Here is a 123384-nt window from a genome sequence, read left to right as displayed (position 1 = left end):
GGAAGGGAAAAATCAGTTTGGTTTTTTTTCCCCAGGCCTCCCCCTGCAGCTTGGTTATGGTTTTTTTTTCTGCCTCCCTGTGCATTTTCATGGAACATTTCTGAGAGCTCACAGCTCTGACTGCTCCTCCAGGAGTCTGGAAGGTATTTGTGAGTCAGCAATTCGAATTTTATTGACTCTTGTAGCAAATTAAAATCCAATAAAAACCGCTGGGTTCAGTGCTCAGGAGTGGGGAAGGGAAGGAGAAGGAAATTTTGAGTCATGCCTTTGGTTTCCTGCTTTCTTTTGTGGTTTTTCACTCTGAGATGTTTCACTTCTTCCCTGCAGTAATTTTCACTGGATTTTCTGTCTGGGGTTTGGGTTGAAATGAGCTGAAATGGGCGATCCTCTGTTTTTTCCCCTCACCCAACAACACAAAGCAGATAAAGAAATGAATATTTGTCACTTTATTTTGTGCTCTTAAGGAAGCTCACATGACACAAAGCAGAGAATAGATAGTAGTTAATTTTTACTAGTTTATTTTGACTTTATTTTCCCCCTAAGGAAGCTCTCATGGCATTTTGGATCCTCTGTGTGAGGTGATTTCAGGGCAGAAGCTGAGAAATCACTGATTTTAGGAGAAATTCCCCCAAACCCTCAATTCTTTATAACCCACAGTAACTCCAAACTCCTCTGGAAGCAGCACAAGGTGTGGTTAGCCAGGAGTGATGCCTCAGGTTTTGGATTTTCTGTTTTTCACATTCTGTGCTGCTTTAGTGGGTGGGTCTGGGCTTATATTATGGGATGGTGAGCTCTGTGCACAGAGCAGGGAGACAAAACAATTCCTGCTCCAGCTGGGGACCAAGGACAAATGATCCAAATCTCAGCCCAGGAGCACAAACAGCGTGGGCTGGAGAGAGAAAAACAAGGATGGGACTGCAGGGGCTAAAGCTGGAATGGGACAATTCACTCCAAGATGCAAATGGAGCAGAACTTATAATTTTGTGACCCATCATCCATTTTTTGGGACCATTTTGGTTCATCTTGGGTGCAGCCCTGGCTGGGCTGTTGTGCTGCCCAAGGTGGATGCATTGAGGAGATCTTTTTCCTAAATCCCTGCTTTACTCTTTAACTCTGTCCAGTCTCTGTCCTAGGTCAGCCTTCACAAGGCATCAGGAGGAGGACAATTTTGCTATATTATTGCTGAATTATTGGTGAATTTTTGCTAAATTATGGCTGGATATTTGCTGAGTTATTGATTAATTTTTGCTGAATTTTTATCGAATTATTGCTGAATAATTGCTGGATCATGGCTGGATCATTGTTGCATCAATGAATTATGGCTGAATTTTTTGCTGAATGATTACTGAATTATGGCTGGATTTTTCTGAATTATTGCCGAATTTTTTCTGAATTACTACAAAATTTTTTGCTGAATTATTGCTGAATTTTTGCCAATTTTTTTCTGAATTATTGCCAATTTTTTCTGAATTTTTTCTAAACTATTGCTGAATACTTGCTGGATCATTGCTGAATGATTACTAAATTATAGCTGAATTATTGCTGAATTATTGCTAAATTATTGCTGAATTTTTGCTGAATTATTGTTGAATTTTTTCTGAATTATTGCTGAATTATTGCTGAATTTTTTCTGGATTATTGCTGAATTTTTGCTAAATTATTGTTGAATTATGGCTGAATTATTACCAAATTATTGCTGAATTTTTTCTGACGTTTTGCTGAATTTTGTGCCGAATCATTACTGAATTTTTGTGAATTTTTGCCGAATTCTTGCTGCGTTTTTGCTGTTTGCTTGCAGAAGGCAGCAGAGCAGCTGAAGCCCAGCGCTCCCATCAAGTTCCACATCTCCAGCCGCACGGACAGCGGCGTCCACGCCCTGGCCAACGCCGCCCACCTGGACATCCAGAGGGCCCCGGGCAGGGCCCCCTTCACCGGCCCCAGCTGCTGCAGGGCCTCAACCACCACCTCAGACCCGAGCCCATCCGGTGAGCCAGTCAAAACCCTTTCTTTTCCCTTATTTCACTGCAACAGTCTCGGGCTTCCTGCTGCTCACAGCGACCCCACGGTGTTAAAAGTCTCTTTCCCTGCCCGGTGCTCAAAGAAGGAGTCAGAACTCTTCATTTCTCACTCTCAAGGTTGTTTATTGTTTCTTATCTATAATATTTTTCTTATCTATAACATTTTTTCCTTACCCATAAAATTTTTTTCTTATCTATAAAATTGTTTCTTATCTATAACGTTTTTTCTCCTGTCCAGCCGAGGTGCACTCAGCAGGACAGACAGAAGCACTCTGCCTGCCCCTGGGTGGTGTGTCACAGACAGGTTTTATGAAAAATCCTTTCCTTAGGACTTTTTCTCCTGAAACAAAATGTAAATAATAATTATCTGCTGCTGTGGAATGCAACAGGTGCATCTTGGATTGGTCTCGTGTGGTTGTTTTTAATTAATGGTCAATCACAATCCAGCTGTCTCGGACTCTCTGGTCAGTCACAAGATTTTATTCTCATTCCTTTCTATTCCTTGCAAGCCTTCTGATGAAATCCTTTCTTCTATTCTTTTAGTATAGTTTTAATATAATATATATCATAAAATAATAAATCAGCTTTCTGAAACATGGAGTCAGATCCTCCTCTCTTCCTCATCCTGGGTCCCCTGCAAACACCACCACAATTGGTGACCCCAAGTGATGAAAAATTCACACACTGGTGTTATCTATTTATCCTAAAAACTACCTGTACAATATTTACAATTACTTCCCAATACCCATCACCCGTGTTAGACATGAGCTCCTACTCTAAACCAATCCAAAAGTGCCACCATCACAGCAGAAGATGGAGGCCAAGAAGAAGAAGGAGAAAGGCTGGACACGCCCAGATCCCTCCATCTTGCCCCTTGAACCCCATTCTAAAAACCCCAACAATCAATTTTTCACCCTGTGATAAATTCACTATCATTCTACTTAAACTTTCTTGACCTGCAATTCTTCATACAAGGTTGGGAATTGTTTTTTCCAAGGGCTAAAGCAAAGGCACAGGGGTCTGGGGCTCTGTGCCAGGGTCTCTGAGACCCCTGGCCAGGGGCTCGAGTCCTCCAGGGCAGCCAGAGGAATTTCCTGGGTTCCAACAAGTGCAGAGCAAAAAATTCCTTTATTTTGGCTTGGTTTTACTGCAAGAACAGGAAAAACTGGTCCCTATTCAGCAATTCCTGCATGTAAATAATGCACTTTTTTTGAAGTTCAGGTGGGGGATATGAAGAGATTAAAGGAGAGGAGGAAACCTTTAGTGCTCAAAGGACTTTGGATATTCAGATAAAACTCTAAATTTTTCTCTACTTACCTTAAAACTCTAATTTTTTCTCTATGTCTCTATCCAAGCGATTCCTGCATGTAAATAATATTTTTTTTTGAAGTTCAGGGTGGAGGATATGAAGAGATTAAAGGAGAGGAGAGAACCTTCAGTGCTCAAAGGACTTAGGATATTCAGATAAAATTTTAAATTTTTCTCTACTTACCTTAACCTGTCTCTGCTTTAAACTATAAATCCACATTTTCACTTCTAACACCTAAGTTTGGGAGCTTTTTCCAAGGTCTGAAATCAAATCCTGGGTTTAGTTCTGAGCTTTGGCTTCCAGGCCCAAAGTTCTGAGAGTTCTTTACATTTCAAATTCCACACCATCCCCCAAAAATCAGAATATTTCAATCAGAGAATATATTCAGAATATTTGGAGCTGTTTTAGGAGGGTTCTGCTGCCCTCAGAGTGGGACTGGCAGTGTAGGAGTCTCACACCTCCTGTTCCTGGTTTTGTAACCACACAATAAAAATTCTCTGAGTGACAGGGCAGAGCTGGGATTCCTCCCACCTCCTGCAAATTGGCTTTGAGGTGGAGAGAACAGGAGGATTTTTTCTCTCATACATTTCCATTTCCAATTAAATGTCTTTGGGCTTTTTTTCTCTTTGATCTCAAAATTCAGGCCCTGTTGGAAATGCTAAAAAATGTAAAAAAGGTAAAAAAAAAAAGCCACAGTCCTTTATTTACCATCATTTTTAAAAATGGGATCTCAGCAAATGAGATTTAAAAATGGGATCTCTGAAATGCAGAGAAAGAAAATCTTTGGAATCTGAAATCTGAGAAAATCTTTGGAATCTGAAATCTGAAATGCAACTACTGGAGAAAATTCTGGACAAAACCATTCCTGGCTAAAAGGAACAATTGCAACAGGAAAAGCTGCTTGCACTGAGGAATTCTGTGAGCAGAAATAAACTCCTGTGAGAGAGAGAACCTCCCTAAAAGGATGGTTATTTAATCAGAAGCACACAAGTGCTAGCTCAAGGCAGGCTGGGTGCTTGTGGAGGCATGCAGACAGAGGGAAATAAATGTCATCATTTTATTCTGGTGTTTGGAGGAGGCTGGAGCTCCTCCTTCAAACCCTGGAGGATGGAATTTGCATTTCTCCTGATGGTTTATGGCACTGGAGCAATTCCTGGGATTGTTTGTGCAAATCTTTGTGGCAGTGTTTTATTTTTTGGAGACAAATCTTGAAGCACTCAGAGCCCCAATTTGGGCCCAAGGCAAATTCCAGGAACTCTCATTTCTCCCTCTGTGCTCTGAGCCAGGGCAGGGAGGGCTGAGAGCCAGAGGCCAAAAATCCCCAGAGCACCAACTTTCCTTAAAGTAAATAAAGACATTTGTGGTCCCAAATCTATCCTGGTTTTTTGGCTGCCCTGGCTCCTTTCTCCTCACTAAATTCCAAAGGCAGAGAGGCAAAACAGCAGGAGAAAAATTCCCTTGTAAGGAGAGCTCTCCTCTCAAGCACCACCTGCAGGGGTGGTGGCTCTGAGTAGGGTTTTTCCTGCAGGATTTTGGATTGTGGATTTTGCATTTTGGATTTTGGATTGTAGATTGTGGATTTTGCTTTTTGGATTTTGTGGAGTCACATCCAGTCCAGAGGACACTTTTGGGAGAGCTGCAGGAGCTCGGGGAAGCTCCATTTCCTTGCCTGGCAGGGAGAATTTGCTCTCTGTGCCCTCCTCTCTGCCTCCCAGGCTCTGTGGGGTGGTGATTTTGGGTTTGGAGAAACAGGGAATTTTCTCCCTGCTGCCTATAGAGGAAAACAGGGGAGCTCAGGTGCCTGGGAGCTCCTTTTTGGCTGTTTTGGGGTTGGTGGGAGATGGGTGGACACTCATGGGAATGGCTTTTGGGGCTGAGAGGGTTCTGCTGGGTTCACTCCCACGCCACCCCTCTGGTGCTGGGATTTTCCTGGATTTTCCTGGATTTTCCTGGCTGCACAAAGTCCTGCAGGTCCTGAGGGAAGGGACCTCCTTGAAAGCATCTCCATCTGCTCTAGGAGCTGTTTGGGGGGAACAGAGGGGAGTTCTTTCCTCTCACTTGGGAATTTTGGTGTCCCTGTCCCCTGTGTCCCACAGCATCCTCAGTGCCCAGTGAGTGCCCTGCACTTCCAGGGGAAAGCTTTGGAATGTTGGTGTCCCTGTCGATGGAAAACCTTTGGAATTTGTGTCCCTGTGACCTGTCCCTTGTGTCCCACAGCATCCTCAGTGCCCAGCGGGTTTCCAGCACCTTCCATGCCCGTTTCTGTGCCCTCTCCAGGACCTACATCTACCGCCTGCTGCTGGGCTGTGCCCACCGCTCCCAAATCCCCGTCTTCGAGCAGGATCTGTGCTGGGCTCCCCCAGGAGGGTGAGTGCAGCTCCCTGGGGAGGCTCCTCTGCAAGGAAATTAGGGAATCAGGGCTGGGAGGGGAAAAAAAAATTGATTTTTTGGCTCCGAACAAGTCCCTGACAGGAGGGGACAGCCCCAGGTTGGGCTGTGGGACAGGAGGAGAGGGAATGGCCTCAGGCTGGGGTTTAAGTTGGACATCAGGAGGGTTTAAGGGTCCCAGGAGAGGTTTAGGAGGAATTTCCCCTTTTAAAGAGTTGTTAAATGTGGGAATTGCTGCCCAGGGAGGTTTGGAGTGCCCATCCCAAGAAAAAAAAAAAAAAGTTGAAATAGAATTTGGGTTGCTCATTTTGCTCAGACTGGAAACCAGTCAGGGCCTGGAAGCCCAAACCCTTTTCTGGATGTTGGAGCAGTCACAGAGGACAGGGAGGTGGGTCAGAGCTCTGATTTCCTGCCTTAAAAGGAGTTTGGGGTTTAAACCTGGTGTAATTCCCTGGGGTTTGAGCCTGGCATAATTTATTAGGATTTGAGCCTGGCATAACTCTATGGGGTTTGAGCCTGGTGTAACTAATTTATTAGGGTTTGAGTCTGGTGTAATTCCTTGGTGTTTGAGCCTGGCGTAACTCTATGGGCTGTGAGCCTGCTGTAGCTGCCTGGTGTTTGAGCCTGGCTCAATGCCTGGCTCTGAGTTCTAAGCCTGGCTCAATCCCAGGGCTCTGAGCAGTCTCTGTGCATCGCAGCCCCCTGGACATCCCAGCCATGAGGGCAGCGGCCCAGCTCCTGCTGGGCACCCACGATTTCAGCACCTTCCGCTCCCCACACCCCGAGGCTGCGGCCCAGAGCCCCGTCAGGACCCTGCAGCTGCTGCAGCTCCAGCCTGGCCACGGCCTCCTGGGCCAGCACCACCTGCACAGGTGAGAGCCCCGACCCTCAGGGCTGCGGGGAAATCCCGGTGGGACTGGGGGATAGGCAGGGAGCAGCTGAGGGAGGGGTTCTTGTGTCATTTGCACTCATTCTGGTGTCATTTACACTCATTTTAGTGTCATTTGCACTCATTCTGGTGTTATTTACACTCATTCTGGTGTCATTTGCACTCATTTGGTGTCATTTGCACTCATTTTGATGTTATTTACACTCATTCTGGTGTTATTTGCACTCATTTTGGTGTCATTTACACTCATTTTGGTGTCATTTGCACTCATTTTGGTGTTATTTACACTCATTTTGGTGTTATATACACTCATTTTGGTGTTTTTACACTCATTTTGGTGTTATTTACACTCATTTTGGTGTCATTTGCACTCATTTTGGTGTATTTACACTCATTTTGGTGTCATTATACACTCATTTTGGTGTTATTTGCACTCATTTTGGTGTCATTTACACTCATTTTGGTGTTATTTGCACTCATTTTGGTGTCATTTACACTCATTCTGGTGTTATTTACACTCATTTTAGTGTCATTTACACTCATTCTGGTGTCATTTACACTCATTTTGGTGTTATTTGCACTCATTTTGGTGTCATTTACACTCATTTTGGTGTTATTTACACTCATGGCTAAAATCCACCTCTGTCAAGGAGTTGGGTTTTATTTTCCTACCTGCACAGGTGAGAGCCCAGTGTTAAAACCACCTGAAATTTGATTTAAGTGCTTTTTTTGGGTTTTTTTTTTTTAGGGAACTGGAGTTCTGGGAGGTTAAAAAACACCTGAAATTTGATTTAAATGCTCTTTTTTGGGTTTTTTTTTAGGGGACTGGAGTTCTGGGAGGTGAAGGTGAAGAGCAAATCCTTCCTGTACCGACAGGTACTGCCTCCAGCTGCTGCCAACCCAAATTTAAATTTATTAATTAACTTAAAAATTAATTAATTCATCTAAAAATCGATTGTTTTAGCAATGTTCCAGCTGTGTGGCACTCACAAGGACTTGGGCTCTTTATTTGATCCCAAAATCTCCTAAATTTGTGCCCAAAACCTTCACAAAATCAGGTGGCAGGATGGAAAAAAAAGTGTTTTTCACAATCTCTGCCCTTTTAAAAAATTCTTTTTAATTTTTTTACCATGCTCAGTGGATTTGAGCCTAGGAAAAGCTGTCTGGAATTTCACTTCCTGGCTTTTTTTGGAAAAAAAATTTAAAAACTTTTTTTTTTGCTTTACAAACTGCAGAAATTCTCCCTCTGCCCTGAAACTCCCCTGGATTTTTTGGAAATAATTACAAAATAATAATTATTACATAATTATATATTATAATTATCCTAATATTTTAATATTTTGTATGTTAATATTTTAACCATTTAGGAAGCTGAATGTGGATATTTTTATATGTGGAGGCACCAAACCTACAGATATGGGTGCCAATAATCTGATTTTTAACCTGATGGGTGCCAATAATTTGATTTTTAATCTGATGGGTGCCAATAATCTGATTTTTAATCTGATTTTTCCTGAATTGTGGAGGCAGCAAAGTCATGGCATGCAATGACCTCTAGCGAGGGAGGATGAAATAACAGAGGAGAGGATTTGAGCTGCTTGGAGAGAAATTCTGGGCACTCCAAGGTCCCAAAATTTCCCTCTGGATAAAACCACCTTGGCCTGTTGGATATTTTTGAAGTGCTGACCATGAGCAGGTTGCTCAGGGGGCTTTGGTTTATTTATTTTTTAATTAATGGGTCACAAACTCAGCCCAGGGATTTGTTCCAGCACTGCAGGCAGGGTTTGGGAGAGTTTGGAAAGGTCAAAAATGGAATTTTTGTTAAATCCAAATCAGGGATTGAGGTGGGGTGGAAAACTGGGGAGGGGGAATTGGGGATGAAAAATTGGGGGTGGAGAATTTGGGGCAGAGAATTTGGGATGAGGATTGGGGAGGGGGAATTGAAATGGAGAATGGAGGTGAATAATTAGGGACAGAGAATTGGGGATGGGGAATTTAGAATGGGAAATTGGGGATGGAGAATTTGGGATGACAATTGGGGCTGGAGAACTGGGGGTGGATGAGATGCTGGGACTGGCACTAAGCCAGGCTGGTTCTTGTCAGGTTAAACCCAGAATTGTCCTCCCTGTGTGCCCCCAGGTGCGGAGGATGGTGGGGGCCCTGGTGGTCACCTGGAGATGCTCCTGCACGTGGCAGGCTGAGAATGTCACCAAGAGGGGAAAAGCAGCTTCTCTTGCAGACTTTGGGGGGCTGTGGCTGCTGGGGTGGGACTAAGGGACAAAAATGCTCCCGGGATGAGCCCAGAGGCAGAGCAGGAGCAGCCAGGCCTGGGTTGGTGACTCCAGGTGGGAGTGGCACTAAGCCAGGCTGGGTTGGTGACTCCAGGTGGGACTGGCACTAAGCCAGGCCGGGTTGGCAGCACTGTCCCTCTCTGTGCAGGTGCGGAGGATGGTGGGCGCCCTGGTGGCCGGTGGGCCAGGGCAGGCCGGGTTGGTGACTCAGGTGGGACTGGCACCAGGCCAGGCTGGGTTGGTGACTCAGGTGGGACTGGCACCAGGCCAGGCCGGGTTGGTGACTCAGGGTGGGAGTGGCACTAAGCCAGGCCGGGTTGGTGACTCTGGGGTGGGAGTGGCACTAAGCCAGGCTGGGTTGGTGACTCAGGGTGGGAGTGGCACTAAGCCAGGCCGGGTTGGTGACTCAGGTGGGACTGGCACCAGGCCAGGCTGGGTTGGTGACTCAGGGTGGGACTGGCACCAGGCCAGGCCGGGTTGGTGACTCAGGGTGGGAGTGGCACTAAGCCAGGCCGGGTTGGTGACTCTGGGGTGGGAGTGGCACCAGGCCAGGCTGGGTTGGTGACTCCAGGTGGGACGGGCACCAGGCCAGGCTGTGTTGGTGACTCCAGGTGGGAGTGGCACTAAGCCAGGCCTAGATTGGTGACTCCAGGTGGGAGTGGCACTAAGCCAGGCTGGGTTGGTGACTCCAGGGTGGGAGTGGCACTAAGCCAGGCCTGGGTTGGTGACTCCAGGTGGGACTGGCACCAGGCCAGGCTGGGTTGGTGACTCCAGGTGGGAGTGGCACTAAGCCAGGCCGGGTTGGTGACTCCAGGTGGGAGTGGCACTAAGCCAGGCCTGGGTTGGTGACTCCAGGTGGGGAGTGGCACCAGGCCAGGCCGGGTTGGTGACTCAGGGTGGGAGTGGCACTAAGCCAGGCCGGGTTGGTGACTCTGGGGTGGGAGTGGCACCAGGCCAGGCTGGGTTGGTGACTCAGGGTGGGACGGGCACCAGGCCAGGCTGGGTTGGTGACTCCAGGTGAGAGTGGCACCAGGCCAGGCCGGGTTGGCAGCACTGTCCCTCTCTGTGGCAGGTGCGGAGGATGGTGGGCGCCCTGGTGGCCGTGGGCCAGGGCAGGCTGGCCCCGGGGCAGCTGCAGGCGCTGCTGGAGCTCAGGACCCCCGGGCGCTGCCCCCGCACGCCACGGCCCCGCCCCAGGGGCTCTTCCTGCACAGCGTGGAGTTCGGCCAGGCAGGTGGGCAGGCTCCAGGCAGCACCCACAGCTCATCAGGAACGGGCTCATGGTCTAGAAATAGCGATAAATATCGATAAATAATGTACAGTGATTATGATAGAATAATCTTGTAATGTGTAATGCTATACCTTATTATTATGTATAATTATATAATTATTTATAATAGTATAGAATTAATATGTATAATCAATATATTCTATATATTTATATTGTACAGATTAATATATATAGTTAATTATTTATAACAATAATATAGAATTAATATATATTAATAAATATATAGTATTATATTTTATATCTTATAAATTAATGAATATATATAATTCTATAATTATAGTAATATGAAATTAATATATATTAATCAATATAGAATGTATTATATTTTATAACTTTACTATAGATTGATTGATATAATAATGATATAATTATTTATAATATAATATAGAATTAATGTATCTTAATTAATATATAATAGTGTCCTGGTTTGAAAAACAAATAGATATTATAACTTATATAGTATAATATAGATTAATAATATACATTATTCTATAATTATTTATGATTATATATTATTATAATTATTGAATATACATGGGATGGTGGAAGGTGGCCCTGGCAGGGCTAGAATGGGATGAGTTTTTCTCTATCCAAACCTTCCCATGATGAACACTTTGAGCCAAAATGTAACAATTTAGCTTATACAGAAGTGGGATAGATTTGCAAATACCTGCTTTCAACCAGCCAAGATCCCAGTGCTTCTTTACCCCTAAATCAATATTTCCTTTTCCCCTAAATCAGTGTTTTCTTTTCCCCATAATCAATACTTTTTCCCTAAATCCATGTTTTTTTCTGCTCTCTCCTCTCAGATTTGGCCCCTCCAAGTGCCACAGGAGAAGAGGAGCTCTGTGGGCTGAGCCGAAAGGAATTTATAACATAAATTATAAATTCAATTAAACAATTCTAAAAATTGTAACATCTGTATTGTCTCACCCTTCACATAAAAGTTTTTAAAACACCTCTCAGTTACCCCATTCCTAAATTATAAAAAAATCATATTCCAACACCTCTGCTTCCAGTGGGGAGGTGGGGGAATGAAACAGATCTCAGGTGCTTCCTGGAGGGTTTTTTTTTCTGATTATTTTTCGTTTGGTTTTTTTTTTTTTTTTTTTTCTAATTTTTTTCTGATTTTTTTCTGATTTTCTTCTGCTTTTTCTAATTTTTTTCCGATATTTTTCTGATTTCTTTCTGATTTTTTTTCTGTTTTTTTTTTTTTTCCTGAAATTCACCCGGGCATTTGTCCTTAATTGGCCACCTCATTAATTATTATTAAAAACCCCAGGTTGGCTTCTGGCCTCTCCCTCTCTGTTTTGCTCAGATTTTTAAATCTTGGTGAGAAAATTCAGCTGCAACTTTTGTAAACTCTGGAAAATTCCAATTCCTGGCACTGTGGGAGCCTCAGCCCCTAAGAATCCTTTACCTTGAGCAGAAATTCTTTTTTTTTTGTCCCATTTTTTCCTGTGGGAAATCCTCCCAGCACTGGAGGGGAACTCCTTTTTTCACCATTTTATTGAAAAATGTAAAAAAAATTGGATTGGAGGCTCCTTGCAGCTGGGCCTGAGGGAAGGATGAGGAATTAAAGATGTTTTGCTGCTTGGTTTTCAGCACATTTAGGGTTTTTTACTTTCTGTGATGCTTTTATACTTGGAATTTTAATTTTAAGCAGGGGATTTTCAGCTGTGGGAGGGGAGAACACTGAGTAACTTTTACTTTAATGTGTAAATTGCTCCTCAGGTCTATTTAAAAACAAATTCTTGACTTCCCTTTTTTTCCAAGGGGGAAAATCCCAGTGCTGGTGTCACTGCAGGAATTGGACAAACACTGAAACTCTTTTATTAAAATCAAGCAGAAAAAACCATTGAAAATGTAAACAAAATAAAATCTGGGCTCAGCTCTCAGGGGGTGCCCTGGGGCAGCCCCTTCTTCAGCAGGGATGTCAGGTAACTGCCCAGCTCCTCGTCCTGGAATGGAAAACACCAACAGCGTGAGGGCAAAATCCTCCTGGCACTGTCCCGCCGGGGCAGCCAGTTCAATTCTGGTGCCCAGGAATGGACTGAGAGAATTCCTGCACCGTGCAGGACCTAAGGTGAGCTGTGTTTAAAAAGTGAAATAATCCACAAATTCATTTCTGGCTGTTTTCACAAACTACTGCTGTGAAATTCCCATTTCTCCAAGGACCTGGGGGGTTTCCTTTGAGGAAAAGCCCCATTTTTGCTGGAAATCAAGGAATAAATTGCTTTATTGCTTTGCCTTCCAAGGGCATTTCCTGCTGTCAAGAAAGAGTTTAATAATCCAGAAAATTTAATAATCCAGAAAGTTCAATTTAATAATTTGATAATCCAGAACGTTTAATAATCCAGATTAATGTATATTAATAATCCAGAAAATCCAATATACCAGAAAATTCCATAATCCAGAAAATTCAATGATCCAGAAAGTTCAATTTAATAATTTGATAATCCAGAAAATTTAATAATCCAGCCACAGAAAGGGAAGATGATGGGATGACTCAAATAAAAGAATGTTTAGATCAGAAATAGTTCTCTTATTTGTTTGAAATTTTCTAAGTTAGAAATACAAAATGAAATACTTAATTCAGAACTGAATTAAGTGGAATTGCCCCAGAAGTTCTCTGCTTTACAGAGCTGTAAAATCATTTCTGCTCAGAAAACACCAGGGACTGCCCCTCATCTTCCAAATTCCTTCAAAGCCAGAGGAGGCAGGGTTGGGAGGGAGGGATTTGGCTGAGAAATGAGGAATTCCCACCTGGTAGGTCCAGGAGACCAGCAGGACTTTGGTTCCCTGGTCCTCAGAGTGAGCCGTGGCCTGGATCAGGATGGACTCCACGGTGATGGAGCCATCAGGGAGGTGCTGCACTGAGTAATCCTTCAGAACCCTGCAGAGAAAGGAGACATTTGGGGTTTATTTGGGGAATAAATGCTGGGTTTGCATCCCAAATCCCAGTTCTGAGCCCAAGAAGGGAAAAGGAGCTGATCCACTGCTCATTTTGGTGATTTTTCTTTTTGTACTATTGCATTTGTATTTTTTTTAATTTCCCTAATAAAGAACTGTTATTCCTGCTCCCATATTTTTGCCTGAGAGCCCCTTAATTTCAAAATTATAACAATTCAAAGGGAGGGGGTTTACATTTTCCATTTCGGGGGAGGCTCCTGCCTTCCTTAAGCAGAACCTCTTTCCAAACCAAGACATTCTTGTGAGCAGTGACTGGAGAGATCTTCCTACGAGTTTTGCTTTGGTTTCTTCTGCTTCCTTTAACTTTTCCAACCCCATGCTTGAAAACGTGGGCTTAAAAACCATGGGGATAAAAACCCATGGGATAAAGAAACGATGGGATAAAAGAATCAATTGAATCCCTGAGAGCCAGAAATGCCCTGCCAGGGCTCGGGGCTCATTGCTGGCTGGGGCTGTGTACAAATCATGAAGGGGACAGGACTGCTGGGAATGTGCCTGGAGCTGTTTGATTTTCCAGCATCAGTCTCATTCCATGGTTATGACAATGGGAAGATCCCAGCAGCTCACAGCCCAGGCAGCAGACAAAGAACGTTGTAGTTGTAAAAAGTTTTGTGACCAATCCCACAAAGCAAAAGCACATTGACAGTAGTTCTGTCCAACCGCTATAAGCACAAATCCTGCTGGTTAAAACAATGCTTGCTTATTTTAAATACAATCCCTGCTTGTAAGCCTCAAAACACAATGCACAGAGCTCCATTATTAAGCTTAGAACTCCCTAATATCTCTCTAGATAGACTTTTCTGTAGCTTAGGAGTTACTCTAGAGAAGCATTAATATACAAACCATTGTTCTATTTGTCTTTACTTTTCTACTTCTTATATAATTTTTCTGCTGACCAATCTCATGGCTCCTGCTTAGCTCTAATCACAGTTCTGCTGTCTCTGAGGCCTTTTGCAGCTTTCCCACCCCCTCAGATGTTAAGGACTGGCCCAAGGGCTCACCCCTTGAGGTGGTTGTAGACCCTGAGCACGGTCTCGTGCTCCTTGCGCGGGTCCTGGATGTGCACGCGGCAGGTGAAGCGCAGCTGATGCTCAGCCAGCCCCAGCTCCTTCAGGGCCTGCTCAGGGGAAACCAGCCTGAAACTCTGGAGGAAAAAGAGATTAAAGGGAGAAAATTAACCCTCAGAGCTTGGGGGAGTTGTGGTGCTGCCAAGCAGGGAAGGGCGTTCCCTTTCTGGGCTGGGATATCGCGGAGTGTTTGTCGCTGCTGAGGGTGGGGAGCAAAGGGAGAGCTGGGACTGGGACAAAACATCCACCTCAATAATTATAAATAAATAAATATTGAACAGCATCAAGCTGGTCTCTGGAAGGTGGTTGAAGCTCTAGCAGGGGAGTGATGTTTGAAAAGAAAGATGAGGTTGCAGATGAACTTCCTTTGTTGGGAGGAAGTGAAAGCGCTGGCGGTAATTTGGGTTCTTTGTGTGTCTGAAACTGGACAGCACCTCCAGAGGCACAGAAACACCTCAGAGGGCATAAAAAACACCCTGAGAAGGCACAAAACAGCCTCAGAGGGCAAAAAACAGTCTCAGAGGACATAAAAAACCCTCAGAGGACAGAAAACACAGAGGATATGAAAAACACCGTGAGAAGGCACAAAAAACACCTTGATAGGGGAAAAACACAGAGGACACAAAACACATCCTCAGAGGACATGAAAAACACCCTCAGAAGGCACCAAAAATCACCCTCAGAGAAGAGAAAAAAACACCTTCAAGCACAAAAAACACCCTGAGAGGACACAAAAAAACACTCTCAGAGAACAGAAAAAACACCCTCAGAAGACAAAAACCACAGAGAACATGAAAAAAGCCCTGGGAGGACACAAAAAACATCCTCAGAGGGCACAAACCACCCTGAGAGGACACAAAACAGAAAACAAGAAAAACACCCTGAGGGGGCACAAAAGAACATACTCAGAAGGCTTGACAAACACCTCAGAGGACACGAAAAACAGCCTGAGAGGACCCAAAAAGCACAGGACACAAAACCCACCCTGAGAGGACACAAAACACAGAGGACATGAAAAAAACACCCTCAGAGGGCACAAAAAGCAGAGGACACAAAACCCACCCTGGGAGGGCTCTGTACTCACGTTGTCCTTCATGAGCAGCGTGCCGTGCATCAGCCTGGGCCTCTTGGCATCAGGGGCAGCACCTGAACAGGGCAATAGTGACACCTAAAATCAATATTTAGTGATGCAGAGCAACTCCCTCTCTTCCCAGAGCACTTCCTGATGTAAAAATTAGATTATTTGTTTCTAAAATTCTGTTTTTAAATATTTATTTATTTATTTTATATATATAGGATATATAATTTTTATATTTATATAAATATAAATTTATTAATATATAAATAGTAATAATATAGTTATGCTATATATATTTATTAATAATATAAATATATTATCAATAATATAATAATATAATTATATTAATAATATAAATATAAAATATTTCTATATTTTATATAATATGTATTTATATATTATATATATTTTTATATATATACTAAATAAATAAATATATATTTATATATTCAGTTTATCTCCCAAATCAAGCACACACAGGCAGCAAACCAGGCAGGGTGTGCACATTGATTTAAAACACATAAATTATATTTTAAATATAAACCTACATCTAAATTTTAAATAAAATTTTACATCTAAATGATATTTTAAATATAAATTTTCAGCTTTCTAAGCCAGCACAGGGAGGAATTGGGGGCGGGCAGCGTCACCTATGGCTGTTTCCCTCTTGAGCAGGCCCAGGGAGATGTCCACAGGGATGCAGGGGTTGGTCAGGATGGTGGTGGTCTCTCCATTGGCTGGCATGAAGCAGCTGACATCTGCAAAGGGAACAGCAACAAAAGAAACTTCAGCTCCAAGGGAGCCACTGCAATTAATTACTGCTAATTAAGGTGTAACAGGTGTCACTTCCTTGAGGGGAGGTGTAAATGCCACCCCAAGGGCCAAAATGGATCCAAAATGTGTAAAATCTTAATTCCATTCCTTCCTCTCCACTGGAAAACAATCCTAATTTATGTCCAAGAGTATCACTGTAATTAACTGGGCTTCATTAGTGTTAATTAAGGTGTTACAGGCATCACTTCCTTGAAGGGAGGTGTGTTACCCCAAGGGCCAAAATGGATCCAAAATGTGTAAAATTTTAATTCTACTCCCTCCTCTAACATGGAAAACAATTCTAATTTATGTCCAAGGGGTCACTGCAATTAACTGGGCCTAATAATGTTAATTAAGGTGTTACAGGCGTCAGTTCTTTGAGGGAAGGTATAAATGCCACCCCACTTAACTGTACTGAGGGCCAAGATGGATCAAAAATGTGATTCAAAGTTTTAATGCCAGTCCTTCCTCTCACATGGAAAACAATCCTAATTCATATCCAAGGGGTCACTGAATTAATTAATATTAATTAAGGTGTCAGAGCCCTCACTTTCTTGAGGGGAACTGTAAGTGCCACCCCATCTACCTGAGCTGAGGGATCCAAAATGTGTAAAGTTTTAATTCAATACCCTTTTCTAACATGGAAAACAATGCTAATTCATGTCCAAGGGGGTCACTGCAATTAACTTAATTAATGTTAATTAAGGTATTACAGGCATCATTTCCTTGAGGGGAGCTGTAAGTGCCACCCTCCATAACTTTGCTGAAGGATCCAAAATGGATCCAAAATATGTAAAATTTTAATTCCATTCCCTCCTCTCACATGGAAAACAGTTCTAATTGATGTCCAAGGGGGTCATTGCAATTAACGGGGTTTAATTAATGTCAATTTCGGTGTTAGAAGCATTGGTTCCTCGAGGGGAGGATAAATGGCACCTCCTCTAACTGTGCTGAGGCCCCAGATGTGATTGGCAGCCGTTCGGGGTTCCCTCCCCTGCCCAGGGATACCTACGGAACTCCTGCTCGATTTTCTGCTTCAGGAATTCCATTTTCTTGGCCTCCCCGTGCACCAGCAGCACGTTCCTGGGCTCAGCCTGCCGGATCAGCTGCATGATGCCCTTGGCATCTGCGTGGGCACTGAAGGACATGTACTCCACCTGCATCTTCACCTCCAGCTGGGGACAAGAGAAACTGAGAGCGCCCAGCTCTGGGAGCTGGGAATTCCTTGGGAACACACCCAGGTCCCTCTGGATTTACTTCCAAGGAGGAAGGAGAAAACCTAAGTTTTTTTACAAAAAGCTGTTGTAATTTAAAAGCTCCAGCTGCCACATTTCAGGCACTACTTGTCACAAAAATTTGTCAAGAAACAAAAATCAAATATTGAAGGACATGTACTCCACCTGCAGCTTCACTTCCAGCAGAGCACAGCTCTGGGAGCTGGGAATTCCTCTGGGACACACCCAGGTCCCTCTGGATTTATTTAAAATTAAGAGGGAGAAAACCTAAATTGCCTTGACAAAAAGCTGTCATAATTTAAAAGCTCCAGTTCTCTCATTTCAGACAATATTTGTCACAAAAATCAAATATTGAAGGACATGGGCTCCACCTGCAGCTTCACTTCCAGCTGGGAGGAGCAGAGCAGAGCTCTGGGAACTGGGAATTCCTGGGGACACACCCAGATCCCTGTGGATTTACTTAAAAGGAAAAAGGAGAAAACCTAAATTGCCTTAACACAAAGCTGCTGTAATTTAAAAGCTCAAATTGCCTCATTTCAGACAATATTTGTCACAAAAATCAAGTATTGCAGGTCAGCTGGTGTTTTATTATCCAAATGTGCTTTTTATGGGTGAAAAGATAGCAACTGAAAAATGAAAAATGGAAAAATATATCTGTTGAAATGCAAATATATCAATTGAAAAATTGATAATATATCAATTGAAATGTGAAAATATATCAATTTCACCTATTTGCCTCGTTCTAAACAGTATAAAATGCCCCTAAGTATTTAAAGAAATTTTAAGAATTTACTTAATTATTAATTTACTTAATAATTAAGAAGTAAAACTTTGTAAGTTTTAGTAAAACTTATTCACCCAAATTTTACAGCAGAATCAAAGGGTCCTTCAATGGTTTTTTTTGGCAGGAATTAATGCAAAAGGGGGGAAAAATAAAACAAATCAAACTTTGCTTAAGCAAAAAAGGAAAAAAAAAAAAACAAATAAGTACAACTCCAAAAGTAAAGATTATTTTGAGGTATTTTCAGTGCTGGAAATTGAAAATCCAACTCACAATTTGTCTTCCTTCCATCTCCAGCTTCCTCTGCCCACTGAGGATTTTGTGGCCCACAGTTCCCTGGACACAGTAGCCAGGCATGATCACCTGGAAAAAAAAACCCCAAAAATCAAAAATTCCATGGATTTACCTGGGAAATCCATTTAAAACATCAAAAACGTCACAAAATAGAGTTAGTTCAAAGAGGATTTTTGTCCTTTAATTCCAGCTCCTCAAGAAAAGCTTTGCCATAATCTCAGTAGTTGTGACTCACATTAATATGAGACATAAAAACCCAATAAAAACCCCATAAAAACCCAATAAAAACCCAATTTCTTACCATGTTCTTCTCATTCCCTGCCCATTTCCTGAAGATCTGCAGGGATTGTCCTGCATGGAGCATCCCAGGGGTTGCAAACACCACCTGCAAATCAAAGATGGGCCATAAATCACTACAAAAAACCCGTTTTTTCCATGGTTTATAGAAATATCCTAAATCTGTGCACAGCATCCAATAAAAGATTGTGTGGAAAAGAAAACCCTCGTTTGAATCAGGATGTGTAGATGAAATAAAGATGCAAAATTTTCATTTTTTCTGGGTGTTTCACTTTTAATGAAGTAAAAAATAAATTAAAGAAATTTAAATTTGGTATTTACAGATGTGACCTGGCCATGAGAGGTTTTGTGGTGGGATTGCTGGGGTGGAGGATGCTCAGGCTGATTTCCCCCCAGGATTTGGGATAAATCTGGAATAAAAAAGCTCCCAAGCCTCCCCTACCATGGGCCCAGGGTTGTCTGCAAAGGCTCTGTCGAAGGCTTTGATGTGCTTGAACTCGAACATGTTCCTCTGCACAAAGGTTTTCCTGATTTTCTGGTTGGTCCAGGTGATGAACAGTTTGTAATAATGGTTGGCCTTCTCTGTCAGGCCCGTGGAGAAATAAATTGGAGCTTTCAGGTTCATCCTTTCCCTGCAAGAGAAGAAAGAGGCAAATATATAATATATAACATAGAATATATAATATCATGTTATATATTATGAATTATATATTATCTATATAACATAACATATTTTACATATATAAAACGTATTTTATAAATAACATGTTATCTATATTATATATATAACATATTTTTATATGCATAATACGACATTATACATATATAACATGATATATATAACTATATATAATATATTGCATATATAAAATATAACTCTATATAAAATAATATACAGAAATATATTAAAATATATAAATATTATATGTATAAAGCATTATATATAAATATATCTAACATATATAATATATCCTATCTGGCCATAAAGCTGGGGAGCCTCCCAAGGTTTTTTTGGGGTGTATTTCCCTGTTTTCATGAGCTAGAAATCAGTATTTTATATTAAATATTTTCAATATTTAATAATTTTAACTTTAGCTCTCCCTGCACCCAGGGCAATTCCACTCCAGGAGGAATATGAAATAATACACATAATATATATATTAAATATATTTCTATGTTATTATATACATGATTTATTGATGGATTTATCTATTATTCTATATTGTCAGCGGCATTCAAGCCCAGGCAGGTTTCAGTGCCTGTCTCCCCTCAGATCAACTCCTACATTTCCAGCACTCATCACGCACAAAGGATCCCAAAGGCAGGGGGCGCTCACCAGAAGGTTTCCAGTAAAATGCAAAGTTCCTGAGCACGGCCAAGGGCAAAAACTGGGATGAGAACCTGGAACACAGGGGGAGTTCAGGGTCTGACAGAGCCAAGCAGCATTCACTTACTAGGGTTATAATTACATTAGTGGTAGTAGCAGTATATTTCTATTTTATTATATAATATAAATATATTATAATATATATTTATATATTAATATACTACTATATATTATATATTATCTATTATATTCTATATTGTATAATTATGTTTTATTATATTTAAGTATTTTATATACTATATACAATAGATATATAATAATATATAATCATAATTTTCCATTATTACATTTTCAATCACCAACTGGTAACTGATATCTCCAGTACTGATTGATATTTTTGAGGATTTGTTAATGTGTGGGAAAGACAATTAGATATTTATCATTATTTATTACTTAATATTAATTCTTACATTTTCATTATTTGATTCTATTTTTAATTTATTTTATTTATTTATATTTTATTATAATTATATTTATTTACAGTTTTATATTTATTTCTAATTTTTATTTTATAATTATTTATACTTTATTACATTTAGTTTATTTTTTATTTTTATTTCTCTTCATGCATTTATTAGGATTTGTTTTTCTTTATTATTTAATATTTTTACTCCTTTTTGTTCCTCTGTACCTTCCCTCCTCTCTCCACAGTCTCGTGCACCTTCTTGAGGAAATCCCTCTCGCGGCAGCGCTTGGAGTCGCGGATGGTGGTGGCGTAGGTGGACTCAGTGATCAGCAGGTCGGGGCGGCACTTGTCCAGCCAGGCTGCCCTGAAAACAGGAATTCCACCCAAATCACAGCAGCAAAGGGCTCTGCTGGGTTCCAGCTGAAAATCTCCACGGTGGGTTGGGGAATGGCACAGGAAATGGGAGCAATTGGGCTCTGGGGGCTCTATGGTAGCCTAATTGGAATTAATCCAGCTCAGTATTGAAGTTACAGAGCTCAAAAATTAAAATTTCAAAATTGAGATTGCTCAAAAAGCAGTATTTATCCAGTCTATTATTAGTATATTATTTATAATATTTATCCATTCTATTACCAGTTTTAAATGCATTCATTTAAATGCATGAAGATTCAAAAATCACAGCAGGAAATGGTTTCTGGTGTTTCTAATCTGAAAATCTCCAAGCTGTATTGGGGAACGTCACTATGTCCACAGGAAATGGGAATAAAGTGGAAATGGGAATAAATACATAAAGGAAAATAAAAAATAAAGGAAATGGGAATAAATCCCATAATACCTTTGGAATTCTGTGGTAGCTTAATTTGAATTAATCCAGCTCAGAACTGAAATCACAGAGCTCAAAAAGCAGTATTTGTCCAGTTTATGACCAGTTCTAAATGCAATAATATTCAACCCAAAATCACAGCAGGAAAGGGTGTTTGGTGGGTTAAATCTGAAAATCTCCAAGCTGGATTGAGGAGTGGCACAGGAGATGGGAGTAAAGGGTGCCTTTGGAGCTCTATGGTAGCTTTGTTTAAATTAATTCAGATAAAAATTGAAATTCAGCTTTTTACTCACCCCAAGTGTCTGTCTGGTGTCATGTTATAGTCACCCTGAGGGGAGAAGAGAAACCCAGAGAGATTTCTGAACCAATGGAGGCTCAAATATCTAATAGAATGTAATATAAATAATATAAATATATGCTAATATATAAATATAATAGATAGTATACACAAATATCTGGTATGGAAATAATATAACTATGTAATAATATATAAATATAAAGACAATATGTATAATATAAACTATATTAATATCCTGTACATAAATAATATAAATATATAAACATAAAGATAATATATATAATGTGTATAATATATTGTATATAAATAATATATAATTTTATATATCATTATATATCGATATAAAATATAAAAATCTGGGAATATTTAGAGCTAAAAAAAAGGGGAATAATTCTAACTTTGGGCATACTCACAGTGTACACCACGGACTCACAGCCAACCTTGATTTGGAACATGGCAGCTCCCAGCACGTGGCCTGCATAGTAAGCCTTGATCTCCAGCTCCTCATCCACCTGCCAACAGCAAACCCTCAGCACTGCCAGCATCTCAACTTTATATAGATATAAAATATAAACAGCAAACCCTCAGCACTGCCAGCATCTCAACTTATAGATATAGATATATGTATATAAATTATAAACAGCAAACCCCTCAGCAATGCCAGTATTTCAACTCCAGTTGGAAATATCTGGAAATCCAAATCCCTCTGGATTTACTCAAAAGGAGGAGGAGAATTTGCCTAATAGCTATATTTCTAATTTAACCCCTTGATTCATTAGCTACATTTCCAACTTAACCCCTTGATTCATTAGCTTATATTCCTAATTTTAACCCCTTGATAAATTAGCTACATTTCCAACATAAGCCCTTGATTAATTAACTACATTCCCAACAACTCATTGATTAATTAGCTACGTTTCCAATGTAACCCCATGACTCATTAGCTACATTTCCAAATTAACCTCTTGATTAATTAGCTACATTTCCAATTTACCCCCTTGACTCCAAGCCCCCTGACCTGCACTGTCTGGTGGAGGTGCACGGCCACCACCTTCTTCATGCAGTCCTTGATCATCTGTGATGTGAAGAAGTTGGTTTCCCCTTTCTTGTCCACGGTGATCTTCCTGTAGTCCTCCAGCAGGATGGGGCAGATGGCCTTGGTGGGGTGGGTCATGTAGATGGGGCCATCATAGCCAACCATCTCACTGAAATAGGGCAGGGCCCCGCAGTGGTCCAGGTGGAAGTGGCTGCAAAAAAAAAAATAAAACGCAAAAAACCCCAAAATGGTTGCACAGAATTCAGTTTGCGTGGCTCCCAGATCTTCTCAGGAGGGAAAAAGCAGGTAAAATATGAGGTGGGCTTGGAACGGCACAAAAAGAGGTGGGAGAAGGAAGGAGCCTCACCTGATGATGACACAGTCCAGGAAATCAGTCAGCCTGCCATTCTGGGTGATGTAGGAGAAGTCAGGGAAGCGCCTCTGCAGCCGGGGGAAAATAGGAGATCCAGCAGGAATGCACCAGTGATCCAAAAAACCATGGAGGGAATGAGACACTGGGACATTGGGAATGTGCTGGGGCCTCTCCAACAACACCAGCACCAGTGATCCAACAAAAAATGGGAGGAATGGGACTCGGGGAACGTCCTGATCCTTTCCCAATAACACCAGCACCAGTGATCCAACAAAAATGGAGGGAATGGGCTAATGGGACATTGGGAATGTGCTGATCCTTTTCCAAAAACACCAGCACCAGTGATCCAACGAAAATGGAGGGAATGGGATATTGGGAATGTGCTGAGCACACTTCAGGCAGCACCGGCACCACTAATAAAAAAAAACATGGATGGAAGGATCTGGGAATGTGCTCATCCTTCTCCAGGCAACAGCAGATCCAATAAAACCATGGAGGGAAGGGCCCGGAACTTTGGGAATGTGCTGATCCTTCTCCAGGCAACACCAGCATCACTGATCCAACAAATCCATGGAGCGAAGGCCCTGGGAATGTGGTGACTCTTTTCCAGGCAGCACCAGCACCACTGATCCAACAAAAAATGGAGGGAATGGAACACTGGGAATGTGCTGAGCCCTCTCCAGGCAGTTTTTGTGTGCAGGGAGAGGCAGAAAAGAGGGCACAAACAGAAACTGACCCTTTCATAAATAAATCATTTTATCTCCCAAATAAAACAGGAGCTGATCACACCCTGGCTCTGAAGCACAAAGCCCCAAAAGCTTTCCTGTCCAGCACATTTACTGCTTGAACGAAATCCTACAGAATATCTGTGCCATTATTCCTTTCCTGCTGGGTCAGGGAAGCCAAAATCAGGAGTTTCCTTCTCTCCCCCTGGAGCAGCAGAAATGTGGTGAGGATCCCACCTGGAATGAGCTGCCCCAAAGCTTAGGACAGGATTCCTGCTCACAGGAAACCCAGAGAGTCCAACCCCAGCTGGAATGGAGCATTTGCAGCTGCATTAATAAACATTATTAATAAACATTTCCCCAAGTCCACGAGCCAGGGAAAGGAGGGCTGATATTTCATGGAGCACTTGAGGGGAAGGGAGATTTTGGAAGGGGAAAGAGCAGCTCTGCCCCAGCCCAGCCCCAGCAGGGGCTGATGGAGGAGCCCAGGGGTGCAGGAGGGACAAAAGGGAGGACAGGAGCTGGCCCAGGGGACACTCACATCATCGTTGTAGCCCATGTGCATCCCACAGTCCAGCATCACATTCTTGCCAGCGATGGACACCAGGATGCAGCTCCTGCCCACATCCTGGCCAGCACCTGGACACCAGAAAAACATCAATAAACACCAGGAGAACATCACAAAATATCAGCAACATAGCAGTAAAACATCAGCCAAACACCACCAGCAAAATAACAGCAAACATCAGGAAAACATCAGCAAAACACCAGTGAAAAACCAGTAAAACATCATCAAAACACCACCAGTAAAACACCAGGAAAACATCACAAAACACCAGCAAAATACCAGTAAGACATCAGCAAAACACCAATAAAACACAACCAGCAAAACACCAATAAAACCCAATAAAACACCAGGAAAACATCACAAAATACCAGTGAAATACCACCAGCAAAATACCAGTAAAATATCAGCAAAACACCAGGAAAACACCAGGAAATCATCACAAAACACCAGTGAAACACCATCAGCAAAATACCAGCAAAACACCAGGAAAACACCATTAAAACATCAGCAAAACACCAATAAAACAGCACCAGGAAAATACCAATAATACCCCAACAAAACACCAGGAAAGCATCACAAAACACCAGCAAAATACCAGTAAAACATTGGAAGAACACCAATAAAGCATCACCAGCAAAATACCAATAAAACACCAGGAAAACAGCAGAAAAACACCACCAGCGAAATACCAGCAAAACATCAGCAAAATACCAGTAAAATATTGACAAAACACCAGCAAAACATCAATAAAACATCAGCAAAGTATCAGTAAAATACCAGTAAAACACCAATAAAACACCAGTAAGACACTGGTAAAACATCTCTGGGAAAAGCTGCAATTCCTTCAAAATAAAAGCAGGTGAAGGTCTGCACAGACTTCCTGCAATTGCAGTTTCAAGGAAGAGACAAGAATCCTTCATCTGGCAAGGATCAGAACTCCTTCTCCAGCTGCTCTGCCCTCGTTAAGCCTAATTAAGTTAAACCCACACCAAGGCTGAAAACTACCCAGGAGGATAAAGCAGATCTGCTGCTCAGTACATCCTCTGCCCTCTCACTACAAAACACATTAAAAAAATATTAAACAGGGAAAAACGAGACATATTTTCTTCCTGTGGCTCTTTAGCACTGTAGTGAATTAATGCTCCACAACACCACAGTACCTTTACAAGAATAACTTAATTAATCCTGATTAATTAATCCAAACAGTTATAACGGTCACTGGAAAAACCAAGGGAGGGAAGAGAGGAATCACACCAGGGATTCCAAATATGAGCCTGAATTCCCCCCAGGGTTCAGTGTTTGCATTTCAAGGCGATTTTAGGCCGGACTTACCCAAGGGGGTGACTTTGATCTCGGGCATTTTTACCCCACTCCAGGTCCCAAACCCGCACAGAAAATTAGTCCAGGAGCAGATGCGAGGGGGGCACAACGAAAGAGGATTTCGTTGGTTTTACCGGCACCATTTCAATTTTTTCAGGATCCAGCCGAAGACTCGAGCAGAGCCCAAACTTCTTCCTGAGGCGAGACAGAAAACACGGGTGAGGTGATAAACAACAACCTGTGGGAAAGCGGTCCCGTTTGGCTGCGATACCCACCACAACTGCTGAGAGCCGGGAAAACACGTGTAGAAACACAGAAAAACGGGCAAAAAAGGCACAAAACCACAAAAAATAACACAAAAAAACCCGCACAAAACCCCGCAAATTCACCCAGGCCCGGCCGCAGCCCCGGCGCCTCCTCCGCGCCTGCGCCGCCCCGCGCGGATTGGCCGAGCCGCAATGACGCACGCGAAGCGGACTGGCCCGCGGGGAGCGGCGGGTGACGGACGCGGCGCTGATTGGCCGAGCGGGCGGTGCGGGATGCGGAAGGAGGAGGAGGAAGAGGAGGAAGGGGAAGGGGAGGCGGCGGCGCCGCGGCGCGATGGCGGCGGCGGCGGCCGCGGGCCCGTTCAGCCTCACGGAGGTCCTGGACGCCTTCCGCAGGTGCGTGACGGAGCAGCGGGAGGTGCTGCTGGAGCCCTACCTGAGCGGCTGGCGGGGGCTCATCCGGTGAGTGCCCGGCAGCGAGTGGGGGGGCTGTGGGCAGAAGGATGCAGGGAGCGACGGCTTCACACTGAAGTGGATTTGGGTTTCTCTTTTCACCACTCAGATGCTTTTTGGCTTCTCTTTTCACCCTTCAGATGCTTTTTATCTTCTCTTTTCACTCCTCAAATACTTTCTGTCTTCTCTTTTCACCCCGATGGAGCTTTTGCTTTCTCTTTTCACCCTTCAGATGCTTTTTGCCATCTCTTTTCACCCCTCAGGCGATTCTTTGGGCTCTCTTTTTCCCCCCTCCGGTAATTTCTGGCTTCTCTTCCCACCTCTCTAATGCTTTTTATCTTCTCTTTCCCCCCCCGCCCCCCCAGATGCTTATTGGCTTTGCTTTTCCCCCTTCAGATGCTTTTTGCCTTCTCTTTTCACCGCTGAGGTGTTTTGGGGTCGTCTTTTCACCCCTCAGGTGTTTTTTTTGGCGGGGGTTCGGTAGGGCTCTCTTTCTCCCCCCTCAGGCGATTCTTTGGGCTCTCTTTTCCCCCCTCAGGTACCTTTTACAATCTCCTTTCCCCCCTGAAGTGTTTTGGGGTTCTCTTTTCATCCTGGAGGTGGTTTTGGGGTTGTTTTTTTCACCCCTCTGGTATTTTTTCCGCTTCTCTCCCCACCCCGCGCCTACCTAACCCACCACTCCCCTCTCCCCCCCAGCTTCCTGCAGAGCCTGGGCGCCGTCTTCTCGTTCATCTCCAAGGACGCCGTGGCCAAGGTGGCTCTGCTGGAAGGTCACCAGCAGCAGCACGGCTTCGTGTCGCTGCAGTCGCTGGTGCAGCACGAGCTGGCGGCGGGGCCGGCGGCGCTGCGGGCCCGCTCCGATTCCGGCTGCCGCACGGTGCTGCGGCTGCACCGCGCCCTGCGCTGGCTGCAGCTGTTCCTGGAGGGGCTGCGCTCGGGGGAGCCGCGCACCTCCGTGCTCTGCACCGACGCCTACAACGCCTCGCTGGCCCAGCACCACCCCTGGGTTGTCCGCAAGGCGGCCACCGTGGCTTTCTGCGCGCTGCCCTCCCGGGATGCCTTCCTGGAGATCATGAACGTGGGCTCGCAAGAGGAGGCCGTGGCCATGCTGGGCGAGGCCATCCCCTACATCGGAGATGTCTACAGCATCACCCAGGAGCTCTTCACTCAGCACAAGCTGCTCGACCTGCCCTGATGGCTGAAAATGACATTTTTGCACAAGCAACACACTCTGTCCGTGGTTATTTCCACTTTTTCTTTCCAGCCCGGAGGTGGAAAGTTAGCCAAACTATCCCCCTTTATAAACGCGGACCATTAATTTTTTCACATTTCTCAGTTCTTACCTTACATCTCTAAAGTTAGAAAACAATTCCACATTAGGATGAGCTGCTAAGGGATTGATTTTTTTAATTCCCACCTTACAGCATCACCCAGGAGCTCTTTGCTCAGCACAAGCTGCTCGACCTGCCCCGATGGCTGAAAATGACATTTTTGCATAAGCAACACACTCTGTCCGTGGTTATTTCCATTTTTTCTTTCCAGCCTGGAGCTGAGGATTTGACAAAATTATTCCATATAAACATGGGCCAGTTATTTTTTTACATCTCTCAGTTCTGTTCTTATATCTCTAAAGTTAGAAAACAATTCCACATTAGGTTGAGCTGCTAAGGGATTGATTTTTTTTATATTCCCACCTTACAGCATCACCCAGGAGCTATTTGTGTATCTGCCCTGACGGCGGTGCTGGGGTGAAAATGACATTTTTGCACAAGCAAGACATTCTGTCCGTGGTTATTTCCACTTTTTCTTTCCAGCCTGGAGCTGAGGAGTTGGTAAAATGATTCTGTATTATAAACATGGACTGGTTATTTTTTACATCTGTCAGTTCTATTCTTACATCTCTAAAGTTAGAAAACAATTCCACATTAGGTTGAGCTGCTAAGGGATTGATTTTTTTTATATTCCCACATTACAGCATCACCCAGGAGCTCTTTGCTCAGCACAAGCTGCTCGACCTGCCCCTGATGGCTGAAAATGACATTTTTGCACATTTATTGTTTGGTTATTTCCACTTTTTCTTTCCAGCCTGGAGCTGAGGAGTTGGCCAAGTTATTCCACTTTATAAACATGGAATAGGTTTTTTTTACACCTTTTTTTTACATCTCTACAATTAGAAAAAAAAATCCACATTAGGAGGAGCTGTGCAGAGTTAGAAAAATAATTCCACATTAGGATGAGCTGCTAAGGGATTGAAGGGATTGAAGTTTTTTATTCCTAGCAAAGCTGGAAACGGGTTTTCTTTTCAAGCCCAAGTGCAGCAGCTTGTGTGCATTTACAGCAATACTTGTGGCCTTGTGTGGCAGCACAAATTGGAGCTGTGGTGTCTGAGCTCATTCCCACACTCTGGTTTGCACAAAAATCCCACCTGGAGGATTTCATGCTGAGCAGTGCCCTGGGGAAATGCCCTTTCCCTGCCACGGTGGGAGCTCAAGGAAATGGGGGTGGAAGGGGGAGAAAATTGTTCCACCCAGCAGCACCTTCCCCTGTGCCCCTTCCCTGTTCAATCCATGATTTTTGCACTTGGGATGTGCAGCAAATTTTAATTTCTGCTGCACAATCCCCTCTGTCCAGCCCAGCCTGGAGCTGTTTGCTTCTGAGTTGTGTTCTTGTGTGTTTACTTTTAATTTGTATCAATGTGTTCAATGCCTACAAAAAGGATTTTTCTGCCTCTCTGGGGTGGGAAATCCACACTTGTACTGTAAATCACTGCTTTGGGAGCTTCTGCCAAACCCCTGGAGGAGGCAGAGGTGTCAGGTGGGATTTTCTGAGCTTTGGGAGCTGGAGAAATCCTGCAGGGTTATTGCAGGGATCAATCCTGCAGCTGATTGTCTCTTTCTGCCCTAATGTACCACTGAAAAATTCAGGAAATCACAATTACCTCATGGAGACTGCACTCACTGCACATTAAATGATGTGAATAATGTGATTTTTGAGGAGTGTCCTTTGTGGGATCACACTCTGGGGGTCCAACACCATTTACAGAAAACCTACTCAGATTTTATTTCCCTGGAAAAATCTGTTTCATTTCCCTGGAGATCAGGCCGCTGATACTTCACCAGTGCAGTGAATTAAATACCTTCAACTAAATCAAATAATGTGTGTCAAGGGAAAAAAAATGGGTTTAAATCTCTAGAAATGATGGTATGACCACAAGAAAATTTTTTTTCCCTTGGCACACTAATTGTAATTATTCCTCTTAAGAGATAAATATTAATATTTATAATTACCATTGCTAATATTGAAGATGAACTTGCCCAAAATTCAGAATTGTGTTTAGAACTTATTTTTTAAAGTTTTATAGTTAAACTGACACTTAAATAGTCCAGGAAAGGGAAAGGATGCTTAAAAAAATGTTAGTATGAACATACCTGGAAAACACAGCTGCAGCTGGTGCATTCTTGTATTTAGGTGTCTAAATCTGCTTTTCTTCCTGCAAGGAAAATATTCCAGCCTTGGAGCAGCACTGGCAGCAAAAGGAATTTTCTGATATAGAAAATGCAGGAAATTGAACTTTTCATTCAGAGCTGTCCTAAAATCCAACAATAAAATACAGTAATAAAACCTAAATTACTATGCTATCAACTCAGATTTAAGTTTTTAAACTGAAATTAATATTGTAGTTCAGTGTGAGGGAAAGAAAAATAGATCAGCCAGTAACAACTTCCTAAAAAAATATCAGGACAGCTGAGGGACAGCAAGGCTGTAACCCAGGAATGGCCTCTCCAGGTTATTGGTTATTTCCATGATGAGGTGTATTTAAAATTTAAATAATTAAAATACAATTTAAATTTTAAAATGGAATGTAATAAATAAATAAATAAAAATTACTGCTGTGTAAATCATTTACCAGATTCAGAGCGGGGCACCTGAGTTCTGTCACGTCTGCCAGAGGAACCCAAATTCCCACAGCTGTGCCAATGAATTTGTAAATAAAATAAAATACAGAGTGATTTGTAAATCACTCTGAGTAAAAGCTACTCAGTAAAGGAAATCAGCACGAGGGCAGTGGTTTTTACTTAGAGACTATTTGATTATTAGCCACTAAAGTGAATTCATTGCATTTTGCCAAACAAATTCCTCCCCATCACTTCAACCCCTCTGAGCTCGATTTAAAGAGACGTTCCAGGAGCATCTGAGCCTGGATTTCCCAGATGTCCCTGAAAATGCAGCTGGGGCTGGGGCTGGGGCTGGGGCTGTGCCTGGGCTGTGCCCGGGCTGCCCCTCTGAGCCCCTGGTGTCTCTCAGCCCAGCTCAGCAGGCCTGGAGATTTCGTCCTGGGGGGTTTGTTCCCCTTTGGGAAGGACACCCTGAACCTGGCCGCTCGCTCTGAGCCCACCCCGCTGCTCTGTGACAGGTGAGGGCTGGGGCTGGGGGAAAAGGGAAAACATGCCACGGGATAGAGGAGAGCTGGAGCACTGGGACATCACCAGGTCCCAGAATGGAAACGGGTTTGTGGTTTTTTGGTGCTGACAAGCTTTGGTCTCACCTTGATAAAAGGTTTTAGTGGCACTGGCTTCCTAGGGGTTTGAAGCAAACACTTAAGTTGTAAAAAAATCAGTTAAACTGAATAAAACAGTTACATTGTAAATGAATCAGTTAAATTGAATCACACAGTTAAATTGTAAAATAATCAAACACCTAAATATATAAATAAATGTAGAAATATAGGTATAAAAATAAGTTATGTTAATAAAAGAAGTATAGAAAAATATAAACATGAAAAATGGATAAAAATAAGTTATTCTAATAAAATAATTCTATAAAAATATATAAAATCTGTTATGCTAATAATATAATTCTATAAAAATATGTATAAAAATCAGTTATGCTAATAATTATATAAAATGTATAAAAACAAGTTATGCTAATAAAAATAATTCTATAAAAATATGTATAAAATCTGTTATGCTAATAAAATAATTATTTTAAAATATCTATAAAAATCAGTTATGCTAATAAAATATCTAATAAAAAATTAGCTTTTCCTGCATGAAGAAGCTCAGTCCCAGGTGCAGCACAGGTCCTGTCCCTGCTGTCCCCAGGTTATTCACGGATGGGCTGATCTGGGCTCTGGCCATGAGGTTTGCCATCGAGCAGATCAACAACAGCAGCTGGCTGCTGCCAGGGCTCACCCTGGGCTATGACCTGCGTGACACCTGCTTTGAGCCCCTGGTGGCCCTTCAGCCCAGCCTCCTCTTCCTCACCCGCAATGGCACCAGGGCCATCGGGGTCCTGTGTGACTACAGCGAGTACCAGCCCCGCGTCACCGCCGTCATCGGGCCCCACAAATCCGACCTGTGCCTGCTCACGGCCAAGCTCTTCAGCTCCTTCCTCATCCCACAGGTAAAAAACCTCTCTGCAGGAGCAGGATTCTCCCTTGTAGGTAATGAAACAAACTCCAGAACTGACGGTTTGTGTGAATGCCGAACCCTCTAAACACTACTCGTAATTTCCTTTTCTTATCAAATTTCTTCTAGTAATTTAATAAGTTTCAATATAAATTTCTTGTAGTAATTTCTTAAGTTTTAATATAATTTTTATAGTAATTTCTTAACTATTAATATAAACTTCTTATATGAATTTAAGTAAATTTCTTAGTGAACAGCTCCAGCTCCTCTCTGGAGAAGCACGATTCTCCCCTTTGGGTAATGAAACAAACTCCAGAATTGATGTTTTATATGACTGTCTAACCCTCTAAACACTCCTTGTAGTTTCCTTTTCTTATAAAATTTCTTACAGTAATTTCTCAAGTATTAGTATAAATTTCTTATAGGAATTTCTGAAGTTTTAATATAAATTTCTTATAGTAATTTCTTAAGTATTAATATACATTTCCTATAGAAATTTCTTAAGTATTAATATAAATTTCTTACAGAAATTTATTAAATATTAATACAAATTTCTTATAGGAGTTTCTCAAGTTTTAATAGAAATTTCTTATAGAAATTTATGTTTTAATATTAATTTCTCAAGTATTAATATAAATTTCTTATGGAAATTTCTTAAATAATAATGTAAATTTCTTACAGAAATTTCTCAAGTAAATTTCTTACTCAACAGCTCCGAGATGCATCCAAGAATCCTTTCCCAAGCTTTTTAAGAATTTTTCCATTCAATGTTGTATTTTTGATAAGGTGTTAATAAACTTTTGGAATTCTTTGTGAGATCTTTCCCCTCCAGGTGAGCTACGGTGCCAGCAGCGAGGCCCTGAGCAACACGGAGCTCTACCCGTCCTTCTACCGCACGGTGCCCAGCGACAAGAACCTGGTGGAGGCCGTGGTGCTGCTCCTCAACCACTTTGGCTGGAACTGGGTGGCCACGGTGGCCAGCGATGATGAGTACGGCCGGGGAGCCCAGGCGCTCTTCCTCAGCATGGCTGGCACCAACAGCATCTGCATCGCCTTCGAGGGGCTCATCCCCACTGAGCTGGCCGAGCCTGACGCCACCAAGCAGCTGGAGAACACAATTAAATTAATTAACAGCACCAAAGTCAACGTGATCGTGCTGTTTGCACACAGCGTGCCAGCCCAGGCCCTGCTGCAGCACAGCCTGGCCATGGGGCTGGGCAAGAAGGTCTGGCTGGGCAGCGAGGCCTGGCTGCTGTCGGACATCGCCACCTCTGTCCCCAACATCCAGAGCGTGGGGACAGTGCTGGGCTTTGTCATGAGGACAGGGACAGTGCCAGGCTTCCAGGAGTTCGTGGCTGAGCTGTTCAGCTCTGTGGCTCAGGAGGAGTTCTGCCGGCGCTCCCGGGAGCTCAGCGGGCTGGAGGACACCGAGGTGTTGGACACGCACTGTGGGCAGTGTGGCAATGTCACCCTCGGGGACATCTGGCCCATGCTGGGGGTGACACCGGTGCAGCCCGTGCACGTGGCCGTGTACAGCGTGGCCCATGCCCTGCACAGGGCTCTGGGCTGCACCTCCAAAGGGTGTCCCAAAACACCTGTCAGGTCCTGGCAGGTGAGTGGCACCATTGAGGCAGAAATGGCACAAATTCACTCCAAGGCTGGTTTGCAGGATAGTCCCTTTCAAGTTTAATATGAAAATCCTCTCTTTCATAGACAGATTTGACACATTCTACTTGACTGGATAATTAACAAGAACATCTTTCTCACAAACAGTCCTTGAGAAGAACAAACAGAGTAGGAAAACAGCACCTGCAGGTTGTTTATATAACAAGTTATCATTGTTTTTCTACAGCTCCCTAAAAAGTCTCCCAAATCCACTGTGAGAAAACAAAGTTTTCTCGCTTTCTGACCAGGCTGTTGCCCTACAGGTGAGGGCAGATCTGAGGGACAAACAGCCAATTTTTGTCACCTCACAGCCAGGTTGGCACAATCTTAGCCCACCTAAGGCACAGCTGATGTCAGCTGGCAGAACTGTCACCTCCAAACAAGAACTGGACCAAAATCCATTTTGATTTCATTTCCTCCCCAGCTGCTGCACTTCATGAACACCCTCCCCTTTGAGGTGAACGGGCAGAGCTTCAGGTTTGATCAATCCCACGGCACAAACACGGGCTACAAACTGATCCTCTGGGACTGGAGGGATGGCACTGTCACCTACCTGCCCGTGGGGGACTACGACCAGTCCCTGTACGTCCGGACGTCCCAGATCCAGTTCCACACCCCAGACAAGAAGGTAAAAATGGCACATTCCTTACTTCTGATCAGTTCCTTCCATCATTTCCTTCTGATCAGTTCCTTCCGATCAGTTCCTTCTGATTTCTTGGAGATTTATTCATCCTGGCTGATGTTCACTCCTGCCCTTTGCCAGGAGCCCACATCCGAGTGCTTCAGGCGCTGCCAACCAGGGCAATTCAGAAGAATAAAAGGATTCAACCTCTGCTGCTATGACTGCACAGACTGCTCAGAAAACACCTTCTGGAGCAGCACAGGTGAGCTCTGGGCAATTGAAAGGCTTTAAGTGGATTATTCTGTCTCCAGGCTGAGGTGATGAGCTGGAAGCTCTCCTCCCTGTCTTGCTCCTCACTGGGACCTGCCCCTGTTGGGCCCAGAGGGAAGGAAAATGAGGACAACATTTATGTTTTATCTGCAGAGCTTGGAGAGAGGGCTAGGATGGAATTCTGAGGGCATGGGTAGAAGAGAGGCAGAGGATAAAATCCTGGGATTGCTGGGGGAAGGAAATAGAGGCAAGAAACACAAGGATCCTTCAGGGATGAGGGTGGAAAAGCAGAGGCTGAACTACCACAAACTCTGGACATCCAACACACCTTGGAGGGAGGGGAAACACCACCCAAACCACCACCAGATCCCTGTGTGATCCTCCCCCAGGGGTGGCAGGTCCCTATTGGAATATTTACCAATATATCTGGATGGGACTTGCCTGAGCTTGTCTGGCCCTTGGTGCTGAACCAAACAGGAGCAACTGTGGTGTTTCACCCCAGGCACTTTTAGCTGGCTGGGTGTGTGGTGTTTCACCCCAGAGACACTTTTGGCCAGTTGGATCACCCCAGAGACACTTTTGGTCAGCTGGATGTGTGATGTGTCATCCCAGAGACACTTTTGGCTAACTGGAGATACTTTTCACCCCAAAACCACTTTTGGACGGCTGAATGTGTGGTGTTTCACTGGGTGTGTGGTGTTTCACCCCAGAGACACTTATGGCTGGCTGGAGACACTTTTTTTTCACCCCAAACGCCACGTCTGTGGTGATACCCATCAGGGCATCTTCAGGGGAGGGGCCTGAGTTCTGGGGGGGTTGAAATCCCACCTCAACAGGTCTCCAGTGCTGATCAGTCTCTCTTTGCAGACAGCACCAGCTGCTCCCCGTGCCCACAGCACCAGTGGGCTCCCACCCGCAGCACGCGCTGCCACGACCGCACCGAGCGGTTCCTGTCCTGGGATGAACCCCTGGCCGTGGCCCTGCTGACCCTGGTGGCCCTCACTGCAGCCCTGAGCTGCGGGGCAGCCCTGCTGTTCCTGCAGCACCTGCAGAGCCCCCTGGTGCAGCTGGCAGGAGGTGCCAGGAGCCTCCTGGCCCTGCTCTGGCTGCTGCTGCAGAGCCTCAGCTGCTGCCTGCACGTGGGCAGGCCCAGCGCGGCGCTGTGCCCGCTGCAGCAGCTCTGCTATGCCCTGTGCCTCAATGGCTGCCTCTCCTCCCTGCTGCCCAAGGCCCTGGAGATCACCCTGGTGACAGAATTCCCCCGCTGTGCCCCCAGGCTGCTGCGCTGGGTGACCCACGGCAGGGCCTGGCTGGTGGTGGCCGTGTCCATCCTCACCCAGGTGTTGCTCTGCTGGTGCCACCTCCACCTGGGCCCTGATTACCTGGTGGCTGACTATGAATCCCTGCCCAGGGAGGTGCTGCTGGTGTGTGGCACCCAGTCCTGGGCTGCTTTTGCCCTCCTGCATGGCTACAACAGCTGCCTGGCCTTCGTCTGCTTCCTGTGCACCTTCATGGTGCAGACCCCAGGCAAGAGGTACAACGTGGCCAGGGGCATCACCTTTGCCACCTTCATCTATTTCATCATCTGGATTTTCTTCCTGGTGATTTTTGCCACGCTCAGGACAGTGCTCAGGGCTGTCACCCAGATCTGTACCATCCTGGCCACCACCCTGGGCATTTTGGGCAGTTACTTTGTGCCCAAGTGCTACATCTTGGTGTTCAGGCCTGATCTGAACACGAGGGATTATTGCCAGAACCTTTCTGATGAGCAGCCAGAGGAGGACAGACAATAAACCACAGCCTGTGGCACCTGCTCCTCACAGAATTTGGATTTTAAGGAGAAAATCCTGTTTATGAGCACTTTTATTACTGCCAGAACCACTCTGAGGAGCAGCAAGAGGAGGACAGACAATAAACTACTCCTTGTGGCACCTGCTCCTCACAGAAGTTGGATTTTAAGGAGAAAATCCTGTTGATTTTAAAGAGAAAATGAGCACTTTTATTGTCTGCACCAGCAGACAATAAACCACTCCTTGTGGCACCTGCTCCTCACAGAAGTTGCATTTTAAGGAGAAAATCCTGTTTATGAGCACTTTGTGGCCCCAGGAACAATCACATCTGAATTAGAGTTGTGAAAGCACAGGGCTCACAAGTCCATCCTCTCCCTCCTCTCTGCAAACACATTTCAGCCCCAAAAAGGAGCAAAATTAGGTTCAGTTAATGGAAGAACCTCCAGAAATGATATTTTACACCAATCTCTCAAGTCTGGCAGTGTGAGTCACCAACAGCACTTCCCTCTAAACACTTCCAGTAATTTCCCTTTCTTATTAATTAACAGCTCCTGAGATGGATCCAGGAATCCTTCCACAAGCCTTGTCAGAATAATACAATAATTCTAATATATCAAATACACCCAATAAAAGAGGAGCAAAAAGAACATTCTGGCAGGTACCAGCCTTTCCCAAACCTTGTAAGATTTATACAATAATTCTGATATATCAAATATATCCAATAAAACAGAAATAAAAAGAACATTCTGGCAGGTATCAGCCTTTCCCAAGCCTTGTCAGAATTGTCAAATAAACCCAATAAAAGAGGAGTAAAAAGAACATTCTGGCAGGTGCCAGCAGTGCTGTGTGGGACACAGAGGAGGCATTTCCCATTCAAATCCCAGCTCAGTCCATTTGTGTTCCATGAAAATCAGGGACAGGCTCATGGAAATGAGCTCTGTGCAAATCTCACCCTCCAAAGGCACAGCAGAAACTTCCTCCCTCCCCAAAATCAGGCAAAATTCACCCAAAACTTCACATTTTTGCCAGGCAGTATCCAGTCAGTACCCAGTCACATCACCAAGGTTTTTCTTTTCCCCACTCCTGTTGACAAGGAATTATTCTGCTCTTTTATTCCTTAAAAGTTTTTCCATTTCTGCTCTTTTTTTCCCTAAAAGTTTTTTTAAAGAATTTGTAAATTAATCTAAACCACTGAACATTTTCATTAAAAAAAAAAAAAAAAAAAGAACTTTTTGGTGCACGGCAAAGTTATTTGTCCCCAATTTTTGTGATCACCTCCATCTAAAATTATTCCTCAGTGTGATTTAAAAAACAAAAACTCTGACCTGGAGCCTGGAGTTCTTGTTCCTGGAGCCTGCAGGAATTCTTCACAACCACCTGAAGTTCTCAGTATTCCTCCTCCAGGGCTGTGGCTCCATAGCAGAGAAACATTAAATAACTTTTGATCATCATTCCAGAAATAGGGAAAGGAAAAAAATCTGATTTAACTCCACCAGGCCCTGCAGGAAAAGGCTGTCCAAAATTCTGACCATTTAAGATTCACTTAAATTCTGACCATTTAATATTCACCTAAATTCTGACCATTTGATATTCACCTAAACTCTGATCATTGGATATTCACTTAAATTCTGACCCATTCAATATTCACTTAAATTCCGATCATTTAATATTCACCTAAATTCTGACCATTTAATATTCATCTAAACTCTGATCATTTGATATTTACTTAAATTCTGACCATTCAATATACACTTAAATTCTAATCATTTAATATTCACCTAAATTCTGACCATTTAATTTTCATTTAAATTCTGATTATTTCATATCCTCCTCACTGGAAAATGCTGGGATTTATGGTATTTAAATGCTGTTTCACTCTCCCCTTGCTGTGTGATCTGTACCAGCTGGGAAGAAGGAATCTGCCTCACCAAGCTGTGCTTGTTCTTTTTATTTAAGCTGGAAAATCAGAATAATTTGAGGCTGGAAAAACCTTCAAATCTCAAGTCCAGCTGAGCCTCCAGGGTGTCCTGACAAACCCAAGGCTCAGCAGAATTTACAAAGGGTGTCCCAGTGATTCTTGATTCTGCTGGAGAGTCCAAAAATTGGCAAGGTTTAGGAAATAAATCACAATGAAATACTGCAAAGAACTGAACACATACACTGTGGTTATCACATAAAATTAAAAGCTTTTTAGTGTTTAAAATAGCATTTACACATAAGCAGCTATATATTAACTATACAGACACTTGGGTTTTAATACAATATCTACAAAAAAGAATTCAATTATGCAATAGACATTTAACAGGAACAGTGCAGTCCATGCTAATAAGAGGTCACTCTTGGAGTAGAACCAGTTCTAGAATAGGTGATAGTTCTGGGTTTTCATTATTTAAAATCATGAAACTTTGTTCCTCTACTGTACATAAAATTCTTTACATGTATTTCTAATCACTGATTAGAATTAATAATTTTAAGTCAATCTTATTACAATCCAGTTAAATGCAAAACAAAAACAAAAAATTAAAATAAAAAAAAACCAAAACCAAAACAATTACATCAACCCATGAGCTGTCAAGTCTCGGGAGGGGAGAGAACAAAAATCAGAGAGAAAATAAAAATCGTAGCAAAATTCAACATCTGTGCATCATTGCTTGCCATCCAATAAAACCTTTGGATAAAGTGTCCAGGGGACTGATTCCTTAGAAAAGCAGATTCATTAACAGGAGGCAAAAGACACCAGCATGCTTTTAAGACTATTTGCCAAAAAAAATTTACTCTTCAGGGCTTAAATACTGGGTGGGGACACCTCCTGTGCAGATGCTGCCTCTTGGGGTGAGAGAAATCACCCCAAGTTTTTTCTGCCCCTTTTCCAGAAGCCCCCAAACATCCCTGCTGCAGGGAGGGGGGAGCTCAGCTGCAGAATAAAAATAACATTATTTGAAAAAATAATCGAAGAATTGCTTTAACCCAATTCCTTCGGGCTCCTGCTCTGAGGGTGCTCCCATGCCCTGCACAGCAAAGCTCTCCCTGGAGCCAAAATCTACCAAAATCCATCAAAATCCATCAAAATTCAGCAAAATTCACCTGCAGGCCCTGGTGGGTAAGAAATGCTGGAGCCAAAATCCACCAAAATTCAGCAAAATTCACCTTCAGGCCCTGGTGGGTAAGAAATGCTGGAGCCCAAATTCATCAAAATTCATCAAAATTCATCAAAATTCATCAAAATTCATCAAAATTCATCAAAATTCATCAAAATTCACTTGCAGGCCCTGGTGGGTAAGAAATGCTGGAGCCCAAATTCATCAAAATTCAGCAAAATTCATCAAAATTCATCAAAATTCACTTGCAGGCCCTGGTGGGTAAGAAATTTTGGCTCTGCAGCACTCCAGCCTCCAAATTTTCTTTTCCCCGGCACAATTCCCCTGCACTGTGGGCAGCTCCCTTGGCATGGCTGGCACAGGATCCTGCAGGGAATGCAGCAGGACAGGAAAGACACAAAGGATGGGATTTAGGAAATCTCATTTTTGTTCCCTTGAGGAAACAGATCTGGCAAAGATTCAGACCCGACTTTCAGCCCAGGATGGGGAGGGAAAAAAATGCAGATTTTTGTGTCACTGTTCAATATTGCACTGTTCAAGAGGATCCACCTCCTCCAGCCTGAATTTCCTCAGCAAAAAAAAAAATTCCCACATCTGCTGGGGACTCCCAGCCTCGTCCCAGGGTGACCCACAAGCACACACATTTTAAAAAAAAGTCATTTTTTCAACATAGCAGCAAAGACCAGCAAGACACAGAACAGTTTCTGCCAACAGCAAAACCACGAGACAAAAGCCAACCCCCAGCAGGTGTGGAAACTGCAACTCTTGGAAATTAAATATGGAAATTAAATATGGGTGAAAAGCTCAGCCCCCAGCTTTAATCTCTTTTTTTGAAAATATTAAAAGGAGATTTTTTTTTTTCCTCCAGCCCTTTGAGTTTTGCCTTAAAACAAACAGAGCCAGAGAAATAATAATACATAAAATGCCAGAAAAAAAATCACAATTAATTTAAAAGTAGAACCACTAGTGATTGTCAGTAACGTCACAGCCTGCTCAGCAGTGTCTTCTGGAGACAGAGCAGAATCCCACCACTCCTTCACCCTGACTTAAGTGCCAGTCTTTCAGAATAATTGACCAAGTCAGCTTCGCATGTGGGAGGAGGAGGGAAGGACAAAAAAGTCCCTTCCTGACTGTCGTACAGTCAAGCTTTAGGCAGGGCCTCTTTTGGAGGAGCCACCCAAGGGTGGTGATGAAAGCTCTGCTTTCAGAAGCCTTGGGCAGCCTTTTTTGGGGGAGGTTTTTGCAAAGGAAATTAATTTAGAAGCCCAGAAATGGGCTGAGTGAGAGTTTCCCGAATTCCTGGCTCCTGTGGAAAGGAAAGGGAAATTGAGTCTCCCATTCCCACAAACATCTGGAGTCTCTGACAAAGGGAGGTGGGAAAAGGAAAGAAGTGAAAAATCAGAATTAAAAGGACATTTTGAAAAGGAAAGAAGGAAAAATCAGAATTAAAAGGACATTTTGAAGAGTCGGTTTTCAGGGTGAAAATTTTGAACATTTTGAAGGGTCAGGTTTTCATTTTCACAAATGAACTGTGTGTACACAGAGACAAAGATTGTTCTAAGATGTTCTCTCCTCACATCCACCTTGGATATTTACCCAAAAAAGCACAGAACAGACCAAAAAGCAGCTTCTTACCAGTGGAGAAGATGCTTATTTACAGTAAAAACTGATTTTAAAGCACCTGCCCTAAATCCTTCCAGCATCAGGGATCTCACAAAAGAGAATTTAACTGAGGAATGGCCCCATGGTCAAATGCCAGAGTGGCGTCATTAAATGAGCCACATGAGAGCATGGCTGTGCTCACCATGCCTCAAAAAAGCTTCTTAAACATCCCTGAAGCTGCCTGAATTTAATTTCTAGAGCCTCAGAACAGAAATAGCCAGAAATTAAATCTTGGGGATATTCAACAGCAGAGCTCCTCAGCAGGAGGAGGAGTCAGGGGGTTCTTCTTGAGAATTTGAAAAGGATTTCTTTGTGGGGAGCTGCAGAGTCAGTTTAACTCAGGGTCAGGGGTAAAGATTTATTTTTGAGGAGCTCCAGGGTTGGTCTAACTTGCTGTCAGGGGTAAGGATTTATTTTTGGGGAGCTCCAAGGTGGGTCGCCCTTGGTGTCCGGGTAAGGATTTCCCTGTGAGGAGCTCCAGAGTGAGTCTCACTCAGTGTCAGGGTAAGAATTTAATTTTGGGGAGCTCCAGGGTGGGTCCAACTCAGGGTCAAATGTAAGGATTTAATTTTCAGGAGCTCCAGGGTGGGTCTAACTTGCTGTCAAGGGTGAAGGATTTATTTTTGGGGAGCCCCAGGGTGGGTCTCACTCAGTTTCAGGGTAAGGATTTCTTTTTGTTCCATTTCTGATCTGTTCTCAGATACCCTCACACTTCTCTGCCCACTGTGCTTAGAAATGTTGCCAGGGGGATCAGGCATCTCCAGGTCTCTGTTTTAACAAAAAAGAGAAAGATTGAGGTGAGAAAGGAAGGAGGGATCACAAAGAAGATGTCCCATGTCCCAGTGGGAGCCAGGATTTCCCTGCTGGAATGGGATAAACAGCCCCTTCAAGAGGGCAAAGCTGACAGAACTGCAGCAATTTTCCTATTTCTGTGGGAATAACTCTTCCAATCTGCAAGCAAGTGCACATCCAGAGGGAACAGCCACACCTGGCAGCAGGGATGTGACTGAAATGCCCAGGAACCCAGTGCAGCTGGAAAATTCCTCTTGGGAAATAAGGAAATAACTGAAGGAAATAGCTTTACAAGTTCTGCACAATGAACACAAACAGTAGCAAGACTCCAGCACTCCCTTGATAGAATATCTTTTAAAAAAAACCCTCAACCCAAGAAAGATTGATTTATACTGCCTAGTCAGCAGAAAGTAGCCACAAGTTAGTTTTCCTCTAGGAATTGGTTGGATCCTGCTCCTTTCCAAGCACTTGTGGGTGCCATGTCTGCTTAGAGCTATGGATGTATCCAAGAACCAGCATTCCAAGGCAGTATCCCCGATACCAGCCAGCAGTCCTTTTTTGTTTTGTCCTTGCAAGAGAAAAAGCAGGGGAAAAAAAATAAAAATCAAAGTGCTCCTATGCATTGTCAGGAATTCAGAAGTCATGTGAAATAGCAGTCCTCCAATCAGCCCGGAAAGAGACACTAATTCCACTGAAGTAGGTGCCACAATGACCAAAGCTCATTAAGATGTGAACATACACCAGCCATTCACAATCCAAAACGAGATGGGCAGGGGAGAAAAAACAAACAGAACAAAAAGATGCCGTCGATTTAACAATCCCAGGAGATTTTGTTCTTCATTTTTGTAGCTTGAGGAGTGGGGTGTTTGTAATTTTTTTTCTTTTTTTTTTTTTTTTTTTTTGTTTGTTCAGTTTTGTTGATTTTTTTTCTCTTTTCTGCGACACACTCGCGAACAGGAAGGTGTGACATGCAAGACAGCCAAGCCTCTTCCAACCGAGCATCCCACAACCCACCCCCCCCCCAAAAAAAAAAAAAAACCAAAAAACCAAACCAAAAAGCAGAGTCTTTTGAAGGCACTTCCTCTCACATGATGTCCACGAAGAACTCGCAAGGGTTGCCCATGGCCTTCTGGAAGGACTGGCGGCTGGCGGTGAGCTCGGGCGGCACAGCGCTCAGCTCGCGCACCGGGGGTGCTCCGGGGGGCCCGCTGCTGCCCAGCCCCTTGGAGCCCAGCTTGGGCAGGCTGTACAAGGGGGGCAGCCCTGGGGGACCATAAGAGTGGTGGCTCTGGTGGCTCCTGTCGCTGGCAGAGCGCTGGCTGAGCTGGCTGAGCGGGCGCTCGCGGCGCGCGCCCGGCTCCGACTCGCTGCCGCTGCCCCCAGACTTGCTGCGCTCCTTCTCCCTGCCCGCTGCTCTCCTGCTGGTCTCGCTGGTGCTCCGGTTGGAGCCGCTGCTTTTGCTCCCTAACAGCCCAAAAACAGGAGAGAAAAAGAGCCAGGATGAGCTGGGCTCTGCTGTGAGGCCCACGTGCTGGTGGTGGCTCAGCGATGGGGTCGTGCCATGCATGGGGACACACGGACACAGCTCCGGGCTTGCACAGGGAAAGCAGCAGCTGAATTCCAGCTCAAATCCAGTCCAGGAGAGGGAGGCAGCAGAAAAAAGCAGGAATTTGGGGTTTGACTCAAGCAAATGAGGTTTAATTCTAATTGTCTCTGCTTTATTTTGTACCTTTTCCAAAAGAAACCCCTCTGCCTACTCTGTTATCCTTCAATCACTCAGGTTTTAAATCACTCAGTCCTTTTAAAATTCTTTTTAAAATTACCTTTTCTGAAAGAAATCCCTTTGCCTACTCTGTCGCCCTTCAATCCTTGAGGTTTTGTTGGCTTCAGTGGGGAAGTCCTTTTAAAATTACCTTTTCCAAAAGAAACCCTTTTGCCCTCTCAGTCATCCTTCAATCCCCAAGGTTTTTGACTTCAGTGGGGAGGTCCTTTTAAAATTACTTTTAAAATTACCTTTTCTGAAAGAAACCTCTTTGCCTTCTCTGTCACCCATAAATCCCTGAGGTTTTGTTGGCCTCAGTGTGGAGGTTCTTCTAAAATTACCTCTTCCAAAAGGAACCCTTTTGCCTTCTCAGTCCCCTTTAAATCACTCAGGTTTTGTTGGTTTCACTGGGGAGGTCCTTTTAAAATTACCTTTTCCAAAAGGAACCCCTTTGCCTTCTCTGTCACCCTCAAATCACTCAGGTTTTGTTTGCTTCAGTGGGGAGGTCCTTTTAAAATTCCTTTTAAAATCACCTTTTCTGAAAGAAACCCCTTTGCCTTCTCTGTCACCCTTAAATCTGTGAAGTTTTGTTGGCTTCAGTGGGGAGGTCCTTTTAAAATTCCTCACTAAAGCCTTGTGCTGGAGAATTGGAGAATCTCCTGCTTGGAGAATTCCCTAGGAAACAGTTCCTGAGCTGCCCTACCCCAAATCAGTAACACCAGGATATTGTTCCCAAGAGAGGCCACTAAATCACCTTGGAAAACCAAAGGATTGCCACTGAGTATCAGCTGAGTTGTTACTAAAAACAAGCTTTACTAAACTTCCAAAACTGTTTTTTTATGGAAGCTGAAGGTCTTGCTCTGTTCCCATGACAGACGGATTAGGAGACAGTTCCAAACTAATTATTTTTTTAAAAATCCAACTAATCAATCTAAGGAATATCCCATTAAATTCCTGCACCTTAGTGCAAAATGGACTTCCCAAAAAGATCCCCAGTCAGCAGAACAGGGGACCAGCTTTTGAGTTTAAATAAATCACAGAAATGGGAAAAAGAGAATTATTTTGGGCTGCTCCTTCTTGAATTACAGACCACTTTCTGCCCATCACTTTCTGCTGCTCCACCTGATTGGAGAAATGGGAAACCACACTGGATTTTGGGGGGAAAGGTTGCATTTTCTGCAGAGTGCCAGAGAGATGGAAAACAGACCACAAAACCACTGGATTTTAAGTGAATATTCCAAGCCTGGGTCTCTGCAGTGGTATTTGCTGATTGTTATGATTTAATAGTGCAGAAAAATGAGAGAGGACACAAACCCCCAAATTTAACACTGTTTTAAGAGTGAGCAGTGCAGCCTTGTGCTCCAGCACTCCCAACCCCTGCCTGAACCACCTGGCCACCAGGATTTTTATTTAAAGATTAAAGGCCACCAATTAATGGGCAGTGCAAGGGCACTGGCAGAGAAATCCATCCAGAGGGGTGACACCATAATAAATTTGGATTATTTATTTTCTGGAGAGCCTGGGGATGGGATTTTCCCAGCTGATTCTCTCCCCTCTGAGCTGCTGCAGCACAGTCCCACAGGTTGATATGCCAATGCCACACCACTCCGCACTGAGACAGATCGAGCGTCCAAGACAATTCAAAATAAAAATAAAATTTTAAATTAAGAAAAGAAGCGAAACCAAAATACAGCTAAACATTTGGGGTCACGAGAATCTAAAAATGATCATGCTGTGAATTCATCATGGAGGGATTTGAGGCTTACCAATCCCCTAGAGTCAGCCATTCCTCTAGGAATCCTTCAGTCTAATGCTTGCTCAGGACAAAACAAGGGAATAACAGTTACAAGGCAAGAAAACAGCACAGAAATTGGTTTCCACCAGGAAAAGTGTGGAAAACTTTCAGAGCTGAACACCCTGGCACTTTTTAGGAGTGCCACCTTTCCTTTCCTATTCCAGCAGCAGGGAGAGAATTCCTACAGCTCACAGAAGCAGCTGCCAAAAAACCACCCCCGCTTTCTGTCCAGGGCAGTTTCCAATTCTAAAGCCTCTGGGAGATTCCTCATGGATATTTCTTATTTTGGGATAAGGTGACATGCAGCTGGTCTAAAATCCCCTGTTGTGAAACCCTTTTGTGCCATTTTGTAAAATCTGACTGGCTGTGGTGAATAGGGATAAGTGACATCCAATTTATTGGATGTTCACTGAAAAAACACAAGGAATCCTCACCCCTTCTTTACTGGCAGCATTCCCAAAAGGAAAACTCACTCTGGGAGTGGTCTAAAATAAAATAAAAAATTAAAAATAGCATCTCTACAGCAAAAAAAGGACATGATTTAATTTACTAAGGTTAAAATGAATTTAGGGCAGAAAAGGAGGAGGGCAGGTCTTTAATCCATGCAGAATTCTCTTCCTGTCCCTGTCACACTTGCCAGCAGAGACTCTCCTCCCTGGGAGCAGTGTTTCAGCCCTGGAAAGCCCTGGCTGGCCACCTCCCACTTACAAAAAATGTGATTTTCCTTTTGTGCTGAGCACTGACCTGCAAGCCAAGAGCACCTTGGTTCTAACCCAGCAGCAGAGAAATCACCTCAATTCCAGCAACACCAACCCCACTGCTGGCAATCCCTGCCTGGGTTAAACCTGGCACTTCCCACAGAGAGCTGAAAGCCAAACCCCCTCCTCCAGAGCCACAAACACCTTTAATTCATTGCACAAAATCCATGCAGGGAGCAAAAAAAACACAAGACAAGCACAGAGAGCACCGAGGACCTCAAGCAGATGATGGGGGACAATGAGAGCTGTGGGATAAAACGCTTTTGTCCCAGCTTACCTTCACTTTGCTGGCTGCCTGCACTGCCACTGCCATAGCTGAAACCAGGATCTTGGTAGGCTGGGGGGAAACAAGGAGGGGGCAGAGAGTACTGGTAGGGATATCCTTGGCCCAAGGGCCAGGGAGCAGCAGGGTGTGGGAGAGGAGCCAGGGTGTCCTGGTCAGAGGCGCCGCTGGAACCGTTGTTGAGGTTCAGTGCAGCCAGATCTGGGAAAGAAAAAAGGGGAAAAATTCTTACTCAGCAGGTAAAATGATCACTGTGAATTTATTTATGGAGGTTTTTGAAGTTTAGCAATGCCTTGGAATCAGCCTTCTCACACAGCAGGGAGAGGGGAGGGAAGGGTTGAGGACAGGGTGGGGACATCCCCTTGTTCCACTGGGACTGACAGCAGGGAATGTGAAAGCTGCCCTAGAACAGGGACTAGACAGAGCTAAAGAATAAAGCAGGAATTTATTAAAAGTTTCTCCTCAATGGATCCACCTTGGGCAGCACAAGAGCCCAGCCAGGGCTACACCCAAGATGAACCAAACGGTCCCAAAATGAACCCAGGATGAACCAAACTGGTCCCCAAATGAACCCAGGATGAACCAAAATGGTCCCAAAACGCACGACCGGGCACAGGGTCTGTCACTTTTACAAGTTCTGCTCCATTTGCATATTGCAGTTCATTGTCCAATTATTCACAATTCATTCATAATTCATAATTAATTAATAAGCTTTCACTTATGAAGTCTCATCCTGCTTGTTTTTCTCTCTCCAGCCCACGCTGTTTGTGCTCCTGGGCTGAGATTTGGATCATTTGTCCTTGGTCCCCAGCTGGAGCAGGAATTGTTTTTTCTCTCTGCTCTGCGCACAGAGCTCACCATCCCATAATATGAAGCCCAGACCCACCCACTAAAGCAGCACAGAATGTGAAAAAGAGAAAAACTAAAACCTGAGGCATCAGTACAGAATCTGGAAAATAAAAAAGCTAAAACCTATGACATCAGTGTGGCACCACCAGAAATAAATCCTGCTGTCCTCAGTGCTTTGCTTGATGAGTTCATCCTCCTCCAGGAGCTCTCCTTGCTACCAGGGAGCACCAGCCACTTGTCACACAATTTCAGGGTGATGTCCCCTGTTCTGGGCCACCCCAGGAGAGGCAGGGATGGAAGGGACCTCTGGAGATCCCCCTGTCCAATTCTGGAGCAGGTGACACAGGAATGTGTCCTGCTGGGTTTGGAATATCTCCAGAGAGACTCCACCTCCTCTGGGCTGTGGAAGTTTTCAGGCAGCCCTGACATGGGAAGAGATGAGAATCTTGACTCCAGGTTTCAGAAGGCTGATTTACTATTTTATTATATATATTTATGATATATATTATATTTATGATATATATTATATTAAAACAAAATTATATATTAAAACTATACTAAAAGAATAGAAGAAAGGATTTCATCAGAAGGCTTGCAAGGAATAGAAAGGAATGATAATAAAATCTTGTGACTGACCAGACAGTCCAAGACAGCTGGATTGTGATTGGCCATTCATTAAAAACAACCACATGAGACCAATCAAGATGCACCTGTTGCATTCCACAGCAGCAGATAACCATTGGTTACATTTTGTTCCTGAGGCCTCTCAGCTTCTCAGGAGAAAAAATCCTAACAAAAGAATTTTTCAGAAAATATCATGGCTACACTGGGCAGCTCCAGAGCTCTGCCACCCTCATGCAAATCCCTCTTTGTGAGGACACACAAGGGGACAATGGACACCCTCAAGGCACAGCAATGACACAGGGCCAGCTCTGTCCTTCCCGGCTGGGGACTTACTGCCACAGAGGTCTCCGAAGACGTAGTAGCACTGCTCTGAGAAGGTGATTTTGTTCACAGTGTGCCTGAGGTAGCCGTGTTTCAGCATGGAGCTGGCGTATTTCCGCGCCTCCCGGCGGTCCTTGAAGCCTTCCACGTGTGTGTAAAGCCAGTCCACCACGTCTGCTCCTGAAATGGGCACAGCAAGGGGAGACACGGGCTCATCTCAGCTACATTGTGCCAAATGAACATCTAAAATGGGACTGTCTGAGCCAAGCTTATTTCCTGGCCATAAATGGAATAGAAGAGGTCACAGACATAAAAAAAAAGCTCATTAAAAGGTAGGTTTTTTTATCCTGTTTTCATTAAATCACTGGGTTTTTTCCCTCTTCAGGATTTCTGGGGTCTGCTTACCTATCACTGCATTGGAGATGGTGATTTTTAACCACATCCTGTCCCGAATTTCAAGGCCTGAGTCTGGCAGCTGCATGACCTTGACAATAGTAGCCATGTCACTCTTCACAGTTAAGGGAGATTCTTCTAATTCTGAAAGGAAGAGAGGCCACTGGCTGCTGTGAAATGAACTCAGCCTGAAGGAACTTCTCAGCTCCCAGTTTGGATGAAATAAAAATACAGTTTTACCAACAGATGCAAAAAAAAAAAAAAAAAAGGAAAAATTAAATAAAATAAATACAATACAATAAAATAGAAAATTAATAAAAGAATAAAATAAAAATTAAAATAAAATTGTAAAAATAAAATGAAATAAAATAAATACAATAAAATACAGTACAATAAAATAAATAAAAATAATAAAAAATAAAATAAAAATTAAAACAAAAGGAAATAAAAGGAAATAAAGACATAAAGATTCCCAAATGCACCCTCATCCACAGAGTGAATTACAGCATTTGCAGCAATTTTTCATATTTTGGGCTCAAGGCCACCAGTTTAGTGACAGAAATTCTGCATCCCCACATCCTGACTTCTCAAAGCAGCTGCAGGATCCTCTCTGCATCCAGACTGGCAGGAAAGGAAACCCAAGGGTTTTTGTGATCCATCATTTTCCATTTCAATTTCCCAGGAACTCTGGGGGAGAAGTTTTTGGGGTTTGCTCTTTTGGGGTTCCCTGTCAGGAGCACCTCCCATCTCCATGTAGAAAGGGTGACCATGATCAATCCATGTCCAGTTTTTTATTTAAAGAGCTGGACGTTCATGAGGAAAATTAAATTATAGAAGAAAGCTTCCCTCCTCAGAAGAAATTAGGGATTTTCTTACAAAAACCCTTCCCAGGGTCCCCTCACAATCCACTCCTCCCAGGATTGCTTCGCCCTCAATTTTTTTTGTGGAACACTTTAAAAAAAACTCCTAAATGCCTCCCCAGCCATTCCCAGTTCACACCATTACAGGCAGAACTGGATCCCCAGAGGTTTCACACTTTCCTCATCATTTTTTACAATAAAATAAGAACAAGGTTGAATTTGTCAAATCCTCCATCCTGTCCCATCTTCCAGTCCTAGAAAATTCATTTTTATCTCTGTCTGTAGCCCAGACCCTTCTCCAGCAGGAATTCCAGAACCCTCCTCCCCTCCCAGTTCCCTACATCACCCACCTTTCAAAAGCACTTTTGCTTTTGTCCTTTTCCAGCCACCCAAAATTTTGGATAAAAAAAGGTACAGCAAATGTGAAACAATGAAAACTGAAAATGTTTCTTTCCATACATGCACTGCCAATATGCATGAAAACATCCCAGACCAGCTCTGCATGCAGCTTTAATACTTACAAACCTCAAATAAACACTAAAACTTTGCTTTTGCTTTAAGTTAGTTTGGTTAGTGGCAAAAAGCAACATGTCTTGGGAAAAAAAAAATACACCAACAAACTAATATTGGGGAGCAATAAATTGTATTTTCTTGGAGACCTGAGATCTGCATATGAACAGAAAATTGGTATTTTTAAAGTTCTGGCTGCTGTACAAATATGGCAAATTCTGAGATGCATCTGAAATGCTCCCATTTTGGGCATAAAAGAAGGCCATATGAATATCAGGGAAGGATTTCTCATAAGAAAGCACTTGTTTCAACAAACAATTATTGTTGAAATTTGTTAAAAACCAACTAAATGCAAAAAGACAGCTCTCCCATCCACCTGAGTGGATAAACCTGAACCTGTCTTTAAAATCCAACCTCTTGGTTTCATGGATATGGCTCTTTCAGACTGCCAAACCAGGAAACAGGTTGTAATCCAATCATAATTTCACGTAGGATGTTAAATTTAGTTTTAGCTTGCTCAATAAATTCTAGGAATATAAAGAAGAACAAAAAAATGATTAAAAAATATAAAAGAAGGCCATGTGAATATCAGGGAAGGACTTCCCAAGGGAAACATTGACATTATTGTTGAAATGTATTAAAAACCAACTAAATGCAAGAAGGGAGTCTCCCATCTACATTAGTAGAAAAACCTGAACTTACCAAAAGTATAAAAGAAGGCCATGTGAATATCAGGGAAGGATTTCCCAAGTGAAACCTGAACGTTATCGTTGAAATTTATTAAAAACCAACCAAATGTGCACCTGAGTGGAAAAACCTGAACCTACCACTAAAATCCACCAGCAACCACTTCTCCTTGAGACAAAACCCTGACCAAACACCTGCACATCAACCTCCAACCTTCGCCAAAAGTTCTCCTGCTTTCCCCAAGCGTGAGAAACCACTCAAGGCCTGGCTGGCGCCGCCGCTGTCACCGTGCCCGTGGCCGGGCCCTGGTGGCCCCGAGCAGCCCCCTGCCCTGGGCTGGCCAGGGGGTGACTTACTTTCCGACTCGGGAATTGAGCTTGTTAGTGAGGAGCTGGTAGATGTGGTGATGCTCATGGAGGGGCTCATACCGTAACGGGGGTACGCTCCCGTCATGGCTGTGGTATGAGAGATCCACGCCGCGGGGTCGATTGGCCGCACCGGCTCAGCTGCGAGCAAAAGGGACAGGAAACAGGGTCAAGATTTGCGGGAAACACCAAGATTTTGAGAGATCTGAGGGGTTTTACTGTGTTTTGTTGTTTCTCTGGTTTTCTGAGGGTTCCACAAGATGGTACCACCACAAAGGGACAGCAAACAGGGTCAGAAATGCAGCAAACATCAAGATTTTGAAAGATCTGAGGGGTTTTATTATGTTTTCTTGTTGTTTCTTTGGCTTTCTGAGGGGTTCGCATGAGTGAGGTGCCATAGTCGGCACCACCACAAAGGGACAGAAAATGGGGTCCAGATTTGTAGGAAACGCCGAGGTTTTGAGAGATATGAGGGGTTTTATCGTGTTTTCTGGTTGTTTCTTTGGTTTTCTGATGGGTTCGTGTGAGTGAGGTGCCATAGTCGGCACCACCACGAAGGGATAGAAAACAGGCTCAAGATTTTCAGGAAACACCAAGATTTTGAAAGATCTGAGGGGTTTTATCGTTTTTTTTTCTTGTTGTTTCTCTGGTTTTCTGAGGGGTTCACATGAGTGAGATCCAATAGATTGTACCACCACAAAGGGACAGAAAATGGGGTCAAAACTTGCAGCAAACACCAAGATTTTGAGAGATCTGAGAGGTTTTCTCTTGTTGTCTTGTTGTTTCTCTGGTTTTCCTAAGGGTTTCAAGAGGACTCCCACCGTCTGCACTGGTTTGTTGCATTTATTCCACCCCATCTTCACTGCCACTGTCATCTTCTGTGGACAGCACCACCAGCACAGCCCTCACCAGCAGGAGGCAGCTGTGTTTGTCACATGAGCACAGATCTTTTACTGCTAATGAAAATAAGATAATTTTAGGGTTTTTTTTATGTCTATTACTGCTGCTTCCCTCCCATCTTCAAAATACTCAGTTCTCTCTAAAGATTCACTGTGAGAAAATGAGGATTTTTAACACTTGGCATAATTATTTCCAAACCTTTTATGAATTGTTAGGTTAAGATCACTTCCCAAAAGTTTAGGAGATGGATCCAAAGATGTGAACCAAGAGAAAAACTCCCAGAAACTCAATGGGCAGTGGAACCCCAGGCTCCCAATACAAAAGTAAACAATTAAAGGACTGAATGGGTAGAATCTGTTAGGTGCCAAAATAGGTGAAAATATTCCAGATCTTGGGAGCTTCCCAGGAACCCAGCAAAGAGTTTAAATGTGTACTCACCCCTGGGGATGGTGAAATAACTCCTGGGAGTAGGGTCCCAGCATTTGGCTACTGTTAGGCTGATAGGTCTAGGAAGAAAGAAAACAGGTTAAGGATGATTCTTAAATTTCCTACAGAGCTGGAAATGCTAAAAGAACTATTTGAAACAAATTTATTTTTATCCAGCAGTTGTCAAGTACATTCTGAGAATGGTTTTGAGAAGATTTATAATACTTTAAGTATGAGTGGGTTTGAGAAGCTTTATAATATTTTAAGTATGAATAGTTTTGAGAAACTTTCTAATATTTTCAGTATGAAGCACATCAGGAGGTTCCTGGTTTTGCACAGATGATGAGCACTGGTGGTGAAATCTGTTGGATGATCAGCTCCTGGGATATTAAAATTCTCATCACATAAACAAACAGCTCTGCTGAAAGCAGGCAACTCCTCAATTCATGTTGGTTTTGGCCAGAACCAACCTCACTTATTCATCATTTACACTGAGAAGTTCACAGCTGAGATCAGTCATGCTGATGGATATCAGAATGTTGATTTCTCTGAGGTTTCCCAGCTCCAACAACTGCACAAGGAGGATAAACAGGAAGGGTTTTTGTGATGTGCTCACCCTGGTTTGGAGACAATTTCCCGCAGAACCCGAACAGCATCGTCATTGCTCATGTTCTCAAAATTGACATCATTCACCTGAAACAGAGAGCAGAGGTCAGCCTTGCAGCAGGAAAGTTAAAGTTGTTTTAACTACTTCATTAATCCCCCAAATTATCTGCCTGGTCACCACTTCCATCCCACCATTTAATGGTCACCACTTCCATTCCTCTGAGATGTCGTTTCTCAGAGTGTCTCACAAAGAATCACCAATTTCAGTCATCTTTGGGTCACATTTCTCTGAGGATGAATAAATTCTGTTCCCTGCTGACTACAGCTCGTGGGGCTGGTGGGATGGCAGGGCAGAGCAGCAGGATTTGGGGACAGGGACCCACCTGCAGCAGCATGTCCCCTGGCTCGATGCGCCCGTCCGCTGCCACTGCCCCTCCCTTCATGATGGAGCCGATGTAGATGCCACCATCACCCCGGTCATTGCTCTGCCCTACAATGCTGATCCCCAGGAAGTTGTACTTTTCTAGATGGACACAAAGTAAAGGGTGGGGAAAGGGGAAAAAAAAGCAGATAAAGTGATTGGAATGATAACAAAGAGCGAGGCTGTTTCAGCTTTGAAACATCTCAGCACATCAGCGGGGCAAGGTTTGACTTGCAATGATCTCAGGCTGCTCTAATGATGAATATTTGCCTGGCACCTTCAGGGAAAGGCTGCTAAAGACAGGATTTTTTCATCCAAGACACTGTTACTTTAAAAAAAAAAAAAAAACAGCAAGGGGAAGAGCACTGAAAAGACTTGTCCACACCTGGAAATTAGCACTGAACACATTAGGCACTGTTTGTTCCACATGTCAGAGAGGCAGGAAGGGTTTGGTGCTGCTGGAAGGTGCTGAAGTTGCTGGCAGCCCTGCACATTTCTGCCTGGCTGACAAATGAAACACAGGAGCAGCATAAATGCAAATCCCCAGTGCCTTTCTACCCCAATCCCTCACCATTAACCCCACGTCCTCCAGTTCCAGCTCCTTCCCTGGAAGGAACACTCATCTGCTGGTGAAAATGGCCCAGTTCTGGATTAGGAATCCAGAGAAATACCAAATACATCTCTACCACTCAAAATTCATCATAAAAAATGTGGCTTGTCCTCTTACCCATGTTGAGTGTGACAGTGATGATGTTTAGGGACATGGTGGAGTCAGTGATGCTGCTGAACGAGGACGACTGCAAAACACAACAGAAAAAGTCTCAAGGTTTTAAATGGCTCAGAGTAAGAACTGCTGAGGACTAACTCATCAGGAATTAAGAGGTTTCCAACTGAAAGGCAGACAGAAATTATTGAGGTTTCCTCAAAATTATGCTTCATTTAGAGACTTTAAGGAAAGAAATCTGAGCAGAGTCTGCACTTTCTCCAAAGGTCTGATCACAAAACACACAGAGCACTTTCCTATACTGAGGTTTCTCATCTGAACTTCCCCTGGAATTATTTCTGCTTCCTGGCTGTGACTGTCAGGCAAACATTTGGATCCTAAAGTGCCCAGTGGAGTGAATTATTGCACCCACAGCTCCTCCCTAAAGGGAGGAGGGAACAGCACATGATCCAGAAGGAGGGGAGAGGAGAGACACTGCCCTGCGTCCAAAATGAAATACAAAGGTGCTTAGCAAAGACCTTCTGAAACACTATCCTGTGATAAAATGTGTGTGAGGTCATTCTTTCACATGTGGAGACTGAGATTTATGGGAGAAAAAACCAGATATTTCAGGGTCTGTCTGTGGGGTCACCCCCATCCTGCTGCCCAGGACTGGCACAGGGAAGGGCAGAGAAAGATTTGGGATCTCCTGTGAACTTGGATTTCTCCTCCCAGCAGGTCTCAGGGGATCTCACATCCCTTCCCACACCTTCTCCTGCAGACATTTATCTTGGAAAAGACAAGAAATGGGATCACTGCACAGTGAAAGGAGAAAGGGAGAGGTGAAAGCTTCACTCTGGAGCCGCAGAACATCAAATGCAGAGATTAAGCCCAGCCTGGAGCCACAGGGAACCTTCCCAGTGAATTCAACAGGCACAGACCTGTCCTGGATCCCTTCCGGAGCCAAGAGCTCCACTCAGAACTCCCAGTTCAGCTCCCTGGGTGCTGCTGGTGCCAGCCTTACCCTGTCAATCTGCCTCATCCTCTGTTTCCTCCTCCGGCGCTTGTGCTTGCGGATGAGGCGGGACGAGGTGCTCTGCTCCGTGGAGCTGCTCAGCCTGAGGGCAAGGACAACAAATGTCACCCCTGAGAGGCTCTGCCACCCACAGGAGCTGATTCCTGCAGCAGTAGGACAGGGGAAATCACACACACAGCTCAGCTCAAGGACAGCAGGGATCAGATGAATAATTTAATTATTGTTTAATTTAGCGCTTGTTTTCTCCTGGGAGCAGGACTGAGTGCAACCCATAGTGCTCATTTTTGTGAGTCCTGGCATGGTGCTGAATTTTCTTCCACTGTTACCAGGAATTCAAGGCTTGAATTTAAAGAAATCAAATAGAAATTGGTAACAGGGGGACAGTGAGTATGATTTACCTTCACATATTCTGTTAAGTTTTATTTTGCTGCTTTTTTTCCAGGCTCTCCAAACTTGCAGAACCTAAATGTGCCACATTTTACATATAAATCTTTAAGGTCTTTAATAAGAGTTTGGAGCATTAACCATCCTCACTTTACAGAGAACAGAATGAGACAGAAATGGATTTGCCCAAATTAATTTCAGGAGCCTGGAACAAAGCCCAGACTATTAAAATATCACAATAACACCAGAGAGACATCTCTCCTCTATTTAATATGTAAGAATGGTAATGCTCCATCATTAACCAAGATTAAAAATTCCAACATTATACACAAAACAAACATTGCCAGGCTTTTCCCCCCAATTTCCACATCCCTGAATTCCATGTTCCAGCCACATGCAGGAATGTGACAATACCTCAAAAACTTGGTGCCAGCAATTCCAAAAAGGAATTGCCCACAGGAAACCCCTCTGGCCTGAAATATTTTATCAAGTATCAGCCCTGGAGCTGCTCAGAGGGTGTGAATCTCCTGACATTCCCTTGAGCTCACACAAATATTTCAGGCATGTTAACCTCACACACTCCTCCTTCCCCTCCCAGCAAGGGGAATGGAAGAGCCAAGAGGTGGGATTTTATTAAAAAAATATCCAAAATGTGATGATTTCTGGTTGGTAAAACAGCTCACACAGCATCTGGGGTTGGGAGGTTTTGCCTTCCAACAGGAAAAATAAGGAGGTGTCAAACCCAGTGTTCCCAAAACTGGGCTTGTTCAATATTCATCAAAGACTGACACAAAGACCTCCTCTTTTCTTTTGCTGCCAATATTCTCCCCCTTCCTGCTTCCTCTCCCATTTCCTTCTCCCCCTCTTCCCTCAGCTACAATTTCCCACTTTAGGAGAATCTGAGGAAATCCAAGGCACTCACTCCACAGTGAAGCTGCCTGCTCCCTAAAAATTAAACCAGCAAAACCAGACTTTCTTGGCAAATCCCTGAGCTCCTGTTAGCAGGTCATAACATCTGAGACGTGGAGTTTTACTTGTATTTTTGCCATTCTGCTCAGTATTAGGATGGAAGGATGAGAATCAGCCCCTGAGAAAAGCTCAGGTTTAGTTCAAGGGGGACACAAAACATTTCAGGGAAAAACTAAAAGTAAATTTTTAAAAATTTATTACCAGCTGCACAAAACTGCTGATCAGAAGGCTCTGCAGGAAGCCTATTTTACACCTATTTTCATCATCTCTCCTTGTGATTTCTGCTCAATCCACCGCCTTAATGCATCCTTGTCGAATCCTTAATATTCTGGGAGCATCTGGATGCTAAAAAGCAGCTCAAACCTCCTCTAATGAGGAATATTTTGCTCTCTGAAGCATCTCCAGAAATACTGGGTAAAAGTTGTTATTATTACAATCTGATGAGCAAGACAAGATGGTAAATTTGAGCTTTTGAGACAAATAAAGTGCAAAGATGAGAAATAAATCTGGAATTATCACTGCCAATTAATTTCCTGCACCAGCTACTGCTCAAAAACCATGACTGCACTTGTAGTACAAATGTCAATAAATACCACAGAAGAGATTTTTAAAAATACTGTAATAATAATAATAATAGCAATACTTTTTTCTCCATTCTACAATTTTCAAAGGACAGGGAAAAAAAGGCAACATTTGTTAAAGAAAGCTTATCCACATGGCTTAAAAAGAAATTATGGTAATTTCTTAAATGAAAAATAAACAGATTTTTTGCAGTGAATTCCTTTAGCTACATTGAACTGAGAGCAGCAATTGCTGACAATAATCCCACAGCTACAGATGTTAGATTTGTTAAATCTTTACTTTAGAGAAGACAGAAAAAACCTTTTACTGTTAAGTTCCCTACATCAACCTGTGCTCAAAATCCTACCTGCTAACAACAGAAACGTTTAATTTGTAAAAAAAAAGTTGTTAAAAAATTGTCAAACACTTGGAAAAAAAAGGAAATAAATGATTGTGCTTCCACTGTCACTCTGCACTGTCCTGGAATGTTTGTGAACAGGTTAATTCACCAAAACATGACTTTATTCTTTAACTGAATGCAACAGAGCTTTCTTGGGCTGGGAATTACCCAGCTCTGTTCCACTGCTCTGAGTTCAAATAAAACCAAACAGACGCAGAAAAGCATCCTCAGCTCACAAACTCTTCCCTTCCAGGACAGCAACATCCCTTCCCTCTCATTTCCTGCCTCAGAGCCTCCTCCCTGACAGCCTCCCCACAAAGCACCAGAACCCACCAGAGTCCAGGAGCCAACCCCTCATACCCCAGGGGATGTGTCCACCAGGGACCAAACTGACCCCTCTGTGTCCACCAGGGACCAAACTGACCCCTCTGTGTCCACCAGGGACCAAACTGACCCCTCTGTGTCCACCAGGGACCAAACTGACCCCTCTGTGTCCACCAGGGACCAACCTCACCCTTCTGTGTCCACCAGGGACCAAACTGACCCCTCTGTGTCCACCAGGGACCAAACTGACCTCTCTGTCCCCACACTGGTGCGTCCCTCAGGGACCAAACTGACCCCTCAGACCCCAGAGGATGTGTCCATCAGCTGTCACAAACCAAATGTCCCCTCAGACCCCTCTGTCCCCAGGGGATGTGTCCATCAGGAACCAAACTCCAAACTGTCCTCTCAGACCCTCTGTCTCCGCACTGGTGTGTCCATCAGGGACAAAACTGACCCTTCAGACCCGAGAGGATGTGTCCATCAGCTGTTACAAACCAAACTGACCCTTCAGACTCCTCTGTCCCCAGGGGATGTGTCCCTCAGGAGCCAAACTCACCCCTCAGATCCCTCCTCTGTCCTCAGGCTGGTGCCTCCAGCAGCTCTGGAACCTTCTCCATTTGCTCTTTGCCTGATTTGCCTCTACAGAAAACTTCTCCCTGCCAGCACCAAGTCTCCTGTGCCTGAGTACATCATCACCACCCCTGGAACACAGCAGCATACCTTGGAGCATTCCTGCAGTGGTTCTTCCTGACTAGCTGGCCTGGCAGCTCCTCCTGTGCCAAAAACTCCTGCCCAGCCTCCAGACGGAAAGGCAGGAGCGGCAGCTTCCAAGAATCTCTTTCTTCTCAGGTCAGACTCAGGAAGTTTTATTATTATTATTATTTTCTTCATACAGTGAGATTTCGCTGAGTCTGTTCTAATGTGGCCACCCTGAGCTAATCCTGCCCCGCTGCATTGCTGGCTGCCATGGAAATTATTCATTTATTTACAAGAAACACAAATCACCTGCAGGGTTTTGTTGTTGTTATTGTGGGCTCCAGGTTTTGGGGGAGGGCTCAAAGCCCTGAAAGCTTTGGGTGCATTCAGGGTTAAGAACCATCCCTCCATGCGGGGAAATATCCAGAAAAGTGATTTTTTATATCTCATCATGGAATGGTTTTGGTTGGAAGGGGCCTTAAACTCATCTTATTCCAACACCTGCCATGTGCAGGGACACCCTGCACTTCACTGGGAGTACAAAATAAATTCTTGAAACTAATTCAAGACTAAATCTGTAATGTGGATTTTAGTTACCCTTTCAGCCCTTTGGGAACTCTCAGCCTTTAATTAGAATTGTGAGGTCTTTAAACCCTGACCAGCTGCAAGACCCAACAGATCCACCAAGACCCGAAAGCTGATCATGTTTGTAAGCACAGCAAGGGGTTCAGGATCTCCAGGAGTAGTTGCTTTTTGCTGTTTTTATTAAAAAATCTCATGGTTTCATTAAAATTACCGCGTTCTGCCTTATTTGTGTTAGCTGCAGATCACTGTGACCCACCAGAGATCTGTCACTCTGTTGTCCTCTGACAAATCCTCTGGATTTTCAGAGTCCACTGGGATGAACAACAGCTCTAGAGCCAGTGGCCAGGAAAATGAAGAATATTCCAGAGAATGTGGTCAGGAAAAGTAAGGAAAATACTTTAGATTGGTTTTACATCCATGAAAATAAATATTTTAAACCCATGAAATGTATTGGCTTAAAGACTTCTTAAACAAAAACCTCTTTGGATATAACAAAGATGTCTTGAATGAGAGGTATTTTTCAAGTAGGGAATAATTCACACACTCTGCGTACACAAAAAGAAAGAAATAATGAAGAAGCCACAAATCCATGGCAGCCTTTGCAGCAGCATTAACTTTGATGAATTCCTGAACTGCTCATAGGTCTCAGACTATGCAATTACCCAGGAATTCCTCTGTAATTGAGCTCCAGTGAAGTGCACACTTATTAGGAACCTCTGCTGACAGTATTTTGTTTTCATATTCACACCACTGCTTTATAAATAGGTAGGCAGAGCGCTTTGATCTGGAAATGTGGCCATTGTTGCTATGAAAAGGAGAGGAGCAGAGCTTTTCTTTCAACTGGAACAGTGGTTTGGACCCAACAACAGAGGTAAAGACTTCTTAAAGAAAAACAAAAATATCTTTAGATATAACTTATAGGTATAATTCATAGAATTATATATTTGGCCCAGATCCTGGACCCAAAAACTGAGCAGTGATTCCACACAGCGATGGCACTGATGAACAACCTGTGCTCAAAGTGATGCCTCAGGTTTTGGCATTTCTGTTTTTCAGATTCTGTACTGGTGCCTCAGGTTTTGGCTTTTCTATTTTTCACATGCTTTAGTGCTGCTTTAGTGTGTAGTTCTGAGCTTCGTATTATGGGATGGTGAGCTCTGTGCACAGAGCAGGGAGATAAAACAATTCCTGCTCCAGCTGGGCACCAAGGACAAATGATCCAAATCTCAGCCCAGGAGCACAAACAGCGTGGGCTGGAGAGAGAAAAACAAGGATGGGACTGCAGGGGCTAAAGCTGGAATGGGACAATTAATTGCAATATGCAAATGGAGCAGAAGTGATCAAAGTGACAGACCCTGTGCCCGGCTGTGCATTTTGGGACCATTTTGGGTTCAACTTGGGTACAGCCCTGGCTGAGCTCTTGTGCTGCCCAAGGTGGATCCATTGAGGAGAAACTTTTCATAAATCCCTGCTTTATTCTTTGTCTGATCTCTGTTCTAGGACAGCTTTCTCAAGGCATCAAAATCACAAAAGAAATGAAAGGAAAATTTAAAAAAACAACAACAAAAAACCCAAAAAACCTCAAAAAACCAAACAACCCCCCCCCAAAAAAACCAAACCAACAAACAAAAAACCCCCACCAAAACAAATCCTCCCCCCCCAAAAAAAAAAAAAAAAGAAGAGGAGCCCAAGAAGGTGCCCAGAGCTGTGTCCCTGGCAGGGCTGTACCTGCTGGTGTTGTCATCATCCTCAGAGTCGATGAAGCTGCTGGACTCCAGCTCGCTGCTCAGCATGGTGGAGGAGCTGTCGTAGCCAGGGGGGTGCTCCCGGTGCCTGTCCAGCTTGGGGTGCCCGTTGATCCTGGGGGCTGCGGGGCACAGGAAAGGAGTGTTACAGACCAGGGGGGTATTGCAGATATTTTTGCCCCTGATGAAGTAGAGGAAATGATGAGGAGGATTCCACTGATATCAGAAGGTTAATTAATATAATTTATTATACTATATTATTCCATATTATATTATTATAGTACATTTTATATATATATACATACTATAATATACTATTTATATATATGTATATACAAATAGTATATTATTATATACTATATTATTCTATATGATATTATACTATATTCCATTACATCTAAACTGAATTTGCCAAGCATTCAAGCATTCAACTGCACTCATCTGGTGACTATCACCCAACGGTCCTCACACACACAACTGGCCCTGACAGGCCAAGGAAACAAAACTCCATCAGCCTGGGTAAACAATCTCCATCTTGCATTCTACTTTTGCACAAACACAGGCACAGCAAATGAGATAAGAACTGTTTTTCCTTTCTCTGAGGTTCAGAGAATGTGAATCCCAGAAATATTCTTGGGAAGTTGTGCCTTGCTTTTCTCTGTGAAGAGAAATGTGGCTGCAGGGGGGTTGTGGCACCACAGCAGGAGATGTAGGAGAGGTTTTACAGTCAATTCTGTGAGCCAGAGAGAAGTTTGAGAAGAGGATCCATGTTTATCCCCTGAAAGAATTTCCTACCAAGGTTGACATAGAAACCAAGAAAGAAAAAGGATAAATAATTGACACGAAGGGGTATATATTGACATGAAGGGGACAGACAAAGGTGATATCAGAAGGTCTGAAAAGCATTTTATTATTAGAAATCCTGCCTTATGGGCACACCCCTGTCCCCTGACTTGCCTTGGGACTGAAGTTCCTTTGGATCCTCACACAGCCCCAGTCCCTCCACCCCAGTCAGGCCCAACATTCCCACCCCAGCTGTTTTGCAGTCCCAGCCCTCCCGCAGTCACAAATCACAGTTAAAACTCCACATATTGCAGCAGCCAGGGGAAATCTGCAGCAGCTCCTCTTCCCAAACATTGGCGATCTGTGAGCCTGCCCACATGAAGGGTTCTCCAGCATTTCTCAGTGGCTGCTCAAGAGTTAAATTCACCCCACAGCAAAGTGGGTGTTGACTCAGCACTGACATTGACATCTGCAGACTTGTCAGGAGCCCAGCAGCAGCTACAAAACATTCCTCAACATCCAAAAAAACCCACTTGTCCCTTAATTACCTCCCTAATTAGAGCTCCCACAGTCCCCTTTCCCGCTCCTGCTCAGCAAACTGACATGGCAGCTTTGTTCATCCCAGCCAGGGGTCCCCAGCACATGTGCCAGGCAGACCTCCCACCACCCTAATTAAGATCCTCACTCTACTTTCACTTAATAAGAACTTTGTCAACCTCCCAAAGCAATGAGGACTTTTGTTGGGAGCTCTGACATCTTGATGTTTTTTTTCCAGATCGGTTTTCCTCGAGGTTTTCTTGATGTTTGTATCTGCAGTGTGACACAGCTCCAAAAAAGGAGTTTTATTCCATTCCTCAAGGCACCATCTTTGTGGGGATTATTTTAAAATCAGAGAATATACAAGCACAGATGGAGATTGTCTGTGCAGTTAAAACAGGAATGCAATTTAAGGGAGAGGGGTGGAAGAACTTAGGGATACCCCAAATCCTTCTGGATTTTCAATGGGAAGAGGTGTGAAAACACTGTCAGATCACCCAGGTGTGTCCCACACCCTCCAGCTGCAATCAATATTTATCACTGTGTGTGTGGAATTCAGCAAAATCAGCTTTTTTGGGGTGAGTAACCCTGCACAAATGAAGGGAAACATCCAGGCAGCCGTGCTGAACAACCCACCCATGGTACCACACTGCTCATTATCCCTGGAGAATCTGGGGAATTCTCATCACCCCAAATCCAAACCAAACCTCTGCAAGGATCTTGCTGCACTTCAAAGCTGGCAACGTTTTCCAGTAAAGTTAGGAAGCAACTTTTGTAAATTAAAATGGAGAGAAGCACAAAAAATCTTTGTTTAGTGTTGGAGTTTTCCCAACCTTCATTCTGTGGAACCTCTCAATTCCAGTGCTCTGGGCTCAGCCTGTTTGACCTGTTCAGGTTGCAGCTCAGTGTTTCTGTTCCCAAATGGCTCCTTCACACCTTTTCTCACTTCACCTGTTTGAAATGAAGGCTGAAACACCCTGCTCCTGCTTTCTTGTGGAACAAGAACTCCCTTCCCTTGAGGGAACCCAGGGAAATCCTCTTTGCCAGGGTGGGTGATTCTTTGTAACACCAAACACTTCCAAATTGTCCAGCTGGGGTGAGCTGTTCCTGTGCCTCTGGAATAAATCCTCTGGCACAAAGCTGTGAGTAACAGAGAGCTGCAGGAGATCCCTCTGCCAAGCAGCAGGGCTGTCATTTGGGCATTTCAAACGAGTCCCTGCAGGACTATATCAAACACTCTCACTGCATTTCAGGGAGGATTTTCCCAGCACACAGCAGCTGGATCCAGGTGTCACAGCCCTTTCCCCATCCTTGTCCCCCTTCTCCTAAGGCCGTTCCCCCACTTTCCATCCACACAAGACTTTCTTGCAGGTGCAAGAAAAGAGTGACCGTGATCATTGTTATGAAAAGGGCTTAAAATCCTTCCCAGGTTTTGGGTATTTCACTTCTTTCAGCGTTGTCAAGTGGCAATTCAGGACACAGAGCTGAACTGTGCCTTTTACATTTACTTTCCACTGAAAACAACACATTCCTGGTGTTGTTATTGTAGTGCATGTTGTTGTTGCTAAATGAAATATTGTTATGACCACAGAAACACCATGGACATTGAATAATGTCTTTTAAAGCAGCTCTCCTTGCTCTATGCACACTAACAGAACTCACCTGCTGCAGGCAGAAGGCCTAAATTCAGAGAAAAGTAATGTTTGTGACTGTAGTAAGGTTCTTGCCTGGGCTTTGGTAAAAGGAGGAAATTTAATCCCATTTCCTTCTCAAGGGAAATGCATGAATTGGTTTCAGACCACTCCAATGCTCACACAATTCCATCCACTAACACCAGCTCTTATGCCAAAAATATCCAGAGCAAAACATGCCCCGGCACTGATTTCATGCTTAAAACAACTCCCCTTTTCACATTCTTCCTGCAACAAGTTTTTAATCAACACTGTGAGAGGATTCTGCCTATTTCTGTCAGTTCCCAAAGCAATCTGCAGTCAGGATCATGCACAGACAGCTCTGCTCCTCCCACTGAGGGATTTCCATTCACTCCTCATCAGTGACCCTCTGGAAAGGTGAAATGAACACAATCCCTCAGTATAAATCTGATTTCTGGGGTTCTAACTGGATTCAAAGGAATCTGCAGTCAGGATCATGCACAGACAGCTCTGCTCCTCCCACTGAGGGATTTCCATTCACTCCTCATCAGTGACACTCTGCAAGGGTTAAATGAACACAATCCCTCAGTATAAATCTGATTTCTAACTGGAGGCAAATGCTTTGGTGGGAGGAGCTGTGAATAAAGGCTGTGATGGCATTTCTTGGGCCCAAGTATTCCAAATTCTGCACCATTTTAAACCCAATGGGTGGCACCTATTAATTCTTAATTAAGCCTGGAAATTCTTGTCTGGCAATGAATGAAAAACCCAAGCTTCCTTTGATGTACAGACCAGAGGCAAGAGATGGAGTTCTGCATTTTATAAGTGCACTTTGGGCGCATTTAGGATAAAAAAAGATCTTCAGAGCCTATGTTACACCAGCAGAAAACACCACAGCTGATCCAAACCTTGAGAAATCAACAGCCAAGCCATTCATCTTCTCATGCTACACAAAGTTTTGCACATTGTCAGAAACAATCTCTCTGCCACTTCACTGTGGAGTGTTTCTGGCAAAAACGCTGAGCTTCAAAGAGTTTCAGAGCAATTATCAAATTATTGCATTAAAATAATAATGAAGAGTTCCTGAAAGCTGGCAGGAATGCAGCCAGGAGTCTCTTGGGGAGGAGGAGGAGCAGGGAGTGTCACCGTGATATTTTCTGAAAAATCCCTTCAACAGAATTTCTTCTCCTGGGAAGCTGAGAGGCCTCAGAGAAAAATGTAAATAATAATTATCTGATTGCTTCTCCTGTGTTTGCTGCTTTGGGATGTGGCTGGAGATCCTTTACCAACAGGTGCATGTTTGATTGGCTTCATTGAATTGTTTTTAATTAATGACCAATCACCATCACCTGTGTCAGACTTTGAGGAGTCAGCCATGAGTCTTTATCATTCAATCTTGTTAAACCTTCTGTCTGTATCCTTTTCATATTCTTTAGTACAGTTTTAGTATCGTAAAACATCATGCAACATAACATCATTAATATAAGAGAATAGAATATATAATATAAAATAAAATATAATATAAAATGAAATAAAATATAAAATGAAATAATATATAATATAAAATAAAAATATATAAGAGAATATAATAGAGAATAGAATATAGAATAGAGAATAAAATATATTGTATCATGTTATATAACATCATCTCATATCATAATAAATCAGCCTTCTGAGAATACAGAGTCAGATTCTCCTCTCTCACCTCATCCTGGGGACCCTCACAAACCCCACAGAGGAGCTGCTGCTCTGGGAGCCGTGAGGAAGATGAGGGAGAGGAGGACGAGGAGGCACTCACCGTCCTCGTGGCCCTCGCGGTTCCTGCGCCGGTGCCGCTCGCGCCGGTGGCTGAGCACGGACTCGGTTCCGGTCTCGTTGTCCAGGCCATCCCTGCTGCTGGCAGCGTTGGGGCTGGCACAGAGCACAGGGGACAATCACTGCGTTATTCTGCCGGTCCCCTTCCCACCCAGGCAGCTCCAGCCGGGAGCAGCCTGGGGCAGAGGGTACAGAACTGCTGAGGGTGAGCGCTGCACGCTGGCCCAGGCTGATGGGAAACCCCAAGAACAGCTCAGGGGGCAAAGAGAGCCCAAAAACCACCTCCAGGGGGAAAAGAGAGCCCAAAAAACACCTGAGGGTGAAAAGACAACCCAAAACCACCTGAGAGGTGAAAAGATAATAAAAAACCACCTGAGGGGTGAAAAGAGAACCCCAAAGCACCTGAGGGTGAAGCTATTTCCCCATTTCAGAACTCCTGCCCACCCCACTCCCTGAGCACAGATGCGACGGGTGACGTGCCCACCACAGCCATGAGGATATCAAGGTTGTCCTTCAGGAAAACATCTCGGGGGACATTTTAATCCCTACCAAGGGGACACATTTTATTCCCTACCAAAATGCCAGGGGGATTTCAGTGCTGCCACACAGATTTTTTGACATTTCTTGTTGAGTGCAGCACAGCTGGCAAAGGGAAGAGGTGACACACAGGTGGCTCAGGTCACTCTTGGCCATCCCAGCAGCTCCATCTGCTGACCCCTGCTCAGGATCTTCACTCAAACCAGCCTCCAAAATGGGATTTACACCATTGAAAAGGGTGCAAAACAAAACAAAAAAAAACCCAGCTGCCTTTTCCCCCAGTGCTGAGCCCATTAATTTAGCAATTAAATTAATGATTAAATTATTTAATAATTATTAAATTATACTATATAAACCATATATTACATATATTATATATTACATTATATATAATATAATACATAACATATAATATATATTTTATAATATATAAATGTTATATCTAATTAATTATAATATTAAATATATATATTGGTTTCATCAATGGGAAAGCAAAAAATAAAGGGGGAAACAAAAGAAGTTTTATTTGGATTTCATCAGTGGTAAAGCAAAAAATGAAGGGAAAAAAACAAAGCAGGAGGACCAGCAGGGCATTGGACCCACAAACCTCGGGCCTAATTATCAGCTAATTCTCTTTTTAAACAAAGCTGGAGCTTGCAGCTGTGCCAGGCAGGTTTAGGCCAGGAAAGACAAAAGCCTGGTTTTATTTTCTGGCCAGATCAGAACACAGGAGGGCAGCACAGCCTTAGCAAGGCACTGCCAGGATTTCCCAGCATTTCTTGTCCTCTAAAAGGTTTATTTTAAAAAGACTCATAACACTGAGAGCTCTCCAAGGCAACTTCCATCCCAAAAACAAAATGGAAAAAAAGGCAAATCCAGGCCATATTTCCTTCTCCAAACACAGCCTAAGAGCACAAGGCCCTGCTTTAAATCCCCCTGGTGGAAGGAGGAATTTTTTTCTGGTGGAAATTCCCTGGAAAATGAAGATATCTAAGGATCAGGAAGAGGAAATAAGAATATCAAAGCAGATATTCCCAGCCACAGCTGGCGCTGGCAGCCTCTGGATGGCCATGGAATTGGAATTATTATGGAATCGGAATTATTATTCCTGGTGGAAATTCTCCCTGCTGCCAGCAGCCTTCATCTGGCTCTGCAGCCTCCCTAATTACACAGAACACACTAATCACTGCAAAAAGCATTTTGGGCTCCCTCCCTACTTAACTCATCCACAGCAGGCTGCAAAATGAGATATTTTGGATAAATATTTCACTCTTAACAATGACAGGGGGTTTTCAGTCACATCTCCCTTTTAACTCCTCAATATTTGATTTTTATGCTCACAACAACAAACAGCTGGCTTGGAGCAGGAAGGAAAATGAGGGTGAGAAATAGATGGGAAGAAATCAATAATAAATCAATGGGAATTTGGGCTTACTGGAATGATGGGGGCCAGGAAAATAAGATATTTTGGATAAATATTGTATATTGGATAAATATTTTTTATAAATATTTCACAATACCAATGAAAGGGGTTTTTAAGTCCCATCCCCCTTTTAATTCCTTGATATTTGATTTTTATAACCACAACAACAAACAGCTGGCTTGCAGAAGGAAGGGAAATGAAGGTGAGAAATAGATGGGAATGAGAATTTGATAAATCAATGGGAATTACTGGAATGATGGGGGCTGAGAAAATGAGATATTTTGGATAAATATTTCATATGAAATAAATATTCACTGTAACAATGACAGGGGGCTTTCAGTCCCATCCCCCTTTTAATTCCTCAAGATTTGATTTTTATTACCACAACAACAAACTGCTTGGAGCAGGAAGGGAAATGAGGGTGAGAAATAGATGGGAACGAGAATTTGATAAATCAATTTGCTAAATGAGAATCTGATGAGTAAATTGGGGCTTACTGGAAGGAGGGGGGCCGGGAGTCTCCGATGCCTCCTGTCCTCTCCAGGGCTGGGGGCAGCTCCACGTGGCTCTCGGTGCATTGGGAGCCTGTGTCAGAGTGGGAGCTCTCAGCCAGGACCAGCTGCCAACAGAAAAAAAACACAGAATTACACAAAATTACATCCTCAAAATCCCACCAGCTTCTCCAAGTGTACAGCCAAACGTCCAGGATCTGAAGGGAAGTGCAGGGATTCCTGCCAAACCGGCAGAAAATCAGGTTAAATTTGGGTTAAATTCAGGTTCCACGTGAAAACATCAGCCTGGATGGGCACAGAATTCCTGCAAGCACCAGGAATTCTTCTGCAGAGTACTTGGGAATTATCCTAAATCCCATATCTCAAATCTCATTTGGCTAAAATTGATTAATTTATCAGCAGCAAAAGTACAATATTGAAACTCCCACTGAGGAACAGCAGCAGCTCTTGGTGTTTCTCTGAGCTCAGGGAGAGCCTTGTGAGGGATTGATCCCAAGTGATGCCTCAGGTTTTAGTTTTTTATTTTTCACATTCTGTGCTGCTTTAGTGGGTGGGTCTGGGCTTCATATTATGGGATGGTGAGCTCTGTGCACAGAGCAGGGAGACAAAACAATTCCTGCTCCAGCTGGGCACCAAGGACAAATGATCCAAATCTCAGCCCAGGAGCACAAACAGCGTGGGCTGGAGAGAGAAAAACAAGGATGGGACTGCAGGGGCTAAAGCTGGAATGGGACAATTCACTCCAAGATGCCAATGGACTAAAACTTATTATTTTGTGACCCATCATCCATTTTTTGGGTTCATTTTGGGACCATTTTGGGTTCATCTCAGGTGCAGCCCTGGCTGGGCTCTTGTGCTGCCCAAGGTGGATCCATTGAGGAGAAACTTCATAAATCCCTGCTTTATTCTTTAACTCTGCTCTAGCTCAGCCTTCCCAAGGCATCCCAGTGACTAAAGAAATACCCAAAAGAGCCGTTTATATTTTTGACAGCAACTTCCCAACAGCCACATTCATCTTTGAGCTGGAAATAATTATTTCCCATCAAGTCAGAGGCAGCTCAAATCCCAAGTCAAAGCTTCAGAGCTGTGCCCCATTATCCACACAAGGCTGTTCCCAAAGGAGCAATTGCAGAAAAGGAATTGCAAAAAAATTCCTGTGCTCCACCAGGAATTCCATCAAAGGCACCAGGACTCCCCAGCTCTGCTAAAACCTCATCAGCAAAAGGATTTTTATTTGAGCAAGGAAAAATTGTCTGTGCTGAGATGAGGCTTGGGATGAGTGAGGGTTTATATAAAGTGTGAAGAGACTGGCCCTGAAATCAGCTCATTTCATCCAATATTCTGCTCCTGGGGATTTTTATTCCCTGCTTCAGCTCTGAGCATTTTTATTTTTTCATTTCCCAGCCCTGAAGCTCCTGCGCTGCCCTTGTCAAATGGTTCTGCCCCACCACAGAGTTCATTATAATTGCAAATAGAGGCTGGAAAAAGCTGATGTACAAACAGGACAAGAATTATCTGCTGGCACCCAGATAACGGGGAGGAAAAAGCAGGGAAAACCTCCCAGAAAGCAGTGACATCACTGCCAGCCAATGGGGAACTGCACATTCCCAGCAGCCAGGCAAGGAATTGTTCCCAGATGTTGCAAATCCTTCCTAAAAAACAGCGATAACAGAGCTGGCAGCAGCCACAAACCAATTCCTGCCACACTCCCAGCTTCCACCATTCCACTTTTCCCCAAAAGAACAGAAAAACATTTATTGTAAAAAAATATTTTCTTCCACTTTTTTTTTTTTTTTTCAAATTGCCCAGTTAAGGCCCAAATATAAAAAGGCAAAAAGCAAAACTGCATTAAGAATTTCATTCAGGTAAGCAGTCCCAGAAAACTCCAAACAAATGATTCTCAGAGAAAAATTATATTTTGTGTTGTATGTTACAAAACCAGGACAAATATCAGCTATTTCTGGCAGAAGATGTGTTTGTGTAAATGCATTTACTGTAGTTAATTAAGAATTCTGACACACAATTAATGATAGCCTCTGTATTGTCAAAAAAACTAAAGATCAACCAGTTTAAAAGAAAAAAAAAAGGATTTTTAAAGGAATTAAAAGAATTCCTTGCAAATGAACCTAGGAAAAAGCAGCTCTGTCCCAAATTATTTCATGCTTAAAAAACACCACCACAACAACAACAACAACACCAGCAAAAAAAACACACACACAAAAAAAAAAAAAAAAAACAACCAAAAAAAAAAAACCAAAACCAAAAACACACAAGAAAAAACAAAAATGGAAAAAACAAACCCAGGCTGAAATCAAAGGAAGGAGATCTGAGCTGTGGAGGAGGAAAACAAGCAGGACACAGGAGGGCTGGGGAGGAAGTTGAAATAGCTAATTAGCAGCAGGGATTTTAATTCACCACTAATCCAGACCTGCAGATCCTCCCTGGAAGATTTTCCCCTATGGAAATCAGTCCTGCAGATGACACCCAGATCAAAGTTCCCACCTCTGACAAATAGAAGGATTCAAATGGCATTAAAAAAGATGAAAATCTCACATTTCCCCACGTCAGCCCTGGTGGAAACTTCAAAGTAGCCACAGGCTCAGTCAGGAGGGAGAGGTGGGGGGAAGAGGAGGCTCAGCTGTGCTGGGTACACTGAATTTTCCCATTTTTACATTTAGTGCTGAGACTGTGAAACTCACTGCAGTCACTTCCAGGAGCACAGCAATCTCAATTTTCCCATTTTTACACATGCGCTGGGGCTGTGTACATTGAATTTTTTCCCATTTTTACACGTGTGCTGGGGCTGTGAAACATGCTGCAGTGATTTCCAGGAGCACAAAATCCTCACAGATGGGTTTGTGCAAGAATCCCAACTGTCTCCCAGCAGCTGACACACATTTAATAGCACTGGGGACAAAAAAAGCTCGGGCCCATTAAAAAAAAAAACAAAAATAAACAACAGATAAGTAAATAACCCTGGCTGAAACACCAAAAAAAAGAGTGTGTGTACATATATAATTACATATTTATATATAATATTTAAAATTATATATATTGATATACATATATATATTTGATATATATACATATAATATATATAAAAATTACATATATATATATATATAAATATGTTTCTAAAAGGTAAAGACCCAAGTTCGCCATCCCTGGAAGATTTGTGTGCAATTATCTGTTAAGTCCCAGTGAATGGGATACTAAAGAATTCGAAAGGGAACAATTAACTTCCAGTGAGATTTACATAAAACTCCTGCAGTAATTAGCAGCCAATAGAGGCAGATAAGCCCTGCAATTTTATGGGTGTTAGTGTGGAAAAAGCAATTTGCAATTCATCAGGCAGGTCAGACCCAGATGTTTCGGCTGATTGCTGAACAGAAACCCTTGTCAACATCATCTGCAAAAGGAGCTCACAAAATGCACTAAACCAGGAGAAATTTGGGAGCAGCTGATGGGTGAGAAGGCAGGAAAAAAACAAGTTCTGAAGGAATAAATCCAACCCAACTTCTTCCAATCTTTGCTGCCTCTGCAGGACTGGGGAGGTTTATAACTCATCCTGAAATATGGGTGGGTTTATAACTCATCCTGAGCAGCATGAAAAAATTCAGTCTAGCACACAAAAAATGCCCCATTAAGGAAAATAATAGTATTACATATATATATGTATATATTTATATATATATTTAATATATATGTATATATTTATATATATTTTTATAAATATATCTACTATATAAATATAATAGATCTAATACATTTATATAATATATATTTATATAAAAAGATATATTTTATATGGTAATAATAATAATAATAATAATAATAATAATAATAATAATAATAATAATAATAATAATAGTAAACAACCCCAAAATAATAAATCCCTATTTTATTTGTTCTAGGGCAGCTTTCACAAGGGATACTGGTGACCAGCAAAGGACACAAGGCACCAGTGCTGCTCCCAGGCCATGGCAGCACAAATCCCAGCTCCATTTCCTACTCTGCTTCATCTGCAGCTTTTGGGACTCTCTTTTCTGCTCGTTAATCACACATGAAATCCGTTTTTGTCCCATCCCTTGCCACCCTGGCAGAGCCCCACGCTCTGTGATCCTTGCACTGGAGACAAAAGCAGCAGAGCTCAGGGGCATCCTAGAGCACTGATCCCCATCCCAAATCCAGTTCCCAGGGCACAGTCTCATTAAGAAAGGAAGAAATTGGTGAAATTAATAAATTGGTGCTGCCCGCAGCCTGATCATCAACTCTCAAACATTTTGTGTTTAAACATCAGTTTGATTCTCTAATTCCAATGGTTTTATTCCTTTGACAATCAATTTGCTCATCGAGGGAATCTTCTCTTCTTCTTGGTGACAACTGGTGCAATCTAAAGCACTGCTCAGCTTTAGACTGGAATTGGACCAGAAATGCAGCTTTAAATCAAAATAACTGCTTCAAAACACTCCTCCATGCCCAAAACAAGGCCTTGGACTGGAGACAAAAGCAGCAGCAGCAGCAGCAGAGCTCAGAGGCATCCTGAGAGCAGCAAACTCAGCAGTTCTGAGCCCTGCAGCCAAACCCAACCCCTGAGAGCAGCCAGGGAACACCAGGATGTCCCTCCTGCGGCAGGGATCCCCATCCCAAATCCCATTCCCACCTAAGAACGGGCACAACCTCATAAAGAAAGGAAGAAATTGGGGAAATTAATAAATTGGTGCTGCCTGCAGATGGATCCTCAGCTCTCATTCTCTGTTTCAACATGAGTTTGATTCTCAAATGTCAATGGTTTTATTCCCTGGAATTAAATTATTCCAATTTGCTCACCCAGGGAACCTTCCCTTTTTCCTGGAGACAAGTGGTGCTTGTTCCTTTTTCTGAGACTGTCCAGCTTTAGATTGGAATTGGATCAGAAATGCAGCTTTAAATCAAAATAAAGCTTTCAAGCACCCCTCCATGCCCCAGCCAAGGCATTCTGATGCTGCTGGGAGGAAATGCATGGCTGAGCTCTTGGAAAAGTCCCCTTGGTTATCAGTCACCTACTGCTGCTTGGGCTAAAGGTTGGAGCAAAAAGGTAAAAAAACAGGTAGGGAGGTCCTAAAAAAAAGGGCGAAAAGTAACTTTTCCTTCTGAACACAATTCCCAGCTACTTTTGGACAGCACAGACTGAAAATCCCAATTTTTAAGACCTCAATTAATACAAAATCTACTGAGTGCTTAACACACATTTGGGTGTGTGTGGGAGGACTGATTTTAAACTCAGCTTTACAAAGCCATGTGTTTTGCTTGCCTAACACTAAAAACCTGTTGGGACTACCCAGCTGCCAGAATCTGAGTGCCCTAAAATAAAAATCAATCAATAGAGCAGGAAGAAGTGGCTGGAGCTGTGTGATCCAGCATTTCCCAGCAGGGCTGATCCACAAGGAATCTTTGCTCAAGAAGCATCTCCCAGTCAAAGCCAGTCTGAAAAACACACTGCACTTCTGCTTGCATGCAGGAAACAGCAGGCAATCAATTCTGCACTTGATTTTTTGTGTTATTTCCATGTAATCCTGCCTGCAAGAAGCTAGGCTGGGAAAGGTCAAGCTGCTCAGCAGGCAGCAAATGTCCTTATTCTGTATAACTTCAATGTCTGGGCTGTTAAAATATTTTAAGGGATGAAATAGTTAAAATATTCAAATAAATAGTTAAAATACAAAAATAAATTGTTAAAATACAAAAATAAATGGTTAAAATATTAAAAAATAGTTAAAATATAAAAAATAGTCAATTTTTAAAAAATAGTTAAAATATTAAAAAAATAGTTTAAATATTTTAAAAATAGTTAAAACATTAAAATAGTTAAAATATAAAAATAATAGTTAAACCATAAAAATAATAGTTAAAATGTTAAAATAATAGTTTAGTTACAATATAAAAATAATAGTTAAAATATTAAAATAATAGTTTACTTAAAATATAAAAATAATAAATAAATATAAAAATAACAGTTAAAATATAAAAATGGTTAAAATATAAAAAATTTGTAAGAAGTGTAAGTTGCAAGATCTTCAACTCCTAAAATCAGCACAGGAATGAAAGAGCTGCTCATTCCATCTGATAATTCCACTTTTGTTCCAACTGTTCAGTTGGAAAAAACTCCTATAAACCTACTTTACTATTATTTCCTTGTGTTCCTTCATCCCAGCAAAAACAGTAAATCAGCTTCCAGTATCGAACACACATTTCCACAGACAAAATCCAACATACCCAGGACACCACTCTTCCATTGAAGCAGGGCAGCTTTGCATTGTCATCTGAGATCTCTTCCTTCACCACCCTGGAAAACAAAATAAAACAACAAAAGGAAGAAAATCAGGAATTTGAAATCACATCAGATCAGAACGGACAATGGTTTTCTCCAATTGTTCAGGAAAAATGCAATTTATTCATTAAAATGTTGGTGCCAGCAGGTGCTCTGCGTTTAAAGAATGAGAGACTCTGAGAATAGAGGAAATAAATCCAAATAAAGGGTAGAACAACAACTTTCCAGACAACCACCCCAAACTGGGAGGCACTAAAATAATTTCAAGAATTTCCCATTTTGGAGTCTCCCCAGAGCCTTGAAATGTCTGATGGGGACTAAAATCCCCCTGTGCTGTGTCAGAGATCACACATTTGTAGCAAAAACAGATTTTTGGCCTCAAATTCACTGCAGAACAGGGCCAGATTTGCTTTCGACAATCTGAAGCCTGAAGTCTCATCAAAATCTGTGGATCCACAAGCACATTTTCCTTTATTTATGTTTTTGTCTTGTTGCTGGGTGAAGAAAAACCACAATAACCACAAAGCAACTCACTGGGATAAAACAGTGGCGTGTTCAGGGGGGTGGTTAGAAGGGAGAAAAGAGCAAATTGATTTTTTTAAAAATAAAAATAAATAACTCCACCACTAATCCACTAATGCCTGTATTCCCACACATTTTAAGGAATAAACTTTTTTTTTTTCCTCCACATTTATTTGCATTGTTAATGGCTGGCAGGGCAATATTAGGCAATTTCACCCCCCTTTTTTTTTTTTCTATTATTGGAAAGAAAAACATTGTAAAATATTCACTTAATTCCTAAACCATCTGTCCTCCCTTCATCTTTTGGCAGCAGGAATCAGATCATATGATCCCATTCTTGCTTTTAGTCATTTATCCTCAGACTCCAAGGAGCAAACTCCACTAAAAGCAGAAATTCAGGGCTTTAAAAACCCCTAAGAATGCAGAGAAGCTCTCAGACCTGTAATTCTGGAGCTGCAAACCCAGGATTTCAACACCTGGATCTCCATGGACAGACTGGAATTTTGTGTGTTCCCACAGGGAACACTCACTCAGCACAGCTCCAGTGCTGGATCAGCAGAGAAAGGTGCTGCAAGAATTTTATCTGCATGTCTGAAAGGGCAGGATCTGCAGGAAATGACACTCAGGGCATCCCAGGAATCCCAGGTGAGAATTTCTGCACCCAGGAAAAGTCATACACAGAATTTCTGTTCCCAGCAAAAAATATAAACAGAACTTCTGCACCCAACAAAAATCACACCCAGGATATCTACACCCAGCAAAAATCACACACAGAATTTCTGCACCCAGCAAAAATCACACACAGAATTTCTGCACCCATAAAAACCATATACAAAATTTCTCCCATATACATATATAATTTCTTTTAATATAATATATATCATAAATATAGATCATAAAATAATAAATCTGCCTTCTTAAACATGGAGTCAAGATTCTCATCTCTTCCCAAAACAGCATGACAAGGAAAAAAGGTGATTTCTCCCAAAAACTTCCCGAGGTGAAGAATATTTTAGTCCAAAACAGCGTGGAGGGGAAAAAAAGTGATTTCTCCCAGAAACCTCATCCTGAGGTGAAAAATATTCCAACCCAAACCAGTATAAGAAGAAAAAAAAGGTGACTTCTCCCAGAAAGCTCTTCCTGAGGTGAAGAATATTCCAGCCCAAAACAGCATGGCAAGGAAAAAAAAGTGATTTTTCACAGAGACTTCATCCTGAGGTGAAGAATATTGGCACTGGATGTGGTCCACCCTGGAGATAAATCCCCAGAGCTCTCAACCTGATTGTTAATGGACACCGTGTTTGAAAATAAGACCAAAGAGCATCTGATAGCAAGGCCCAGAGAGGGAGATGTTTATCCCCTGTCAGAAAAAGGGGTTTTTATTTCCCAGGTCACGTCCTGCCTGTTGGCAGCCCTGCTCCAGCACACACAACCTCCCGTTTAACTGGGGCTGGGCACAGCAAACAAACACCTGGCCACAAAGTTGGAGCAAAAATGACATTTCCAGGTCACAGCAGCTCTGCCTGCCCTGCTCCCGCATCCAGGTTTGCCCCATGGAAAAGGAGTGCACAGCACACCAAAAATTCAGAGATTTTTCTCCAATATTCACAGGCAATAGTCAATATTCTTCATAGACTTGTAATGTCTCCCTCTTTACCACAGAAACATCTCCATGCACAAAACATCTTTTAATTCATCTCTCAAATGCATCTACCAGGTGGAAGGAAGGTAAAAGAACAGAGGGAGAAGAAAATAAAACACCTGGCCACAAAGTCTGAACAAAACTCTGCCTGCCCTGCTCCCACCTCCAGGTTTGCCCCTTGGAAAAAGAGAGCACAGCAAACCAAAAATTTAGAGATTTTTCTTCAATATTCACATAAAATATTCAATATTCTTCACAGACTTGCGGCATCTCCCTCTTTGCTGCAATCCTGAAAAATCTCCTTGCATAAAAAGCTTTTAATTCATCCCTCAAATACATCTACCAGGTGGAAAGAAGGTAAAAGAACAGCGGGAGAAGTAAATAAAACACCTGGCCACAAAATTTAAACAAAGCTCTGCCTGACCAGCTCCCACCTCCACAGGTTTGCCCCTTGGAAAAGGCACACCAATAATTCAGACATTTTTCTCCAATATTCACATATAATATTCAATATTCTTCACAGACTTCTGGCATCTCCCTCTTTGCTGCACTCCATGCACAAAATATCCTTTAATTCATCCATCAAATGCATCTATCAGGTGTAATGAAGGTAAAATAACATAGCCAAGGTCACATCAGAGACAAATCATGAAAAATACCCCACTCTTCACCCAAACACCAGCAAAGCCCCCACATCCATGAATATCTGCACAAAAAAACCAACCAAACAAACAAACAAAAAATACCAAAAAACCCAAACAAACAAAAAACCCCCCAAAAAACGAAAAAAAAAACAACCACCAAAAAAAAACAACCAACCAACCAACCAACACCAAAACCAAACCCACAACAAAAACAAACAAAAAACTACAAACCAAAAAGGGGGTGCGGAAATGTGGGGCAGGGGAGGAGGGAGCAGCTCCAGCAGCTCACATCCTCTGCTTTATTTGACTTTGAGGAGATTTCAGCACTAATTAGCAAATTAAACAATCACTGCTGGGAGCAGCCCCTCCTTGCTGTGGCTTCCTGGAATTGTGTGGATGCTCTGGCTCTCCCTGCACAATTTGGGATTTGTGCCTTTCCCAAACCTCTCACCTCACCTCAGCATCCTGAATTTTTCTTTTTTTCCAGACAGGATTTCAGCCTGAAAATCAAGGATTGTTGAGGCTCAGCCTCCCCCTCATATATAATTTTCGTTTTCTCATATACAATTTTCTTTTTCTTATATATATAATTTCTTTTTTCTCATGCATCATTTTCTTTCTGCCAAGAAGAATTCCTGATTCCACACAAACTGGGATGCACCTGATGGCACCTGAACCCGACAAACCTATAATGGCTCTGATTCATCAGCACCGAGTTAATTGGTAATTAAACAATGAGTTTGATAATGCTGCACTCTCATCGTGCATGCCTGGCACAGACTGCATTCTCCACAATTAGCTTGCTGATTTTTCATTGCACTTGGAAAAAGAAATATTTTATTTTAATAATAAAATTCTCCTTTCCTCCAGCACCACAAAGATAGGAAATGCAGGGTTGATTTTTCATTCCACTTGGAAAAATGAGGTTCTGCCTGCAATTATCAGTATTTATATTCATATATTTATGTAGTTAATTCATGGATTTATAGCCCAGTTATCCTCTGCCACATCTGATCTCCAGCACCACACTCATTGCCCACAGGATTGACTCTTCCCTGGTTTTTCCACCCCACCTTTATTCCTGCAGGGATATTTGGCATGCCTGGGATAATTCCAAATATTTTTGGCATGTCAGGGATAATTAATCCATCACCTTCCAGGGATGCTGTAGAGGTTTTGGCACCTTGGTCCTGCACCAAAGCTCAAATTAAGCTAAGTTTAAGCATATGAATGATACAAGAATGACTGTGTTCTTTAAGCAGAGGATCAGCCCAAATCTGCACTGATTTTAAACATAAAACTTCACTTTTTATGGTTATTCAAGGATAATTCAATTTATTGAGGCTCTGCCCTGTAGCACAGTGCTGCGTCACCTCGAGCTGGGACATTGCACTGCTGGAAAAGTGCAGAACAGCCCTGCTGAAAAGTTCCTTGGAATTCTTTGAAGTTTAAAGACAGAATTTGGAGCAGCAGAAAACCTCCTTACTTGGTGAAGGAAGCCAGGAATTCTGCTCAGGAACACAAATCCAAAAAGAATCCCAAAAAGAGGGAGGGAAGCACAGAGAAACTTGAGCCACCCTCCCAATGCAGGAGGAAATTCTCCTTTCCTCTGAAAATAAAGTCATGTGCTGAATTTACAGGGATAAACACTGGAATAAAATGGGATTTTCAGCAGAAAACCTCCTTGCTTGGTGAGGGGTTTAGGAACACAAATCCAAAAAGAAAGTTGGGAGGGAGGGAAGCACAGAGAGCCTTCAGCCACCTTCCCAATGCAGAAAAAGGAATGAAAATAAAGTAATGTGCTGAATTTACAGGGATAAACAGAGGAATAAAATGGGTTTTTCTTCCTTGTGTGACTCTGCAAAGGGAATTTCCATGTGCAGCAATCCCATTTTGCCTTCTGCATCACACTGCAAGGTCCTGGCAGCCCTCAGCACTGCCACAGGGACTCCTTCCAGAGAATCCCATGTGTTTTGAACCAACTGCTGCTTGGGCTGTCCGCCCAGCCCTGCCTCATCCTCCCCTTTCAGCCCCAAGCCAGAAATCCTGCCCCATTCCCTCCAAATGAAGTATAACGGCTTTTTATAAAATATTTAAAATTAAATATTTTATAAAAATATTTTCTATTTTATATGTAATATATTAAAATATTTTATATTTCATACTTAATTTACTTACTTAAATTTACTTAATAAATATTAAGATATTTTTATAAAATGTTAAAATATTAATGACTGGCTGTCCAAGAGCAGTGGCATGCAGGGAATATAATTTGCTTTTCTGCTCCTTAGGAACAATATTTCAATAGCTGTGCAGTGCTCAGAGTGTGAAAATCCCACTAAAATACAGACTTTCGTGGCATTTAAATTGAGATCTGTAGAGTCTGGTTTGATTGTAGCACTGCTAGACACAACTGTGCATGGTGTTATATCTCACTCCATGCCCAGCTAAACTAGAAAAAACATTATTTTTGCAGAGAAGCCAAGGAAACGGGTGATTTTTAGAATCCTAAAACCTTAACATTTCTTTTCTTCAATTTCTTTTCCTCAATTTCCTCAGAAAGGGTTTGGAATAAAACAAGCAAAGCATTTTAGCCCCACTGAAAATCTCCAGGCTTTACTCTTAGTTCCCTTTTTCCTCCCTGTATTATTTAGTAAATTATTTATGTGCCTGGATTTCAATCTCCCAGGTGTTAATGAATTTATTCCCAAGGGACACACACATCTCTGCCAGAAAAACAAGAAAAATCTCAGTACAAAGGGACAGGTCACAAAAATCCTGACCTGAACCCACATTCCCAATAAACAATAAATATTAACAAACCCCCATAAAATTAAGCAGTTCTTGAGAACAGCTTAGGGGGAAAAAAAAACAAACCTGTAAAAGCTTTAATGTTTAATGCCCATTTCCAACAGCTGCCTGGGGTTTGGCTTTCCCTAGGGTGCAATTATGCTCCAAACTCAGGGCAGGACACTGAAAATAAAATAAAAAAGCTCTCAGGGATGAGCAGGGTGGGAATCCAAAGCTCTGCAGGTCCTGAGAGCTCCAAAAAACCGTCCCAGGGCACTTCACTCCTCACACCATGAAAAACTGGGTCCAAAAATAAAAATAAAAAATCAAAAAACCAAAAAAGAAAAACCTCTTGTCTTCATACCAGGTAATAAATTCCACCCACACTGCAAATTCAAAGTATAACTGGACCTACAGGTTGGTTTGGGTATTAAAAGAGAGATTCCTAGCTTGTCATAAAGTCCCATAAATTAAATCCCATAAATGAAGGAACAGGCACTTTTGGGATGGGACTGTGGTGTCTCTTTAAAGATTTGCACCACACTGAGTGAAAAATCTGTGTTTTCACCGCAGGAAAGGTTTTCCAGAAGAGAAATTAAACAAGATTTTGGTAATAAATGCAATTCCCCAGCCCCACCTTCACGTTCAGGCATGGATTTGCTATTCCAAGCTGAACTACAACACATTTTTTCTACTATTTCACTTAGAAAAATTGCATTTCTAGCACAGATTGCAGGATTTTGGTGTCCACAGAACCATGGCCAGCCAACCTCCCTCATTTCAGGAGTGGCAAGGGAAAGGCAGAGATTATTTCATTTATTATTGGGCTCCTGAAGAACTGAGAACACAAAGCTCAGGGACTCACAGGGTACCTGACACAGATTTTTGAGTTCTTTATCATTTGTCCAATTTAGAGGATCCAGAAGGACACAAAAATTCTGTATTTCAGGTGGATCAGAAGCTTTTCCCACCAACTCTTTGTCCCTCATCCAAAAAAAACCACATTTGCCAACAGCTCTTTGAGTCATTTAAGGGAAATAAAAATTACAGAGCTCTAAAACCACAAATCACTCAGCTAAAACTTTTTGAAACTGCCAAGAATGCAGCAAGAAATGGTGCTCCTCCAAAAATTCCTCATGGAAACATCATCCAGGAGCTGGAAAAATCCCCAGGGAGCTTTTTCTGGGAGGGGCCCCATGGAATTCTTCACCTGCCCAGCTCTGCCTGCTTGTTTTCCCACCTCCCACTCCTGAAAAATCATCTCAGCAACCTGAGAGAAACAGCTCAGATAAAAGGGGCTGGGATTTTGTGCATCACAGGGAGAGAAATGAACCTTTTTCCATATGCAAAGGGAGAGCAAAATGCAAAATTGCATTCCAAAGCTGCACCAGCCCAACTGCATTTGACTTCTAAATGAGAATTTGATGGAATTCCAGAATTTGATGGTTTGGGTTGGGAGGGATTTGAAAATTCAACCCAGGGTGTTCCAACCTGGCCTTGGACATTTCCAGGGACGGGGCAGCCACGGATTCTCTGGGAAATCCATCTCAGGGAAAAAATCCCATCCCAAAAATCCCCTCTAAAACTCCCCTCTGTCCCTCCAGAGCTCTATCACCTCACATTCTCAGAAATGTTTATAAACCTGTTATTTGTAGCTTTAAATCCACAATCCAACAGAACTTTGGCCTTAAATTTTCCAGGAATTAATCTGAAAGAAAGTGGGGAAAAAATCAGAAAATCCTCTCAGGAGTTAGAAACCAACTCCTAACTCACCCTTAGGGCAAGGGTGAAAACAGAAAAAAGGCAAAAAATGCTTCTCATGTCCCTCTCCTATTCAAAATTACCCCATTCAGCTCCCAATCCCAATCCCAAACTGGATTCCTACTGCTTAAAATCCCATTTTCTCACTGGTTTTCATCCAAAAAACCAATTTTTAGCTGCAGCTCCAAGTGCAGATTGAAGGGGAGCTCTTGGGCTGATACCAAAGGAATGCTGAAAAAGCCACTCCTTGGACCTAATGATGAAGTTACAGCACAGCAAGAGATCTGGCAGTCAGGATTCCTGGTTTTAACTCCTCTCAGGGGTTGGAAAAAATCAGAAAATCCTCTTAGGAGTTAGAAACCAACTCCTGACTCACCTCAGGGCAAGGGTGAGAACAGGGGTGCTGCACTGAAAAAAAGGGAAAAAATACTTCCCCTGTTTCTTTCCTATTAAAATTTACCCCATCAGCTCCCAAACTGGATTCCTACTGCTTTAAATCTCATGTTCTCTCCGGTTTTCATCCAAAAAACCAATTTTTAGCTGCAGCTCCAAGTGCAGATTGAAAGGGAGCTCTTGGGCTGATACCAAAGGAATGCTGAAAAAGCCACTCCTTGGAGGAGTCCCTGCAGAAGAATAATCAGAGGAGCATTAGTGCACACAATGGAAAGAATGAGGATTTGAACCTCACCCAAAGGGTGCCAGAACAGACACAACTCTGCTCTTCCTCCTGCCCCACTCACAGGAACCACAACAAACAGGAATTTTTATCCAGTTCTGGACAGAAAATGTCTTTAGGATGGTTGTTCTTCACTGAAACTCTGCTGTCCACACTGGAACAGCAAAACCTCAAACCAGAAAATTAAATAAATACATTTACAGAAAATTAAATATGTTTAATTAAATAAACTTACAGAAAATTAAATATGTTTAATTAAATAAATAAATTTACAGAAAATTAAATATGTTTAATTAAATAAATAAATTTACAGAAAATTTAACATCTTTAATTGCCTGGATCCTCCACATTGATCCTTCTGTGCTCCTGCAAGTTACTGATTGTGTTTTATGAGCAAAGCTCTGGAAATATCAAATATTTCAAAGCAGAAAGGGATTCCTGTTGCAGGATCTGTCAGAGATTCCTGATGAACCATTTGGATCCCACACAGCTGTCACTGTTCCACCACCAGAACCCAGGCATCACAAACTGCAGCTTTATTTTTAGATGTGTTCATTAGCTGTCATTTTTTTAATCATCAAAGAATTAACAGAATTCTGTGGGGCAGTAACCTGAGAATCAGCAGTGCCATTGATGGGAAATGGCCTCTGAGCTTTGCCCTCAGGAAAGAATCAGTGGCTGGAATTAATTAAATCAGCTGATGACACAGCCCCTAGTCTAGAAAAACATTCCTCAAATATCACCTCTCCTAAATTTCACTGCTGGTGAATGCTGTCACAGCAGTGAGGCTGTTACAGAACATCCCCGCTTGGTTTTCCAGCAACCAGAATAAAAACAGAAGCTACAAAAGCACTTCCATTTGGACATCTTGCACCTTAAAATCAGCATTATGGTACAGATGGAGGAAGGAGGAAAGCAGAGAAAAGGCAGGGCCATCCCTGTGTGGGTCAGAACTGGCACAGGGGAAGTGGCAGGGCAATACGTTTTAAAAATTATATTAAATTTGAAATTTAATAATTAAAATATTTAATTTATAATGTATAATATAAACTTATAAATATATAATATATATAATATATAATAGATAAAATATATATAATAGATAAAATATATATTATAATTTAATTTAATTATTTAAATTAAATTAATTTAAAATTAAATTAATTTATAATGTAATTTATAATATAATAATTTTATATATCTTTATAGATAAAAATTTATTTATTTATAATGTAAATTTATAATTTAATTTATAAATTAAACTGTAAGCAAAGCTCAGATGGGAATGTCACCCTCCCACACCTCCTCCTGCACCTTCCAAGGAGCAAAGAACCCAGGGCTTGAATTCCATTGAATTCCATGCCCCATGCAGGACCCAGCTCCATCCCATCCCATCCCAGCTGGAAAGCATTCAGCACGTGCAGGGTTTGTGAGCACAGGATTTATTCCATTATTTCAGCATCCAGGAAAGGCTGGGCCTTAATTACAACAGCGTGTGCAGAATTGCAAGGAGTCAGCTCCTTCCAATCCTGCAGGAAAACATTTGTTTTCCTAACACAACCACTGCTTTTCACATTGCACAGTGAAAAAAAAATCAGGGATTTCGGGACCAAACCAAATCCCAGCTCGACACCATTGGGGAGGACACCACAGGGACACCCAAAATGTCCCTGAAGCTCCACTTCCAGGCAAGAGCTGCTCTGGAGGAGATTTTCAGGCACAGAAAGGAGAAATTCGAGAGCCACAGCTCTGTTATGGTCTGTGGCAACAGCAGCTGGAATTGCCTGTTTGCAACAATTAAAAGGATGGAGCTATGCCAAAGGAGTTGGGAGGGATTTTGGGATTTTGGTTCTTCCCCCAGAGGGCTCTGGACACTGCCCAGGAGCTCCCAGGGATGGGATTTTGGGATCTCTGGGCTGGATAATCCCTCCTAGTTTAGGATATTCCATGTTTCCACAAAAAGTCTGTTTCCAATCCTGCAGGAAAACATTTCTTTTCCTAACACAACCACTGCTTTTCACATTTCAGTGAAAAAATTCAGGATTTTAGGGACTGCCCTAAATGGACCAAGCCAAATCCCAGCTTGGCACCACTGGGGAGGACACCCAAAATGTCCCTGCAGCTCCACTTCCAGGCAAGAGATTTTCAGGCACAGAAGGGAGAAATTCGAGAGCCACAGCTCTGTTATGGTTTGCGGAAACAGCAGCTGGAATTGCCTGCGTGCAACAATTAAAAGGATGGAGCTGGGCCAAGGGAGTTGGGAGGGATTTGGGGATTTTGGTTTTCCCCCAGAGGGTTCTGGGCACAGCCCCAGGGGATGGTCCCAGCCCCAGGAGCTCCCAGGGTGGGATTTTGGGGTGTCTGGGCTGGATAATCCCTCCCAGCTCAGGATATTCCATGATTCAACAAAAAGTCAGTTTGCAGATAAGATGATGAAAACAAAGCCCATTTTTACTACTAACACTCACTAAGACAGCCAAAATTCAGCTGAATTTTCTTCTGATTTTCCCAAATATTTTGGGTTCAGAGAGGCACAAACACAAAAGGAACAAGACATAGAAAATAAATGCAAACAAAGCTCAGGAGTCCCACATCAGAGTCACTCTGAGCTGTCTCGAGGCCATGGATTGTCAGCAAATGCTGTTGATTAAATAATAGAGACTGAATTTCCAGGTCTTGATCCTTGCAGCCCTTCATCTTCCATCAAGTCCATTTCTAAGAATAACAGACAAGTTTCACCTTAATTTTCATACTAATAAGAAAATCCACTCTAGGGTTTGTTACAAACTTTGTTTCCTGGTCAAAGACCATTTCCAAGAACAGACAAATTTCATCCCAATTTTCAGACTAATAACAAAATCCACTCTAGGGTTTGTTACAAACTCTGTTTCCTGGTTAAAAACCAAAACATCCCCGTGTGTTCAAGATGCCTCAGCATAGTTTATATTTCCTACTTGTAAATTTCTGTGGCACTGGGAACCATGCAGCTGCTGCCTGAACAATCCCAACCTCCTTTAGTGAAATCAAACCACAAACATTGAATTTCTACGACAACAACGTGTCCCTGTCACTCGGGGAGGTGAAGGAGGGATATTTACCAATAATCACATTTATTTTGAAAACAAACATTTTGTAGGGTTGCTTCCCCCCTCAAAAAAAAAAAAAAGTTTGCACAAGTGAGAAAAACAAGAAGTCAATCCACGAACACTCCTGTGGTTACAAGCCAACACTAACAACTCACCACATCAGAAATCCGTGTCAACAAACAATATCCACATTCCACCAGGGAGAAAAACACAATCAGCATGAAAGGTTCAGGTCTCAGGGATAAAAAAGAGGCTGCACAACACATCCAAGGATGCTTGGGGTGATCTATCTCACCAAACACCAACCCTGCACCTCAACCACGGCGTTGTTTTGGAGTCAGGTCCGCACGAGTTTCCCACAAACCTGCTCCATATTTTTTTTTTTTTAATTCCTGGCAAGGTATTTAACTGCGCAAAATTGCCTTGCCAGCGACAGATGCGAGTACAAAGAGAAGTGATCTGCTGAATACATTTTGAAAGTTACAGTCTGGCAAACTGTCAAAGGGACTTGCATTGTTTTATTTTTTTCTGGCTGTCGCCAAGCCTGGTGACATAGGACGATGTCAAACCCCTGGCTCAGGCATTCAGCTGCCTCTGGCCACCACAGAGGTCATCTCAAAGTCCAGCCCTGCTTTCGTCCAGCTCAGCTTGTGCCCTTGGAAGAGGGCATTGACCGTCTGTCACCTGTTTGGCCACTGACCATCTTCAGCCGAGGGTTTCACAGCTGCTGGCCCAGCACAGCTCCTGGAGCTGTCTGACCACCAGGTGATTGTCACCTGTTCAAACAGGGACTGTGTGACACCTGTGACACCTCAGGTGGCCACTGACCACCTGACACCTGTGTGGCCAGGGACCATCCAACATCTGTTTGGCCCCAGTGGATTTGACAGTCACGGTCTGAGCACAGCCCCTGAACCTGTCTGACCACTGACCAGTTTGTACCCATTTAACCACTGAGCATTTCATACCCATTTGACCACTGACCACTTCACTCCCGTTTGACCAGGGACCGTTTGACACCTGTCTGACCTCGAGGATTGGACAGCTGTGGTCTGAGCACAGCCCCTGGCACCGTTTGACCCCTGACCACTTGTCAGCCATTAGGACACTGACCATTCCATTTGACCACTGACCATTCCACACCCGTTTGAGCACTGACCCCTTGTCCCCCATTTTTTTTACCACTGACCATTTCACACCCATTTGACCACCAACCAGTCATCACCCATCTGACCACTGACCATTTCACACAAGCTTGGCCACTGACCATTCCACGCCCCTTTGACCACTGACCCCTTCTCCCCCATTTGACATTCATTTGACCACCAATCCTTTGACATTCATTTGACCACTGACCATTTCACACCCGTTTAACCACCGACTCCTTGTCCCCTATTTGACATTCATTTGACCACCGACCTGTTTGACCACCAACCCTTTGACATTCATTTGACCACCAACCACCTATCACCCGTCTGACCACCGACCATTCCACACCCGTTTAACCAATGACCCCTTCTCCCCTATTTGACATTCATTTGACCACTGACTATTTCACCCCCGTTTGACCACTGACCACTCGTCCCCCATTTACCCACCGACCACTTCACACCCGTTCAACCGGGGCCGCCTGTCACCCGTCCGACCCCGAGAATGTGACACCCGTCAGATCTGTGACAGCGGCGGTGGCAGCGCTGCCCGCGGTTCCCCTGCTCTTCCCCGGGACCCCTCGGCGCTCACCCTGGGCCCGCCCGCCCTGCCCGGGCGCTGCGCGGCCTCCCCGGGCGCGGTGACAGCTGCGGCAGCCCGTCCCCGCCGCCCCGGCCCTGGCCCGGCGGCACCGCGGCGGCTCCTGGCGGGCCCGTGGCGCTCCTGAGGGGGGACGGGGGGGTCCCGGGGCACGGCGGGGCGCGATCGCGGTAGCCCCGAGCCCGCGGCCCGGCGCGCCCGCCATGTTCGCGGCGCCGGCAGTGCCGAGCGGGGCCGGGCCGGACCGAGCCCGGCAGGTGCCCCGGGGATGCTGCGAGCCCTGCCCGGCCCGCGGCCCGCAGAACGCAGCGATGGCCGGGGTCGCGCCCGCAGCGCGGCCGCTCACCCGAAATCCTGGTCCATGGACTTGAAGAAGAACTTGTAGCTGTGCACGGGCCGGTTGCTGAGGACATTTTTGAAATCGGCCAGCGTGACTTTCTCCGGCGGCACGGGCAGCTTCACCAGGTACGGCGTTTCCTCCTCGTCGATGTGGTAAATGATCTTGGTCTCCGCCATGGGCGAGCGCAGCGGGGGCGGCCGGGCCGGGCCTCGGCCGGCGCTCGGCTGCGCTGTCGGCCTTGCCCACAGGAAGGGAGCGCCGGGCTCAGGCTCGGGCTCCCTGCACTGCTCTCTAGCTGCCCGACCCGGGAACGGCAGCGCGCCCGCCCCGCCCGCATCCTCCGGCCGCCCCGCCGGCCTCGCTGCGCCGCCGCCGCCGCGGCGCTGCCCGGGCCGGGGGCGGCGGGCCCGGCCTGAGGGGGAGCGGGGCGGCCCCGGGCAGCGCCCTCCGCCCGCTCCGCGGCCCCCGCTCCGCGCCCGCGGCGCCCGCACACCGCCCCTGCCGGCCCGGCGGCAGCACGGCCCGGGCCAGCGGGAGGGTGGGGATGGGATGGAGGGGTGGGGAGGGAAGGGGAAGGGGATGGGGATAGGGTGGGGGTGGGATGGGTATGGGGAGAGGGGAGAGGAAAGGGGAAAGAATGGGATGAGAATAAGAACAGGGATGAGGAGAGGAGAGAGGATGGGATGGGGAAAGGGGATTGGAATGGGGAAAGGGGATGGGAATGGGGATGGGGAGAGGATGGAATGGGAAAGGAAAGGGGATGGGGATAGGAAAAAGGATGGGATGGGGAAGGGGATGGGATGGGATGGGATGGGAAAGGGGTTGGGGATAGGGAAAATGACAGGATGGGAAAGGAAAGGGGATGAGGATAGGGAAAAGGATGGGATGGGGAAACAGGATGGGAATGGGGAAAGGGGAGAGGATGGGATGGGGATGAGGAGAGGGGAAAGGATGGAATGGGAAAAGGGATGGGAATGAGAATTGGGATCAGAAAAGGAAAGAGGATAGAATGGGAAAGGGGATGAGGATGAGAAAAGGGGAGAGGATGGGAGGGGATGGGATGGGAATGAGAAGAGGGAAAAGGATGGGATAGGAAGGGAAGGGAAAGGGGATGGGAATGAGAAAGGGGATGGGGATAAGAATGAGGATGAGAAAATGGGAGACGATGGGAATGGGGATGGGGATAGGGAAGGAAAGTGGATGAGATAAGAGAAAGGGATGAGGATAAGAATGGGGATGGGGATGAGGAAAGGCAAGAAGATGAGAATAAGAATAGGGATGAGGAAAAGGAAGAGGATGGGATGAGGAAAGGAAAATCAGAAAAAAAATCTTTAGTGCCACACAGGTGATATATTTGGAAAGAATTCATCCTTATTTTTATAAAGTCCCCAAAAACAAGAAAATGAAGATTTCAGAGCAGTGTTCTTAGGTCTCAAGGAATCTCCTGCTTATTAAAAAACCCTTTTTCAGTTAAACTCCAAAAATGTGAATTCACTTTTCTGTCCTAGCAGTCTCTGCAAGCACCCCAGTGCTCCTGCATGGGTAGTGCACCAGAATCCATCAGAACCACTGTGCAGGAATGGGAAAGTTCCCTTTGGTGGGATCATAACTCTGGCATGAGCAATATTTTCTGAGTTCTTGCAGCATGAAACTCAGGCAAAACATTAACATTTGCTCCCTCGGTTGGTATTTAACGACCTCCTGTGTTCCCTAGGTGTCCACCCAGAGCCTGAACCTGCTGAGAGCGCTGTTCTTGCTCCCTGAGCTTTGCTTTCACTGCTGACAGCTGGAAATAATCATTGTCAGATGATTACCCCGGAGCAGACGTGATCAGGCTGGCTCTGTGAGTCACAGAAAGCTCCCCAGAAAGCACAGGAGAGAGGAGAGCACTTTCATGCTGCAGTCAAAGCAGCATCTAATCCAATTAAAGAGAGGACACAGGAGTACAGGATGCAGCCCTGGCCCATCAGGGCTGACACCTCGTGTCTTACAGAGCTCAGGACTTAACACTTCAGCAAAAAAGAAACAAAAGCTCTTGCTAATAGTGCTGTGCTCTCTGTGATAGAGGGAAAAGTCTTGCAGGGCCCTGCAGGGAGCAGAGAGTGTCCTGAGGGATAAAAGCTGCTCACCCTTTTCTTCATTTTCACACACAGGGAATAAGCAAACCCTTTAAAAAAGCCATTTTAAAAAACTCTTTTAGAATTACAGCAATGCTTCTTGCTTGTCTTGGGGAGTTCTCAGAGCGCTTCACACTCTGGGTGCTCAGCAGAGCTTCTGACCTAAACCACTGCCCCAAGATGTTTTTGGTTTAGGGATTCTAAATTTTTACTGGAGAATCTCTAAAACAATTCTTGAACCTCAGGTAGAACACATGACCTTAATGGGAAAAGAACTGAACCCTCCATTCTTGGGCAAACATTTTGCCGATATTTCAAAAATAAATGTGTAGAAAAGATGGGACAAAAGGGAAACCAAAGATCTGGGCACCCACCCAGAGGTGTCCTGGGTGGTTTTCATATCAAAAATTTATCTGTAAAAGAGCAAAATTTCACTTTGAGGAATGTTGGCAAGATTGGCATTGACACAGAAGATGAACTTAAGATGGAAATGATCCCAAAGCAGAGAGAGTTTCAACTTCTCCTGGATCTGGTCTGGAAAATCTGCAAGTATTTTTTTTTTTTCCCATTTATTCTCCCTCTGTGTGCAGTGTACTTTGGGCAGTCACTGACAATGAAATGGAGACATTAAACACTAGAGGGAAGCAAAAGACTTTGCAGTAACCTCTGCAAAGCTCCCTGGGGCTTAAATGTAATCAACAATTATTTGTGGTTTAGGTCCTCAGAACGTTTTATATCTAAACCTTTTAAAAGATTTAAGTTGAAATATAGAAAAAGTTTAGGATATAAAAATAGTTTAAGATATAAAAATAGTTTAAGATATAAAAAGTAGTTATAAAGCTAACAAGGAGTTTAGAATGCAGAACTGTAGGTTTGTGTGTCATAACATGATTAACTAAGAAATCTTACTCTGTAACATGGGTCTATAAGATGAAATATTTAAGGATTGGATCAAAACCATAAATATCCTTGTTGGCAGTGTTTTATTGGTTAATAAATCTTTATAAGGTCTTGTAACTAAGGGTCTTGAGACCTTCTGAACCATGCTGTGAAGATGTGAGCTGAACTCACCCTTCCTATGTAAAAGATAAGAAAAATAAACTCATCATCAAAAACAACTCCTGCCAAGATCACACACTTTTTTTTTTCCCTCCCGTCTGGGTTTTTTTCCCTCGGTCCTGGTCAGTCTGTGAGGCGACGTTCATCGCCAAAGTTTGGGTGCGGACCGTCCAGGGACCGGGGTTTTCGTCAGGCAGGAGGATTTTTTGGAGGCTCCAGGGAACCACGTTCCTGAGGACCAATGATTGCTGGGGTGTAATTTAGCAGTTGTGATCAGAGGGATGGTGAGTTTGTGTGTCATTTGAAGGGGGTGTTAATGGTAGATGAGTGTTGTTTTTTGTGTGCTTTTGTTGGTTTGGGTTTCCTGTAACAATAAATCAACATGTAATGAAAATAGAAAAAGGTTATCATCTTGTGTTAATGTGTGTGTTGTGTTGTATTGCTCTGTATTGCAGGGTGAGCACAGGGTGAACTCTCTCCTCCTTGCTGTGACACCTGGGCTGGCAGGGATGACACAGTGACCTCTGCCAGCCCATGCTGCCTGTGCCATCACCTGGCACTGATGTGTTTGATGAAAATCCTTTCGCTGGGATTTTTCTCCTGAGAAGCCTCAGAACAGAAATGGAACCAATAACAATCTGCTGGCTGTGGAGTGTGGGCTGGAGATGGTTTAGCAACAGGGGCATCTTGGATTGGTCTCCTGTGCATTGTTTCTACTTGATGACCAATCATGGTCCAGCTGTGTCGGGGCTGTGAGCAGTCCCAGGTTTTTATTATTCATTCCTTTCCAGCTTTCTGATGTCTCCTTGCTCTTTTAGTGTAGTTCTAATATCTCATTTTCTTTTAATATAATAGAGATCATAAAATAATATTTCAGCCTTCTGAAAGGGGGAGTCAAGATTCTCATCTCCTCCCTTGTCCTGGAGGACCCTCAAACACCACCACAATCAGCAGCCGAGCGGGTTTGTGCGAGCCTCTCAGTAACCCTCAGGCCGGTCCCGAGTTGGCAGACACCGGGGGGGCAGCCCCGACACGGCCGAGAGCGGGGAGACACTGTCTGTGCCCCGAGGGTACTGAGGGCACCTGGGCTGGGGGGAGACACCCTCTGTGCCCCGAGGGTACTGAGGGCACCTGGGCTGGGGGCAGACACTCTCTGTGCCCCGAGGGTACTGAGGGCACCTGGGCTGGGGGGAGACACTCTCTGTGTGTGCCCCGAGGGTGCTGAGGGCACCTGGGCTGGGGGGAGACACTCTCTGTGCCCCGAGGGTGCTGAGGGCACCTGGGCTGGTCGCCTTTGCAGCACAAGAGACACCAGAGACAGCGGTAGAAGATAAAGGGCCGACTCTTAGCAGGGGTTAATCCAAGGTTTTATTAGGACCCCCAAAGGAGGTCCTGCACCTCAGGGGGCTCCTGCCCAGAGCCCCGGGAGATGTGCCAAGGTTACATTTAAAGGGAGGTGGAAACCCAAAGTTGATAACACCCTACCAACCATTAAGTGACCCTAAGGGATGGATGCTGGGGGATAGACATATAGGACAGCGTATGGGGCAAGGCTTGGGGGGCTGACCCCTAGCCTCTGGCTGATCACTCGAGGACTTGGACTGAAACTTCTGCATGGGGGGGATGGGAGGCTGAGTGATTGACAGAGAGCCAGGGTGGGGGTTTGGGGATGATCTCATCCCAGGACAGGGATAAAACAGGTAAAGGGAGGGGGGTACAGTTTGGGATAAACCATTTGGGAAAAATTACTTCAAAGTATTACAAAGTATAAAAATGCACTACAGCAGGTTTGGGCAGCACCAAATAAAATGTAATAAAATTATTTAAAAATAAAAAAAATTTAAAAAAATTAAATAAAATTAAAATAACAAAATTAATTTAAAACAAATGAAGAACAAAATAAAAACTGTAAAGTGTTGTAAAGTGCTGTAAAAGTTCCATAAAAGGTAGTGCCGTAAAGCAAGACCCTCAAACACCACCACAATCACCAGCTTGAGTTGGTCTGGGCAGCACCAAATAAAAAAAAATAAAAAGCTTTAAAAATAGAAAAATTAAAAATAAAAAATAAAATTTAAAAAATTTAAAAAAAGCTTTAAAAAAAGAAAAATTAAAAATAAAAATTAAATAAAAAATAAAATCAGAAAAATAAAATAAATGCTTTAAAAATAGAAAAACTAAAAATAAAAATGAAATAAAAAATAAAATAAATAAAATAAATGCTTTAAAAATAGAAAAATTAAAAATAAAAATTAAATAATAATAAAATTAGAAAAATAAAAAAACCTTTAAAAATAGAAAAATTTAAAAAAAATTGAATAAAAAATAAAATTAGAAAAATAAAAAAACCTTTAAAAATAGAAAAATTAAAAATAAAAATTGAATAAAAAATAAAATTAGGAAAAAAGCTTTAAAAATAGCAAAAATTAAAATAAAAAATAAAAAATAAAATAAAAAAAATAAAAAGCTTTAAAAATAGAAAAATTAAAAATAAAAAAGAAATAAAAAAAATTTTAAAAATGCTTTTAAAAATAGAAAAACTAAAAACAAAAATGAAATAAAAAATAAAAAAAGAAAAAAAATGCTTTAAAAATAGAAAAACTAAAAATAAAAATTAAATAAAAAATAAAATAAAATAAATAAAATGAATGCTTTAAAAATAGAAAAATTAAAAATAAAATTTTAATAAAAATAAAATTAGAAGAATAAAATAAAAAGTTTAAAAATACAAAAAATTAAAAAATAAAATTAAAAAGAAATAAAAAACAAAATTAAAAAAATAAAAAGCTTTAAAAATAGAAAAATTAAAAATAAAAAAGAATTAAAAAATGAAATTAAAAAATAAAATAAATGCTTTAAAAATAGAAAAATAAAAAAATTAAATAAAAAATAAAATTAGAAAAATAAAAAGCTTTAAAAATAGAAAAACTAAAAATAAAAATTGAATAAAAAATAAAATTAAAAAAAATATAAATGCTTTAAAAAAAAGAAAAATTAAACAAAAATTAAATAAAAAATGATAGTAAAAAATGCTTTAAAAATAGAAAAATTTTTAAAAATGAAATAGAAACTAAAATTAGAAAAATAAAAAAAGCTTTAAAAATAGAAAAATTAAATATAAAGCTGAAATGAAAAAAATTGAAAAATAAAATAAAAAGCTTTAAAAATAGAAAAATTAAATATAAAAATAAAATAAAAAAAATTTAAAATTAACATAAAAATATTTAAAAATAAAAAAAATTTTAAAAAATTAAATAAAAAATAAAAATAGAAATATAAAATAAAAAGCTTTAAAAATAGAAACAATAAAAATTAAATAAAAAAAATTAAAAAATATGACAAAAAGCTTTAAAAATAGAAAAATTAAAAATAAAAATTAAATAATAATAAAATTAGAAAAATAAAATAAAAAGTTAAAAATAGAAAAATTTAAAAATAAAATAAAAAAGAAATAAAAAACAAAATTAAAAAATGAAAAGCTTTAAAAATAGAAAAATGAAAAATAAAAATTAAATAAAAAATAAAATTAAAAAATTAAAATAAATAGCTTTAAAAAAAAGAAAAATTAAAAATAAAAATTAAATAAAAAATAAAATTAGAAAAATAAAATACAATGCTTTAAAAATAGAAAAATTAAAAATGAAGTTTAAATAAAAAAATAAAATTAAAAATTAAATAAATAGCTTTAAAAAAATAGAAAAATAAAAAAGAAAAAATTAAATTAAAAATGAAATTAAATAAATAAAATTAATTTAAAAAAAAAGAAAAACAAAATAAAAACCATAAAGTGCTGTAAAGTACCACAAAATTTCCATAAAAGGTAGTACTGTAAAGCGCGACTGTCGCAAAAGGGGCCGTAAAGCACGACTGTCGCAAAAGGTGCCGTAAAACGCGACTGTCGCAAAACTGCCGTAAAGCGCGACTGTCGCAAAAGGTGCCGTAAAGCGCGACTGTCGTAAAACTGTCGTAAAAGGCGCCGTAAAGCGCGACTGTCGTAAAAGGTGTCGTAAAGCGCGACTGTCGTAAAAGGTGCCGTAAAGCGCGACTGTCGTAAAAGGTGCCGTAAAGCGCGACTGTCGCAAAACTGTCGTAAAAGGTGCCGTAAAGCGCGACTGTCGCAAAAGGTGTCGTAAAGCACGACTGTCGCAAAACTGCCGTAAAGCGCGACTGTCGCAAAAGGTGCCGTAAAGCGCGACTGTCGTAAAAGGTGCCGTAAAGCGCGACTGTCGCAAAAGGTGCCGTAAAGCGCGACTGTCGTAAAAGGTGTCGTAAAGCGCGACTGTCGTAAAAGGTGCCGTAAAGCGCGACTGTCGTAAAAGGTGCCGTAAAGCGCGACTGTCGCAAAAGGTGCCGTAAAGCGCGACTGTCGTAAAAGGTGCCGTAAAGCGCGACTGTCGCAAAAGGTGCCGTAAAGCGCGACTGTCGTAAAAGGTGTCGTAAAGCGCGACTGTCGTAAAAGGTGCCGTAAAGCGCGACTGTCGTAAAAGGTGCCGTAAAGCACGACTGTCGCAAAAGGTGCCGTAAAGCACGACTGTCGCAAAAGGTGTCGCAAAAGGTGCCGTAAAGCGCGACTGTCGCAAAAGGTGCCGTAAAGCGCGACTGTCGTAAAAGGTGTCGTAAAGCGCGACTGTCGTAAAAGGTGCCGTAAAGCGCGACTGTCGTAAAAGGTGCCGTAAAGCACGACTGTCGCAAAAGGTGCCGTAAAGCGCGACTGTCGCAAAACTGCCGTAAAGCGCGACTGTCGCAAAAGGTGCCGTAAAGCGCGACTGTCGTAAAAGGTGCCGTAAAGCACGACTGTCGTAAAACTGTCGTAAAAGGTGCCGTAAAGCGCGACTGTCGTAAAAGGTGCCGTAAAGCGCGACTGTCGTAAAAGGTGCCGTAAAGCGCGACTGTCGCAAAACTGCCGTAAAGCGAGACTGTCGTAAAAGGTGTCGTAAAGCGCGACTGTCGTAAAAGGTGCCGTAAAGCGCGACTGTCGCAAAAGGTGCCGTAAAGCGCGACTGTCGCAAAAGGTGCCGTAAAGCGCGACTGTCGTAAAAGGTGCCGTAAAGCGCGACTGTCGCAAAAGGTGCCGTAAAGCGCGACTGTCGTAAAACTGTCGTAAAGCACGACTGTCGCAAAACTGTCGTAAAAGGTGCCGTAAAGCGCGAATGTCGTAAAACTGTCGTAAAAGGTGCCGTAAAGCGCGACTGTCGCAAAAGGTGTCGTAAAGCGCGACTGTCGCAAAACTGCCGTAAAGCGCGACTGTCGCAAAAGGTGCCGTAAAGCGCGACTGTCGCAAAAGGTGCCGTAAAGCGCGACTGTCGCAAAACTGCCGTAAAGCGCGACTGTCGCAAAAGGTGCCGTAAAGCGCGACTGTCGCAAAAGGTGCCGTAAAGCGCGACTGTCGTAAAAGGTGCCGTAAAGCGCGACTGTCGCAAAAGGTGCCGTAAAGCGCGACTGTCGTAAAACTGTCGTAAAGCACGACTGTCGCAAAACTGTCGTAAAAGGTGCCGTAAAGCGCGACTGTCGTAAAACTGTCGTAAAAGGTGCCGTAAAGCGCGACTGTCGCAAAAGGTGTCGTAAAGCGCGACTGTCGCAAAACTGCCGTAAAGCGCGACTGTCGCAAAAGGTGCCGTAAAGCGCGACTGTCGTAAAAGGTGCCGTAAAGCGCGACTGTCGCAAAACTGCCGTAAAGCGCGACTGTCGCAAAACTGCCGTAAAGCGCGACTGTCGCAAAAGGTGCCGTAAAGCGCGACTGTCGCAAAAGGTGCCGTAAAGCGCGACTGTCGTAAAAGGTGTCGTAAAGCGCGACTGTCGTAAAAGGTGCCGTAAAGCGCGACTGTCGTAAAAGGTGCCGTAAAGCACGACTGTCGCAAAACTGTCGTAAAAGGTGCCGTAAAGCGCGACTGTCGCAAAAGGTGTCGTAAAAGGTGCCGTAAAGCGCGACTGTCGCAAAAGGTGTCGTAAAGCGCGACTGTCGCAAAAGGTGTCGTAAAGCGCGACTGTCGCAAAAGGTGCCGTAAAGCGCGACTGTCGCAAAAGGTGCCGTAAAGCGCGACTGTCGCAAAAGGTGCCGTAAAGCGCGACTGTCGCAAAAGGTGCCGTAAAGCGCGACTGTCGCAAAAGGTGCCGTAAAGCGCGACTGTCGTAAAAGGCGCCGTAAAGCGCGACTGTCGTAAAACTGCCGTAAAGCGCGACTGTCGCAAAAGGTGCCGTAAAGCGCGACTGTCGTAAAAGGGGCTGTAAAGCTGTTGACGCGCTTTACGGCCCCTTTTACGACAGTCGCCCTCTACAGCACTAACTTTTATGGAACTTTAATGGTACTTTACAGCACTTTACGGATTTTATTTTTCATTATTTTTAATTAATTCTATTTTTTAATTTTATTTTTATTTAATTTTTATTTTTAATTTTTATATTTTTACAGCTTTTTTTCTTGTTTTAATTTTATTTTTTATTTAATTTTTAGTTTTAATTTTTCTCTTTTTAAAGCATTTATTTTATTTTTTTAAATTTATTTTATATTTTTAATTTTTCTATTTTTAAAGCTTTTTATTTTTTTAATTTTATTTTTATATTTAATTTTTGGTTTTTATTTTTCTATTTATTTTATTTTTTTAATTTTATTTTTGATTTAATTTTTAGTTGTAATTTTTCTATTTTTAAAGCATTTATTTCATTTTTAATTTTTTATTTAATTTTTATTTTTGATTTCTCTATTTTTAAAGCTTTATATTTTATTGATTTAATTTTATTCTTTATTTAATTTTTAGTTTTAATTTTTCTCTTTTTAAGCATTTAGTTTATTTTTTAAATTTTATTTTTATTTAATTTTTATTTTTAATTTTATTTTTCAAGATTTTTTTGCTAATTTTATTTTTAATTTTTAGTTTTAATTTTTCTATTTCTTTTATTTTTTAATTTTATTTTTTATTTAATTTCTAGTTTTGATTTTTTTATTTTTAAAGCTTTTTTTTTGTATTTAATTTTTATTTTTGATTTTTTTATTTTTAAAGCTTTTTATTTTATTGTTTTAATTTTATTTTTTATTTAATTTTTAGTTTTAATTTTTCTCTTTTTAAAGCATTTATTTTATTTTTTTATTTTTATTTAATTTATATTTTTAATTTTTATATTTTTAAAGCTTTTTATTTTTTTAATTTTATTTTTATCTTTAATTTTTAGTTTTAATTTTTCTTTTTCTTTTATTTTTTTAATTTTATTTTTAATTGAATTTTTAGTTTTAATTTTTCTATTTTTAAAGCATTTATTTTATTTTTAATTTTTTATTTAATTTTATTTTTGATTTCTCTATTTTGAAAGCTTTTTATTTTATTGTTTTAATTTTATTTTTATATAATTTTTAGTTTTAATTTTTCTATTTTTAAAGCATTTATTTTATTTTTTTTTTATTTTTATTTAATTTTTTCTTTTGATTTTTCTCTTTTTAAAGCATTTATTTTTTAAATTATATTTTTATCTTTAATTTTTAGTTTTAATTTTTCTATTTTTAAAGCATTTATTTTATTTATTTAATTTTATTTTTTATTTTAGTTTTGATATTTTATTTTTAAAGCATTTATTTTTTTTAATTTTTATTTTTGATTTTTCTATTTTTAAAGCTTTTTATTTTTTTAATTTTATTTTTTATTTAATTTTTTGTTTTAATTTATTTCTAAAGCATTTATTTTATTTTTTTAATTCAATTTTTTATTTAATAAATTCTTTTTCTCTGAAAGATCCAGGTGTCCTGTGGCTGCTATCTCGCTGCAAGTCCTTTCTTTAAAAAAAGTATCTTACATAGCATCGTTTCTATTTTAACAGTTTTTATAACCTAAAACTATATTTAACACACTACTTAAGAGAATTAATACAGCATTACTTTCTAACACAACACATATAATATTCATTTTAATATTTCCAAAAGGCCAATCATAAAATACCTGCATTTTTCACAATCCCCACTCTTATTCTTTGTAAATCCTTTGGCTTGAGCAATATTTCTTATCTACTTGCATCTTCTGGACTATGCGGGCAAAATAAAACAGGGGATTACACAAGGAAGAAATATAAAAACAGTTGCAACACATAAAATGAAAGACCTTAATTTCTTCTAATACATTACCCTACCAGCTAGGTTTTAACATTGTTTTCTAATTTTTGGACCGGTACCTCAGTTATTATATGCATATATATTTTTTTCTTCTTTGATTTCTTTTGCTTTTTCTAGAACGACTTTTCTGTGGTCATCAATTTTCAACAATTTGATATATTAAACTTTCCACAAACACCCCCTTCTTTGGCCAATAAATAGTGTAAAGCCAACCTATTCTGATACCCTACAGTTTTTGTTTGGCTTAGCTGACTTTATATTAACTCCAATGCCTGGGCAGCTCCATTTGCTATCATTTCTATAACTGCTTGGAGTCTTGTAATACGACTCAATAGATTATTTGGGGTCAATACAGAGTTAAGTTGCTGTGCTGGTTTTACCTTTTCGTTTATTATTTGTTTTTTTACCAAATCTCGAACCGTCAAGATTAAATGTAAAACAAATCCCTCTCTCTCCTTTTGGACATTCAATTCCAAATCTATTACCACTTTTTCCTAAGTTTCTTGTAATCCAATAATTTACTCCATTTTGCCTACAGGTTCTTAATTTGGATGGGTTATAACAGTGGCTGTTGACATAGGTGTGTGTAATAAAAGAGGAACTTTGGTTTCTTTCCACGTGATGCTTTCTGCAGCATTTGTGACACAATCTTGCTGGTATCCCGAAAGGGAAAAGAGAACAAATGAGTGCCAGAAACAGGAATAACAGAGGTCCAGTATGCCTTATACTCCCACCTCCCAGGCCTGTGAGGTTGCAACCCACAGCAGGTGTATTTGATCTTCTTGGTGGTGAAATACAGAGGCCAATCTGCACTTGCCCTCTATTTCCTTGTCACTTTCTCTTAAATAATTTCCAGGCAAATTGGTTTGGACACCCTTTAACTGTGGTCTCTTACCGTTCTTCAGGTATCTCTCATTCACCAGGCACTAGTAATTCCCATCCACAAAACTAAGTTATTACTTTAACACTTTTTGCAATAAGAGCATAAATGTTGTGCACTTCAATACTAATTATTCTCACAATTCAAGCATTTACTTATAACCCAGCTAGCATGTCCAGTATTGGAATGAATCAAATAAAGTTTACTGGTGGAAATGGTAATTCCCCTTCTCCCCTGTACAATTCTCAGGCTAAGGTCAGAACACAAAAACAGGCTTGATCCTTCTATCTGGAGTATTCCTCCCCGAAGGAGATGTTTTATTCAGGCAGTGCTTGAAACCAGTGGTATAAGCATTGTCTTACTTCTGAATTCAGTGTTATTCTTTGTACATTTCTTGGATCATTTGGCTTTTCCCAAACTATTACCACTCAGTCCCCATTGGAAAGTCAGTTCGGTATCACCCGGTTTAAATGTGATAGTCCATTCCTCAGGTTTCTTCACAAGTCCTTTGATTCTGCTGGCATGAATTCACCCTCTTTCCGTGATTCTGATTGTTGCTTCGGTAGTACCTGGAAAGGACTTCTTAATAGCATAGTAATAAAAGAAAGACAATACTGCATTAACTTTTACCATTCACTTTTCTTCTAAACTTTCTGGGTTTAGCTAAAAGCTTTTTCCACAGCAGCCTCTTCTTCTTCTATCCAGCTGTGCTAATAGCTGCAGAGGCAAATTCTTCTTTCTGTGAGTTACAGTTAGTTAAATAAGAAAAGCTAGACCAATTTTAACACGAGATGTATCACATCTATTGCTTTTTACTTTTTGGGCAGCATTTAATTGTTTTAGCCTTACAAACCCATTCTTCAGGAAAAAAACCAAGAAACCAAAAAACTTCTTTTTAACAGCAAAAAAAAACACACAAAAGAAAAGACCAAAAACCTTCTTACTTAAGAAAAACAACCCACTTTGTGAGGTTTGGAGAGTCAGCAATCTCTGCTTTGATTTTATCTTTTAGTGCTAGCCCCCTCCATCTCTTTTCACGGCCTTGCTGTCGATGCCGTGCTGCCACTTCGCTGCAGGGCCGGAGCAGGGGAGAGCAGCCAGGGGCATGGGGACCCTGGGGGCAGCCTTGGGTCCCTTTTGCCCTCTCTCTCTCTTCTTCTCTCTCTTTCTCTTTCCTTCTCTCTCCTGGCCCACTTACCAGGGCCGACGCTGCCATCCTCGACTCGGGACCCCGGCAGCCTGGGAGCCCCCCCGGCAGTTCCGCCACGGAGGCAGCCCTCTCCTGCCCGGCAAACCCGTGTATCCCCTGCTGCCAGCACCGCCACCGGGTCACCTCCATGGATCGGTGCCTGCCGCAGCCCCCGAGACCCCGCCGCTCGTAGGGAGCGGGCAGACACCTCCCAACCTTGACAACCCCAAACCTGGCGTCCCCAGGTGCTCCTGACATTCTTTTCCTTTCTCTAGTAAACTTCTCCTCTTTTCCCTTCAAGGAGGGCCCGTTCTGCTAAACCCTTTCTGGACCTCAGTTCGGCATTGAATAACCTCCTAACAACTGTGTGTTAAGACACTTCCCTGCCTTTCATGCAAAAACCCTGCATTCACACTTCTGCTCTCTTCTAGCACCAAGATGTCATCACTTCACATTCTAACATCTCAGAGTTTGCTAACCACCTCCCTACTTCAACTTCTCTCTTTCTTCTCTTCTTACCTGTTTTTTTGTGGTTTTTTTTTTTTTTTTAATTCAACAGACCTCAGATGGTATGAGGTGAACCTAACTAAATTACTTCCAAAAGTAGGCTTACAACTTTCTTTTGCTAGGATTGCAGTAGCTGTTAAATACCTACTGGCTAGCTGTGGCTTACTGAGTCTAACATCTTTGATATATAAGCTACTAGATATTTTTTTACTCTTCCTTACTCTTGAATTAAAATTTTATGAGCTACTCCATTTTCTGTATTTATGTATAAATGATAAAGGATTTTGCTAACAAAGGTAAGCTTAAAGCTGGTACTTAGGCTAGTTTTAACTTAACTCTTTTAATTTAACAATATCTTCTTTGGTCTGTTTTACATCATCTCCTTCTGTCAATTTTTTTCATACACAAATTTTGCTACTTGTGCGTAGCCCTCAATCTATAATCTATAATATTTCAATAATCTAGGTAATTTTCTGATCTCTCTCTTTGAAGAGGGAGGGAGAATGAATAAAATTCTTGCAATTTTCTCATGGTTGGTTTTCTAGCTACTTTTATTTATTAAGTGTCTAAGATATTTTACCACTGGGTAGTGAGTCTGAGTTCTTTTATTAACCTCCCTTAAATCCTGTACTAGTCTATAACTCCCATCAGACTTTACTGGGGGCATAGGGATATTATGAGGAGACATACAAGGTTCTAATGCCCCATCCTTTATTAGTCCTTCTATTACCGGCTTCAAACCTTCCCGTCCTTCTAAAGATCCAGGATACTGACGTACACGTACGGGACAATCTTCTCTCTCAATTGTAACCCTTATGGGGTCGATATTTAATCCTCCCCTATTTCCTTCTCCAGCCCAAACTTCTTTGGTGATTTTTTTTTTCTTCATCCTCTCTTAAATAATTTTAAAACTCTAGCTGTCCTTTTCCCATTTTCTGATATAACTCCTATTCTTAATTGCACTTGTAAGACGCTTCCCAATAAATTGCTACCTGCCCCTGGGACCAATAAGACATCTCCCATCCAAACTTTAGTTTCTTCCCTCAATTACTACATCTTTAATGACCAGAAATGTAAAACTTTCCCTCTTTGCCCCTGTTACTTTCACTATATGTTTGCTCACACTATAACTTTTTGGAATATTTAACAGGCAGGTTCTCTCTGCCCCTGTGTCTATTACAAATTCCAATTCTTCTTCTTGGGGATCCACTTTTAAAGTTATCACAGGCTCCAGATGGTATTTGTTCCCCCCAGAAAATTAGAGCTTATGACCTCCCTATTCCTCCTCTGTGCCCATCTCTTTAAAGATTTTCAGATCTTCTGCTTACTTAGGACCATTTTCCTATTTCTCTTAAGTTTGTTTATCTATTTAGCTGAAGTTTGTTCTTTCCCCTCTAAAAGCTGTCCCTTAAAAACTTCTTTTTTTCCTGCATTTCGCCTTTGATATGCTGTCTCATTTATTCCTTTGATTATGTAATTACGATAATTATTCACGTGTTTACTCCCCTCCTCATTATTTTTACCCCACTCAGGAGGTACAGTTGGCATTTTGTCTTCTCTGGGGGTCCCCGTAGATTATCTTTTTTCCTAAGCTTTTATTTCAGCTGCTCTGATTAATTGCCTTTCTTCCTGAGAAAAAATATTATTTTCATTACAGACCACATCTCTTCTCAAATATAAATGTTTGGACCTAAAAATTGGTCTAATTGTTCAGCTATGCCTATGGGATCCTCCAAATATCCCTTTAATTTATTTCTTAAAATTTCAGACCTCAGACGAAGTCAAAGGAGCATTTACAAACCCTGGTCCGCCCCCTCCTATGGGAGCCTCTTTTAATGGAAATAGACCAATCCCTTTATCCCATTCTTTTTGGATTTTTATCTTCTATAGCTTTTCTCCCGTATTTTTAGGAAGAATCAGGAGAGGGCTTTCTTTTACCTGAACTTTTAGTGTTTTGATAAGGTGATTCCTTTAGAGAGTTCCCCTGAGCAGCCGGAGCTGTGGTTACCAAGGGAACGGAGCTCAGGGCGGGACGGGGGAACTCGGCACAGCTCAGGGTCTCGGTCCTCCAAAGGCGGGGTCTGCAGGGGGAATCACCCGAGGGGATCGGCACAGCTCAGGGTCTCGGTCCTCCAAAGGCGGGGTCTGCAGCCGGGACCGCCCGAGGGGCTCGGCACAGCTCAGGGTCTCGGTCCTCCAAAGGCGGGGTCTGCAGCCGGGACCGCCCGAGGGGCTCGGCACAGCTCAGGGTCTCAGTCCTCCAAAGGCGGGGTCTGCAGGGGGAATCACCCGAGGGGCTCGGCACAGCTCAGAGTCTGGGTCCTCCAAAGGCGGGGTCTGCAGGGGGAATCACCCGAGGGGATCGGCACAGCTCAGGGTCTCGGTCCTCCAAAGGCGGGGTCTGCAGGGGGAATCACCCGAGGGGATCGGCACAGCTCAGGGTCTCGGTCCTCCAAAGGCGGGGTCTGCAGCTGGGACCGCCCCAGGGGCTGTTCCGGTGCAGACCGAGCTGCAGCGTGGATCGGCCCCCCGTGGCTCATGGCGGCTGATCCGGCAGAGACAAAGCCGGGACTGACCCCGGCTGCAGCGGCGGGAGCCGAGCAGAGTCAGGGCAGCCGGGGATGGGACAGACGGGACCCCCCCTCGGTGCGGTCAGCGCGGTACCCACGGTGCACACGGCAGGACGGACCCCCCGCCCCTTCCGCCGGCACGGCCAGCGGAGCGGCCGCGGGCCAGGCGGCCGGGACCGGGACAGACGGACCGGGACAGACGGACCGGGACAGATGGACCGTGCCGGAGCCGGCACAGGGGCTGGGGCAGCCGCGAACGAGTGGGGGAACAAACGGGAATGGATGAGGTAATATTTCTATCAGCAAAATTGAAATGAAAGCGAGCTTTGAGCTCCCTCAGTTACTGAACAACAGGAAAACAATGGTGTGGCCAGCTGAAGGTAATCCCCTTTGATGAAACAACACCCTCTGCCTGCAGACAGCTCCAAGGGGCCGAGCAGACCCTACCAGCTTGGCAGAAGGGGTCCAAAGAGGAGCTTTTAGGGTTTAAAATGGAACACATTATGGTAAGGTAGTGATTCTTATAGGCCGTATGGAAATGCTGTAGGATTTGTGTATTGTACTAGATTGGTTAGTGAGAAGTAGACTATTTAACACAGAAGATGATTTTTTGTATTGTAATGGGAACTTCACTCTCTTGACCTTTTACTCGCTTACCCCTTTTTACTCTCTTATGCTTTTGCTCTCTTACCTTTTTATGCTCTTACCCTCTCATCCTCTCAACCCCTCTCTTCTCTCAGGCCTGCTCTGAGCTGTGGCTGGCAATAAACCTTTGCAATGAACCCCAAGTTCCAAAAGGCCCCTGCCCCCGGGCCCTTTGCAATAAACCCCAAGTTCCACAAGGCCCCTGCCCCCGGGCCCTTTGCAATAAACCCCAAGTTCCACAAGGCCCCTGCCCCCGGGCCCTTTGCAATAAACCCCAAGTTCCACGACCCGGCTTCAGAGATCTCTCGTCTCCGTCCGTCCCGACCGTGCTACCCCATGATGCTCCTACAGCTAGAAACTCACTCACTAGCACGGAAAAATCCTTCCAAAGCATTTTTTTTTTATTTTTATCCTCCGAGTGTCCAACTTCTTTTGCTAAATTTCTACAGATTGGAGTTCAAATTACCATTTCTGACCAGTGCAGAGACAAATGATGAAACATTCCTGAGTTATTCTTACTCTTCAACTTATGGAAGTAGCCAGCACTAAATTTGCATGATCTAACCAAAGTAGACATTTCACAGAAAAGCACTTTCTATAGCAATATTGAAAAACTATAGATTGAGGTAAAACCATCAAGTTTCTGCCCTCAGTGGTGCAAAGTCACATGTTGTTTGAAGAGCATCCCACTGAATTTTCTAAAGATGTGTGAATGTGTCATCTGGACCACAGGAGATCAAGCAGGGTTAAAACACTGAGCAAAACTGAAGTTAACAAACACAAGGTTCATCAACCTTGCAATAGAAGCTTGCAGAAACCTTTCAAGGCTCATCCAATAAAGCCCCGTGGCACTTTGTTCTTCCCCCTCCTCCCAAATTTCCATCCCTCTGAGGCAGCATCAGCAGGAAACTTTGCACGGAAGCTTGCCAGATAAAATAGCTATATCATCTGCCATTAGTTTTAGAGAGTTCTTCAAAAATAGATTAAAAATTATATATTATTTTTTTGCTGTGTCCTAAGTTAGGGATGGGCCAAGTCTTGTGTCTTTGTCTCACAGAAAGGTGGTTCACGTGTCCTTTAATATCATATGTGCAACTATTTCCAATCTGCATTCTGCCTTATCAGAAGGCTAATTAATTGTTTTATCATACTATATTACATTACATCTAAACCGAATCTGCCAAGTACTCAACCCCACACACACCGCACACAACTCATGACCGTCACCCAACAGTCCCGACACACACACACACTTGGCCCCGACAGGCCAAGGAAACAAAACACCATCACTTTGGGTAAACAATCTCCACGCTGCATTCTACTTCGGCACAAACACAGGCACAGCAAATGAGATAAGAATTGATTTTCCTTCCTCTGAGGTTCAGAGAATGTGAATCCCAGAAATATTCTTGGGGAGAATTGTGCCTTGCTTTTCTCTGTGAAGAGAAATGCAGGTGACAGGTGCACCCTTGCCTCCAGGGCAAAGAATCATGGAATGGCTTGGGTGGGAAGGGACCTTGAGGTTTATCTTTGATTTATGCAACACTTCAACAGGCAAGAGGGGGCTCATCTGCTTCACAGCTGCTTGCTTTTCTCACACCTTTCACAGGCAAAGCCTGAAGCAAACCCTCCGGAGTTGCCCTATCGACCAGGGGACCCCTCAGCACTCGGCGATGCTGCCGGCAAAACCTCAAACTTTTACTCACACAGGGACGAGGCCGTGCACTCGGTCGTAACCCAGATTCTCTTTTTCCCACAGAATCCTCAAACTTCCTTTTTTCTCTCTGCAGGCCTTTTTGCAAGCACACCGATTAACAGACTACACAAGTTTCACCAGCAGACTTCAGCTAAATCCAAAATTGGTTTCTACCCCAAGTAACATTTCCAACCCCCTGTCTCACCTGGGATGTTTGGAATTTTAGGAGGTGGCAGCCCACTCGAGATCAAAGGTCCTGGGCAGGGTGCAGGCCCACGGACACAAATGCCATCCCTTTTCCAAGGGAAAAAAAACTCATCAGCCCAGTTTCCTTACATCAGTTTGCTGAAGACGTTCGGCACTCCCAGGTCACTCAGAGTTCTTGTTGGCTGCAGACTCGGTCTTGGAGTTACGGAGTTACGCTTCCTCCTAACACTCACCTCCTCACCTCAGCCCCCTGCTGCTGCGTCCCCTTCTCCGCTCCTAACCCTACTCTATTTTCCAGCCCGCCCTTGCTCCCTCCCTCACTCCGCCCTTAACCCGTCCCACCACACTTCCCGCTCCATCCGTTACTTCACCCACCGCCCACCCGTGAGTCCCCTCCAGCAGCACGCAGGAGCCGGAACCCTCGGAGGACGGCGCAGCTCTCGCAGCAGGACAACACCCAAGCGAGACAGGCAGGGACAACGTCTGTGGGCTGCAGGGTGTCACAAGGGGCTGCGGGCTGAGGGGAGGGGGCTGGAGGGTGACACAGAGGATGGGGGGAGCTGAGAGGCAGAAGGGGGCGTTAGGAGCAACTGGGGGGCTCCAGGGTGGCACAGAGATGCTGGGAGTGGGGAACTTGAGGGTGACAAGAAAAGGGTGAGGGGGAGCAGATGCCTTGAGGGGCAAAGTGGGGGCTGCTTGAGGGTGACAGGTGAACCAGCCCTCACACCACCCCTAACCTTACCCTAAAAACCACCCCTAAGCAGGTGGAGAGTGCACGGTGGAGGCCAGGGGGCCAAGGGACAATGTCAGAGGTCTCGGGGTGGCACGCAGACATTGCGGGCTGAGGGGCAAGGAGGGGGAGGCTTGACAGATGGAGAGCTCACACCGAGGGTTAGGGGTACAAAGGACACAGGGTACCAGGTAGGGTTAGGGTACAGGTGCAGCAGCCCTCAACCCAACCCCAAGGTCACCCTAAAGAGCACCCCTAGGACCCCAGTTTTCCCCAACAGCAGCACAAGGCAATAACCCCAATGCTGGGACAGCCCCAGAACTCTCCCAGCAGCTGCAGACAGCAACCCTAATAAAAAGGTAGCAATGATGTTTGTGGTCTAGAGAGTGACTGGTAGGAGTTGGGGGCCTGAACAGTTTTTTAGGGTTTTTTTTAGGGTTTTTCTCATGGCTTTAAAAGGATATTTTAGGGCTTTTTTGGAGGAGTTTTCCAGGAAATTTCTGGGAACATTTAGGATGCTTTTTCTGGGCTTTTATAAGATTTTGTTAGGGTATTTTAAGGGCTTTCTTAGTACTTTTAAGAATTGTTTGGGGGGGGATTTGTGTGTTCTTGGGGTTTTTTTAGGACTATTGAGGGTATGTGGAGGACTTTTTAGGGCTAGGGTATTTTTAGGGTTTTTGAGGAAATTTTTAGGCTTTTTTAGGGTCTTATCAGGGCATTTTAAGGATTTTTGGGGTATTTTTTTGAGCTCTTTTTGGACTATTAGGGGTATATTTACGGATTTCTAAAGGTTCTTTGGGGATTTTTAGGGGTTTTTTAAAAGTAGGGTATTTCCAGTGTATTCTAACAGCATTCTGAGGCTACTTTTAGGTTTTCATGGGGTTTATAGGACATTTTGAAGATTAGGGGGTTTCCAGGGAATTTTTAGGTTTTTTTAGGGTCTTTTCATGGCACAACACATGGAGGATGAGGGGCAGCTCGAGGGGCACTGTGGGGGCTTGAGGGTGACAGAGGCTGGGAGCTGAGGGAGGAAGAGGGAGAGGGGACAGCGGGTGACACACAGAGATGCTGAGGGTGGTAGGGGCAGCTGTAGGGTGACACAGAGAAGCTGGGGGCTGAGGGGCAAAGGAGAGGGGTCAAGGGTGACGCACAGGAGCTGAGGGCTGGGGGGCAGAGGGACCGGTTGAGGGGTAAAGGGAGAGGGCTTGAGGGCTGGACAGTCCAGTGGAGATCAGGGGTGCACGGTACCGCTGTACCACCCCTCACCCCAGCCCTAACCTCAGCCTAAGCAGCCCCCCTAAAAACAGCCTTTTCCCCCAACAGCAGCACAACACAGCAGCCCTAACAGCGAGACCAGACAGCAACCCTCACACAGCAGCACAATGACAGAACCCTCAGAGGACAACAGACCCACTGCAAAAAGGTAGGGACGACATCTGTGGGCTAGACAGCAAGAGGTAGAGTTCGGAGACTGAGCATGTCTTTGTGAGGCTTTTTTTCCAGGACTTCTAAAGGTATTTAGGGGATTTTGGAAGGGACTTTTCTGGGACTACTTAGGGTATTGTTGGGGATTTTTCAAAGCCATTTTATGAGTCTTTAGCATATTTGGAAGATTACGGTCAGGGTCAGAGGAAACACCCTCTGAAAAGGCAGAGTTTTAGGACTGCAGTGGAATGCTTGAGCAAGGGGCCAGCGGTGGCACAGCGGGTCGGGTCCCACGCTGCCAGTCCGAAGGTTGTAAGTTTTAGACCCAGCTAAGCTGTTGCGGTTAGGGTTAGATGCTCTCAGCTATGATCTGGGAGAACTTCTGCACAGAAAAACTCACCCCCTGCATTTCCCGACGCCAGTTTGCAGGAGGTGCTCGGCAGTGCCAGGGCTGCCGGAGTTCTCGGCGGGGGCAGCTTTGCTCCCAGAGAAATCCTGCGCCGGCCCTCTTCCCCGTAAAGCCAAACTCACCCCCGCTGCGCGTTGACGTCCGTTCGCAGGAGGCACGCGGCACTCCAAGGGCGGCAAGAGTTCTCGGCGTCGGCAGCCGCGGTCCGTGAGAACTCGTTCTCTGCGGTTTTGGAGGCCGAATCGCAGTTTCGGCCACGGGCACACAGAGAGGAAAGACCTGTTAATTTCCTTGGAAAGGAAAGTCTGGCAGTCCATGGTTTAAGGGGCAGACGAAGGGCTGTGCAGGGGAAGGAGCTCCTCACAGGACCTTTCTTCACCTCAACCCCACTCCAAGGTCTAGCAGCCCCCCGTGTGCCCAGCTGCTTTCAGAGGGTTACCCAGGCACACCCGCACAGGGAGCTGCTAGTCCAGAGGGGCTAACAGGGGCATCCCAAGGGTCCCTCCAGGAACTACGGGTGGAGCATCCAGCACGGACTAGGGAGCAGCCGGACCCACCTGGGCACGGAGCAACCCTTTGAGAAAATGCCAAGGGAAGAGCCCTTTTGCCAAGGGGCAGCATCTGAGCAGGCCAGGCAGCATGTGGGGTTCCAGGAGAGGGCTTTCAACTTTCCCCTTTTACTGTGCCAGTCCCTCCCCAGAGCCCCTAGACCCTCCACAGCACTCCCAGAAAGGAGAGGGGTTATTAGTTTAGAAAAAAGGGAAAAAGCTTCCTTTTCCTTTATTTTTTGTGTTCAAACTGGGAGGGACTCTGCTTCCCCTGCAATTTTAGTGGTCTCAGTTGAAAGAATCCCTGCCTTTTCTATGCTGTTCGGGGTGTTAATTGACAAGGAGTCCTCATTTTTGATTATTTTCCAGTTTAAGTAGAAGGGGAAAACCTTGACAATGTTTCTTATGGGTTTGAATTAAGGGTAGCCAGCCCCTTTTTGTTGTCCTGAGGCCTAAATTGAGGGAGAAGCCCAGCTATACCCTCCATCTTAAGAGTTTGAACTGAGGGAAAAATCCCTCTTTTTTCATCACTGGAGAGATTTAAAGAGAGAGGAAAACCTCTGGATTCCACTGGAGAGGAAAACCCCTCTTTTCCCAGTACTTAAGGAGAATAAATTAAAGGGCAGAAGCAATTTATTTGCCATTGTATTAGTTTCAGTAGAGGTAGCTGCCCCATTTCCTCTGTTTAAGGGGTTCACTGGAAGGAAGCTCTGCTTTTTTCAGCATTTTAAGGGTTTAAAACTACATTTCAGGGCTCTTCTTTCTGTGCCATAGGACCAAGTATCTCAGAGCAGGGTAAGCCGGGCACGCACTTAACCCTTACACTGCCTGGGAAGCTTTTATTTATCTTATTTTTACTTATAAAGTAGTTAGGCCTAATTAGAGGCCCCAAGGAGACTTAGACAATTTTCTCCACCCAGCTTAGTCACATGTGAAATACTACTTAGTAGCCACTAAGGAATGATTAGGAAAGTTAACAGCAAAATACCCAATTTATCTAGTTATGCTGTCTAAACAGAAACTTTTATTTCTTACCAGTTTTGTACCCTTTTGCTCCAAATAGATGTTGCAAAAAAAAAAAAATCACTGATATTTTTCTGGAGAGTTTTCTTCTATAACAAGCCCTCTACTCCCCTTGAAATCAAATTAGAAACACCAAACACCTGCAGCCGCTCTGAGGGCTTTTATACCCGGTGGGATTCGCCCCCTCCCTTTTCCTGGGTGCCATGGGAACGAGAGGCGGGCACCATCAGGGGTATATTAACCCCAGCCTTTGCTCAGGGCCTTCATTCCCCCTCTGGGATGTGCTGGGATAAGAGCTCTCCTCTCTTTTCAGGTAAGAGGCTCTTTCAGTTTACCTCAGCTTGTTTTCAGCAGGTGTTTCTGGGCATCTAAAGCAACAGAGGCTTTGAAGATACTGTGAAGAAAACAGCCTGGAATACAGGGAGTATTTAAGTTCACAATTTTGGGTTTTGTGTTTAGGGGTGGTAAAGTGCATTTGTAATTTCTGATTTTGTTCTGTTTTTTTTTTTTTTTTTTTTAGGAGGAGTGCAGCTTCCAGAGAGTCCAGGTTGTGTCAGCTACGACACTTTTTTCAGCAGATTCATCGTGTCACAAGAGGCATCTGCCCAGTGTCAAAGATGATGTTTGAGACTGAGGCTTCAGGTGAGTTGAGGATTGTGACTAGGAGAGGGAGGGTGAGCAGGTATCCGGTTAGGAGTTATTGTTGGGGGGGTGGTTTTGAAGGCAGCAGGGTGAGAAAGGGTGTTTATTTGAGGCCCCCCCACCCCAAGGCTTTTCAGAAGCCGAGCAGAGGCATTCACACGTCTTACAGCACACAAGGTCACCCACTGTACTCACAGGAATGCCATTTCACTTTGCCTTTCTCTAACCCAGGTGCCACTCATTATAACGGCCACAGCCTTGGAATCAGGATGAAGCTGGAGCCTGAAGGAGCCGGGCACACTCAGGAGAGGGCAAGTAGCTGACTCACTGGGATTTGGCCCACATAACTGTGTACTCATACTTTGGTTTTGTTTTTCTTTATTGTAGCTGACCGAGAGGCTAACAGGCGATCACGGGGCCCTCCGAGGCAGACTCATTTCAGGCGCAACGTGGATCCGCATCACCGATCATCCAAAAGATAAGTCAGGGCCGCGGCCTGGAGATGGGACAATGGGAGAGCAGCAGGTTGGGAGTTCCTGGGACAGATTTAAAAATTAGCAGAGGGAAAAGCAATCTCCTCCAAGGGGCCTCTTAGGACAGCTGAAGGGAGAGGCTCTGATTTGTATGGCAGCACAGAACAGTTCCGGTCCCCGTCGTGTTGTCTGGCGTACTGTGTTACCTAGTGTGTCTTTGGGGTCCCTTTTGCCTTTTCCCCTCAAGACCCTCACCACAAGCATGCTGTGTTGTGTTTGTTGTCCCCCTGTTTGTCACGTTCTGTGTCACGGGTGTCCGCACATATTTGTGCCGGAGCCGCTCTGCCCTGCCCTGCCCTGCCGCATAGCCTGCTGCAACAGGACAAGTCCCAGGGACTTGCAGTTTGTGGGGTGTTGCCAGACTCTAGATGATATTTCTAGATAGACACAAGATGTTTGGAGCTGTGAAGTTATCCTGCAGGCCTTTGACTTTTGTCCTCGCTTTCTTTCAGACGCAGAAGGATACAATCCATCCACCCAGCCTGGGTGAGGAGGTTCCCCTGGGCAGGTCAGTCACCGTTTGTCTCTGCAGGGAGAGTGTAAAGTGTGACTTTGTTACAGCTCTGGTCTTTTTCTTTTTAGGAGGTAAAGCTGGACATCAGCAGTCAAGGTGAGGTGGGCAAGGTGAGCATTGAGTAGCGTCCAGAAGCAGTTCTTATTGCTCCAGTCTCACTTTCCGGTGCAACTCTAAGCATCCGTTCCTGTGTTTTCATCAGCCTCGGAGCACGACCGAAGGGTGCGGCCCCAGGAGCTGGGCATTCTTAGGAGAACGGTGAGTGGCAGAATTGTTGGGTTTTGGCCAGTGTGCTGCAGAGATCATGCATTGATATTTGCATTTCTTTCATGTAGCTGACTAAGAAACAACAGGGAGTTGTTGAACAACAGTGCCAGCAGGAACTTCCCAGATGTTGCGGCTGCCTTCTTTTGCACCTGACACGGACCTGCATCCCCAGATGTCCGAGAGATAAGTAGAGGGGTACAACCCACAGAGGGGATGAAAGCGGGGCGCAGGGTAGGGACCCACCGGGAGGGGTTTTTGAGTCTCCTTTGGAGATGGGGGCGTCCATGAAGCGGCCCCTTAGGCCCCATAAAAGCAAAGCCTGACTTTGGGTCACAGTGCTGAGGTGCGCAGGGCAGAGCAGTCCCGGTGTGTATCGTGTCACTTGTCTTTTGTGTATTATGTGTTGTTTGGATATGTCATGTCTTTTACCTTAGGCCTTGGAGGGGCCTGTCAGAAACCCTGGCATCATTGTTAGCATCTGCCATCTCTGCATTCCTAGAGAATGGCACCAATGCCATAGAACTTTTGACTCGGGATCTCAGACGGGCATCAAACTCTCTTGTCTCTTTAGAAGCATCCGGTCGGATGTCTTTTCAGGTCTTGTTCTGGGCTGTATGGACAGCTATGCCCCGCCAGGATCCATTATGGCGGACTAGGACTTGAAAGAACGTGAGGGCAGGTAGAGGCTTCTGGCCGTAGGATTCTCAGGCATCCATCTTTGCAGTTCTTGGAATAAATCATTCGGTTAGCATCTTCTTCCTCCAGGTTTCTCTGAGCCTCATCAGCTCACCATCGGTCTCCCCTCGGTCATCACCTTTTGCATTCTCTCAGTCCTCGCAGGCATTTTCCTTGCCAGGAGATTTCTGTCCGTGTTGTGTGCCTGTTGTCTGTCACGTCCTGTCTGTCCTGTGTCACGGGTGTCTGCACACATTTGTGCCGGAGCTGCTCTGCCCTGCTGCATAGCCTGGTGTAATAGGACAAGCCCTGGGGGGTTGAAATTTGTAATATGGGCTGTACTTGGACTCCAGATGCTATTCCTATATTGACCTGAGGTGTTTGCAGCTTTTGAGATTTTCTGCAGGTGTTTGACTTATGTTCTAACTCTCTTTCAGGTGCAGATGCATTGCACCCATGGCAGAGCCCCCCATCCTGGGTGAGGGGGTTCCTACAAGCAGGTCAGTCACCATTGGTCTCTGCAGGGGGAGTGTCAAGGGTGACCCTGTTACAGCGCTGTTCTTTGTCTTTCTTTTTAGGAAGTAAATCTGGATCCTAGCAGTCAAGTTCAGGAGAGCAAGGTGATCAGTAGCCTTTCTTGTTGCTAAGGTCTCAATTGCTGGGCCATGTCTAAGTCTCCATTCTCGTTTTTGTGCCTTAGGCCATCCACTCGGAGCACGCCAGGCTCCCATCCCCAGCGGCCGATGGACCGGGTTTGCTGCTCTCACGAGCCCTGAGTTCCGGGTCAGGAACCGCCGAGGAGCTGCGGTGAGTCGGGGAAGTAGGGAGGAGGAGTGAGGGTCCCCTCAGGTTTCAGCCATGTCAAATCACCTCATCTACTCTTACCCCAGGCACCCCCTGTGACGACGGCCTCGGTCTCCGAGCGTGCCCGAAGCGTGCGGCCCGAGCAGCTGAGCGTTCTTAGGAGCACGGTGAGTAGCAGACTTGTGGGGTTTTGGCCAAGGGGCTGCCAAGATCGGGCACTGATGTTTGGTTTTCTTTAATACAGCTGTCTGAGAGACACCAGCCCGGTGCCAGCAGGACCTTCCTGGCTGACGAGGCGGCCTTTCTTCGCACCCGAGACCGGCATCCCCAGCTGTGCGAGAGATAAGTAGAGGGCCACGACCCACAGAGGGGATGAAAGCAGGGGGGCTGGTTTGGGAATTACTGGGAGGGGTTTTTTAGTCTGCTTTGGAGGTGGGGGGATGTCCCTGAAGCGGCCCCTTAGGCCCCATAAAAGCAAAGCCTGGCTTTGGATCACAGTGCTGAGGTGCGCAGGGCAGAGCAGTCCCGGTGTGTATCGTGTCACTTGTCTTTTGTGTGTTATGTGTTGTTTGGATATGTCATGTCCTTTACCTTAGGCCTTGGAGGGGCCTGTCAGAAACCCTGGCATCATTGCTAGCATCTGCCATCTCTGCATTCCTAGAGAATGGCACCAATGCCATAGAACTTTGGACTCAGGAGCTCAGACAGGCATCAGACTCTCTTGTCTCTTTAGAAGCATCCGGTCAGCTGTCTTTTCAGGTCTTGTTCTGAGCTGTATGGACAGCTCTGCTCTGCCAGGATCCATTATGGCGGACTAGGACTTGAAAGAACATGAGGGCAGGTAGAGGCTTCTGGCCGTAGGATTCTCGGGCATCCATCTTTGCAGTTCTTGGAATAAATAATTCAGTTAGCATCTTCTTCCTTCAGTGTTTTCTGAGCCTCATCAGCTCACCATCGGTCTCCCCTCGGTCATCTCCTTTTGCATTCTCTGTCCTTGCAGCCATTTTCCTTGCCAGGAGCTTTCTGTCCGTGTTGTGTCCCCGTTGTCTGTCACGTCCTGTCCCGTGTCACGGGTGTCGGCACACATTTGTGCCGGAGCTGCTCTGCCCTGCCACATAGCCTGGTGCAATAGGAGAAGTCCTGGGGACTTGGAGTTTGTAATGTGGGGTGTAGTTGGACTCTAGGTGGGATTTGTAGATGGACACAGGATATCTGGAGCTCTTATGTTATCCTGCAACAGTTTGACTCTTGTCCTGACTTTTTTTTCAGGTTCAGATGGATTAAATGTGTGCCAGAGGGCCCCATCCCGGGTGAGTGGTTTCCCCTGAGCAGGTGAGGCACCATTTGTCTCTGCAGCAGAAGTGTATGTGGTGACTCTGTTACAGCTCTGTTCTTTGTCTTTCTTTTTAGGAAGTAAATCTGGATACCAGCAGTCAAGGTGAGCAGTGGAGAGAAGTAGTTGTTATTGCTCCGGGCTCAGTTTCTGGTGCTGCTCTAAGTTTCCATTCTCTTTTTTGTGCCTTAGGCAATCCACTCGGAGCCTGCCAAGCCCCCGTCACCAGCCGGCCGAGGCACCGGGTTCCCTGCACGTGTGAGCCCTGTGGATGCGTTACAGGATCTGGTGAGGAAGCCCTGAACTCTTCTATTTGAAGGTGCCATCCAGGTGGCCTTGGGCAGCTGCCAAGGAGTTGCGGTGAGTTGGGGAAGCAGGAAGGAGGAGCGAGGGTCCCCTCAGGTTTCAGCCGTGCCACATGACCTCGTCTCCTCTTAGCCCAGGCTTACCCCGTGACAATGGCATCAGCCTCGGAGCACGGCCGAAGGGTGCGGCCCCAGGAGCCAGGCATTCTTAGGAGAACGGTGAGTCGCAGAATTGTTGGGTTTTGGCCAGTGTGCTGCATTGATCATGCATTGATATTTGCATTTCTTTCATGTAGCTGACTAAGAAACAACAGGGAGTTGTTGAACAACAGTGCCAGCAGGAACTTCCCAGATGTTGCGGCTGCCTTCTTTTGCACCTGACACGGACCTGCATCCCCAGATGTCCGAGAGATAAGTAGAGGGGTACAACCCACAGAGGGGATGAAAGCGGGGCGCAGGGTAGGGACCCACCGGGAGGGGTTTTTGAGTCTCCTTTGGAGATGGGGGCGTCCATGAAGCGGCCCCTTAGGCCCCATAAAAGCAAAGCCTGACTTTGGGTCACAGTGCTGAGGTGCGCAGGGCAGAGCAGTCCCGGTGTGTATCGTGTCACTTGTCTTTTGTGTATTATGTGTTGTTTGGATATGTCATGTCCTTTACCTTAGGCCTTGGAGGGGCCTGTCAGAAACCCTGGCATCATTGTTAGCATCTGCCATCTCTGCATTCCTCGGCCTGGCACCCAGGCCATAGAACTTTGGACTCAGGAGCTCAGACAGGCATCAGACTCTCTTGTCTCTTTAGAAGCATCCGGTCAGCTGTCTTTTCAGGTCTTGTTCTGGGCTGTATGGACAGCTCTGCTCTGCCAGGATCCATTATGGCGGACTAGGACTTGAAAGAACGTGAGGGCAGGTAGAGGCTTCTGGCCGTAGGATTCTCAGGCATCCATCTTTGCAGTTCTTGGAATAAATCATTCGGTTAGCATCTCCTTCCTCCAGGTTTCTCTGAGCCTCATCAGCTCACCATCGGTCTCTCCTCGGTCATCTCATTTGGCATCTTCTCAGTCCTTGCAGTCATCCTTCTTGCCCAGAGATTTCTGTCCGTGTTGTGTCCTCGTTGTCTGTCACGTCCTGTCCTGTGTCACGGGTGTCTGCACACATTTGTGCCGGAGCTGCTCTGCCCTGCTGCATAGCCTGGTGCAATAGGACAAGCCCTGGGGACTTGAAGTTTGTAATGTGGGGTGTACTTGGAATCTAGATGCCATTCCTAGATTGACCTAAGGTGTTTGCAGCTTTTGAGTTATCCTGCAGGTGTTTGACATATGTTCTGACTTTCTTTCAGGTGCAGATGCATTGCACCCATGGCAGAGCCCCCCATCCTGGGTGAGTGGGTTCCCACAAGCAGGTCAGTCACCATTTGTCTCTGCAGGGGGAGTGTCAAGGGTGACCCTGTTACAGCTCTGTTCTTTATTTTTAGGAAGTAAAGCTGGATCTCAGCTGTCAAGTTCAGGAGAGCAAGGTGATCAGGAGCATTTCTTGTTGCTGAGGTCTCAATTCCTGGGCCAAGTCTAAGTCTCCATTCTCTTTTTTGTGCTTTAGGCAATCCACTCGGAGCCTGCCAAGCCCCCGTCACCAGCTGGCCGACGCACCGGGTTCCCTGCACGTGCGAGCCCTGTGGATGCGTTACAGGACCTGGTGATGAAACCCTGAACTCTTCCCTTTAAAGGTGCCATCCAGGTGACCTTGGGCACCTGCCAAGGAGTTGTGGTGAGTCAGGGAAGTAGGGAGGAGGAGCGAGGGTCCCCTGAGGTTTCAGCCCTGCCAAATCACCTCATCTCCTCTTAGCCCAGGCACCCCCCGGGACGACGGCCTCGGTCTCCGAGCGTGCCCGAAGCGTGCGGCCCGAGCAGCTGAGCGTTCTTAGGAGCACGGTGAGTAGCAGACTTGTGGGGTTTTGGCCGAGGGGCTGCCAAGATCGGGCACTGATGTTTGGTTTTCTTTAATACAGCTGTCTGAGAGACATCAGCCCGGTGCCAGCAGGAGCTTCCTGGCTGACGAGGTGGCCTTTCTTCGCACCCAAGACCGGCATCCCCAGCTGTGCGAGAGATAAGTAGAGGGCCACGACCCACAGAGGGGATGAAAGCAGGGGGCTGGTTTGGGAATTACTGGGAGGGGTTTTTTAGTCCACTTAGGAGGTGGGGGGGTGTTCATGAAGCGGCCCCTTAGGCCCCATAAAAGCAAAGCCTGGCTTTGGATCACAGTGCTGAGGTGCGCAGGGCAGAGCAGTCCCGGTGTGTATCGTGTCACTTGTCTTTTGTGTGTCATATGTGTTTGGATATGTCATGTCCTTTACCTTAGGCCTTGGAGGGGCCTGTCAGAAACCCTGGCATCATTGTTAGCATCTGCGATCTCTGCATTCCTAGAGAATGGCACCAATGCCATAGAACTTTGGACTCAGGAGCTCAGACAGGCATCAGACTCTCTTGTCTCTTTAGAAGCATCCGGTCAGCTGTCTTTTCAGGTCTTGTTCTGAGCTGTATGGACAGCTCTGCTCTGCCAGGATCCATTATGGCGGACTAGGACTTGAAAGATCGTGAGGGCAGGTAGAGGCTTCTGGCCGTAGGATTCTCAGGCATCCATCTTTGCAGTTTTTGGAATAAATCATTCGGTTAGCATCTTCTTCCTCCAGGTTTCTCTGAGCCTCATCAGCTCACCATCGGTCTCCCCTTGGTCATCTCCTTTTGCATTCTCTCAGTCCTCGCAGCCATTTTCCTTGCCAAGAGATTTCTGTCTGTGTTGTGTCCTTGTTGTCTGTCACGTCCTGTCCTGTGTCACGGGTGTGTGCACACACATTTGTGCCGGAGCTGCTCTGCCCTGCCACATAGCCTGGTGCAATAGGAGAAGTCCCGGGGACTTGAAGTTTGTAATGTGGGGTGTAGTTGGACACAAGATATCTGGAGCTATTAAGTTACCCTGCAACAGTTTGACTCTTGTCCTAACTTTCTTTCAGATGCAGAAGGATAAAATCCAGGGCAGAGCCCCCCATCCCGGGTGTGGGGATTGCCCCGAGCATGTGAGTCCATGTTTGTTTCTGCAGAGGAAGCATAAATGGTTGCCGTTACAGCATTGTTCGTTGTCTCTCTTTTTAGGAGGTCAAGGCCGAGAGCAGCAGTCAAGGCCGAGTGGGTGAGGTGAGCATTGAATAGGATACAGAAGCAGTTGTTATTGCTGAGGTCTCAGTTTTGGTGCAGCTCTAAGCATCTCCTCTTGTTTTTTTATTTTAGGTGGTCCACTTGCCATCTCTCCTGGCCGAGCATGCCTATGCCAGGTGGGTGAGAGCTTAAGGTATCGGTGTGGCATCCTTGTCAGATTAGGGAGGTTGTGTTTTCACAGTATCTCAGCATGCTTTTCTGCTTTGTTTCTTTGCAGGTGCTGTCGCTGCCCTAGGCACGCCAAGGAACAGAGGAGGGCAGGTGAGTCGGTGTTTAGGCAGGCTGACCCATAGGTGAGCGTTACACAGCAGCATGCTAAGCGTGTCCCTTTTCTCTTTGCAGGTATCTTCCGGGCACCCTTCGGAGTCAAATCAAGATTTGAGATGAGCCGGGGCAGTGGTGCGGAGGAGTCCCGGGGATTACTGTTTTTGAGGGCAATAGTCAGGTTTTCTGTTTTGTCTTAGGTACCCTGAGGAGGCTCGTAGCCCAAGCTTGGAAACGGCAGCACCGAAGCACACACGGAGAGCATCTCAACGTCCACGTCTGACCGAGGATGGATTTTGTCCTCTCATCTTCCAAAAGCTAAGTGTCGGGGCCAGTGGTTGGGAGAAGGGGAATAGCCTTTACTCTCAGAGGAGGCAATTTGATATCAGCTTAGGGGACAGGTCTGTAGCGGGGTGGGCTCTCTGGCAGTAAAGGGAGAGGGTTTCCCCTCAGCCTCGCCAGAGCCTTTGCCGGGCAGGGCAGTTCCGACCCATCTCCACATTCTCGGGAACTTTGTGTCGTCCGCCTCCCTCGACTCGACGTCGTCGGGATCTTTCCCCCGAGGAGCTCGCCTTCACGTCCGGAGCTACGGCCACGGTCACCCGGCAGTCGGCTTCCTTCTCTAGGCTTGCCGAGCCTCTCGAGCATCCTCTTAACTGCTTTGGCACTAACTTCTTTTAACGAGTTACATTTCATCATCACGTGCCATCGTCATAGGGCTTCCTTTCCTTTGGCATCATCAGCCTCTGGCTCATCTTGCGTTAGGAATCTCGGGTCCCTACGGGGACAGTGCCAGGCAGTTGCCACTTGTCTCTGTGTTATGTCATCTGTGTCTATGTTATGTTGTCCATGTCTGTGTTATGTAGTCCGTGTCCATCGTCCTACGTGTCACAGGCCCTTGTTACGTCTCGATGCTTTATCGGCACTATTCCGTGCCACGTAGGCCATATTCTACTCACGTTCCTTTCCGGATATCCCTTATTCCGGCATCTTTACATCTTTACTCTTTGAGACAGGAATGTCTCAAAGGGACAAGATGTTCTCATCCATCTTCCTTTTCACTACCAGCTTTGGTAGTGCCTTTTTTTCCACGCCATTCTCTTGGACTTCCTGAGGGAGCGTCTTACACCCTCCTCACGTGACTGCAGTAGTTCTGTAGGTTCCATCTTCTCAAAGGGTACAGGGCTCAAGAATTAATCTTCCAGAGAGCTATCTCAAGTCCTGGCTTATACTGTATGTACTTACATTGTTTGTACCTATGCTGGTTTATACTGTATGTACTTATACTGTATGTACTTACATTGTGTGTACCTGTGTTGGCTTACACTGTATGTACTTACATTGTGTGTACCTATGCTGGCTTATATTGTATGGACTTACACTCCATGCACACTTGCACTGTATGCGTCTGCTTTTATTGTGTGTACTCATGTTTTACCACTTATGGTCGGAGCTGCCCTGCCCTGGCACGTAGTCAGTTAGGTAGCAGGGTTATAAAAACTTTACTGTTCATCTGTCTTTAATGGGGTTTAGGGTAGAAAATTTATCGGTCAGAGCGGGGACAAGTCCTAGCTGTCAGCCACTCGTTGACCGCTTCCTGTTGTCTCACAGGTCCCCGAGGCTGCCGATTTCCCCAGAATCTACCATTTGACGTCGAGGAGCGGCAGCCAGAAGAAGCGTGGACGCGCGTTCTTCAGCGTCTCGAGTAAGAGCCGCAGGGAACGTTTAAATGGGAGGAGTGCGTGAGCGTGTGTGAGAGCACGTGTCTGTCTGTCGGCGTCTGCTCGTCTCTGAGTGTGTGAGTGCATGCTGTGACTGGATTTAACCTTGTGTGTGTGACTTTTGCTTTTCAGGTTTTTCAACTCATTTGTAAATTTAGAGTAAAAAATCCCCAGCCGGGTTTACCCCCCTCACCCCCCCCGGCTGTTTTTTTTTTCTTTTTTTTTTCCCCCCGGCTGGGTTTTTTTCCCTGGTCCCGGTCGGTCAGCGAGGCGACGTTCACTGCCAAAGTTTGGGCACAGACCCTCCAGGGACCGGGTATTTCTTCAGGCAGGAGGAATTTTTGGAGGCTCCCGGGAGCCACGTTCCCAAGGAGCAATGATTGCTGGGGTGTAATTTAGCAGTTGTGGTGAGAGGGATGGTGAGTTTGTGTGTCATTTGAAGGGGATGTTAATGGTAGATGAGTGGTGTTTTTTGTGTGCTTTTGTTGTTTTGGGTGTCCTGTAACAATAAATCCACAAGTAATGAAAATAGAAAAAGGTTATCATCTTGTGTTAATGTGTGTGTTGTGTTGTATTGCTCTGTATTGCAGGGTGAGCACAGGGTGAACTCTCTCCTCCTTGCTGTGACACCTGGGCTGGCAGGGATGACACAGTGACCTCTGGCAGCTGATGCTGCCTGTGCCATCACCTGGCACTGATGTGTTTGATGAAAATCCTTTTGCTGGGTTTTTTCTCCTGAGAAGCCTCAGAACAGAAATGGAACCAATAACGATCTGCTGGCTGTGGAGTGTGGGCTGGAGATGGTTTAGCAACAGGGGCATCTTGGGTTGGTCTCCTGTGCATTGTTTCTACTTGATGACCAATCATGGTCCAGCGGTGTCGGGGCTGTGAGCAGTCCCAGGTTTTTATTATTCATTCCTTTCCAGCTTTCTGATGTCTCCTTGCTCTTTTAGTGTAGTTCTAATATCTCATTTTCTTTTAGTATAATAGAGATCATAAAATAATATTTCAGCCTTCTGAAAGGGGGAGTCAAGATTCTCGTCTCCTCCCTTGTCCTGGAGGACCCTCAAACACCACCACCATCAGCGGCCGAGCGGGTTTGTGCGAGCCTCTCAGTAACCCTCGGCCGGTCCCGAGTTGGCAGACACCGGGGGGGGGCAGCCCCGACACGGCCGAGAGCGGGGAGACACTGTCTGTGTGTGCCCCGAGGGTACTGAGGGCACCTGGGCTGGGGGGAGACACTCTCTGTGCCCCGAGGGTACTGAGGGCACCTGGGCTGGTTGCCTTTGCAGCAGAAGAGACACCAGAGACAGCGGTAGAAGATAAAGGGCCGACTCTTAGCAGGGGTTAATCCAAGGTTTTATTAGGATCCCAAAGGAGCTCCTGCCCAGAGCCCCGAGAGATGTGCCAAGGTTACATTTTAAGGGAGGTGGAAACCGAAAGTAGATAACATCCTACCAACCATTAAGTGACCCTAAGGGATGGATGCTGGGGGATAGACATATAGGACAGCGTATGGGGCAAGGCTTGGGGGGCTGACCCCTAGCCTCTGGCTGATCACTCGAGGACTTGGACTGAAACTTCTGCATGGGGGGGATGGGAGGCTGAGTGATTGACAGAGAGCCAGGGTGGGGGTTTGGGGATGATCTCATCCCGAGAGAGGGATAACACAGGTAAAGGGAGGGGGGTACAGTTTGGGATAAACCATTTGGGAAAAATTACTTCAAAGTATTACAAAGTATAAAAATGCACTACAGCAGGTTTGGGCAGCACCAAATAAAATGTAATAAAATGCTTTAAAAATAGAAAAATTAAAAATAAAAATAAATAAAATAACAAAAGTAATTAAAAATAAATAATAAAAAACCCCAAACTGTAAAGTGCTGTAAAGTGCTGTACAAGTTCCATAAAATGTAGTGCCGTAATGCAAGACCCTCAAACACCAGCACAATCACCAGCTGAAATTGGTCTGGGCGGCACCAAATAAAATAAAATAAAAAGCTTTAAAAATAGAAAAATTAAATATAAAATTAAATAAAAAACAATATTAAAAAAATAAATGCTTTAAAAATAGAAAAATTAGAACTAAGAAATAAAAAGAAAATTAAAAAAATAAAATGCTTTAAAAAGAGAAAAATTAAAAATAAAAATTAAATAAAAAATAAAATTTAAAAAATGCTTTAAAAATAGAAAAATTAAAAATAACAAATAAAAAATAAAATAAAATAAAATAAATAATATAAATGCTTTAAAAATAGAAAAATTAAAAATAAAAATTTAATACAAAACAAAATTTAAAAAATATAATAAATGCTTTAAAAATAGAAAAATTAGAAATAAAAAATAAAAATAAAATTAAAAAAATAAAATGCTTTAAAAATAGAAAAATTAAAAATAACATTTAAATAAAAAATAAAATTAAATAAATAAAATAAATGCTTTAAAAATAGAAAAATTAAAAATAACAATTTAATACAAACAAAATTAAAAAAATATAATAAATGCTTTAAAAATTGAAAAGTTAAATATAAAAATTAAATTAAAAATTAATAAAATTAAAAGGTTTAAAAATAGAAATAAAAAATAAAATTAAAAAATA

The 123384-nt window shown here is 43.7% G+C and overlaps 5 protein-coding genes and 1 long non-coding RNA gene across 12 annotated transcripts; 3 read left to right on the top strand and 3 right to left on the bottom strand.

Moving 5' to 3' along the window:
- Nucleotides 1-1714: 1714 nt before the first annotated feature.
- Nucleotides 1715-11144, top strand: PUSL1 (pseudouridine synthase like 1; the record flags this gene model as incomplete). Its single annotated transcript, XM_036404790.2, is given in 8 exon segments — nt 1715-1934; nt 1937-1985; nt 5545-5694; nt 6414-6587; nt 7426-7480; nt 9968-10043; nt 10046-10129; nt 10996-11144. Coding segments are annotated over 8 exon segments (879 nt in total), but the record flags the coding sequence as incomplete, so codon positions are not given.
- An 852-nt stretch (nt 11145-11996) lies between these two features.
- INTS11 (integrator complex subunit 11) lies at nt 11997-26070 on the bottom strand. Of its 5 annotated transcripts, XM_036404797.2 has the most exons (18): nt 25936-26069; nt 25673-25855; nt 24314-24411; nt 23042-23115; nt 22657-22885; nt 22052-22150; nt 21634-21668; nt 20743-20881; nt 20061-20125; nt 19167-19356; nt 18729-18812; nt 18407-18496; nt 17130-17292; nt 15955-16062; nt 15311-15372; nt 14161-14303; nt 12953-13082; nt 11997-12147 (listed from the first exon to the last, which is right to left on the bottom strand). In XM_036404797.2, exons 2-18 carry the CDS (start codon nt 25698-25700, stop codon nt 12082-12084), a joined length of 1803 nt encoding a protein of 600 aa, XP_036260690.1. In that variant the 5' UTR covers nt 25701-25855; nt 25936-26069; the 3' UTR covers nt 11997-12081. The 5 variants fall into 5 exon arrangements, with proteins under 5 accessions (XP_036260690.1, XP_036260689.1, XP_036260688.1 ...); XM_036404795.2 differs by lacking the exon at nt 11997-12147 and having other exon boundaries at nt 12608-13082; nt 25936-26070; XM_036404796.2 differs by lacking the exons at nt 25673-25855; nt 25936-26069 and having other exon boundaries at nt 24314-25220.
- Nucleotides 26071-26242: 172 nt separating this feature from the next.
- CPTP (ceramide-1-phosphate transfer protein) lies at nt 26243-30290 on the top strand. The gene is made up of 2 exons (XM_036404802.2): nt 26243-26388; nt 27076-30290. The coding sequence occupies exons 1-2, from the start codon at nt 26261-26263 to the stop codon at nt 27572-27574; spliced, it is 627 nt and encodes a 208-aa protein (XP_036260695.1). The 5' UTR covers nt 26243-26260; the 3' UTR covers nt 27575-30290.
- Nucleotides 30291-31364: 1074 nt separating this feature from the next.
- TAS1R3 (taste 1 receptor member 3) lies at nt 31365-38268 on the top strand. The gene is made up of 5 exons (XM_036404803.2): nt 31365-31782; nt 32605-33399; nt 33877-34080; nt 34216-34336; nt 35212-38268. The coding sequence occupies exons 1-5, from the start codon at nt 31429-31431 to the stop codon at nt 36135-36137; spliced, it is 2400 nt and encodes a 799-aa protein (XP_036260696.2). The 5' UTR covers nt 31365-31428; the 3' UTR covers nt 36138-38268.
- Nucleotides 38269-38300: 32 nt separating this feature from the next.
- On the bottom strand, nt 38301-87724 carry DVL1 (dishevelled segment polarity protein 1). Of its 3 annotated transcripts, XM_036404801.2 has the most exons (16): nt 87432-87724; nt 74161-74230; nt 67894-68015; nt 65420-65532; nt 60633-60771; nt 54974-55067; nt 53974-54043; nt 53209-53348; nt 52836-52912; nt 52232-52299; nt 50885-51034; nt 48484-48615; nt 48091-48258; nt 46279-46485; nt 45215-45261; nt 43052-43150 (listed from the first exon to the last, which is right to left on the bottom strand). In XM_036404801.2, the coding sequence occupies exons 1-15, from the start codon at nt 87599-87601 to the stop codon at nt 45251-45253; spliced, it is 1731 nt and encodes a 576-aa protein (XP_036260694.1). In that variant the 5' UTR covers nt 87602-87724; the 3' UTR covers nt 43052-43150; nt 45215-45250. The 3 variants fall into 3 exon arrangements, with proteins under 3 accessions (XP_036260692.1, XP_036260693.1, XP_036260694.1); XM_036404799.2 differs by lacking the exon at nt 45215-45261 and having other exon boundaries at nt 38301-43150; XM_036404800.2 differs by lacking the exon at nt 45215-45261 and having other exon boundaries at nt 38301-43150; nt 50957-51034; nt 87432-87723.
- Nucleotides 87725-98458: 10734 nt separating this feature from the next.
- LOC118700367 (uncharacterized) lies at nt 98459-103728 on the bottom strand. Its single transcript, XR_004982273.2, has 2 exons — nt 103208-103728; nt 98459-100142 (listed from the first exon to the last, which is right to left on the bottom strand). It is a non-coding gene; the product is annotated as an uncharacterized LOC118700367 (long non-coding RNA).
- Nucleotides 103729-123384: the final 19656 nt, after the last annotated feature.

This window comes from Molothrus ater, chromosome 23 (assembly GCF_012460135.2).
Source record: "Molothrus ater isolate BHLD 08-10-18 breed brown headed cowbird chromosome 23, BPBGC_Mater_1.1, whole genome shotgun sequence".
NCBI classification, from domain to species: domain Eukaryota; kingdom Metazoa; phylum Chordata; class Aves; order Passeriformes; family Icteridae; genus Molothrus; species Molothrus ater.
This window is presented reverse-complemented; position numbering and strand designations above follow the sequence as displayed.

Excerpts from the sequence above, each read along its gene's own strand:
- INTS11 (XM_036404794.2), bottom strand. The coding sequence starts at position 24,451 with ATGTTCTCCTGGTGTTTATTGATGTTTTTCTGGTGTCCAGGTGCTGGC. Across the intron at positions 23,116-24,313 it reads ACATGGGCTACAACGATGAT|AGGCGCTTCCCTGACTTCTC; the intron begins GTGAGTGTCCCC and ends CCCCGGCTGCAG. Across the intron at positions 18,497-18,728 it reads CAGGGAATGAGAAGAACATG|GTGATCATGCCTGGCTACTG; the intron begins GTAAGAAATTGG and ends TTTTTTTTCCAG.
- CPTP (XM_036404802.2), top strand. The coding sequence starts at position 26,261 with ATGGCGGCGGCGGCGGCCGCGGGCCCGTTCAGCCTCACGGAGGTCCTG. Across the intron at positions 26,389-27,075 it reads GGCTGGCGGGGGCTCATCCG|CTTCCTGCAGAGCCTGGGCG; the intron begins GTGAGTGCCCGG and ends TCTCCCCCCCAG.
- TAS1R3 (XM_036404803.2), top strand. The coding sequence starts at position 31,429 with ATGAAGAAGCTCAGTCCCAGGTGCAGCACAGGTCCTGTCCCTGCTGTC. Across the intron at positions 34,081-34,215 it reads TCCACACCCCAGACAAGAAG|GAGCCCACATCCGAGTGCTT; the intron begins GTAAAAATGGCA and ends GCCCTTTGCCAG. Across the intron at positions 34,337-35,211 it reads CACCTTCTGGAGCAGCACAG|ACAGCACCAGCTGCTCCCCG; the intron begins GTGAGCTCTGGG and ends CTCTCTTTGCAG.
- DVL1 (XM_036404799.2), bottom strand. The coding sequence starts at position 87,601 with ATGGCGGAGACCAAGATCATTTACCACATCGACGAGGAGGAAACGCCG. Across the intron at positions 74,231-87,431 it reads TCCATGGACCAGGATTTCGG|GGTGGTGAAGGAAGAGATCT; the intron begins GTGAGCGGCCGC and ends TTTGTTTTCCAG. Across the intron at positions 43,151-46,278 it reads AGGCAGCCAGCAAAGTGAAG|GGAGCAAAAGCAGCGGCTCC; the intron begins GTAAGCTGGGAC and ends TTGGGCTGTTAG.